This window comes from Lagopus muta, chromosome 1 (genome assembly GCF_023343835.1).
Source record: "Lagopus muta isolate bLagMut1 chromosome 1, bLagMut1 primary, whole genome shotgun sequence".
NCBI lineage: Eukaryota > Metazoa > Chordata > Aves > Galliformes > Phasianidae > Lagopus > Lagopus muta.
The window spans coordinates 139718895-139863073 of NC_064433.1; the positions used below are offsets into that span (position 1 = coordinate 139718895).

At 38.4% G+C, this 144179-nt stretch overlaps 2 protein-coding genes and 3 long non-coding RNA genes across 6 annotated transcripts; 3 read left to right on the forward strand and 2 right to left on the reverse strand.

Moving 5' to 3' along the window:
• Positions 1-4890: 4890 nt before the first annotated feature.
• LOC125686263 (uncharacterized) lies at positions 4891-8134 on the reverse strand. Of its 2 annotated transcripts, XR_007373728.1 has the most exons (4): positions 7961-8134; positions 7714-7867; positions 7230-7445; positions 4891-4942 (listed from the first exon to the last, which is right to left on the reverse strand). It is a non-coding gene; the product is annotated as an uncharacterized LOC125686263 (long non-coding RNA). The 2 variants fall into 2 exon arrangements; XR_007373727.1 differs by lacking the exon at positions 4891-4942 and having other exon boundaries at positions 5926-7445.
• On the forward strand, positions 4937-14607 carry LOC125686258 (uncharacterized). The gene is made up of 4 exons (XR_007373726.1): positions 4937-5927; positions 10585-10715; positions 12606-12658; positions 13989-14607. It is a non-coding gene; the product is annotated as an uncharacterized LOC125686258 (long non-coding RNA).
• Positions 14608-43208: 28601 nt separating this feature from the next.
• LOC125686275 (uncharacterized) lies at positions 43209-47616 on the reverse strand. The gene is made up of 3 exons (XR_007373729.1): positions 47349-47616; positions 44379-44566; positions 43209-43303 (listed from the first exon to the last, which is right to left on the reverse strand). It is a non-coding gene; the product is annotated as an uncharacterized LOC125686275 (long non-coding RNA).
• A 5780-nt stretch (positions 47617-53396) lies between these two features.
• ARGLU1 (arginine and glutamate rich 1) lies at positions 53397-65089 on the forward strand. Its single transcript, XM_048958432.1, has 4 exons — positions 53397-54640; positions 60479-60704; positions 63065-63148; positions 64212-65089. The coding sequence occupies exons 1-4, from the start codon at positions 54285-54287 to the stop codon at positions 64374-64376; spliced, it is 831 nt and encodes a 276-aa protein (XP_048814389.1). The 5' UTR covers positions 53397-54284; the 3' UTR covers positions 64377-65089.
• A 6288-nt stretch (positions 65090-71377) lies between these two features.
• Positions 71378-114592, forward strand: EFNB2 (ephrin B2). Its single transcript, XM_048959502.1, has 5 exons — positions 71378-72450; positions 93185-93468; positions 109401-109493; positions 110253-110366; positions 111946-114592. The coding sequence occupies exons 1-5, from the start codon at positions 72323-72325 to the stop codon at positions 112326-112328; spliced, it is 1002 nt and encodes a 333-aa protein (XP_048815459.1). The 5' UTR covers positions 71378-72322; the 3' UTR covers positions 112329-114592.
• Positions 114593-144179: the final 29587 nt, after the last annotated feature.

Genomic DNA, 144179 nt, shown 5'->3' on the forward strand with positions numbered 1-144179 from the left:
CAATGCTTCCTCCTGTCTATTCTCTCAGCTGGGCACACTGAGTCAGCTCAGGCCAAGAAAAGAAAATCCCTATAATTGGAATGTTGTTTTTCCATTATCCTATGTTATTGCATTATCTGACTCATAAACAATTGTAGCAGTACAGCATGGGAAACAGTGTACATGAGGAACAAGAAGAAAAGGATAGCAAGGTAAAGCCAGTTCACATCTCCAAGACCACAGATAAAATGTCCAAGGAAACAGGTCCCAGACAAAAGAAAAGAGAAAGTTGTCTTTGCTGTCCTCAGATTTGCCCAAAATTCTCATGACAAACATAATGCCATAATAAAACAAGGAAATGGAAGCCAAATCTCATTGCAAATCAAATCACACAACAAGATTGCTATTTCACGTTTGACCATGCAAGCTCACAGTAAGAGACTGCTTAGAGGTCCACTTTTTCTGTCTTTTCTCCACCTGGTGCAAAAGACAGACACCTGCACCATGCTAGGGAGTCCCAGTGGCACAGCAGAGAGATGGACAAGTTGCCCAAAGCTCCTTGTCACTCTCAAGCAAATCCACATCTACAAAGGAAGGTATGTGTTCCTTTGGGTCCAATCCTTAGACTTCTTACATCAGTGCCTCGGCTTTAACTAAGCATGCCAAAAGTGCTGGAGCATACATTAGGAAGTAAAAACTGCAGGGCTAGAAAAAAAACGATCAACTTTCAGTGAGCTGTATTGATTTCAGGGAAAAATGTTCATGCCTTTGGAAAGGACTAATTATACAATAAGAAATGAAGTTTTTGTTGCAGACTAATGTTACTCAGCCTTTCTCCCCAGAGGCCATAAAGTCTCAATCTAATCATATAGTTCATGTTCAGAGTCCTCTGTAGTACCTGACAAAAATGGGATGATAATGGGTTTTGGCTTAATGTCTCTCATCATATGCAAATACACGCTTAGAGAGAAGACCATGAAAGTTCAATCTATGTTGATACACTTTGAAATAGACTATAAATATTCTCATTCATTTTTTATTGTGAGTTAAATGTGAAAAGACAACATGTAGAGAATGTTTTAAGAGGTGATTTGAATGAGGCTAAACATTCAAATTGGCAAGCATGAAGAAATAGTAAACTCTGAGGTGGCTGTAGAGAAGATGAAATGGGTATTGCAGCGGACACCAAACAGATACAAGCTGTCCACTCTTGACTCATACCTACAAATTGATCTAATGTGAGCCTTCAAACTAAAAGGCCTAGTTTCCAGAGGATTTGTTTAATGTGGTTCTTATCTGTTTTAGCTGAATTAAGATAAAGATACTTTTTTATAACCTAGGTAATCCATGCAGCAGAAAGATGATTATACATCCTAACTGTGGGGAAAACTTGAATCAGTGTTTGTGCCTTAATAGATGTCAGATGACTAATTTGTCAGCAGTGAGTAATATCATGGAGGTTTCTTGACAACAAAAATTCTTGCAATGACTAGGAAGATTTTGTTTTGTGTCACATTTTTTCCCACTTCCAGTTAAACCATTCATAACTTTTTTGTCTTTTCCTGAGTTCATGCCCTACCATTAATCTTCACTGAGGGCATAGAGGTTCTCTGTTTGGCTGCTATTTCCATGAACCATGTGAGAAGTCAGTATCTTTTGTACATCTACCTCTCTGCCTTATTTGGAAATTGGCCAATGGATCCTGAAGTTATAAAGAGAAAAAAAATGAGAATGGGCATAAAGACAGGCAACACAGTGACAGCAGCTGCCCTTCTCTTGGAACCCAGACAAAAATACATGTTTTTTCATATATTAAATGTTGAAATTACATGGAAGGCACCTTCTCTGCACTTCCAGTTGAAACAGAAACCAGATGTTTCAGGGTTATATTCTCTGGTCCTTTAAAGAAAAGTTACTTTGAAAGCTCCTGCCCCAGACACAGCCTAAGATTTTTTTTTCTGTCACTTAAGACTGTGAAGGTAGTCAACACACCTTTCTCCAAGATTTTGGAAACTCCTTATGAAAAAACTTGTTCAGGACAAATAAGTGTCTGCTCATACTTTCATTTGGAAATCAGCTTTCTTTCTTTCTTTCTTTCTTTTTTTTTTCCTTTCAAGTACAAGGGACCAAATCCTTAACTTATCTAAATAAGCACAGAATTGTTCAGCCAGCACTGTTTCAATTTAAACCAGGTGATATTCTTTGTGTGTAAAAACAGATTTCCCACACACATCAGATTTCAGAGTTGTGCTGGCACAATATGGAAGCCATTTCTTGTTTGGATGTTGCTCTTAATAGGCTGGAGCCTGCTGATTTGCTTATACAAACAATCAGGGAGCAATCCCTTGGGAAGACTCTGGGGAAGGAAAGCAGGTAAAGGTAAAAAATAAAAAAAGAAACCATTTTAACTGGTTTCTTCTTCAAAGCAATTTTAGGTGATGTTTGAAAGGAAATACCACCTACTTTTATTTAAACAAAACAAAATAAAGAAACGAACAAAAAAATGCAAGGGAAGAAAGAATGAGAGAGATGAAGAAAGAAAAAGAAGGAGAGAGAGGAAGAGAGAGAGGAAGAGAGAGGGAGGGAGGGAGAGAGGGAGGGAGAGAGAGAAGGAGAGAGGGAGGGAGGGAGGGAGGGAGGGAGGGAGGGAGGGAGGAAGGAAGGAAGGAAGGAAGGAAGGAAGGAAGGAAGGAAGGAAGGAAGGAAGGAAGGAAGGAAGGAAGGAAGGAAGGAAGGAAGGAAGGAAGGAAGGAAGGAAGGAAGGAAGGAAGGAAGGAAGGAAGGAAGGAAGGAAGGAAGGAAGGAAGGAAGGAAGGAAGGAAGGAAGGAAAGCAGCACGTAGACTGAAAGGGGAGAACAATCTATCTATAATACATGAAATCCTAAACTGTAAAATATTGCAAAATGTCTACCAGACCAGTGAGAGTAATAAGCTATGCAATGAGAAAACAAAATATGTTTAGATAGATTTGACTGTATATAATAAACAATAGAGAAGCATCTGAATTCATACACATGGAGAAAATAATAGGTACAAAGAAAAAATTACTTTTGAATTTCATTTTTATTTATAAGGAAGTACATTTCATGTATCCCAGCAGATCCTTTACAAAGATGATCACAGATACGTATAATCATGGTGAAAAACTAACATAAGATGAATGAATTCTACTTTAAGAAACATGAGATCCTTCCAGGAATGTATTATTTTGATTTGCTCTACAACAATAGCAGTCTTTTGATACATTTGTTACATGGCTGAAGAACATTTGAATTTCCTGCCTCAATACGCATAAGATGTTGACATCCTAATAGTAAGAGTTCAACAGTACATTACTGCTATGGCATGTCCACTGGTTTCTCATGTCTAGACAAAGCAATGGGGTTACTAGTTTTCTTTTCATAAAAAGAGGATCTTTTACTGTACCTTCTGCAAAAATTAACCTATGCATATTATTAAGATCCCTCCCATTACTGTTATTTCATGCAAAGTTGGGACTCAGCTTGCTGACACTTTCATTTGTTGATTTGGATCCTAGAATTAGGAAACAACGTTTTACATGAAACAATTTTTTACATGTGATTTTTACATGTATTTTTTGTATCTTTATGGAGAGTCATGCAAAAGCATACGGTTAATGTAAATTCATTTTTACTCTCATGGGCATTCAGTCTGAGTTGTCTATATTTGCTTTTTTAAAACATGAAGGCAATGTCCCAGCTTATAATGGCACTGCACAGCTGCACAATAACATTGCAATAAAATTTGACAAGTGCAATGAAAACTATTAAACCAGGAAATATCAAGACTTATAGTGTCCCTGGCTCCAGTGACCAAATTAAGCACTGTGTATAGTGTATTCATATACAAGTATTGTTCATATTAGTTAAGATAATTCCAAGTTTGCTTTTTAGGTGAAATTAACAGTTCAGTAGCAAAAGAGTAAACATGATAGGAAATTATTTTGCACAGGAATTGTAAAGGGTTTCAGTCTGCTGAAACTCTTACCAAAATATTGGGATAATACAAAGTTCCAGAGAGACCAAGAAAATTTACCTGAGAAATGTTTCCTGGCTAATCAAAATAGATGTGTATTTACCAATGTCCAGGATCAGGTGCAGGACTAATTAAGCTTTTTAAAATTGAAGATAGAAAGCACAACCAGCATTGCGTTCAGTTTTGGGCCCCTCACTACAAGAAAGACATCGAGGCCCTGGAATGTGTCCGTAGAAGGGCAACAAAACTGGTGAGGGGTCTGGAGCACAAATCTTATGAGGAGCAGCTGAGGGAGCTGGGTTTGTTTAGTCTGGAGAAGAGGAGGCTCAGAGAAGATCTTATTGCACTCTACAACTTATATTGTGATGAGAAGGGGTTTGGCCTCTTCTCCCAGGAAACAAACAAGACCCAAGGAAACGGCCACAAGTTGTGCCAGCAGAGGTTTAGATTAGACATAAGGAAAACTTTCTTCTCTCAGAGAGTGGTCAGGCACTGGAACGGCTGCCCAGGGAGGTGGTGGAGTCACCGTCCCTGGCAGTGTTCAAGAGGCGTCTGGATGAGGAACTACGAGATATGGTTTAGTGCTTGTGGTAGCAAGGGTAATTGGAGAATGGTTGGATTAGATGATCTTCTAGGTCCTTGAGATTCTATAATTCTATATAGAAGTATCACTCTACATTTTATTAAAATGTATACTCATTACCTCAAGCTTCCATTACTAGCAGTCATTGGAGACACAACTTGAGACAGACAGCATGATCCAAAGGTGTTGTATATATGTGACTGAATGTTTATGTCTCAGAGGCTGACTGTTCTCTTCTGGGCCAGGTGCTGTAGAATGCCTTCATATCTGTGCCTTGACTGTCCTCATCTACAGCAGACTGGCTTCATCTGTATGACATTTGCCACAGGTATCCCCACTGCCCCATTTTGGTGGTTTTCCGTGTATTTTTTGTGGGCTTTCTCCTGGTTAAGAGTGTTTAAAACATCATGAGATCAAAGCTGTAGTCCACCAGCACAGAAGTTATGTATCATACACTAATAAAGTTATGTGTCCTAGGACATGGCACAAAAGTGTTTGTTTGTTTAAAGCTTGGCATAAGTGTTAAAGAGCCAAATTTACTGAATTTTACTAGAATTTATTTTTCCTGTCTTGAGAGGCCTTCAGAATGAACAGTCCCCCAAAACCATGGCTGGGTTTTGTCTCACAGAGACCAGTTAGTATACTTTAAAAGCAAGTCAGGGAGTGAATTCTTACTTCAGGATCTCAGCTCATTTAGCACTGAACATGTATTCTGTGCAGTTTTCTATATGGATGGGCAAAACAATTAAATTGAAGTGGTAAGAAGGAATCCTCCTTGTCCAGTTAACCCCTTAATTAAAGCCAAGCAGCACTTAGATCAAAATTACTTCTAAAGGTGGTGAATGTATGCATTGTTTCAGAGCTAAGGAAATGACTTAGGGATAGTGAGAGAAGTAAATCTTAACACTCTTTCAGAGGTATATCAGATCAAGTTGTATGGACAGCATGGATATTTATGAACACAATACATTCAAAGAGAGATTAGATACCACTGTGCAATGCAAATGGGTGAAAGATGAATAACAGTATGTCATGTGAAACTGTCCAATGAAACCACAAATATAAATACTAAACTTTGCCCAGACAAGCAACATCTCTGTTGTGAACAAGTTATTACTTCTCCAAATACCATTTACCAAAGTCTAACTGCAGTAATCAAATATTTGGTTTGAACGTGCATCTTAAATGTTGCCTCAGCTCAGCTATTCCAGTAGCTCTATCTGGAACAAAACCACTGTAGCTGAGAATTCTTAGGGAGGGACTTCATGTATTTGCACAAAGCAGTGAGGCTAATGACCTGATGAGGACTGCTGGTGGGTGATGACAGTTTAAGTGATCCCTATAGTTCTGCTCAGTTGCACTGTTCAGGTAAGACTTTGCTCTGTTTATACGGATTTGTTAAGCATAAAATAACATCAGAACAGAGATTGGAGTAGAGAGGAAGGAAAAAAAAGCAGGGAGGAGAGAGAGTTGATTGGAGTTAAAAGTACATAAATCACTTCAGAAATATAATTTGCAAATTCATTGTGTGAAGTAATTAATCAAAGCATGGCTGAGTTATAGTACTTGAGAGACTTTGATCTGACAACTGGAAGAAATATAAAGAAACTACTGAGTATCAAGCTACAGTTTAGAACGCAAAACGTTTCTCCATGCTAGTCACAAGTTTAATTACTTCTTTTTTTCTACTGACAGACTGAAATTAAAATAAATGGGCCACATCGAGACAAATTTCAGATGCATGGAGCGCTTGAGAATATATTGTTCCCATAACACAGGAATGCCATGAAATATATTAATAAAGCTGTTCAGGATTTTTTGTTTCACTGGGAAATGCACTGAGATCAGAAAATGAAATACGCAATAAATGCTTAACATTTTCTATTTATCTGCTTAATTTAGAGATTCTAAAGTGTTTAAATTTTTACTATAATATACACATCTCCCCAGGTTTACAGCAACATGTCACAAGGAGAATAATTATGGTAAAGCAACAGAGACAGTAGTCAAATGTTAACAGAACTACCTTAATACTGCCATTCATTACCCTAAAATACAAAGTGATTCAGTCTGAGTAATACATAGAGATTGTTCTGGTAACTCATACAAGCTTGAGGTTGCTGAAAGTGCTGAAATATTTTTAAAATATCTAAATGCACTTTTGGAAAATAAAATCTTTCTTGTGTAAAATATATGCAAATCTGTATTACAGATATTACATTTTTTCAAACTAAGTGACACTACTAATAAATAAATTACTATGTCAGTTTGTACTGCTACCACACCCTGTGAAACACAGCTGCTGCTGGTCCACCATAATGAAACTTGTACAAATAACCAGCAGTCAGTAGCCATGTATCAGGGTCGGCACTCTTAGGGTAAACATTTCTAGTCATTTGCCATAAAGCAACAACATAAAAGTGAAAATCTGTTACATCACCTGTGTTCTGACTGCTCACTTCCTATTCTATACTCCTTACTGTTACGTACTCAAATCAAACAAACAAACAAACACAGATGAAAACCAACCTCTAAAACTATTCCTCTGCTATATTCCTCTCTGATAGGAAGAAGTCTTGAACTGTGCTTTAATCTCCAGGGCAATGACCTCACTCTTTCCCTTTCCTCCCTCCCAGTACATTTCTCCATCTGTTTCACACAATCTCTTACCTTCTTGTCACGGTTTTCTGCCCTGAGTTATCTGTAATCAGCAAATAAACACATAATCACTAATGTTAATGAAGAATTAGGAAGAAAATTCTCCTTTTTGTCCATTAGTGTGGCCAGCCAAATACAGATGCTTCACTAGCTGCTGCTGTTGTTTATCCATAACTCCTCAATATGTGGTACACACAACAGCAACGAAGTAGACTCATTTTCCTGTCCCTGCAGAATGAATGGCATGGGTTATTGAGCAGTTTTACAGCAGTGGGATCCAGAAACCCTCCTGTAACTATGTGAGTCTGCCAAGCTTGACAGTAGGCTGGAGTTGTAAGAAAAGTGAACCATGTAACAGAAAGAGAATAGCAGCATTTCTTCTGGGAAACAAATCCAAAACCAAGACAATACAAAAGACGTGAACACCCTTTTTTTTTATGCGATTCACTTTTGAAATCATTCTTAAGTAAGGTTTTTTTAAAACAGACACATTCACCTTTAAGAGTCAGGATCTTTAAGATCTCCATCTCCTGGGATACACTGGTATCTTCAGGTCTTCTTTAGCTTCATAGAAATGAAGGAATCAGTAAATTACATGGAGTATGAAGCCTGGTGTTTCAAACCTTAAGCTAAAAGTGTAATCTTCCTTTCTGCAGACAAAACAAAAGCACTGTTTTAAAGCACTGAAATGTCTCAGCAACTGCAGTTCTAGAGACAATGAGTTCTGCAAGTCCCAGACTCACCGTATCCTTCCTGAGGCCCTGTTTCCTTTCAGACATCAGTGTTTCTTTCCCAGGCATCCAGTCTCAGCTTTCAAACTGTGACTTGCTGAGTTCTCATGTCATCAGAACTATGTTTTGCAAACCACTGGTTCCCAGAACTTTTCAAGAGATGCGTCATCCACTGGTTCCCAGAACTTTTCAAGACTTGTGTCTATCTCTTGCAAGGCTACAAAAGACAGTAAAGGAGGGTTGAACAGGAGAAGTGGAGATAAAGAAAGAGAAAGAGAAAAAGAGAGAAAGAAAGAGAGAAAGAGAGAGATAAATAAACAAACAAATAAATAAATAGACAAAAAGGAAAAGGAAAAGGAAAATGAAGAAGAAAGGAAGAGAGAGAAAAAAAAGAAGAAAAAAAAAGATTCTTGAGTCCTTCTGTGTTCTCTATGAATTCATGAAGACAAATATGATTAGGGAAGGCCACCCCTCAAATGGAATGTCTTCTTGTTCATACAAGTTTATTTAAAATATATCTACATACAACTAAAAATCTCAAACATAGGGAATAAATTTCTTCTAACTTCCTTTCACTTCACTGAAGTCTTTCACTTCAGTACACTGAGAAAAAAAGATCTTATGAAATCTAGCTTATCTTCTTAACTAAAAATGAAAAACTAATTGAGTAGTTTTCCAGAAGAACTTCATCTGTGGAAAAAGAATTGCAAGAACCCTTGAAAAATAAAACTTATTACTTTTTAATAAAATAAAAGACAGTCCAAAATATCATTAACCCTTGCTACATACCTTGTAAATTTATTCTTATTCATTTTCTTCAGTGCCTTACACAAAGAGATTTTGTGACTTTCAAATCTTCCCTTCTGCCTCTGTCTTATATACCCATTTTCTTTGGATAAATGTGTTTACTGTGAGAAAACAGAATAGAAGTATTTGATTCAGAAGACAAATCTGAAGGGAGGATGTAGAGGAAAGTAGTGAAGAACAGATAGAATAGGTAGCTCTCTGAATAGAAGGAAGAAGTAAAGGGACACAAGACAGTAAAATACAAAAGGCAAGAAAAGATAAATGTTGAAATGTCATATCAAGTGGTAGAGAATATTTTTCGACAACAATCTAACTTTTTTTAAAGAACAATTTCCAACGCAGGGTTGGAGCCCTATTCTGTCTATAGAAATAAAATGTAACTGTCATAAGCTTGGGTACCTCAGTAGTCACTGCTTTTCATTTTGAGATCTTTTTCTTTATGTCTGTCACAAATATAAGCAACATTCTTCTCCATTGGGTAAGTAATGTGAATGTTATAAATATCTACTACAGACAGATACTTAATCCTTATTTGCCACCTATTGATATTCAAACTATGCAACCCACATTTTGCACAGAAGTGAACAGTGTTCCACAAAAGCAAGTATCTGTTTCTTTGACCATTTAACTTTACCAGCAGGTTATTTCTAGTTATTTCTCTATCCTCTTTCCCTTGGGGGAAAAAAAAAAAAATTAATTGCTAGGAATGTTACTCTGTTACCAACCTTTGATGGTCCTTGCAGTTGTTCATTGGCTATCAAGTAACCTGGAGAAATGAAGTCATTACAAAGGATGTACACCATCATCCAAGATTCTATGTTTTCTGAATTAGAAGACTATATGATACCAATAGCAGTCTCATTAAAATTTGTTGTTTTATATCGTCATCTATATTGCATTCAATTTCTATACTAAGGATGTGGTAACAACTAAGAACCTTCTACAGTGTGGATCCAACTCCTTTTGATATACTTCTCCCTCAAAGTCACAAGTTGGTCTTCTTCACCAGTCTTCAGCTTTTCTTGCCCCCATGTAATGAGCCACTAATATGACATTCTGATCACTTTTTCCTTGGTTTTCCATGGTGCCCCTCCTTGAATTTGAACAGGTGATATTCCTTAAATCTGGCTGTCCAAGAAAAATTTTACTTCTTTTTTTATTTTTTTCTAATTTGAATCTGTATGTGGAATTTTAAAAATCAAATTCCCAACATTTTCATTAATTTTCTACAGGATGAAATCTTACTGGCCTCTTCTTACAGGCAGAAAACTAAGAAGAATGATGAATTCCATATTCCCAAAGTTAAATATGTGAAAAGTGCATGTGCATGCGAAAGTCCTGGGAAGAAGCTCCTCCTCCCCATTCTCTTAATTTAGCCTTAAACTCGTGGAAATGTCCATAATCAGCACTGAAAAGTGTTCTCTGTGTTGATACATCATACTTCAGAAAAAAATGGATGACAGAAATCTGTGATTTTGAGATGAGATCTGCACGCGCTTAAAAAGAAGATATAACAGGAGGGGGAGCTCTCAGTACATTGGCAATAACGAAAGCAAGTTCCAGTGCAGCGTTTTCCAAGCAAGGAAAAGGATCAGCCCCCTCCCCCCCCTCCCCCCCCACACCCTTCTGCTTTTATAGTGGAAAAGGAACTATTTCCCTACTTGCAGAGACTAACCTTTGGCATTTACTGGCAAAAATATGTTTCTTCAAATTACACCTTTCCTTAATCAAAAGCTTTCTTGATCTCTGGTTATATGTGGTATGTTGTTTGTTGCGTTACAAAAGAAAAACTGACCTAAAAATCTTCTCATCTTTGCTTTTTTTGATAGAATACACAAAATCTAACTTGATTCAGAAAGTAACTACAGCAAACATCAAGAGAAAGATCAAGGACAACATAAGTAACAAGTCAGAGATCCAAGAAGTGTTGTACAACTGCTCTCTGTTATCACTTTCTCAGGTAATTATTTCATGTTTTCTGCTCAGAACCAAAACCTTCTCCTGCCCTGTGACCTATTATGTCAGATACATACTTTAGTTTGTGATCTACCAGTGATCCCCCCCTAGAAATCACATTCCTTCTTTGCAGCTTTTTCCTCATTTATTGCAGTGTGCTTCACTCACTCAAGTTGAAATCAAGTAGAGACATTTGGGATGTCTAAATAGGAAACAGCTAATTAGAGTCTAGATATATACACAAGTAACAAGGGAAAGAAGTTCACTTTGTAAGCAGAAAAGAAATATCACTGAAATCAGTCAGTAATAACTCATCCAGCCATTGCCATCTAGCAATTTCATTACAGGTAACAAGAGGACCATGTAGAATGATTGAAAGGAAGGTTTAATAGACATAGAACAGGCTAGAGATGAGAAGAGAGACTGTAAATATTTTTGAATCACTACCTTCATAAATTTCTAATAAAATGGGATGATTTCTTGTGTTATAACCCTTGGCAAGGCATGTGTGATGCAGAAAAAAAATATTTAAATGGTTCTAAAATGATCTAATTTTATTTGCCTGGCATTACTGCAAATAATTCTGAATGTAACCTTCAAAAGAGAAAACAACGTGACATTTTCCATCCTCCTATTATGAGTTTGATTCAGCCCATTGAATACTGTAATATCAATAGATGCTAGGTAAGCTGAAAAAAAAAGATGTAAAGAAAGACTATGAGTAACAAAATACTTGAGACCAATCAAAACTAAATAAATGTCGGCTATTTAATGCTTACAAACTAATCATGAAATTAGTAAGAAATAACTGCATTAAGTCAAACAATAATAGAAGTAAGAAATCTGTACAGATACCCAAAAATAAAAACATAAAAAAGAAGTATAGTCCAAGGAATAGAAGGATTTAGATGATTCTTGCTTAATTTAGCAAACCAGATGCTGAGAAAAGAGAATACACTAGAGAAGAAGAAAAGCTAGTAAAGCTGAAAAATAAAAGTTCATCCAAGACTGATTAAAAAAAAAAATCTTGCGTAAGATTGCACTGGAAAATTTGAAGAGGGTTTTCAATTGCCAGAGAAGTAAGATAGAAGCTTAATTATTTTTAAGATAGAACTTGGTACATCTCTGAATGCAATGTGGTTGACAGGAATAGAACAGAGTGGTATTCAGGAGGTCCTAGCTGCTCCACATGACCCAGAACACCCGTTTGAATCTTATGCCCATACGAAACAGAGGCTTATCATCACTGATACTCTACCAACAGAAAAAGAGGCTAAATTTCTCAAATTTTGCACTTGTGTAGTGAATAGAATTCATCTAATATTAATGAATTCTCTTAGTAGAACAAATTTAAAGATTTGTGGTTTAGTACTCTAATGACACACATCAGACTCTCAGAGAACATTTGCTATCAATCTCACCTACACCAAGATTTTGCAGTTTTCTCTTTTTGTCCCTCACAAATCAAATATTTCAATTATGATTTACACAAATTAAAAATTTTTGTAAAAAAAGTAGCATAAGTAAAAATGTAATTTAAAAGAACTTCTAGATCCAAAACCACTCTGTAGTGTTACAGCCTCAAAGCATCCAACCTACTTGATGAAAGCTATCTGTAAAAACACAAACATATAAAGTTATAGGGAGACATCTATAATGTGATCCAAAAGTTATAGATAAATAAATACATCTATTAAGTTACTTCTAAAGCAGAAATGTGGAGGGTCTCTTACTGAAACTTGTTTCAGAATAGCCTTTGGGCTATAGCACAGACATCCTGTGGAGCTGAGCTTCTGGAAGCTACGTAGCACACAACTCCTGGGGTACCACACTTGAGGGTTGTTGGGTTTTTTTGTTTGTTTTTTTGCATGGTTATTCTCTTTTTATTTCACAGAGTTCACTCCTGGTGCTATGTGCGCTCATGATCCTCAGCAGGTCTTCAGGCATGTAAGTTTGAATCAACAAAATGGGCCTGAGCATGCTTCAGTTAGTCAGATTTTTCCCTCTGGGAAGTCTTCTAAATCCGCATGGTTCACAATACCTAAATGACCAAGTGGAGAAAGTGAAAGAAGTTACCGTTAGTAATAGGTACTTAATTTAGTTGCGGATCTCAAAGCTGTAATTATCCACTTGCAGATATGGTCTTTGTGCACTTTTTTTATACTTATATATCTAAAGAAGCCCTGAGCTAGCAAATTTAAGGGATACTACTGCTTTGCAAGTAGAGTGACACAGTCAGAAAGGAGAAGAAGGAAATAAAACCTTAGCTGATAAATGATTCTATTCATTTCATGGGAGAGAACACAGGTAGAAGGCAGCTGTGGGTCCCTTTGCAGATCTAGTTGGAAGTTCACGGGGAAATATTCAGCTACAATTAAAATGGTTGCCATTAAAAAATCTTTGGTAGATGAAATGCACAGTAGATCAAGTGGTAGCCAGCGTCTCCCTCAGAGCACCCTAAAAACTGGGTTTGAATTCATAAGTGACCTGATTGTACATGTGCAAATGCTTCCATATAAAGGTTAGGCACCCATTGTTACTGCAGCGTCTGTTAAAAAAGATAGCCATATCGGTTGCTAGGAGATGGCAGAATTCTCCTGGAGAAAAATCACTCCTGATAAAAAAAAAAAATGATTTTACATAAAGACCTTCTTAAATATAAATATCTTTGACAGCAGCTATTATTACTCACTGAGTTCCTTCGCAACTGAATAAATGGCAGAAAAATATATTATTCAAATATCATTATATCCTAAAGTGTTAAATAGATTTTTCTCTCTTTTCTCCCCTCCTTTTTTGTTACTCCAATGTGATATTTCTTTCCAGCTAAAATTACTGCCTTCCTTTTTCTGTAGACCATTACATGAAAGAAACATTTGGAGAACTGAGCTCAAAAATTGAACTTGCTTGTCTTCCACTATGAAACCAGATTTGCTTAAAACAAATTGTACAGTAGGATAAACACTTTACTGGGAGGGAGCTGGGATGCAAAAAGATGAAGGGAAGCTTGCAGCAAGTCTTCACAAATGGATGGATGGGGGAAGGCAGGTGGAAGGCTGTGTCTCGTGAAAGCAACCAACCATCCAATTCCATTTCAATAATGTTTGTAATTTTCTCCCTATTGGGGTTGCTGGAACTACAGCTGCCCTATATTTGTGACCATGTGTCCAGCTTTTGGTGAATATGACCCTAACAAATACAACATGAAACAAATGATATACTTGCTGTTTTAAACTTGTGTAGTCAATAAATGAAACAATAATCTTTCCTAATTTAGTGTGCTCAGACTTGCCATTGTGGCCATGAGAACTCCTCAGCTGCAGAAGACAAAGGCATGCTGCCCACACAATACACGGTTCCAGCAGCTGTGCCTTCCATTGACTCAAGCTGGAAGAAATGTAGATCGAATACCAACAATAACAGATCAATGTTGTAAATATTAGCATGAGAAAGAGTGCACCAAACTCCGAGTGTGTCTTTTTTGTCTGGTTGTAATAAAGTTTCTCAAGAATTTTGCACATGGGGACAAGAGTGTGTATGCACACGTATTCTAAGCGCCTCAGAAACAGGCAGCAGCATGTTTTCTTGTACAAATATTGACAAGAATCCTTCAGTTTATTTGGAATTTTCCTAAGAAAGCTGCAACAATACAGTAATACCTCTTTGCTACTTTCCACACAGTTGTTTCAACTGCTCGCACCAGGAAATCCTTTTTGTTTTAATCAACACCACTTGGAGTGATGACGTTTCCTTTTTTCTTTTAGTGACAGACATGGTGCATTTTCTTGCACAAAGTTCTCATGAGAGACTTTTGTGCATGTATATCCAACTGCAAATGTGTATTTGTGAGGTAGCTGAAAGAGTTCACTATATTTTCTTCTTCTATTTTTCATCCCAATACTTTATGCGCCGTTGCTGTACTTTCAAATACAAAAATGAACTCAAGAAAAGCAAAGGAACTACTGTCAACAGGTATAGTAGAATATCTGAGGAATATTTGGGAGATAAGGAGTTGTTCATTTAGTGAAGCTTTCAATTTAAGTTCAGTGGTGCTTTCCTCCTCAGTCTCCTTTCTAAGCTTACACGTGAAAAAAACTGTACAGTAAGACATCAGTGCATTCTCGAATGCTTTATAATAATTAGACTTAATCAAAGTTATTAAGGTAATTAGAATGTAACATGCACATACCCCAACTACTACACTGTGGTGAATATTTTTGCAGCACCGTACTTTTCTGTGCAATTGTGTATAATACAGACAGAAAGAAGCACTAAGAAATTACTTCTCTTAAGGCTTATGGAAAAGAACTGAGCCCCTACTGAGCTGATGGCAGCAAGAAATGCTCTACTTCCATTGCTCAGAGATCAGTCAGGACTGTCATTCCCCATTCTCACAAACCCCAGGCAACACCGGAATTCGCCACCTCACACTCATGTCAGTGTTTGGGACCAAAAGAGAAAATGCACTTGTTTGCACAAATAGCACAATGCTATTTCATAACCAGCACCATGAATAACTGAGTGAAATAAAATTTTTGACTTCAAACTTCTACAGCTTAGCACATGCCCTTCAAAGAGCTTGACTGCAGAAGCTGCACGGTCACTGATCTGCCACAATATACGTGTTTTGATGTCCTCTCTGTTCTTTCTTTCCTCTGCCTTGATGAAGTGAATTTGTAGGTTCTAAGATTCATCCAGCTAAATAACGCAAAGCAAGCAACATTTTGTTTTTTCTGCATTTTTTTTTCCAATTTATCTTCTCCTACTATGACTGAGAATTCCTCTTTGTCTTCCATAGACCTTGGCATCATCCTTCAGTCCCAAACTTCATTTTCTGCACCAGCTCATACCTGTCCAGACAGCAAGAACTTTGGCACCAACTTTCTTGATGGTGGGAGTAAATCCCAAGTTTTATTTGTTTCACAAGGCTTAAGACAAGGAGTTGTTGAATGCATTTGCCTCTCATTGATACTCTTTGTCAACAGACTTTTCAGAGTCTTAGAGTGCAAATGATGACACCACAGCCTGCAACTCAGTAGTTAAAGTATAAAATGTGCCTGAACCATCTCACTCTTTGTAGCTTAAAAAAAACCAAAAAGAATAAAGGGGGGGCTTACAAGCAGGAAAGGTGTCAATTTTTTACAGTCTGATACTGATAATACAAGAGGGAATGACTTAAAACTTAAAGAGGGCAGATTTGGGCTAGATGTTAGGAAAAGATTTTTTACTCAGTGCGTTGAGGCACTGGCATATGCTGCCCAGAGCAGCTATGGAAGTTCCATTTCTGGAAGCATTCAAGGGCAGGCTGGATGAGATCCTGGGCAATTTGATTTTGTGCTTAGTAACCCTGTCCATTGCAGGGGGGTTGGAACTAGATGGTCTTTAAGGTCCCTTCCAAAAGAAGCCTTTCTATGATTCTGTGATTCTATGAAGACAATAAAAGTAACAGAAGAAAGAATTCTTTGTTTTCAGAAAAGAAGCTGATATGAAATGGAGCATACAAATGGTTTGACTGCTCCTATTTCCAAACTATAAATTCATTTCTCTTTTCTGAACAAGGCTATTCTTAAGAGGTAATCTCAGATGGTCAGTTCAGGAAGGAAAAAATCATCGAAAGTTAGATTGCATTATTGACACTCAGATATAACAAAAGACTGTAGTTTTTAAATTCTTCTAAGTGACTGGGTAGTCGCTGTATAAATGCCTGAAGACTTATTTTTTGGAATACTAATAATTCACTGTTTCATTTAGGGAAAATATAAGGCCTAATACAGATACTCGTAGAATCATAGAATGGCCTGGGTTGAAAAGGACAACAATGATCATGTAGTTTCAATCCCCCTGCCATGGGCAGGGTGAACAACCACTGGACCAGGCTGCCCAGAGCCACATCCAGCCTGGCCTTGAATGCCTCCAGGGATGGAGCATCCACAACCTCCTCGGGCAACCTGTTCCAGTATGTCATCCACCACTCTCTGGGTTAAAACTTCCAGCTAATATCTAACTTAAACCTCCCCTGCCTCAGTTTAAGATCATTCCCCCCTGTCCTATCACTGTCCACCCTTGTAAATAGTCATTCCCCTTCCTGCTTATATGCTTCCTTCAAGTATTGGAAGGCCACAACTGGAAGAGCCTTCTCTTCTCCAAGCTAAACAAGCCCAGTTCCCTCAACATTTCCCCATAGGAGAGGTGCTTGAGCCCTCTGATCATCTTAGTGGCCCTCCTCTGGACTCACTTCAAGAGCTCCATGTCTTTCTTGTGCTGGGGGTTCCAGGCCTGGATGCAGTACTCCAGATGGGGCCTTACAAGAGCTGAGTAGAGGGGGACAATCACCATCCTCTCCCTGCTGACCACTTCTTTTTTAATGCAGTCCAGAACACAGTTGGCCTTCTGGGCTCCTGGGACCATTTCTCCAGCCTGTCCAGGTCTGTCACTCTCTATGGCTTTCCTTCCCTCCATTGTATTTACTGCAACACTCAGCTTGGTGCCATCCACAAACTTGCTGAGAGTGCCCTCAGTGCCATCATCTATGTCATTGATGAAGATGCTGAAGAGCACTGGTCCCAAGACCAACCCCTGAGGGACACCGCTTGTGACCGGTTTCCATCCTAACACAGAACCATTGATCACATATCTCATATTTGGAAACAGTAGAGATAATGTTGGTTTTTTTTTTTAAATTCTTCCAAAAGAGAGAACTATGTGAGTGGTAAGCTATTATTGCTACATTGCAGGACAAATTAGGAGTCTTTTTCTCTTTTTATTTTTATATGCTGAAATATATATATATTCTGAACACTGTGTATCCTTAAGCCATGGAGTCATACAGTCATTTAAATAGGAAAAGACACTTAAAGTTCATCTAGTACAACTTCTCTGCAATAAGCAGGGACACCTTCAGCTAGATCAGTTGCTGACAGCCTGATCCAGCCTGGTCTTGAATGTCTCCAGGGATGGGGCATCCAATGTATCTCAGGGCAACCTGCTCCAGTTCTTCACCACTCTCACTATGCAAAAACCTTTTCCATCATGTCAAATCTAAATCTCCTTTCTTTTAATTGAAACCATTTCCCCTTGTTCTGTCAAAATAGATCGTGCTAAAGAGTCTATCTCATTCTTTCTTACAGCCTCCCTTTAGATATTGAAAAGTCGCTCTCAGGTTCCCCAGAGCCTTCTCTTCCTCAGGCTTAACAGCCCCAGCTCTCTCAGCTTGTCCATGCAGGGGAGGTATTCCATCCCATGGACCATTTTTATAGCCCATCTCCATGTGCATTCAACAGGTCTACACCTCTTCTGTGTTGAACACTCCACACCCAAAAGCAGTGTTCCAGGTGAGGTCTCAACAGCACAGAGAAGAGGGGCAGGATCACCTCACTCTATCTGCTGACCACACTTCTTTTGATGTATCCCAGGATACAGTTGGCTTTCTGGGCGGCAAGGGCACATTACTGGCTCATATTCAGATTACCATCCACCACTATCCCCAAGTCCTTTTCAGCAGGGCTGTGCTCCACCCTTACATTCTCCTAGATTGTATTGATAGAGAGGGTTACCATGATCCAGGAGCAAAACCTTGGACTCGGATTTATTGAAACTTGTGAGGTCCACCTGCTTGAGCCCTTGATTGATCCAAACAAATTTTAAAAATCACAGCAGTAAGAATAAATTAAACCAACAACATACCCATTTCACAAGCAAAAATTCTGAATTTAAATGCTAGCTCTGACCTCTGCTCCATGCACAAAGTTAATGGGGGGGGGGAGGGGTAGGGAGAGAGAGAAATTCCAGAATGTCTTTTATCAAAAGTCAATTGAAAGCTCAATATAAAGTTCAAATCTTTTGCAGCATACATTATCATTAAGATGAAATATTTAGTGTTTCTGTATTCTGGTCATCTTTTGAAAATAACCTCCAATGTCTCAGAGGTGGCGGGTGCTGGAGTATTCAGTCAATTATTAAAGAATATCTCATTTTTCATGAAGAAAGGTTGAAAACAGCTAATTCTTAATAGCGTGCCACCGATTAAATTGCACCTTTCATTTTAACATCCTGAACAAATTCCATAAACATTAAATTTTTTAGTTGCTTTGAATCTTTTACAGCAGCTTTATAAAACCTTGAAACATTGCTATTTAATAGCCATGCCCATCTCTTGCCCCGGTGAATGGGTATAACTCTTTGTTCTGTGGACAATAGGAAGTCAGATTTTTGGACTTCATGTAATGTTCTTCAGAGATAAGCTTGTCAAAAATTATAGGTAATAATGTTTCAGGCTTCTCTGTGATAGTTGCAAGGTGAACACAAGGTTGGAACAAAATTGAAGTAGAACTACTTATGCTTTGTTTCAGATTAAAATCTCACTAATATTTAATATTTGAATTTAAGCAAAATGTCAAATGTTTAAAAGGTAAAGTTCTTGTGATGACTAAAGGAGCATTAAAGAGAAATAGAAATTGGATTGTTAAATATTCCATCATGTTCATGTGGATAAGCAACTAGGCAGTATCAAATTTTGCAAAATATTTGCAACGAAAAAAGTTTTTAAATGCTTATTTTTGTTTAAAACTTGATTCACAGAGTTAATTCACAACACACAGAGGGCAGGGGAAAAAGAAACAACTTCTCCACAGGATGTCAGAAAAGCATCCCAAGCAAAACTATTCTGAGTTTCAATATCGTCATCATACATTGCATCATATTTCCATGACATTTTACCAGTCAAGTAGGGTTAGGTTGATTTGCTGCCAAGGGGTAAAATCTTTGAGGAATGTGACCCCACTCTGTGTCCACTGTCATCAACCATGCTTACAAAGATAGTCTTCTCCATGACTCAGATCAGCAGGCTAAACTTTGATAGCTAAACTGAACCAGGTGGTGGTACAGTCATGCCCTCACAGGAAAGGGCAATTGCATATAAGTTCCTCAGAGAAGTGAAAACATAACCCTGAACATCTTTGCCAGATCTTATGATTAGCATCAGTGGCTTGGGCTGAGTATGTCTCCATCATCTCATTCATTCTCTTCGTCTTTCTTTTCCATACTACTGCACAAACAAACAAATAAACAAACAAAAAGACAAACCTATTTTGCACTTGCCTGAATGGAAAGTTCTGGATAACACTTCCATGTGCTACACTTCAGAACATAACCATAAACTTTAATTTCCTTTAAATATATTTACCAAGAATAGGTAAAAAGCAAACAATAACCTAAAGGGATGGGAACAAAGCTGATGTGAAAATACAAAACCAGCTCAAATTACAAAGAAAAGTTTCTTCATTTTTTCCTATTTCCTATCCTCTGGCAACAAGGTTCAGAGAAACCAGTTTCACAGATACTGAACAAGTGAACAGGAGCCTGGAGACTAGATGTAGACCGGAAATAAGGACAGCCCAGATTGAATCTAATCCTGCTTTAAAATTGACTTCACAGAGGAATTGGACTCTGATTAACATTTATGACTCTGTTTCTTGTCTAAAATTATATTTTTTAGTTCAAGAAAATAAAATCCAGGTGACAATTGTGAGAATAAACTAGGTGGTATTTATTAATCAGATGGAAGAAAAAGTGCTATTGCTGATAATTATGAAATTGGATGAACTCTGCAAAACATGCTGCTGGAGAAACTGATTATTTCTTGGCCCTCTTCTTTTACATCTCAAAGCTGGAAACACAGAACTGCAGTTGCTACTGCAATGCAGAGTCTAGTACTCCAGACAAGTCTATTGGACTGCAAAGCACTACCTGAATAGTTGCATAATTTTGCCTTTCACATTTAGTAGGAATGTGAAGAAAATGACTTATTTTCATAACATGTCAGCTTTAACAAGTTTCCCTTTTACTTGCAGACACCTAAATTGTGTCAGAAATTAATTTGTATGCTTTAGTCTTGAGAAAATGCATCATACTACTCCCTATTTCCTAAATGTGTAAATCACAATTCATCTAAGCTATATTCCCACGAAAATATCAGCACTTGATTGCGTGAGATTGAGAGGAAAAAAAAATGGTGAGGAAGGGAAGCCTCGGGGATCAATTTCCCCTGGAACCAACCAACCACACATGTGCACATACACACACAGACATATAAACCATACTTCTCACAGCAGACTTCTCATTTTTTCTGTTTTATTTTTTTCTTTTCTTTTTTTTTTCTTTCTACAGATAAACAGAGGCTTGCATACACATAATTAAAAAATTTCTTTCTTGTTACAATCATAAGGGCCACTGTTTTCATGTCTCGAGTGACAAAATATTTATACTAAAATACTTACGAATAAATACTGGAAAGATGGGATAAGTTTTTGTTTTTAAACATCTGTTTTAAAGTGATATGAGGGAGTGAAATTAAATTTAATAATCTCTCTTCCTTCCTCTGCTTTTGAATTCATAAGACAGTGTGGTAGGACATGTGTTTCAGATCTACTGTGGTATTTTCAGATGCAGACAATTCATTATCCTTGGTTCTCCTTTTCTGTATAAACCATGATTTTTCTAAGTACAAAATTGTCTGCTAAATTGTCCCCAGGTTACACACACAGAAAGTATTTGTATACAGTAAGGCATTACCTCCACCTGTTGTAGACAGTGTTTATCCTTCACATTTTGTTGTTTGTTCTTTTTTTCCCACTGAACTGTAGCCAGCAAGCCCAATAGTTTGTTGGAAAGCAAATGATCTTTTATGTCAAATTGTCCGATTTATTTTACATTAGTTTAACCATTTGTTGGTCCTTTTTTGAGGGAGTAGAAGTGATTTTTTTCCATGCTTTTTAATAGATACTTCTCCACTGGAATACTCGTTTTTGTTGTCCTTGTCGTAACCTAACTCATATGTGAGTGCTTTAATTCCGACCACAGGATGTGAGCAGATTTAGATACTCAGCTGTAGGAATTCTGCATGAAGGTTAATCATTCACTTGTAAATGTTCATCCATTGTGCCAACTACCTGCTTGTTCTGATTTATACAATATTTTCTGAACAACTTTGATTATACCTGTGTCCACCTGTATGTCTCAGAGCATCACCCCTTCCTGGACCAGTAGACCAGATTAATCAGAAAGAGAACTTTACCACACAGAACCTAAATCTTTTGACTGACCATCCATTTAAATGTCAGTCAAGTACAAAGCAGAGATATAACATTTTTCTTCTCCCATGCCTAACAAAGCTGTGCTTAATTAGGCACTTAAGGGAGAGACTTAACTTTCAAAATTCTCACCACACATGTTATTTTCAAGTAACTCAATGATCTGAAACACCAATTAGTTTCAATTCACACCTATTATCCACCTTTAGCTCACTGTTAATTCAAAGTCTAAATTCCCCTCCTTGACAAAATATGATAATTTTCTTTTTGTGTTTCCTCTGAAGTTCTGAAAACTACAATGCCAAATGCCATTACTTAAAACCTCGTACAGAAGACTGAAGTCATTTCTCAACTTTCCTGCTCTCATGTTTTTATCCTCTTGCTTTCCCCAGCATACTGTTTCAACATTCCTTTCTTCAACATGCTTCTCTCTAAACCAACGTCGTATCTTTATGGGATGCCATAGTGCTGCCAGCAAAGAGGATTTGGACCAGTACAGTAGTGTACACTAGTAAACACTACAAATAAGAAATAAAAGATTAGGCAGAAAGGCTGAAACATCAGCCTTTCTCACACACTGCAAGCTATTCTGCAGTTCCACCAGGAGAATTCTTAATATGAAAAAAGAGAAGCCTTCAAAACCAAAATTACTTTAAAATGCCTGCAAACAAACAAGCAAGCAAGCAGACAACAACAACAAAATGCCTCTGACTCTATTATTTATCAGTTGGTTATAAATAAATCAGTGATACCCACACCTTGTGGGTACAGCTTATTTTTGTCACTTATTTGTTGCAAATGTTACTGCTACTTAATAACAGATATTAATGGGTAAAAACAACTTAATCTTCAAAGGTCTTTTGTCTAAATTCCTTTTCTGCAACTTGAACAAGATCACACTCAGAAAAGGACTCAGAAAAGAAAGCATTCAAGTGAGTACCAGCATAAACACTTGAAAAATGCATTTGTTACTATTATACCCCATTATTTTTCCTTTTGAAATCTAATGCTCATAAATTCTGACAACTGATTACCTTAATTGCTCTTGTTAGCTTTTTAAAAGTTTATTCTACAAAACTGTAAACTGCTCCTTAGTTTTTGAATGCTAATATTGAGTTTTGTGAAAAAATATGAAGAGGAATGATATTTCAAATATCTTGCTAATGAACTGACAATACAGAATTACCCATCACTACTAAATAACTTTTCCTCCATATACAGTAAAACACAGTATACTGTGCACCTGTTGATATGCTTTCATACATACTGCAGAATTAGCACGTTGAAGTACTGCAGAGTACTTCAAACCAAAAAAATCTGTTACACTTTCATCTCTTAAGCTACATTGCCAGTGTTGCACAAAATAGATTGAAAGTCTTTCTCAGAAGAGCCCATCATGAAATCTCTGCACATTTCAAGATTGACAACATTTATATGACTCTCTTTAGTATGTCCACAGACTGTATAAATGTTTATTGTGTTTTGTATTTGAAAAAACAAGATTATCAGTGAAAAAGTAGAGAGACAAACAGTTCTACATGTGATGAGGAGCTGTTTAGAAAAATCTGAGCTGAATCTGTTGGTTCGGATGGAAATTTGGACCTATTCTTAACATGAACCATGGGCACATCTTCAGATTTTGGCACAAATGTTTACAGTTTATATGTACGCTACACAGCACTGCCAAACAACCTTCAAGCTCTGGCTTATAAATCTTCTGCATACCTTCAGACAAATGTAAATATACATACGAAAATTACTCTAATGAAAATTTGAATCATCCCTCACTTCTGTTGCTGAGAGGACAAGCGTATGCACACAGGTTGGTTTGCATATAACTATGTTAAAGACCTAAATAATCTCAACATCAGATGAAATATAAAAGCTAAATTAGAACATACCCAAGATGTACTATCCATTTGAGACAAATTTATCTTATAGACCTACCATCTCACACTCTTTTTCCAAAATGGAAATGCAGAGCAGCAGCAAAACAACTGCAAAGTATTTGACTCCAAAAAACTTTCGGGACATTTTGTCCAAACAAAACAGTCCTTCTTGATGTGTAAATTTATATAGGATCTCCACAATTATTTGAGATATCAAAAATAGAGCAAGGAAATCTTGCCCACAAAAGGAATTAATAAACTTCATATTTGTATAATGACAGAAAGTGAGGATTAAAAAAAAAACAGCAAATCTTAGCTAGTGGTCAGAACACTGACTCCAAACCAATGAGGAATAGAACCGTACTTGCTTTGCAAGGGTTAATTCTGGAAATCTCAGCAGTACATTTTCTAGAAAATTTTGTTGCATATTGCAGTCAAATCTGGCCTATCACCAGAGATTCAGCCTCTCAAAATTGAGGATGTTCAACCTCTAAACACTTACAAATGCTCTGCTTTTCATCTACATTTCCTATCAAATTTAGAAACATCTTTCATATGTTTAGTTTTAACACAGATCTCAGTACTCCTCAAACTTATTTTAAACCATTTCATAGCTATCCTTCCTGCCTGTTCAACATATCAAGTACTTCAGTGCCAGCTGGTGTCAAAAAAAAAAAAAAAAAGAAAGTCTAAAAACAAAAAACAGACTGCTGGCTGTCTTCTATCCTTGTTGGCACCCACTGCTTGAAGACAGATTAAAGCACTACTTGTAGCACTTTCAGCTTTTCTCAGACAGCAGAATTTTATAGTGGGAGAGGCAATTAACAATACCACGCTTCAGCAAGAGACTTTTACTGAGCTCCTTTCTTCTGTTCTGAGATGATCTTCTAATCTGATCCCCTTTTATTTGGAAAACAGCTTTCTATGTACCAAACAAAAACAAAATAAAACAAAATAGCAACTGACATGGAAATGCAAGGTGGCTCCAGTAATTTTTTTTTTTTTTTTTTTTACCATTCTGTTATAACCAGCCAAAAGAAGCAAGGAGGAAAAAAAAGATTGCCTTCATATTGTGTACATTAAATCTTTCAGCAAATTTACACTTTTTTTGAAAGAGACCTGAAATGTCATCAAGTTCTAACCCCCCCTGCCACAGACAGAGCTGCCAGCTGCTAGATCCTAGATCAGATTGCCCAAGGCCCCATCCAACCTGGCCTAAACACCTCCAGGGTTGAGGCATCCACATTCAATCTAGTGTTGTATACATCTCTTCTTTCAGTTCCCCCTCACTTTTGGTTTCCTCACAAAGACCAAGCACCAGCCACATTATTTCCCCCTATGCTCACCCTAGTTAGTGTTGGAAGAGATACTAAATTCACCACTACAGATGAGACAGAGTAATACTGAAGACTACAGAAGTCTTATAATGTTGAAAGAAGAGATATTACATTAACATTTTCAAACTAACATACATTAATTAAGCCCTACTTAGGTATTTAACAAGAAAGATAACTGAAAAGTGCCTCATTTACTGCATGTAATGAACTTGTTTCCTTCAGCTAAACTCTTTCTTACAATCAATGTGGCAAATTTACTACAGGTGTGAGTTTTCTTTATACAAACACTAAAACGTTCAGATCTTTAATCAGATCCATTTTGTGGAGTACTCTTAAAAGGAAAGTATGGATTTTCAAATAAATTCCTATAGGACTTAAGCAGAAGTTGTGTGAAGATTGTAGTATTTATTAATCATTATTTTCAGTTATTATTTCCGTAATACAATTGTATTTAAAATAAATAAATAACTATATATATATAAATAAATAAATGAGGAGAGTATACCTGTTCTACCTGCCATTAGAAATTTAAAAAATTACTAACATTGATAAGCTAACTGGAAGAATAAAATCTGATTCTGGCAATTTTAGAAGTAATGCATGGAAAAATATTAACAGATTATAAATTACAGTATATGAGTCTTCTAATATCACCTTCTAAAAGTAAAACTGAAAGATCCGCATCTAACATAGAAAATATTTTTTGTCAATACAAAACTTTTCTTCTAGTAAAATGTTTATTATAAGAATTTAAATATTTCCATGTCTATTATTATTCCTTTTAAGCAATACATGACATTTTTCACCAAATGCACTACCAGTGGGTACATAAATGCATAAGTAACACTGATGGAAGAAGTTGGAGCTGACTTAAAAACAATGGTTTGTGTAACTTCAGTGTTCATGATTACCACTTTTATAAGACACAGAAGTGCTTTTCACTTAAATATTTTAAATTAAAAATTCAATCCAATACATTATTATAACCTTAAATTCAGTGTATTTGATTATTATCCATTGTTGGAACAGAAAGAAGTAATAACAGCAACTTCCATTTTGGCAGGCACTTTATGAACTAAACTAATAACTATTTTGCAAGTAAACTTTGAACTTACATCATAATAGTGATTTTGGCATTTTTCTAGTTGCCCTAGTAGAACTACAGTAGCTTTCAATCTCAAAAATTCTGGACATAATACAATTCTTCTACACTTTATTGCTGAATTCCATCTAAAGCCAGCTAACGGTAAATAAAATATCCAAATTAACTGAGTTATGTTATGGAGATGCTCCAGACAGACTAACTTATCTTTCCGAGAAACCACTTTTAGTTTTTAGTAGGCTAATTTATTGCACTTTGTAGACAAACATAAGACTGAGATTGAGTCAAGGATACTGACATCTGAAGCAAAATGTATGCCATTAGAAGGCCTGTATACATAATAGCAACTTCAAGACAGTTAAATTTATCTGGGCAGGAAAGAGCACTCTCAGCTTCTTTACGGAAGCGTAGCCTATTTTTTAGGGAAAAAAATAAAAGAGTATCAGAAAGAGAGCTAACAAACATTGCTCTATGTCTTATAATGAAAGTAGCTAGGTGAGAGATCCAGTACATCAGGGCATCTACAGAGAACCCTTTTGCCATTGGCTACAACATAAAAAGTCACTAAAAGCCTACAAATATAAGAAAATATTAGTTTAATTCTTTTCTACTGTTTCAGCAGTGAGAGGAGGACATTTCTTAGCAGTATCTTCTGAACTCTAGATCTCAAGTTGGCAGCGGCAGAAACAGGAAATAGAAGAGAAAGGATTTCAGATCAAACATTGTATTCAGTATTTCTAATTGCTGGCTGTGGAATCCCTCTGCAAAGTCACGTAGACATTCATAGATCAAGTTTGAATAACCATACTGAGAAGTACTGCAAGGTCCATTACAATCTCCAAGGTTGCCTTTCACACAAATAACTGTTCTCCTCTTATTTTCTTGTTGCCAAACAATTTTTTGACTAGGCTGAAAACCCTTCTGATTTTTTGTTTATAACAGATGTTCAAAACCAGCGTTAATCTGAAACAATGCCTTACAGGTTTGACACAAAATGCATATATATATCCCCCAAAATAATTGGATGCTAAGCAAAAACACTTTTCTGCAATAAAAATTTTTAATTGATGCAAAATAATTATTTCTTACAGCTTTCATTTAGAATGATTAACTTGCTATCTTTGACATAGCAATTGCTACATTTTATGAGAATTAAGCAAGTATCTCTTTGCTATATCTTGCACAATACTTTTCCACCAGATTAAAATGCTAACATCTCTCCTTTATGAAAGATTTTAGGCAAGAAAAAGAATGCACTCAATTTTACGATCAAGTGTAAAGTTCCAACTTCTTAGGTTTGTATGTAAAATAACATGGCCTATCCAGATTTAAAAACATAGCAATGGAACTCATAACTTCTGTGAGCTCAACTAAAAACATACATCTAGGATTCTGTTTCCAGGCATTACATGGTGCCAGTAAGCACACAGTTTATGCCAATCTCAATTGAGCAATGGGAAAGAAACAATCAAAGATATATAGCCAGAACTGCTCATAAGATAAATAAAAAGTTTACTGCTTCCCACACAGTGTAATTATTCTACAGGTAAGGGTCTGATTTTACCATGACTAGGAAACCAGAATGCTATCAGCCTTCAGGAAAGTCTCTTCCTCCCAGAAAAGGCAAAGTAATTGTTTCTGTTAAAAACCTCAACTTCCAGGAATTAAACTGATGCTGTCAGCTTGGTGATCAGGCAGGAGAAATATCCTGAAATGATAGAGTTTAGTTGCCTGAAATTCCCCACTGAACAGAGTTGTCCTTTTAGTTCTCTTTGGCTGTTTTTACTGTGAATTTATTCTTAAAAAATTACTTACTGTGAATTTATTATTAAAAAAATTTAAATTATGGCATCAGAGAGGAGCAGATTACTCGCTATTTAGGATCTTGGAGTGACTTCAGACCTCTACGAGCAGAGAGGACTCAGGCTGGTACACCCTGAGGAACAATAATTATTCCAGCAAGACTAGGCTGGTCCTTTCCCCATGCCTCCACCCTGTGCCAGCAATCTGGCATGCCTATGATCTACACAAAATACACTGTATGACTCATATCAGTAGTTGCTAGCATTTCTTAACAAAAGCAGGAAACTTAGGCCTGGTCTGGACTCTGTATTCATAGGGCCTAACTACTTATCTGCCAACACAGGAGCAGACAGCAAGGAGAAACCTACAAGCTTGGTCTGCTCCCACTAGCAAACAGAGCTTGCCAAAACACTGCTTGCCTGGAGGAGATGGTCCTATGCAGTTTGTCTTCTCCAATATTCTCTGCCATAAGTCCCAGATGCCCCATTCCTAGCCAGATTCTCCACAGGATCAGTAAGAATAGGTTACAGCAGTGTACTGATACAGACCTCTTTATTCCAAAGTAAATAAGGGGTAGCATTGCATGTATATATTTTGGGAACAGAAAATTGAGTTAATGACAGAAAACCTCAGTTCTCTGGGATCTTCTGTTGGAAGACAAACATAATATGAAGTCTGTTATTTCCTTATAAACAACTACTACTGGGGTTTCTGTTCTTATTTTCTTGGGTTTTATTGGGTTTGGTTTTTTTTAATGGAAAATTTATCTCTTGTCACCACCAAAGAAAAGGTGTTCATATCCTCATTGTCCTTAGTCAACTTGAAATCATACAGTAGCAGTAGACAGGATGCTCTCTCTTCCAGTCTAAAACTAGGCCCACTTACAGTCAGGCCTAAGTTGCTTTGCACTATAGCAGGTTCCAGGAAAGACTGGCAGCATAACAAAAAGCCTCTTCCATAAAGAATCCTCCAAAAATATTCCCCAAGTTAATGGTGTGATAGACCTGCAGTCCTTGGCTGTAACCAGCACAGAACTGCACTAAAAAAGATACAATAAGGTCTTCTAGGAGCTGACCTTCAAATCAATACTATTGTCTCTTTTTCTAATTTTGCAACTGTCCTAAGTGATTTCATTCCTCAAAGGAAATTTCAGTGTAACACTCTCAAACAAAGGACCTTGAAGTCCAGAGGTTGACTTCTACTTAGACCCAGCGTGTGTTCCCCAAAGTTAAGCTCATAGGGTTTTGGGAGAAGTTGAGTTGTGAAGTTTGCTTCAGAGATGGTGCACAGTTTGCCTTCAGAGCTCTTTTCTCAGACTGTTGTCAGTATGAAAAGTAAGCTGTCATCAGATCCCCTGGCAAGCCAATTTATTTTACTTATCTGGCAGAAGAAAACCTGACTAGCTTCCTGCCAGACTAGTAAAACGAATTGTCATACTGCAAAAGCTGGCACAAGGGAAGAGGTGGAACCATATGGCTAGAAATAGGTGCGGGGTTATAAATTTGTAAGGAGAAAGGATTGGGATTGCCAGTTTTCACAGCAACAATGAGATTGACTGCTAAACCACACCCTTGGTACTCACTTGGTTCACAGCCGTGGACTGTAAATACTTTGCAGAATGTACAGTTCATGAAAACCAAAGAGCTGGAGGAGGCAGCAGCATTTCATTGAATCACTTAAGATCTGGGGATCAATTCTTGGCCCTTTTGAAATCAGTGGCAAAATTATAGTCCTCCATCTAGACAGGCTTACTACTTGCCTATCTCATCAGAGACCCATTACACCGGTTGACAAACAATAGCAACACAAATGAGTACTAGTGTATCTGATTGAATATATACAGTTTCAGAGGAAAAAAAAAAGAAAAAAAAACAGTTGGAGGGAAGTTGGCTCTAGCATTTGAAGCTACAGCTATCCAGAAAAACATTTTCTAATTTCCCAAACTATTGCTTATTGGTAAGCTTTTGCCAACTTTTTGTCATACCATAAAATTAATACCCTGTGACTGTTCCCACTGAAATCACAAGAATTTCCACTGTATAAAAGGCATGTATAAATCATTATATGATTTAAACCACAGATATGAAACTCTGCAGCCTGGAAAAGACAAACAGTAGCATTGTAACAAGACAGGAACTGTATTAAATGTTAAACAATGCCTTGAACTTTAAAGATAAGACGTAGAATAGGCTAACAAACTACACAGCTGATGAAAACAGTGGTGAATTGAAGACTTGAATAAAAAGTGTGAAAAGGAAGAACATCTGCAATACCAAACTACTAGAGGAAACAGAACAAATACCCCCGTTTCTTTAGCTTAGTCTATACTTCTGAGGCAGTTAAAATTGAATTAATCTAGAGGTGATACATACCAGCAGAAAAACATGAAGAAGCACAGGATAATGATACACAACTCTATAATTCTACAGAAAAAAAAAACCCGATGTTATAGCTATGTGGAACACTTCAAAACATTTTATTTACAGCATTGATTTAGACTGATTTAATGCATGAATTATTTTACAATTTCTCCACTAGTATCTTTTCAGCAAATTCATATCTTCTGTCTTGACAGATCTTCTAGAAAGACCTCTATCATACATACACTTCGGAGGTTAAAGATACAGCACCAAATAAAGGAGAACTGGGGAGCTTCCAGGAGCTAGACCTGATCATCTTTATTGCTTAACTGTTATTTCAGTTCCTGCCTCTGTTTTTGACTGCTACAGTACCGTACCCCAAAAACACATGTAGTGCTACTCAGAGATATCTTACTCCCATGATTGCTTAGAAAAGCAAAATAGGGACAGAATGTTAAGAAAAGTATGCCAAAACATTAGTAAGTTCTTTAAAGAGTAGGTTTTTCTCCCATTCAAAATGACATGCTAAAGAAGAATTTATATTGTAAAGGCAATTTGACAATGGGCAATTGGTAGGTACAAAGGAGACTCAAAAGTAAGTGCTGCCCACTGCTGCATGCCATAAAATGATATGATACCCTGATTAAAATCACAGGATATGTTCTCCCTTTTGAATCAAAAGAAAATGGAGAAAAATTAAATGAATAGCCAAGCCTCACAATATTACTATTAAGATACTTTCAGAGATATTAATAAATGCAGTTTTGTAATCAAACTGTTAGTTATTAATAGCTGGGGAGTGCAAAGAGACTGAAATAAATCTTAGGCCATTTACATCTAAAATAAAACAGATCTTCTCCTGTACTGTTAAGTAAGTAAAGCTCCACAAACAATATTTATACAGATTATGTCAAACAGGACACTGTAAATCCACATCAGTGTTGCATATTGCATTCTCTAAAGTCTTTTCTAAGGTATAGGTTGTGAAGTCTAAGGCTTCAGTTCCCAAGTTAGTTCAGTTGGCTAAAGCAGGTTTTAATAAAAGGCAATGTTTGCTTATCACCGTAATGAAATTGCTCCAAGCAGGATATTCAGCCAAGGTAATTAATGAACTTAAGATTTTCTGGACCATGAATGCCAGTGAGATATTTGAATCATAAACATTTTTTTTTTTTTTTCTGCAAAAGTTTTAAAGGAATGCAGATCTGCAAAGAAATTTAAATCGATGTACTGTATAGAAGACCAGTTCACTCATGTGGATAATGAATCTTTAATTAGATCAATAAGGCTCAACAGAAGGCTAAACCAGAGCTGTTGTTATTTGTTCTATATTACTTAACCTAGCTATTGTGTTTTTATCTTTATTAAATGAAGAGATTATTGCCATAGATAGCATACAGATATCAGAACAGGAGGAAAAGATCATTTTCCCTGCTGATGATGTGAGAGTCTTTGCTATGGATTTATAAAAGGCTGTGTTTATGAAGGCTTAAAGAGAAAAAAAAAAAGAAAAAAAAAAAAGAAAAAGAAAAAGGATTAGTCTTTTTCATTCATTTAATGCTGAAACTCTCACCAGCAAAATGTATTGTGATCTTACTCGATTCTCATCAAATAGTGCCATTTCATTAAGATGAACACATCTTGCATATATTTTCCTACTTAGACTTTTGGTGCATTAGTACAGGCAACAGGCTTTACAGGTCTTTCAGAAGATAGATAGCTGTAAAATCTTTTCTGTTCTCAAGAGAAAGAAGGTGTAAAGATTTGCAGCATTACCTAACCTAGTTCAAATGGAGAAAAGAAAAAATAAAAGCAGCATAATGGCTTTGGAGTCCTAATCAATATTTTATAGCTCACTCTCTCTCAAACTCTGTGTACAACATGAAGGAGTCTTTGTGAAACCTCTGGCAACATTCTCAAATATCTGCCTTGGAGACTATCTCTTTCCACAAGCAGCTACCATTGCCTAGGCTCTGCAATGATCAGAAAAGCATTTTCCCTTAATGAGAAAAAGCAGTTAATTAGTTAGAATTTTCCCTCCAAATTTAGGACATCAGAGGCACAGCAGTTTCCACAATTTCTTTGCCCATAATGGAAAATGACCTTGCCATATTGCTACCAGAGAAAATGACACTTAAACTAAAATCTGGAAGAAAAAAATGTCACTGCAGTGAAAAGGTTTTATTCTTAATGCTATCAACAAGAACGGTATGAGAAGTGGTATCTCTGAATTCCAGCATATATTCCACTGATGAGAACTGCATCCCCTGGGTATATGTAACGACAACCTGCTTTTGTACAAAAGGTACAGAAGTCTATAAGGACTCACAAATTATGTATGATTGCATATCTAAATGTAAATGAATTACATAATTACGTTTATGTTTTTAGGAAGATGGATTTCATCTTCAGAACTTAAATTGTTTGTTAGTGTAACAAACCTCAAAGTCCTCTGCAGTAAATGCTTATATGTACAGCAAGAAAAATATGAGACACTTCAAATGACAGCCTGAATGCCTGTTTAGTACCCGAGACAATTTAGTGGTCTCCCTCTGCTTCAGTTGTTGTTTAGGTCAGCTAAAGTTGTAAGTCCTTAAAAACAGAACTGTGAACAAACAGAATACAGTCCTCTAATAAAACATAAGTTGTTGCAAAGTTGTATTTTATGTACTAATTCAAGGTAGCAGTTAAAACTCAGCACCCTGAACAATAAAAACAGTTTTGTGGAGCTTCTAAGCTGCTCCTTCCCCCACTGTCTTCTCTGTAACTAAGTGAATACAAAAGAGACCAATCAAACAAGATTTTTGTTTACCTTTCACTGAGAGATAGAAAGTAGGGAGCCTGCATATGCTCCTTTGTCCACAAAGAACATACATTAGATTTTGTTTGATACACATTTTAGAAGTTCCTTTTAAGTTTTCACTTCTTAGAGAATAGTTGTGTTGCTATAGCTTTTGGCCCCTTGCTAACAGCAGCTTCCCGCCTCACCACCCCCTTCAGAATCTGAAGCTTTTGATCTCTTTTATCTTCTGCTTGTTCATAGCCTAAGAATTGCATCTATAGCAAAGCTTGTCCTCTTAAGAGACCATTGACTTATTGCTAGAAAGCAAGGAAATAGCTTTCTTTTCACTATGAGTCCCCGTTGAGATAATAAATTCTGAGGGACACACTCTGTGTGGAGCAATCAGAGCTATTGTTTACCACTGTTTGAAATGCATAGTGAAAATACATTACTTAGGAAAAAAATAAAAAATAAAGAGGAAAAAAGCTTCTGCCTAAGAGAAATACACAGATAGTGATCCAAAGAAGGCTTTTCCTAAATATCAGAGATCCGGTAGTATCAAGCTGCAGCTAGGAGAATAGTACATGTTGGACACAAATAGAGGATAAATACAAATAAATACATATATTTTATTTAATTTCTATGCCATAGAAAAGGGGAAGTGTTAGTAGCACTCAACTTTCTGATTCAGAATTGCCCAGCCCAATAGACTGTCCCATGGTAACACAGGTCTGTGTTTTCAGAGTGACTTTCTAGGTATTTGTGACTCTCCCATAGCCTATTCGCATACACAACAAAAAAAAAACAACTACAACTAAAACGAAAAACACAAAAGAGTGCAGTCCTCCACTGCATTATCCCCAGTGTAGCTTTCACCCGAGCTTGGTGAAATAATGAATGCCTCCCAAAAGGCATTCACTTCCATCACTTCCATCTTACACAACTCCATACAATCAAGTAACAGTCAAGCAGGACAAATGAAGCTATCACAGTACTCAAAATGGTTGAGACTAAACATCTTCCCAGAATAAGATGTGGAGCTTCTGGAACAGGTCCAGAGGAGAGCTGCAAAGGTGATCAAAGTTTTGGAGCACCTCTCCTACAGTGAAGTGCAGAGGGAGTTGGGCTTGTTCAGCCTGTAGAAAAGAAGGCTCCAGGGAAACCTCATTGCAACTTTCCAATACGTAAATGAAGTTTATAAACAGGAGAAAGACCAACTTTTTACACAGTCTGATGGTGAGAGTACAAGAGGGAATGTGTTTAAACTAAAGGAGAGGAGATTTAATTTAGATATTATAAAGAAATTCTTTACTCAGAAGGTGGTGAGGTGTTGGAACAAGTTGCACAGATTAACTGCAGGTATTCAAGGCTAGGTTGGATTGGGCAGGCTGATCTACAGGGTGGCAGCCTTTCCGACAGCAGGGTGTTGAAGCTGAATGATCTCTGATGGTCCTTACAACAGTACATTGGAGGGAAGGGAAGACATCAGAGGGACAGACCTGGACAGGCTGGAGAAATGGGCCCATGAGAACCTAATGAGGTTCAATAAGACCAAGTGCAAGGTCCTGCACTTGGGTAGGGACCATCCCAGGTGAGATCCTCCAGGGGGAAGATCTCCTTGAGAGCAGCCCTGAGGACCTGAGGGTCCTGGAAGATGAGAAGCTGGACATGAGCCAGCAGTGTGCACTTGCAGCCCAGAAGGCCAACTGTGTTCTGGGCTGCATTAAAAAAGAGGAGGTCAGCAGGGAGAGGACGGTGATTGTTCCCCTCTACTCAACTCTTATGAGGCCCCATCTGGAGTACTGCATCCAGGCCTGGAACCCCCAGCACAAGAAAGACATGGAGCTCTTGAAGTGAGTCCAGAGGAGGGCCACTAAGATGATCAGAGGGCTGGAGCACCTCTCCTATGGGGAAATGTTGAGGAACTGGGCTTGTTTAGCTTGGAGAAGAGAAGTTGGGAGACCTGGAAGAAGAACTCTTCCAGTTGTGGCCTTCCAATACTTGAAGGGGACATATAAACAGGAAGGGGAATGACTATTTACAAGGGTGGACAGTGATAGGACAGGGGGGAATGATCTTAAACTGAGGCAGGGGAGGTTTAGGTTAGATATTAGCTGGAAGTTTTAACCCAGAGAGTGGTGGATGACATACTGGAACAGGTTGTCCAAGGAGGTTGTGGATGCTCCATCCCTGGAGGCATTCAAGGCCAGGCTGGATGTGGCTCTGGGCAGCCTGCTCTAGTGGTTGTTCACCCTGCCCATGGCAGGGGGGTTGAAATGATCATTGTTGTCCTTTTCAACCCAGGCCATTCTGTGATTCTATGATTCTATGATTTTGACCCTGGAAGCAGAGAAGCCCACTGGAAAAAAAAATAATAATAATCTACCAGTGTAAATTTATAAGAAAAAAAGATCTTAAATGGAAGTTTTGTCTTCATCTCCCAAAACAAACAAAAAATAACACAGCTCAACCACTACTATTTGAGCCCTTTGCACCTTCCATATGGAAATACATAGAACAGTTCCGCTCTTCTATCTTCTCCCCATCACTAATTGTTCTTGTTTTTGTTGAAAACTAACTTTTCTTCAGATAGCAAAACTTATAGAAAAACTACGCAAATAACAGCTATTTGATTAATTGTTATTTATTAGTAGTAGTATTAGTATTATTTTATGGAACCATTATGCTGTTTAACTTTATTTTGCTTACCAACTATATTTTCATGGCCCATGTCATCAATAACTAGGATTATTAATGGAAATAGAAATGGCGGGGATATTTGGACTTGGATTACTCTTTCCCCTTATAAAACCTACAGGATAAGATGTATTATACATCCCCTATGAAAATCCTCTCACAAAATGTTGCCTCTCTAGAGACACTTAACTCTGAAGAAAATCCCACAAAGCAGTGACACATCTGTTCTAACTCTGGTGGCTTCCTTAAAGTACAACTTATACGAAATCGTGCAGCATGGGACTCCTATTCAGGCCATTTGTGGCTTCGGTTTACAACATCCACCACAGGGAGAAAATGACTATTTTGATATCACCTGAAGTAGTACAGATCCAGAAAAAGACAGTAGGCTCCCCTACCAGATCCAGTCATAAAATGAGATGCAAAACTGTCTCAGTTTTTATCATACCTTTGCACAAGACTAAAGGAAACCATAAAAAGCCGTATTGATAAGACACTGAAATAAAGATCTGTTTTTTTTCAGATTGTTTCCTGTGAGTAGAATTTAACCTAGCCTAGACCCATAGCACTGGTGGTAACAGTGGATGTAATCTTTCACTGCATTTTTTTTGTTTGTTTGTTTCATTTTGTTGTTGTTGTTGTTAATAATACTGATTAATAATAATCAGTAAAAAACACCTCAAAAATAACTACTAATGATCGCAATGTGAACAAAATATATCAGTCAAGTGGTCACTCCAAAAGTAATCCCTACCTACCAGCATGGGCAATCTTATGTCTTATTTTTTAAAGCAGTCTCCTGATTTCTGTAATTTTGAAGAGAGATTCATCTCTCAATTTAGGATCCTGCCCAAGGCAATGGTGTAGACATCCCACACCACCCAAAAGAAAGACAGCTGCCAGGAACAGTGGTTACTTCTTACACTACCATAGATTTCCATAGGATACAATCTTTTCAGATCCCCATCTTCCCACAGACAGCTAAAGTTACATAAGAAACCTTCTAGTCCAAATTTTAAATTAAGAATTAAAAACAAATCAACTATCAAATGAAAAAAAAAAAATTTCTTGTGTGCATAAATTCTTTAAAGAAGACTTAGAGTATCATGAACTACTCATATGAGGTATACACATAAAGATATATCCCAATTGGAAAACATCAGTAATTAATCTTCAATTTTAAGGCAGGACTATGAAATCACTAGAATTTTATATTATTACAAAATCGAAATGATTTCAAGAAAAATAATTCATCATCATCTTCCTACCACCAGTACTGCAATAGCAGCTACAGAGACAAGGCAAAGAAAGGCTGAATTTCTTGTGCAGGCTATTATATTGCAGTAAACACCTCTAAACGGCATCTTCTGAAATAAGAGCTCCCTTAAAAGAGATGACTAAGAACAAAGTTCTGTGTAGTGACTCTGTGATGTTTCATGTTCTCCTATTCCTAACCAACTTCAGATTACATCACAACAACTCTAACACAGATTTTTTTTAAGTTACATATTTCACATTACAAATGCTATTAAAGGAAATCATTACATAAAATACAGAATCTCTCCAGCCACTTTGTATGCCTACAGCATTTTATTTATTTTTTACTGCTGAGGCAATTTTTTTCACTGGAATAATTCTGTTTCCACCAGTGTTTGCCAGTTCAGATACACTACTATAAGGTTACATAAGAAAATCTGAAACCCCTGTGGCTTGACACAAGTAACACTTTACAAGAAGGTCTCTTCCCTGATAGAGCTCTATTATTATAGATATTTGCAGTCCAGCAGGGAAGGCTAACAGTGAGTCACCCACAGGCACTACCCCAAGGAGATTATCCCTTCCTAATGTCAATCACAATGAAGCCTCTCATCCTTTCATTTGCAGCAAGGATGCAATGGTCAAGGGTGGTTTCAAGAATATATTTATCATGGTGCTGGAAGAGGTCCAGATCAGATGCTCATTTATGTCTAAGATGATTTTATAATGATGCTACTGAGAACTACAAAAACAAACATTTTATGTGAAGAAAATCTTACTAAGCTTAACAAGAGATCAAAGAAGTGCTGGATCTCTAGGACAAGTGCATCCATCTAATACTATACAAAATACTATACAAAATTCAGACCCAAAATTCTGGTCTGAATTAGTAAAAACAGCCTTAGCGTTTTCTAGACGCAAAATAATCAGATGGCATCCTTCACACTATGGCAGCCTAACCTAATTGAATATATAAGGAAAATGGGGTGATGGGAGGTGCTGAGGAGAAATTCACTGACAACACCTCTGGACTGTACAGGATTACCCAGTCTGAGGCCCTATTTTGAAATCTCCATAATGATGATGGCAACAGTAAAAACACATTTACATTTCTACAGGAACATTCAACTCAACAGCTGATGGAGTAATGCCAGAGCTGACATTAAATTTACTAAAGTGTTTCTGCGACATTAGATGAGAGAAGAATCATGCCAGATAGTTGGTAAACTTTGGTCTCTGTAAGAATCGGCCCAGTGGGGCACTCAAAATACTGCTCTCTGTGAGACCTATGGTCTTTATATCCATGGGAACTATTAAAATCAGGTAATCAGCCAATCATCATACCTATTTTGCTGGGATTCTTATTGTGTTGAATCTTGTCAACTACATGAGGATTGGGGCATATTTAAAAAACAAATCATGAAATAAAGTAACAGAATGCATCAATTGCTGAATGTATTTGATTTCAAATGTTTTTGTGAATAAAAACCTTGTATTTTCATTGCAATCCATTATTGCTTTCACTGCCATTATTGCTACCATTATCACTTCTTCATAATAAAATGAGGTACAGAAATCAGACAGGCAAAGAACACATTCTGATCAGGAAAAAAGTTGACTGACTTTAAACATATTTTTATATCTACAGACTTATCTGCCATTTTAGATACATTTGCTTCTATAAATAAAAATGACATTATCCTAACGATGAAGTTTTTCTCCATCAAGGAAGTTAATATGATTGTCAGAGAATTCAAATGTGCAGACAATAAAGGGAAGGGTGCTTATTTCTGTGAATTGTTAACTTCCGGGTGGTTCTGTTCCAGCATTTATGCTGAGGAGTTATTACTTAAAAGTGGTTTTATTATACAAAGAACCTTAGCCAGCAAGTAGGACAATATTCCATTTTACTTGTTAATTTCTAGGCATGGAATAGAAGTTTCTAGGTCTTTTCACCTCACTAATGATTCAAAATGTTTGGTATCCAAGTGTCATCAAGTACAATGCAGACATGTTCAAGTATATGCAAGTATGGTATTTTCTACTTACGAGCATTTGATACGGCATGAGTGTTGACTGACAGGAAATACCCTTAAAAGCATAACAACCAATTGGGAGTTCAAGAGGTTTAGAGAAAAGAAAGCAACTTGTTACATGCTATCACTTTGTGTTACAAATAAGAGTTTATCTAAAGTAAAAAAATAACTCAGCACTTGTTCTGACCTCACAGAAGCTAACATCAATTTTTCCTGCATTAAGATGCAAGTTAATACTCTTTAACTTAGCTTACCTATGCAAGTTTAATCGTAACAGAAACTTCAGGTGAATGACAGATAGCTAAATCAAGAGGAAAAATAAGTCATGGATTTTAGATAGCCAAAGGGTCTGTAATAGACAATATTGCAATGGTGATCTAAGCTAGGCCAATCTTTAAATACATGTTCTAGTGCAGGCGTAATTGAAGACCTTTCTCAGACACTCAACAATTAATATAGCTTTTTGTAACAGACGTTTGACGTGAGACTACCAAGCACCTCACTATCAATAGGTGCTTCTGGGAATAATGTTATATTCTAAATAATATATGCAGTAGCTACTTTCTAATTAAAAAAAAAAAAAAAAAATAGTTCAGTTTTAACTGTATGCATTATTGCAAACTCCCTTTTCAATGAAATTCTATTTAATGAATTCTTATACTGTTACAAGAATGTAATAAAATGTCTGAACCATAAAAATTTATGATCTCCCATAAAATGTAAGAATGAACAAACTGATTTGTCTCAACATTTATACAGAAATAATTGGACTGAGAATTTACATGCCAAGTTTTCACTTGGAAAGAAATTTTAGGGACTGTTATTATTACAAAACACTGAAAATGAGGTTCATAATGGAAATGCTAATGGACTTTTAACTTCAGTAGTGCTAGCTAGACACACAAATGCTCACAGACCCAGTAAAAATCTAAAGTTTTCTTTGATAAACTCTGCTTCAGTATATAAAAAATGAATGACAGCCTTTCCCAGTTTTGCAGTACAGTACAGACGTAAGTAAAGAAATCACTGTCTTGCAAATTTCATGACTTTCCAGGATAGCTTTGAAGCAGGAATTAGTCCTGCTTCAGAATGATGAGTGAAGGTGTTTATAAAAATTGCTAACAAGGCATAAATTGCACTTTTTAGTTTGATGACTTGTTGGTTTTTTGGTTGGTTAGATTATTTATTTATTTATTTATTTATTGTTAAGAGATCATTCTTTGAAGAGGTCTCCATACCCAACAAATGTGAAGTGATTTTGTAAGTTGCAAAGTTATTTTCTCCTTTCAGGGTAAACTGAAGGAAGCCATTTGTTTCACATTATCTATCTGACACAAGTTTGAGAAATAGTAACCTAATCAAATCATACACGGTTTTCATTAGAGTTTACTAAAAAGTACTATCTGACATTGCCAGAAATGAATAATATATCTGGCTATAGTAATGTCTATAGAGTAAGACAAAGCCAACTACGACAAGAAATTCATGGCTACTGTAAAATACCTTTAGTTTATTCTATTCTTACGACTTTTTCCACTGGATGCTTTCCACAGAGAATTGACTGGCTTACTTCTAGTTCATGTTTTTAACTTTTCTGGGAGTGGTTCCCAGTACAATCTTTGAGAGTGAGACAAGGTCATGGTCTTATTAGGAGCACTTTCCAGATTTAATGCCATGATTCAAGCCACCATCCGGTTTTAAAAGGGAAAAACCCTTTGTGGAAATATTAGCCTGACATGTCTCCAGTCTAGACGAATAATTATGCTAAGGACAGAGCAAGTCCATTATCCACATGCAGTGGGTGGAGATTTTGATAAACCAGCAATAATGGACATCAGACTAGTCACTAAGGACTTTTCTTGCTTATTTGCTTTCATATAAAAAGAAAATCTAGGCTCATTCAAGAATTCTGCTTCCACTGGGATTGACAAACAGTTCATTTATTTATGTCAAAGGCAATGGACTGCATTTAGTGTGGTGCCCATAAAACAGGAAATTGAATGTTGTTCAACAAAGGTTGACCTGCTCCTGTAGATTTTGTCTACACTTCTTTTGTTCTGAATGGGAAGCAGGGTTCCTCTAATTGTACCATTCCAAATCTTCTCATCTCAGGTTTTTATACATTCAGATGAAGACATTCATTTTAAATCACCTTTGTTTTATCAAAATTGTACAAGTAAAACAAGTGCTGAGAACAGGAACAAAGCTGGTAACCTTCAGTTGAAAAAAAGCCATGCAATTCACTTTTATAGTGGAACAGTTTCCAAATGCAAGCACCTTATCCCTTGCTTTAGCTAATACGTATAGAACAGGCTTAACTTTCAGTAAGAACACCATGCAAAAAAATTTGGGTAGAAGTCAGTGGAAACAACCACACCATGATTTTGAATCCTACAAAACTAGACCTATAGAACTGGGGAATGTATTCTCGAATGCCACCTACTGGCACCTTAACTATTAACTGACTGCTCACGCATTTTGTGTACCAAGTACTTCAATGAGAAGTCTGAGCAGACATGTAAATACATACTTATGTAAGCTATTCCTTTTTTAGTCATACTCACTTTTGAATTCTAGAGTAGGGCAATCCAAGGGTGTCTTGCAGACTGTCTTTAGTAGGGCATGCTAATGTAATATTTATACAGTCATGTTGGCATTCATCTTTAATGCACGCAGACCACCATCCAGTATCCACAAGCATGACTGCAAATCCTTTCGCCAGCCTCCGTGAGTCTATTTAGAGTTCTGAAAATGGTCTTTGCAATTCAAATATGCTCAGCACGGTACTTACTCATAGGGAAAACTCTTTATTCCATCTTGAAAGAGGAAAGAAAATAGATTTTCAAATATACTTTGTGGACAAAGGAAAACAAACTATGTATAACACTATCACAAAATATTTGGATTTTTTTATTGCATTTTCCATCTACATATCTCAAAGAATTGTAAAGAGTCTGAGAAGTATTGTTATCTCCATTTTCCACAGAAGGAAATCAGAAGAGGAAGCTGAAATGTGGCTTTATTTTATTTTTCTTACAAATGAGGCAGTCATTGAAAAGGGAAAGACAATATTTCAGAAATTCTCACTTTTATAGGCCATTTTTCAGATCGCTGTTTAAAACAGATAGCATATGTGAACTGCTTGCTTCTATACTAATTCAAGAGGCTGACATTTTTAAATAGCTGCATGCAAATGCATAAGGAAATAAATATTTCTAACCTCATTGAAAAATACTGCTGATGCTATCTGACTTCTCAGAGCTATGTCAGAAAAAGAGCACTTGATTTCATTTATAGCATAAATTCCTGTCTTAAATTAACAGGGGCTTTGCTACAAAATGAAGCACACAGTTTCATACACAGCCACATGAAAAAGCCCCCACACAATCTCTATCAATCTTCAGATAAGATGATCATCTATTGAATTAAGTTGATAAACTTAGTTTCAAGTTTTGTTTTCTTTCTTTCAATAAGGAAAATATATTATTTAATATTAAAATACCTAGAAAGATATAGAGGCTATAAAAATTACTACCTATACTGTCAGTATTCTTTGCTCCTATGCTGCAACTAAGTTCTAAAAGATAGCTCTTTTTAATAACCAATATTTGGCTTTATAATCTGTTTCCAGGGGAGAAGAGGATAAACAACAAAATTTGAGAACTCAAAGTGATGTTTTTCTTTCTCTTCTCCAAAGTAACTAACAGGAAGTAACAAGGAGATTACAATCTCATTTAATGGGTAGTGATGCTAAATGTAGATGGAAAGGAGATAAAGAAAAATGCAAAGATAATGCAGTAAAAATAAAGCAAAGGAGATGGAAATTGAGAACACCAAGAGACTTCTAAGATCTTGAAGGTCTGTTCTAAAGTTAACAGATACTGTAAGAAACAGCCATCACTGAAACAAAGAAAGAATAATATTAACCAGGAAAGATCTAGTCAAATGTCATTGTCTTCCTGTAGATTAAAAACCATGTGATGGAGCTGGTATAGGTGAGTGATAATTGGCACCTTGGAGGGAATATCCAATTCCCTTCTCTAGCCAAAGGAGGACATAATTTACACATTATAGCTCTTCTGAACCAAGTTCAGTTGGATTCTTACCAGAGCACTGCTTCTCAGTCACTTTCAGCAGAGTTTGAGGCTTGAGAAAGTCATGTTTGCCATAACACGGTCTTCTGTCTGCTGTCCAAAGCTAGCACATAGATTTGAACTGCTGGAAAAAAAAAGCTGCAGCACTCTATTGGAGAAACACAAATTGCAAACAAGACATAGTAAAAGGAGGGAAGCACAGCTGTCCAAACCTTCACAGCAAACCCTAGCTTGTTGAGTATCCATTCCCTTCTGCATATATACCCAGATAAATGAAAAAAGTAACTCACAGTAAACCAGGAGCAAATCTTCCCCCAGCTCAGCTGTACACTGTTAGTGAAGATAACATCATTGGGAAGGCAGAACAGCTGTTTGCACTGTGACAAAGCTAAGCTAGATGGTGCCATTCAATGAGGAAGCACAGAGTTAGGACTCTAGCAGTGAGTGCATTGTCACACTGACTGGAAGCACAACAAGAGCACTGTCAGATCACCCCACACCTTTCCTTTAAGGAATAATAATGCCTACTATAACCTGGACTTGGCAGGCTTTGTCAGTTTGCACTTACAGTGAAATGCAGCCAATTTTAAATAGCCCTGTTGCTATATGACCAAATGTCTTTGTCACAAAACTGTGGAAATTCTTGAAGCCATGGTTGCAGCTTTCTTGTATTTTTTTTTTTCCCCTCAATAAAGAACTTTGTTCAACTATTTCATGATAGGTAGAAGCCAGTGCTCAAGATTTTTTTTTTCTTTTTTTCCCCAGTATTAGTAGTTCATTACTGTTTCTGCCACTCAGAAAGTAAGCAAGAAATAGTTACTAGTCTATGATTCGGAAACTCCCTTGCCTGCCATAAGCAGTCTGTATGGCTGTAAGCAAAGCTCTGCTTCAGGCTCTGTTCCTCAGTTGGGAGGAACGCCTTGCTTCACAATAGTGTTGTGAAGTTAAACACAATAAACCCTCAGGAACATTGTGGTCATAAGAAGAGTGAAGCAGCAAAGGCAGAAAGTCAGGGCATATTTATTCTGCTGGCAGAATACTACTCTCAGAGCAGTAAGTCAAACACACTCTTGGTGTAATGACAGGTAGAGCAGCAAGTGAGATGCGTTTGGCCTGTTGTTTTTAAATGCTATTGTTTCTGTTGCTAGCTTTTCAGACCCTGCAATCAAATAATTATTGTTTCCTTGGTTGCCAACTATTTTTCTTTTATTGGTAATACCAACCTTTGTTTATTCTTCTTCCTCCCATGGGAAATTTCAACACGCCTCCAGAAAGGATGTATGACTCTCATTTATAATGGGATCACTCCCTTTCTTCTCAGGGGAGGCTTTTTCTTTCCATTTTTTTCTCCCTCTGTATTTGTAGATGTGGACACCAAATCAAATCTCCCCTGTGTTCACATTCATGTGATCTGAATAAGATGAACAGATCAGCAGTTCTCACGAACTTGCCTAGGAGACAGCTCAAGAGAATTCATCTCAGACACAAGTCCATTTAAAGTGTTTAACATTCATTCTTGCAACATTAGCAACAGACCATACAATACAGTATTGAAGAATACATTCTTTTTTTTTTCCTTTCTTTAATGCAGTGACTATTTTCTGAGGTTTCATGTTCTTCATTTCTATACTGTTTTTGTTCTTCACTTCCTTCATGTTTTCTTACAATGCTGAATACTTTCACGCCGGCACATGCATTTTACTGTCCTCTATCCTATTCCTTGGTGTGGTTTTAGTCTTTGAGCTACCCATCCTCCCACCACACATGACCCTCCTCTTTCAGATACACAGCTTATTTTGTCTTCTAATCATGAACCACTGTGCTACCCTGCATCCTAAAAATTCCTTTTCTTTCACTAGGTCATCATGTACTTCTGTCAATCTCATTTGTAGCCCCCAGCTTCACTGCTGGCAACTCCTACCGATGACAGATGTCTCACAATCAAATAAATCTTGGCTTCAAGCCTCAGGGAAGCTCCAGACTTCTTTTTCTATTTGCTTTTTGCAGCAACACCTTTATACAGATGCACCAAAGTCACCTCTTCCTGAAGTACATCTTCTTTTAGACAACTTCAAGTCCCTCTGCACCATCAAGACTGAATACCTGTAGAAACAGCTTCAGAAAAACTGCATACAATGCTATTCAGCAGGGTGAGTTAGTATGGATGGCATCTTGCCCTGGCAGTCTTGTTCTGAGCAGTCAGAGCATGTCAGTGCATTACTTCATTACCTAATATATACAGCAGGAGCTTTAGACTTAAGTTTGCAGAGGAACCTTCAACGTACCAACCCTAAGCTACATATATCCTCCCCTGCCACACAGTGCAATTCATTCATCTCTTCCCAAGCCTTCTTTTCCATTCATCCTCAGTATTACCTTCCTCCGCTCATTTCTCCTACTTACATTCGGCAAGGAAGCATATGTAATTGCCCAACGAGGGCTTAAATGAAGAGAGTCTAGGGTGTGCTAACTCATCAACTGACTAGCAGGAAAGTCTACAAATTCAGATTAGCTAGATATACCAATGCTATATACACTCACATTGGCCTGGTGCCTATCTATCAGATGCTGGCAGTCAAATAACACAGCCTTCTAGCCTGCAAAAAAATGACTTGAGGAGCTATTCCAGTATATATCCAACACCAAAGCAATTCTGGCCTAGACTTTTTTGCAATATCTATATGCTTCTGAGCAAAGAAGCCAAAAGGAAAGCACTTGCTAACTCAGCTTTCTGTGATGTTAGAGGCTATGTCTGCATCAGCAAGTTGTACTTTGCAATTGAAAGTCTGTGAACTAAGATAGTTACTGCTGGGAATCAAATGCCCAAGCAACATACTTTTGGAAAGTGCTTTACTTTGGGCTAGCTCTAGATTATTCCTGCAAACTGAAACCTCGACAGATATTTCATAGAATCAAAGAATAATGAAGGCTGTAAGTGACCTCTAGATGTCACCTGGTTCAATCCCCTTGGTTCAAGAACAATCACCTAGAAAGAGTTGCCCAGGACCACATCCAGATGGCTTATGAATATCTCCAAGGATGGAGAGTCCACAAGCTCTCTGGACAACTTGTACCAATATTCAATCACTCTGAGAGTAAAGAAGCATTTCTTCATGCTCAAAACTTCCTGTGCTTCAGTTTTTATTTTATCCAAAAAGAATTCAGTTCACCTGCTCCAAGATGAACATCAATCTGTATTGTGGAGTAAAGAGATCTGTTTCAACAGCAAAAATACAACTCTTCATTCTAGTTAAAATGCTAGTGTTGACCCATAGTTTGGTAGTTTTACTACATCCATGTTCTATCACTATCAGCAGTTTCTGACTTTAAAGTAGTATTCAATATATTATTCCTTTAAAAGCCTTAACATGCTATAGGCACTTTCCTCATCTCAAAAACACAACACAAATTAATAAGAGTTATGTCTAAAAAATATATACCACCACGCTGCGTTGCAACTCTTTAAGCTATAGAAAAATATGCTTCACTCATCCAAAACTTTTCAATAATGCAAATAAAGGGACTCCTTTCCACATTCACATTGCTTCCAACACTACTGAGATTATATCCCAAGAATTCACACAGCTGTAATTAGCATCTGTGATAGTAATCTGAAAATAACTTTATCAAAACTTGCGTGCCAACCAAAACAAAACACTATCAATGAACAGTAACCATATACACACTGATGTCAGCTACAACGTTTAGAGAGGTACACATAAGCATTAGGATACTCCATATACTTGGAAGCTTGCCCAGCTCTAACATTGCCATCTTAGACGCAGATCCAAAAGAAACAGGCCCCAAATGCATATTGAAATCGGCTCACAGTCTGATGGCAAGTTCACAAATTCTACAGAGTACATAGGTGAGAATAGTGTGACTCAACACTACATAAGCAGTGAGCTAGATGCTGTGCATGAGGAGGATGCCCAATGCTCTGAGCTTTGTGAGCACTCAAGACAACCCTGTCCAGTATTGCTGAAGAGCCATGATTATGGCTCCATGGCAGATTGTCAGCTGAGACAACATCAAAGTCAGATCCCTCACCAAAATACAATTTGGTTTGACCTGCACAGTCACTATCATTGTGATTTAAAAATTATCAAACAATCTGCAGACAAGTACTACTGATAGTATTTCAGAATAAAGGACACACACAAACAACAATGGAACCAGACAACGTGACGTACCATTCTTGATGTCTTCCTAAAAGAGTGGAAAGAAGAGACGTACTACTGAAAACTCCAAGAAGGCAGACCTCAAGATGCCTCTTTTCTTTCTAGCACTTTGTTTCTCTGCAGATCATTCAGAAAGACCTCTTCAAGTATGGTCTCTCAATCTTGCTATTTTAATGAGATTTTCACGAAGCAAAAAAATGAAAATCTTCTGTTAAATCTACACCGTAAAATATATTTGCGTCCTGCTCCAACGCTTTATTCGTTCAAAATTTAGCTTACTTAGCCAGACAAATAAATTAATTATTCAACTTGCAAAATGAAGTATTACTTCTTTGAATATAGAGGAGGCAGAATCTGTCACTCAGAAGACTTCCTGCTAAACTGGCTTGCCCATATAATGCATCATGTTTTTCTTATATTTCATCTAAGAACATATTAGTAAAGTACTAGTTAGTACTTTAGAATTTTCTGCCATTTTAAAATTCATCAGTTTGCATGATGGTAAGAAAATAAAAGAAAGGCTTTATCTAACCTTTTTGGATAAAATTTTAAGAGCATGGCTGAGGGCTGAACATTCAAATATGCTTCCAGGTCAAATCCTGTTAATTACTGTAGCCTTCACTTTATTTTTAAGTGCAGACAGGATGCTTCTTCCTTATTTTTGTGATATGCATGCTGCTTCTTGACTACATTCCCCCAAGAAGGTAATCAGTTCCAGGAATTTTCATATTCATACAGAAAAGTAGTGCTGCCAGACAGATTAGTGTCTTAATAAAATGAGGGGAAGAAACAGGAAAAAAAAAATCTTGTTACAAACAAGATTTCCATTGCCAACCAAACAGTTTTTCAAAATTAAACAAGAAGTAGTTACTCATGAAATATGCATGCTAATAAGGAGTCACAAAGCCGAGCGGAAATGCTCTATGCGGAGGCGTGGCCGTCTGTTTTAAGGTGTATGAGTCAGCACCACAAGGGTGGCACCTTCATCTATTCAGAAGCCAAAACCTGGGAGCCCTCTCCTGAGGGAGTGCCTACAATAGCCTTTGAAGAACTGAGCAGGGCTCACCCACTTTAAAACACAGCTGCCGTGGAAGTAGTTATGTAATATCTGAATGGTTACAGGACCTGTCAAGTTTTATGGTTTTATGTTCCGGTTTCCAGGATTGTCTATTTCTCTTCACCTCCCCCCCCCCCCCCCTTCCCTCCTCCCCTCTCAATGCCTATTTAATAAAATTCAGCCTTGTGAATAGGGATCAAAATCCAGGGTGACTCACTTCCCCCTTCCAGAGTACCACCATCATTAGGTTGTAGCCATGCTACCTCCTGCCATTGAATCTGTGTATTTTGTGAAATTCACTTGTCTTCAGCTAAGCAGGGAGGACTTTGCTCCTAACCCTCTTCTCACTTTCCTCCAGCCAAGACAGTGACCTGGTGATTAACATACTGCCATGGGGCAAGGGCGAGAGGGGGAAGGGGAGTGATGTAGATATGAATAAGGACACACCTGAATCCAGTTTTCACACTTGCTCAACTAGTCTAACCACTATACTAGCCTCCCAGTCATAAGCAACCCATTTTTGAGTAACAGTGTCTGTTGCTAATCTAACTTAAAAAAATATATATATATCCACATATTCCTATTGGATCAGTCCCTCATGAAACTTGGACGACACCTTGACTCTTTTCTGGTTGGCATATGTTTCTACTTACACATGCCAAATGCTGCAAACGCTATGAAATCTTTCAGATAAGTCAGAATATGCCTACGGAGCTGAAATATCTCCACAGTTATGCAGCTGCTGAACAAGACTGGTTGGATTTTTACTACTGCCAGTCTTCAGTGAACCATGCCTTAGGTTCAAATATAAATACTTATATGTGATATTAAATCTGCATATTCTATGTAACATTGATTTTAAGAAATATTCACTGTGAGAAAAACTAAATATGGATACATGCTCTGCTGATCAGTGCCTCGAGTTGTGATCTAAGCTTACATTCACCACCTCTAATAGTGTTCAAGAACTTTTATTTAGTAGGTAAATGTACTAGGCAATGTGAGCAAAGCAAGTAAGTGAATATTCTTCTTCCTTTCTTCCATGGAGAGATTGCTCATGTATTACAAGAGTGCTAAGTGGACTGTCATTGGACATTAACAATAAAATTACCATGTCAATCATGATTTGGTAATTTCATTTATTTTAGAAAATTTAATCTAGTTGGAAATTAAGATAGATACGATTTTGTGTTAATTTGATTGTCATAAATCTACATATTAGTCCTGATTATTCCAGCTGTGCCATTTTTCCACGTCCAAATTACAAAAAACTTTCAAGTATCCTGCACATCTCACTCATTTACCAAATATACAATCATCATTTAAAATATCTCTTTTCTGAATATTCAGCTAATAGCTATATTTATATTAATTATCTACACAGCCTTTTTGTATAGATACAATGTAAAGCCCTTTCTATTTATTTAATTTGCCATTGTAAAACACTTCCTCTTTCTTTCAGTTAAAGATTTTTCCCTTTTCACAGGAGCCCTTTGCAACCACAGTTTTAATTTGGTTCCCTCAAGCCTTAGAAAAGATTACTTCCCTTTCTGCCAACTGTTCCATGCTCCTGCAATGTTCTCTTCATGTTTTGCGAGCCTCCCAGATGCTTCATCTCCCCACCTCTGTAGTTTAGCAGCTCCAAATTCCATAGTGTTACTAAAAAGAAACAAAGCTGCTGACAGAAAATGCTTCAGTAAAATAAGCCACTTTGGCATCAGGTGTGAAAAAAGCAATTAAGCAATACAACCTCTACATCTGCATAATTTTTCTAATCCACAGTGTGGCAGGAACCTCAGTGCTGACTCACACTTAAAAAACAAACCCTGCAAATACAGGTTCTGACCTTGTAACAAACCCAAGCTGAAATAGCTACTTTGAAAGATATGACATTTCAACAGTTGTTCACCCCCCAAAAACAAAACCTTAGCTCCTCTGTGCTTATTCTGTCCTCTTACTGAAGCAAGGCTATACCAGGTCATAGTAAATTATACACCAAATGCTTTATCCTACTATATCCTGCTCTGCCGCTTTCTATCTCTACTTACCCTCCAGAATCCTTCCACTTCTGACCTATTACAAAGATCTTATATCCAGCTGTACTACGCTCTCAACACAAGCCAAACTAATCCACCTTCAATCTCCCAAGATTCCCTTTGACCCAGCTACTACAGAAGTGGTGGCATGAGAGCAGATATGATCTGCAGATTATCATAATACAGATTCTCTCCACAGGGCTACTGCCAAATGCCTACAGGTTGAGAGATTTCATGTGATGATAGTAGCCACGTTACTGAAGGGTGAGGTGCTTTAATTATGCCAACATTTGGATACCAAATAAGGTGCTTTCCAACTCTAAGGCAACTGTTTTAAGAAGCAAATTGCGTGCTTTAATCTACTGAATATATTAAAATGCAGAAAAATGATAAAACACAAGGGTTCATAGGAATCAAGCATGGCTTGAAAAGCATTAATAATACTGCTGTTTACAAGTGAAAAAAAAAAAAAAAAAAAGCCCTCAAGAATTCTAGCAATTTAATTCAGAATAAAACTTCAAGATTTTACTAAAAAAAATTGAAAGTTTTGAAAGGGAATTGACTAAGGAAATGATCATCTTACTCCTAAGTTAACTTAATACAACAAATGAAAATACTTGATGAAAAAAAGTTCTTAAGTTTAGAATTCATAAAAAAAATGTTCCAATGTACTGTAATTTCATATCCACTGTAGCTACACCTGGGAAAAAAACACCAAGTAGTAATATTTTATTATTATTAAGCTATGGAAAATTACAGGATAAAAAACTACCAAACTTCAAAATAAAACAGAAATCACAGATAGAAATAGTCTTCCAACTTGACAGCACTGCATAGTTCTTGGACTTTTTTTTTTTTCTTTTTTTTTTTTTTTTTTCTCAGAAGTGCTAGTTTTTATAAATATGAAAGTAAACGCACCAGCTACACTATTCTAGTATAGGTATTTAAATACTTGTGTTCTTACTAACTCAGGAGTTTAAATGAAGAGTAAGATGGAAAAATATAACAGTGATTTGGGGAAATTATTTTATTTTACCATATTATATATTTCTGAACTCCAAGCAAACATATCATGAACTGTTCAGATAAGATACTGCATTTATTTCATACTTATGAAAAAGAAAAAAAAATAATCAATGCTATTAAATAGGAATAGAATTCTGGAGCTCAAATCTGTATTTCTTCAAATAACTAAGAAGCCAAGCAAAGAAGCTACCAATAGAGCCATACCAAGGAAAAAAAAAACCAAAAAAACAAAAAACCTAAGCTCTTGGCAATTACCTTTACAATAATTTGTATTTAACTCATAACTAATGGTAAAACAATTAGTGGCTTTTCAATTTTTTCAGTATTCCAGGTATGGTCTAATACATCCAGTGCTCAGTGTAGTATTAATAAAATTATAATAGAACTTCCAACCAAAATCTATTGCTTCACATCAATTTAAAAGTTCCAATACTTGAACACAGCTAAGTTATTATAGCAATTATGCTAGTTGAAAACTCACAAGCCTGGTCCTGATTTAAAACATCCAATTGTCAAGTTCCTTAGTAACCTGCTGCATGAACTATGCCAGGGCTAGAGATGTGCAAATGCTCCCAAGGTCTATGGCTCTACAAATCCCTGGCTTGCCATTCAGCTTTCACAGTATCCATCTGTTACTCTGTTGCTACTTGCCCACTGGCATGACAGAAAGATGTTTCAATTTTATTTATTTTCTGTACTAACTGCAGAAAGCCTGAATTCCAAAATTAGAATCGCATAACCATAGAATATCCTGAGTTGGATCCGTAAGAATCGTTGATTCCAACTCCTGACTTCATGTAGAAACACTCAAAACAAACAAACAAATAAACAAACAAAAAAAACCCCACAGTCCATGTGACTGAAAGCACTGTTCAAGCATCCCTAGCACTCTAGCAGCTTGGGGCTGTGCCCACTGTCCTGGGCAGCCTGTTCCATGCCCATTACCCTCTGGTGTAGAACCTTTTGCTAACACCCAACCCGATTCTCTCCCTGACAGCTCCATGCCATTCCCTCAGGTTTTATCACTGCCACCAGAGAGCAGAGATTAGCACTGCCCCTCTGCCCCCCATTTGTGAAGAACTGTAGGCTGCCATGAGGTCTCCCCTCAGCTCCTCCACTCTGGGCTGAATAAACCAAGGAACACCAACTACTCCTCACACCTCGAGACCCCTCACCATCTTGGTAGCCACCAAGTGGAACCCAGAACTGCACGCAGTACTCAAGGTGAAGCTGCACTAGCACAGTAGAGTGGAAGAATCCTTCCTCTCAATTGGCTAGCAGTGACACACTTGAGGCAGCCCAGGATACTGTTGGTTTTCCTGGCTGCGTGGGCAAGCTGCTAACTCATGTTCAACTTGCTGATGACTAAGATCCCCAAATCTCTTCCTTCAAGGAAAAGACAAAAATAAGCCAGTCAGACAAGAGAAGTAGAAGAAAAGACTCTTTTGACTCTACTCAATGAATAATGTTCTGCAAAGTACACTTTTGAAATTACCAAATAAAAACAGGTCTACTAGGAAAAAGCCTTAATTCTGAAAGATGCAGAGCAGCTGGCTTCCTCCAGAAGTTAAGAGGTTGATCTACCTGCAGCTCACCAGAAACCAAGGACAGCATCAGTTGCAACTTTTATTATGGTGGAAAAACTAACAATTACCTGGCAGACCAAGGATAAGGAACCTTACACACCCATGCTACCTGAGTCACCAGTTCATATTTTCCATCTGACTTGAACCTACTTTTACCAACATACCCACAGTTAATGAAAGACAACAATGTCTACAGGTGAAGTATTGCGAACTTACGTCAAAACAGACATTCACTGGTAACATAGTAGAGCTTAGCTACAATGAAATAGATTCCAGTAACTATGCAATTCAAGCGAGGACTCTGAAAGACTAGTTCTCACAGTTTTATTGAGGGGGAAGAGAGATTTAAACGGCTTTAACAACTTCCACAACGTGTAGTGAGACATGACATCCGACTCCTACTTTGGAATAATACAAGTAATAAATAATTATAAATCAAGGATCGACGAAACCCTGGGTTAACGAGGAAACAGCCACTCCTCAGCCACAGAGCAGCTCACTATGGATGCAGGGGCTGTCAAGGCATATCCCAGCTCCCAGGAAGGCCACAGAAAGGAAACCCGCCTGCGCGCAGCATTACAGGCATGCGGGAGGCACCGGGGCAACACCTGCAGAACGCTCCGTACACGTAGGCACGGCTCAGCACATCCCACGTTTTGCAGCCAGTACCCACGGCAGCCGCCCCCCATCCCCTACAGCGGTGCAGCTCGACGACTCCTCTCAGGGCTGCCAGCTTCATAAAAGGAATGTGTAAAGCAGCTAGCAACGCTACCAGAAACGAGAGCCAGCCCTACCCTCCGCGGTGACTTCACAACCAGCCCTGCGGCTGTGCGCTTGCGCAAGAAAAAGCACCGCTTGACAGCGTTTCCTCCTCCTAGCAACGCCTGCCATTGGCTACCGAGCATTCCCGAGCGGCTTCGTACACCTCCGGAAAAAAAGCCGAAGAAGGGGGCGAAGGGGAGGGAGAGCAAACGGCTGGAGCGCGGCGCGGTGCATTGTGGGGCGGAAGCAGAGAGTCACCGCTCCGTTAGGGCCGCCATCTTGTCTGCGTCCGGACCTGCTGCTGTTCTCGGGGCCTGCTCGTTCTCCTCGTCGCGTGAAGCGGTAGAGAGAGTGAGGACGCGGCGCAAGGCCGGGCGGTGCTGATGCGTGCGGGGTCTCCTCGCTTCTCCCTCGGGCGCCGCTAGTAGAAGGGGCGGGAGTAGCCGGGCGGTCTCCGGCGCGGCCTTTCCTCTCGGCCAGGATGGGTCGGTCCCGCAGCCGGAGCTCGTCCCGCTCCAAGCACACCAAGAGCTCAAAGCACAACAAGAAGAATCGGAGCCGCTCGCGGTCCCGTTCTCGGGAGAAAGAGCGGGCGCGGAAGCGCTCCAAGTCACGGGAGAGCAAACGCAACCGGCGCCGCGAGTCCCGGTCCCGTTCCCGCTCCAACACGGCCCCCTCCTCCCGCCGCGATCGGGAGCGCGAACGCGAGCGCGCCTCGTCCCCGCCGGACCGCATCGATATCTTCGGGCGCACGGTGAGCAAGCGCAGCAGCTTGGACGAGAAGCAGAAGCGGGAGGAGGAGGAGAAAAAAGCAGAGTTCGAGCGGCAACGGAAAATGTGAGTGCCGGGCCTGGGTTGGGGGCTGCGGGGTGTGAGGTGGGGGGGGGGGAAATAAGGGAAGGAAGGGGATGGTCCGTGCTGCAGTGCCTTCCTCCCCTAAGCTGGAGCCGTCTGTTCTTGGCAAGAAGGCGCTGAGGCCTTGCTGAGGCCTGCTGCTGCCTGTTTCCCGCCATCCTTCCCGAAAGGTTTGTTCTCTCGGGTGCGTTGAGGCCTCCCGCTCCGAGCAGGGCCTGCTGCACTCAGCCTCCCGGTCACCCAGCAACGCATGTTGTCTGTTGTGCTGCTGCGCTGCTCTTAAACTTCGTCCTACGGTGAGGCCTCAGCGCCCGGAGGCTTTGTGCTGCGCTGCCACGCTCCGCGCCCCTCCCCTTGGCGTGGCGCTTGTTGTGCGTCGAGAGGAGGCATTCGGGGTGGCCTATCTCTGGGTCTGAAGAAATGCTGAGCAGTCACTATGGTAACTTTGGATTTTGTTGTACTGTGTATCAACAAGGGAGAGAGCGAAATCTGGAGAGTTGCTTCAAATGAAGGTCTTCCTTTTAAAGTTTTTGTTGTGGGAAATGCAGGTGTGGGTAGAGTCTGCAGATAGAAAGAGGATTCATTTTAGTAACGTTGTATTATCTTAAGATGTCTAGCAACCTTCTTAAGTTAGAAAAGAGGCCTTTCTTCAGCAAGGGGATGTAGCAGTTAGGCTAAAGTTATTCAGCTTTGGATGCTACCCTCAGTAGTCAAAGGGCTCAACTGAAGTAGCATTTGTTTGTACGTGTGAGGCCAGCAAGTTCTGATAATTCTTAGGTGAAGCTTTAAGTTTCTGTTCAACTGTGTTGTTCTGATGAAACTTATTTTGTAATTCAGAAGGTCAGAGTTGTCACCTTCAATTTTATTTTTCATCTTCGTTTACTTCAGAATTTGGCAATGGTGTCATGCAGACGTGTAGAAATGTTAAGGGCTCTTTGAGTTGTTGACCCTACCTTTGCAGTTCAGAATTTTCTTTGGTACCTAAGTTAATAACAGGTATTTTCTGCACCTCTGGAATGAAGAATTGGCATGCACGTAATTATTTGGGAATACAGTGAATAATATATCTTGGTATTCCTTTAGATGCGCCTTATTTCATGGACATACCTTATTTCATATGTGTTCTTTTAAATAAATTGCTTTAAAAATATTATTTAAATAGTTTCAAAGACTACTAAATAAATAACAAAATAAATGCTGTCTAACTTAAAATATTAAACAGTTTTAGTCTTGGTTATTAACTTTACTGTCAATCTGTGTCCAGAATTCAGAAGGTGAAAGAGAGAATCAGTTCAAGTAGTTGAAAATGAAGTATTAATAATATTTTTAAAAACATGTTTAAAATATTTGACTTTTGTGTGGATCACACTCACTGAAAGCAGCCCAATCTGTAGCTCATTAAGTAAAATTTGATGTACCAACACGCATGTCAAGTCTTTTTTTTTCTGCACTAAGTTATCTGTGCGAGTTAGGAAACTTTGTAATTTGAAGATACTCCTGAACTCCATGTAGGAAGAATGTGATGTTTGGTTGGTACAGACAACAGAATAATAAACTTGTGAGCAAGAAGAAGTGTTGGAAAATATTAGACTGTTGATACTCCCAGAACGCACTTCATGTTTCAAAAAGATCAAGCAGTAAATCTCAACGTGGCATAAACCTATGTTATTTGTGTAAGACATCCCTAATTTGTATTTTACATAGTCATGTTTGGGAAGAAAAAATACTTGCTGACCGAATTAACTAGTGGAAAGATCATATGTGGAAAATGACTTTTTGTGTCTATTCAAATCTTAATACGTACCATGACTTTTGCTTTTAATATAGAAAACTGGAATCAGTTTTCTATTTAATAAAAAAAATGGCAGCCATGTATAATTGGTGGGTTGTCTCTCTGCCTCTCCCCCCACCCTTAGAAGTCTGTCTATTGCTAAGCATATTTTGCATATTTGCTAGAACTGGACTTCAGGAAATAAATGGAAGATACTAAAATTATTTTCACTTGAATGACTTTTCTGTTTATGTGGAGTTGTTGCTCAGAGTGACATCTGTATGTAAAATACTATAAGCACTTGTGATTAAAAAAAAAAAAAAATAGTTGATGTCAACTAGATTGAGGTTTACATCCGTGTTTTTAATTCGCCTTCCCTGAGATATCCAATCAATGATTGGATATAATTATCAGTAGGCACAAAGCAGTCTCCTACTAAACAAATGGTGAGAATAAATTTTGACTTTATTCTGCTTTACTTCTTTCTGCTTCCAGTGTTTGAAGAAATCTGGTCACGTATACAGAACAATTATTATAAATGTATAACACTATTATGCCTGTGCTTATGGAAAGATGCCTATGTGAGAAGATGTATTTGCTTAGTTAGCTTAATGGAATACAAATGGGATCTGTAGAGGCGATAAGGATAAAATGTGTGTATGGTGTTTGTGTACATCATCAGTTTCTGAGGACATTTGAAAACTTGTTTCAGGCATGAATCGGGGGGTTTTCCTATAGCTGTATACTGTCTTTATTCAGTTAGGTAACTTTCATTGTAGATTTCCCTAACGTTAAAAGTAAAGCTAAAATAGTTGAATAAAGCACTTGAATGTGAGCTTTCTGAAAAATGAATTTCTGTAGAATAGAGCCTCTTGTGTGTCGTTATAAGATTCATTATGGAAAGAATAGTCCAAAGAGGGAATGAAAGTTTGAAAAAATAAAGCATTATTTAGTATATAAAGAGTATTAAAAAAAAAAAGTGAAACTTTTGAGCCTTTCTCCAACTTTTATAAAAGAAAAAGGGACCGTAAGTTGGAGTAGAAGTATTAACAAAATGGTGTTGGTGCATTTTTCTGTATATTTATGTAGAGTTTTTATTTTTTTTTTTGTTTATTTATTTATTTTTTAAAAATAAATCACCTCGTGAAATTTTGTACTGCTTTTGAAAAAGCTAATGCTGTCCTGATTTGTCACTGGAAAAAAAGTAGTAGAAATCTTGTATTCTTGGTCTGAATGTCTAAGTTGGAGTTTCCTGAACTTTTTAATATACTTCATTCAGAATACTTTCGTTAAGAGGATACATGAGCCAGGGGAATCTGGTTGCTTTTGAACCTGATATTTTAGATGAGTATCTAGATTACAATTTTGTGTGCCTCAGGTTTTGGGTGATCCTGTGTGAAGTTAGGAGTTGGTCCTCATGGTCCTTATGAGTCCCTTCCAACTCTAGATATTCCATGAATAAATAAGGTAGGAAAATGTTAGCATTACAAAAATTAGAGAGTATTAGAATGTTAAAACAATTTGATGTTATTCTGAATGATGGCTTTCTGGTGCTGTCAGACCAGAAGATAAGTTTGTGTGTTTTTTTACATGGAGTACTTAAAATGGAAGTTCAGTTTCAAGGTAAAAAAAACAAAAAAACAAAACAAGACAAAAAACAGCCTTTTCTTAAAGACTGTAAGAATCCTAAAGAAATAACACTGTATAAAGTATGGCTATACAATATTCACTTTGTGTTAGAACAAAAAAAAATAGTGTAGTTAACTCTTGGGTATCTAATTATCATACGTAATTGGTTACTACCTAGAAGGTTTTCTATCATCATTTGGTAATAAACCTGGGAATTGACTTAATCATTTTGATGTTTTTTTTTTTTTTTTTTTCCCAACTTTTTTTTATGAAAACTTAAATACTGTTCAGGCTAAGTAGTAATGCTGCCTCCAAACAGAAGTAAAAGGTGACATTTGAAAATACTTCCAAAAATCAGAACATGGAAATCTGTAACAGCTATAAGAATTTATTTCATAGAATTACCTGAGTTGAAAAGGACCACAATGATCATGTAGTTTCAACCCCCTGCTATGTGCAGGGTCACCAACCTCCAGACCAGGCTGCCCAGAGCCACATCCAGCCTGGCCTTGAATGCCTCCAGGGATGGGGCATCCACAACCTCCTTGGGCAACCCGTTCCAGTGTGTCACCCACCACTCTCTGGGTGAACAACTTACTCCTAATATCTAACCTAAACCTCTCCTGCCTCAGTGTAAGACCACTCCCCCTTGTCCTGTCTCTATCCACCCTTGTGAACTTATGTTCCTCCTCCTGTTTATACGTTCCTTTCACAGAATCACAGAATCACACGGGTTGGAAGGGACCTCAAGGATCATGTAGTTCCAACCCCCCTGCCTGGCAGGGCCACCAAACATACACATTTAGATCAGGTTGCCCAGGACCCTGTCCAACCTGGCTTTGAACACGTCCAAGGACGGGGCATCCACAACCTCCCTGGGCAGCCCGTTCCAGGGCCTAACCACTCTCCTTGTAAAGAACTTCCCCCTAACATCCAACCTAAATCTTCCCTCCTTCAACTTGGATCCATTTCCCCTAGTCCTGCTGTTGTCAGCCCTTTTGAAGAGTTTACTCCCCTCCTGGGTGTAGGTTCCCTTCAGGTATTGATAGGCTGCAATGAGGTCACCCCGCAGCCTTCTTTCCTCCAGGCTGAACAAGCCCAACTCCCTCAGCCTGTCCTCATAGGGGAGGTGCTCCAGCCCCCTGATCATCTTAGTCGCCCTCCTCTGGACCCTTTCCAAAATCTCAATGTCTTTCTTGTACTGAGGGCTCCACACCTGGACACAGTACTCCAGATGGGGCCTCACAAGGGCCGAGTAGAGAGGGACAATTACTTCCCTGTCCCTGCTGACCACCTCTCTCCTGATGGAGCCCAGGATCCCATTTGCCTTTCGAGCTGCCAGAGCGCGCTGCTGGCTCATATTCAGTCTCTTGTCCATCAGGACCCCCAGGTCCTTCTCTGCCGAGCTGCTCTCAAGGACCACTCCTCCCAGCCTGTACGGGTGCCTGGGGTTCTTCTGGCCCAAATGCAAAACCTTGCACTTTGCCGTGTTGAACCTCATTAGGTTCACCCGAGCCCAGCTTTCCAGCCTGTCGAGGTCCCTCTGAAAAATACCTTTCAAGTATTGGAAGGCCGCAGTGAGGTCTCCCTGGAGGCTTCTCTTCTCCAAGCTAAACAAGCCCAGTTCCCTCAACCTTTCCTCATAGGAGAGGTGCTCCAGCCCTCTGATCATCTTAGCGGTCCTTCTCTGGACCCATTCAACGAGCTCCGTGTCTTTCTTGTGCTGCAGGCTCAGGCTTGGATGCAGTACCTCAGATGGGGCTGTATTTGGCATACTGTATTTTTGACAGTTATGGTGGGAAGCAAAGGAGAGCTAAAGAATTTGAAATTTGATGTTAAATGGTGATGTTATTGGTGTTGAATTTCATGTTAAATTGGTGTTAAACACAATAAATTCTTACTAAAATATTAGATTTATAGCTTGTATTGCTTCTGTTTAGTTTGTTGCCAAATTAGTCTGTTTTGTTTGATAGTGATTTGGAGACGAGTCTTCCCAGGGTCAGATTGCCTTACTTTGTATAAAACTAAGGGTGAAAGATGACCAAGCTTTGATGAGAGGTGACGTTTTTTTGTGTGTGTGTGTGAAATGATGCTTTTTTGCGTTAAGAAGTACTTGATTAAGCTGAGAGAAGCTTAATGTCTTGAGATACAAAGAGCTGCTAACTATGATGTGGTCTTAACAGTCCTTATGGTTGCCTGAATGTTCATTTCAATGCACCTTTCAATGTAGGTGCACTGAATGTAATGTAGGTGCATTCAGTGTTGAAATTATTGAAATATCTGGCCTATACACATAGCTGTGTGTATAGCATAAAACTATTAAAAGTTGATTCAGTAGTGTGGTTGATGCTTTGTATGTATGAATTGGTGCAACCATTTTTATTGATTTTAAAGTTTATCTTCACATTTGCATTTTCTAGTCGTCAACAAGAAATCGAAGAGAAACTCATAGAGGAAGAAACTGCTCGAAGAGTGGAAGAGCTTGTGGCTAAAAGAGTGGAAGAAGAGTTGGAGAAACGGAAGGATGAGATTGAGCGGGAGGTTCTCCGCAGGGTGGAGGAGGCTAAGCGCATCATGGAAAAACAGTTGCTCGAAGAACTCGAGCGACAGCGACAAGCTGAACTTGCAGCACAAAAAGCCAGAGAGGTAACGCTCGGTCGTTTGGAAAGTAGAGACAGTCCATGGCAAAACTTTCAGTGTCGGTTTGTGCCTCCTGTTCGGTTCAGAAAGAGATGGAATGCAACAAATCTAATTCCCTTCTCGTATAAACTTGCATTGCTGCGAAACTTAATTTTTAGCCTATTCAGAGGAGCTCACTGATACTTAAACAGTTATTCTCCTAAAACCTGAACAAGGATACTTGATTTTTAATGGAACTGACCTACATATTTCAGTATTGTTTGAAACTTTTGCCATGGCTGCAGGATTTATCAGCGGTCCTTTCTTTTCTGGGGAAGGGTATTAAAAAATCTGTAATTGTGTATCCTTCATTTGTTTCATTTTGTTTACCTAGACTGTAAGAGGCTTTTGCCTTCAGTCAGGCAAAGAGCAGGGTCCAGCACTGAGCTGCAGTACCTGTCTTTAACAAATAGGTTTCTTACTCTTCTTTTGAGACATTTTCTTTGAGCGTACATTGGACTAATGCTGGGACTTCGAGCATAAGCCCATCCACGTCTTCATGAAGGATCTATGTCCAAATCATTATATCCACTTTTAATAATTACTAACAATTCCTTTTTTCCCTAGAAGTTAATGAAAGAGCAGATTGCCCTTGTCTGAAGTCAAGTCAAGCTGAACATGTGACTTGGGTTTTTTTTTTTGTTGGTTTTTTGTTGGTTTTTTTTTTTTTTTTTTTTTTTTTTGAATCAGCAGCTGGAGCAGAAGCTGAAAATGTCTTTCTGTGAGACAGTAATTTGCTACTAAGGGCTTTGCCTGCCTGCACCAATCATTCCAGGATCCAGAAATGTTAGGACAAATTTTAAATTTTGAAGAAAATTTGCGCTAAGCAGTCATGAGTATCAAATCTTTTTTTCCCTTTGCACCTTCTTTACTGTTTATCTTAAATTAATACTTTGATTGGCTTAAAAAAGGAAATACAGTGGTGTTGAAGCTTTACCTTCATACTAAATATGACTTGTCTGTCACAAGCATCTTTAAAATTTAAAACAAAAAAAGTCTGAGTTATAACAAGTACTAGGGATATTAAATTATACTTGTTCTGTGAATCCAGACCTTACCTATAAAGGAATTGAAGTTGAATTTAGATGTGTATGCTCAGCAAATGCTTTGTACAGGTTTTTATTTAATCGTATTTATGACTTTTTTAAAAAGTATTTTTGTTACATTCAACGTGATGCAGAGAAGCCCCGTCAGTTCTTTGCAGTGCAGAATAAACGTCTATGCCTGGAGTGGAGTGTGCTAGCTAGTAGCTGGTTACTAGTCATAGTAAGAAGTTTTCTCTTCGTATGCTTGCTTTGTTCATATTAACTTTTTTTTCTTACACAGACACAAACCTCTGGCTTACTTTTAAGTCTTCCAAATATTAAAATAATTTGAATATATATTATGTGAACTGAAACACCTCAAAATCTTTCACGCAGTCTTCATATTTATGGGTTGCATAACAGAGTTCCATAAAATTCACCAAGAAAACAACAGTTACAAGGCTTTATTTCCTGATCTTGCCTTCCCTGGATTCCAGAATTCCAAGTTCAGACTGCTAATGACAGTTTCAACTGTCTTAAAATTGTCAAAATATTGAATGTAAAGTCCATTCTCCCTATGAAGGAAGCCCATAGCTCCACGAAGTATTGGATTACCATTTGTATTTTCCACTAACAGTAAATGTATTTTTCTTATTAATTGTTTGCCTTAGGAATGATTTACATATTTTTGTTCCTTCCTATCATAAACATCTGCATTCCTCAGCTCAGCCTTCCTTGTATGTTGTTTCTTTATAAATGGTTGAGCTGCTGATGCAGGTATTGCCAAGCTAACAGTACAAATCATTTTAAAGAGGAAGCTGGCGCGTATGGCAGCCGAGGAGCACACTCTGCAGGACACTGGACAAGACAGTAAATATTCAACTTTTAATGCTGATTAAAGGAGTATAGGTAAAGAATACGTAGGTATACTTAATTGGTGAGACAAACTATTCACTTTATTTATATTTTATATATTACTTTTAATTTGGTAAATACTTTCCAGTTTTTGTAGTTGTCCTTGTTGATTTGTGTGATATTAAAGTTGTAGTAATAAATTGTCAGGATTCTGTGATTAGGGAGGGTTTAGTTGGTTGCTGTTTGGACTGGGCGGGATGATATAAATTTAGTATTAGAGATGAGACCGATTTTTAGTGGCTGCACAATTTACCGTTGTGAGACAAAATAGGTGGCTGTAAAGCTACCACTTTAAGTCAGTTCACAAAAGAATTCTGAGAAAGATTAGTGAAAGTGCAGAGATGAATGTTTTACTTTACTAACATCTTACCCTGTCCTCCCCTTTAGGAAGAAGAGCGTGCAAAGCGTGAGGAACTAGAGCGAATACTAGAAGAGAATAATCGAAAAATTGCGGAAGCACAAGCTAAACTGGTATGTAAAGATGTAGTTAACAGTTTTGTAGGGGAATACAGGTCCCTCTGCCTGATTTGCAACAGTATTAAAATAAGCAAATCCATGCTTTTTAGAATTTAACTTGCCTGTTGCTGGTTATGTCAGCAGTACCGTTGCTCTCCTTCCCTCAAGCATAACTAACCAGATTTTTAGCAATAGCAGGAGTCTGAAAAAATTGCTCTCGTGCTTTGTTAATTTAGAGCAGAATTGCTACCTCTAGAATTAAATATGTTTTTGTATCTCACAGGAAAGGATGAAGTAAGTTAGCAAAGACATTCCACTTGCAAAAGAAATGACTTAGTTTTTCTCACTGAGTGGGACAGGTGTAAACTGGATTTGAGACTTTTATAATATTGATGCACGGTTGTTGAGCGGGACTTTGAGTAGAAGTTTAAGACTTGAAAGTTATAAAAGTCAATTATGTTGATATGCAAACTGATTTTAAACAAGTTCTTGCCTCGTGATAATGTTCAGAGCAGCTTAGCTGTTTCTAGTCACCTCATGATAAAATTTAAGTTGTTAAATGGTGCAATGAACAAAATAAGCACCTCTTAGGAGACTATAGGAAGAGTTGTAAGGATTGTAATTCAGTGTAAGGACAGATTTGTTAAAAGTGTTAAAAATCAAGTAGAAATTGCTTTGAATTAGGAGGGCCTTGGAGATGGGAGATCTTTGAAGGTCTCAACATTTCATTATCATTTCATTATATATTTTATCTGATGTGACGTGTCAAGCAAATTTCTCTATACACTGACTTCCTTAATTAACATGTAATACGTTGTTTGCAAAACAGTGCTGAAAAATATTTTGAGTAAGCATTCAAGATTCTGATATGTTGGCTGTAAATCTGTTTTTTAAAAAAAAAGGTTTTGGCTCTTCTGCATTTATTTAATGTCACCATTTTTTAAATAGTTCATAGAAACTGACTGGCATCTAGCTCAGGTAGGTGCTTGCACCAATATGTGGAATTGGTTGCAGGCTTTTAAATTGCTTTTATGACTGCTAAATATGTTGGCCTAAATTCTGCCATTTTCATACATAGGCTGAAGAACAATTGAAAATTGTTGAAGAACAAAGAAAGATTCATGAGGAGAGGATGAAACTAGAACAAGAGAGGCAACGTCAGCAAAAGGAAGAGCAAAAAATTATCTTGGGCAAAGGAAAGTCTAGGCCAAAACTGTCCTTCTCACTAAAGAGCCAAGATTAAAATGCTACTCTGAACTCTTACAAGAAGAAAAAAAAAAAACATTTAAAAAAACAAAACAACAACAAAAAAACACCACCAACAAAAAAACTTTGTATGGTAGCTTCATGTTGAAGTGTTTGTTTTTTTTTCTCTCAATTTTTTTTGTCTTTTTTTTTTTTTTTTTTTTGAAATCTGGAAAGTTAGCTTGTTCTAATAGGGGCTGTGCTCTGCAATTCTTAATTTTTTTTTAAAACTCCATTAAGGTAAACCCTTATCAGATCATTGTTGCCTTTTAGAGAACAGTTCTCATAGGTTTGTTTCTGTATTAGTGGTCTGAAGCACATCAGGTCACTGTGAATTGCGAATGATCTGATAAGGTTTTACGGACCTACTGATCAGAGTTTGACTCTGATAATTGACGGAACTTTATACTGGGTATTGCTGACTCTTAATTATTTTTTTTAAAAGTCAGTGAATACATGAGTAAATTGCCATGGTATTACTTGACCTCTGTGGCTTATTGTTAAATCAGTGTCCTATGATACTGTCCCATTGTTGCGCTTGATGTTCCTGATACAGGTAAGGAAATAGTTTGTCATTTCTGCTATGAATACATAGGGAGAGTTCAGTATTGTCTCTGTTAGATTTGTTTTTATTACATTGACAGCATTCAACCAGCGTTCCCATTGTGTAAATAAACCAATTTGCTGAATAAAGTGAAAGTCTTAAATTCATATGTTTAAGTAAATTTTTTTAGTACACTTATATGAACAGCTATAAGAATGACAATTCACGTTATTAAATGCAAGACTATAGTGGTATATTTTTAATTTTGCTTTAAACTATTGTGGCTTCTCCTACTTACAGTGCAAAATTACACACAGTAAAAAAATCCCTGCAGTTGTGAATGTTTTTGATGGCTGCTGCTGTTTTCATGAACGTTGGTTTTGTTGTGTTTCTTCCTTCTGACAGATACTTACTTCAGCTGTATTATCATGTTTAAACAGCTGTATGGCTTACTGCACCTACACCAGTACCTGAATATTGAATCCCCTTCAGTTTACCTCATAATATAGTATACTGCTATAAGTTAATATCATTACCGTATAATGAATCAGATCCTAAAGGATTTAGAAATTGAAAGTTTTTTTTCCCCAAAAGGAAAGCAGAAACCAAGATTCTGTTTAAACAAATTGTTTTAGCAGACTGCAAATGCAAGCTCATATACAAGATCTTGAATGTTATCCAGTATTTTGAAAAATGAAACAATAGATTGAAAATTATATTAAAAAATCCCCTTTTTGTATACAAGTCTTCTACCAGAACCTGAATTACTATAGCTTGTCCACCTCTGAAACTTCTCTCCTACCAGTATGCAACATCTGTAGTATACATAAAATGAAAGAAATCAGTAGTTGCCTGCATTTGAGCATTGCTGGATAAAGGTGGAAATAATTCCTGATATTCTCTACGGATCTGTTTCTGTAGGCTTGCCAAATGAAATGTAAAGCAAGTTGAGTGTGTCACTGACAGCAGCATTCAACATGCTTTGTATGAAACCTGGGCTTGGGGGCAGATGGATGTGTATTGCTTTGTCCACTATGTCAAGAAAAATGCAAAGACAGTAAAATATCTACACTTTAACTGTACTTAAATTTGTCTCTATATATTGTATTACAAAAGGAGGTTGAAGGTTTCTTAATGCATAAAAACAAAGGCTGAAACCAAATAAATCATGTACGTGACCTGTTGGCAGGAGCAGGCTGTATTTAAAGCTCAACTGATACCTGTATTTCTAAAACAAAACAACCCCTGTTCCCTTAAGAGAAACAAGCTATTAAAAGTGGATACTCAAACAGACCTATGCATTTTTGTTTCCTCTTCTAAAAGCAAGAAGCTACATTGTTATACGTGCAGCTGTGCTGTTAGGAATTTTTGTTTTAAGTCTATGGTTTTCCATTAAAAAGTAGTATTTGTTCTTTTTGCTTGAAATCATGTAGACTTAAACTTTGAAAGGTTATTTCTGTTCACACTTCTAGGACTACTGTGTGGACAAAATGTTTTAGTTAGAACTAATCCATTCCACAACTTCCTACCTGTGTTTCTTTGTACTCAACTAAAAAAAAAAAAAAAAAAAAAAAAAAGGTACAAACAGACAGTTTTGGGGGGTGGACAGAAGTACAGGTGGTGGGAAATGTTTTAGGTGTTAGTGTCCTGCAGACGTGGCACAGATAAGCTACATATTTGCATTGTTCTGGTGAGGGTGTTTGTTTTTGTTTTTTAGTTACTGTAGGACTTCAGGGCTGCTTTTGATTTCTAGGGAAATATGAGGGGTGCAGTTTGGGGATGGTTAAATTGACATTTGATAAGAACTTCAGATATATTTGTTTTCCTTTGATACACATCTGATATAAAGTCTGTTAATATGCAGACTCATATTTAGCTAATGATTAACCTGAGTGGGTGTCAGTCTGCATTAAGATATTAATTTACCTGGAAAACTTGCTGAAGTTGCTGCTAGAAATTGTATCAGGTGATTATTTGTTGTTATGTTACAGTTTGGAGTTTAAACTTCCATTTTTTGGCTACTAGAGCAGCTTTGTTGTGTTTTTTTTTGTGTGTGTGTGTGTGTTTTTTTTTTTCTTTTTTCCTTCTCATCTCCAGGGAGGTAAGTAAGCCATTTTCAGTAGTTGCTGCCTTGAGCAGTATTCATTTTCCATACTTGATTCTAGAGGAGATTTTACTTTTTTTTCACCTACCATCATAAAGGTCCTGGAGAATTATTTTAATATCAGGCAATGTATCCTTCTGGCAGATGCAGGAAACAGCAGAAGGTATCATAGTCCATGCTCTATTTCATAGCGGAAAGAAGTTGCTTTGGAGGTTAAACTGCCCATTGGGCTTCCCGTGTTCATTTATTATTATTTTTCTAAAAACGTGGAAGACTGAGTGCTGTGAGATGTACTGGAGAGCTGGAGTCCTAGAAGCTTCACAAGTCAGAGACTTGAGTTGCTCATACCTCTTAAGCTGCTGACTGCATACTGCGTATAGGAAAATATGCCAGTATTAGCTTAAAGTATCAATATTTCACCCATTCTCTTGTTTTAAAACAGAAGTGTACATCTTTGCTGTCTGGAGGATCGTACACCCGTCTTTCTGATGCTGTTAATGTGCTCTCTGAGTATTTCTCTGCTGCTCTTTAAGTGTACCCCAAATGTGGAGAGATCTGCTCTCAGAGTTGTTTGTGATTCGCTTCCAACTGCACAAAACGTCTTGTTAAGTGTTCTCAGAGTATTTGGGGCTGTGTACTTTGGCAAGCGGCAGTGAAATGATTAGCTGTGCTCTTGTAGAGTCTTGACTTAAGTGCAAGTTCAAGTCAAATTCAGGTTTGATAAATACTGTTCAGTTTGCACTGCACAGGTGATTTTTTATTGCCAAAGACTTTCCGATGCATACATGGTAGCAGTGCCCAGGCTCGAATAGTTTTGGACCATGAGTGAACTGAGTGGAGCTGAATCATGATTTTTTCACACATCTCTGTTTCATTTTCATGCTAGTGCCACCAAATGCATGCATGTCAGGGGTATTCTCTCTCTTGCCATCCCATCGCTTCATTAGCCAGCTGGGGAGTACTGCATCTCTCCTGACATTTCCATACTAAACAAGCTAATGTTTCCTATCATCTTTCCTGCACTGACATTTAGGCTGTGTTGGCTCAGTGGTCAGCTGTGGAAAGGGAAACATAAACCCTTACAAAAAGAGGAGTAGCGTAGTAAAGGTTTAGTCCCTGTTTCTTTCCCACCCTGTCTCTCTATGGACCACAAATAAATAAGAATTCTTACTTTCACTGAATGGCAGTGAGGGTCCATATAAAAATAAATCAGAGAACTGAAGCGCATGGTTAGAACGTACCACGTTCTTTTCCGATTTTTATTACAAGGCTGCGTCAATTCTATGGCTATATTTAGGAAGAGCCAAGCTCATTTTCTAAAAAGCTATGGTTAACCAAAATTGCAGTTATAAAACAGGCATGGAGAAATACTGAAACATCTGGATGTGCATTAACTCTACCATAAATACAGAAGATACATTGTTATGGTGTTAATGGTATTTTAGGAGCTTCTTCAAGTATCTAGCACGCTTGGCCTTTTGTACAACCAATAAACGCTGTGTTTAAATAGCTTTGAAGAAGCAGCAATGGCCCAATCATTTATCTCTATTAAATGTGGCAATACTTGTTAGATCTTTTCCACTTTTCTTTTGGTAATTTTTTGAGTAATTACAAATGAGGGTGGGCTTTTGTGGAAAAGCAAGATTTCAAAATTTCCATTAAAAATTTCTTGCCCCCTGTATTCTTATTTCATAGAATCATAGAATGGCCTGGGTTGAAAAGGACTGTAATGATCATCTAGTTTCAATCCCCCTGCCACGGGCAGGGAAATGATAAGCTGTTATTTCTGATATGTGCTTAAAAAAGCGAATGCAGGGTACGGGCCCAATCTTGCTCCGGTTCAAATTAGCTGCAAATTTTGTCACAGATTTCTTAGGATTAGGGCAAATATTTATGCATCGCCCTCCTCAGTGCCAAAAAGAAGCCAAAACAAATTATTCCTGGATAAACCCGACTTTTCCGTGAGGCTGGCTGAACTAAAGGAAATAAGAGGTTTAAGCAGTGCAAACAACAGAGCCCTGATTTTTATCGTTACTTTTTCCCTGAAGGTCACCCATACTCGGCGGCTCTCACTTGCTCGCCTATCGGTCCTTGCCCGTGGCGTCCTACCGACCGGCATGGGCAGTCGGGGTTTAGAGGGGATGCGGGGCATCGCTCCCCAAGGCGCCGACAGGATTTCCTCCCCCAAAAGCCTGTCCCTTTCTAGTTAGTCTGTCAGGAAACCACATTCCCCGCGAATCCCAAAATGCGCTTCTCCTCGACTTCTGAAATCACCTCCCGCGTTAAATAAAAAAAAAAAAAAAAAAAAAAAAGCCTCCTCATAATTTATTTTTCAGTTATTATTTTATCCCCTTCCTGTCTCGTATTCCCACGTCTCCTTGTCCGAGGCTATGCCCTTGGAAGCAGCGGGGCCGCGGGGAGCAGAGCACCGGGCCCTCGGCAGCCGAGCACGGCCCGCTTCCCAGTCCCTTGCTCCGACCCGCAGCTCGGCCCCGCTGGCAGGACCCGAAGCCGCGTCGCTTTGGGTTTTTTAACCGTTTCTGCTTAGGATATCCCAGAAATAAGTTCCCATTTTTTGCCGGGTTCCCAAGTCAAGATGGTTTTGTTATTGTGGGTTATAGCGAGCACGGTGAGGACGAAAACAGCTGTATTTACGCAGAATGATTAGCCGCTGGACAATAGGAGTCAAGTGATATATTTAGCCGCAGGAGGATATTTTCAGACAATACCAGCGCTCTTCATTTCCTCCGGTTTACTTACGGGAAGGATACGGCGAGTTAGAGGTCACCGTTTACTCGCAGCTTTCACACAACACCGCCCATCACCTTTTGCTTCCAAACAAACAGAAGCGGCAGCGTGACAAAATCGAAGCAAACCCACTTTACACCTCGGTGGTGTTGGGAGCGACTATCGGGCTCCGTGTTTACCTTGGTTCCCGCCGGGCTCCGCGCCGCGCGTTTGCTCACAGTCGGATAACGAAGCGCTTCGCTCCGCGGCGGCCCCCGGCGCGCAATCTGTGCCTCCCACTCGGGCGCTAAGCCCTGGGGAGCGGATCTTTTTCCCACCAAAGCGCGTCTCCGGCTCTGCAATTCCGTCCCGCCTGCGAATTCAAATTGAATTAAGCAGTTTACTTAGAACGCGTTCGATGTTTGGTGCGAAAAGCAAACTGCAGCCGTTCTCCCTGCCCGTCTGCGCGACGTTCGCCCGCCGATTTTTAAATGAATGCCGATTTTCCTCTGAGAATAAAACTACACGAATTTGGTTCTTTATTTGCAGTCCTTTGTCGCGCACTCTTTGCTCACTTGAACTAAACGGTAGGGAAACGACTGAGGGAGCGACGCCGCTATTTTCTGGGATTTAACTTTTAAGCCTTTCTGTAGATACTGTTTTGGCATGAAATCCCTGCCGGAAGAAATTCTGCAACCCCTCTGGCCTTCTACTTAGCGGCTATTCACCGCCGCGCGGCTCTGAGCGCAGTCCGTTCGGTTTCAGCTTAGATGGGAGACCGCCACCCGCAGTTCGCGGCTCCTTTCGGGGGGAACCGCGTGGGCTCGCGGCCAGGGCACGGCCGAGGGGCGCAGCCGAGGGGCCGCCTATTGCCGCTAGTGGGAGCTGTGGGGCCGTGCAAGCGGCGCCGGGTCGAGAGAGGCAGGGACGCAGCCAGGGCAGCGGCGGTATCCCCCGCCGCCACCGGGCGAGCGCATCCAGCGCTGTCCGGGCTTAAAAATCAGTAAAGTGAATGGTGACATGAGATAACAGGGCCTAGTGGGATGTGCGAGAGGCTGAAAAAAGTCGGATCTGAAAATGCAGTCCCTGTCAGTGTGGAAGGGCAGAAAGCGGCGGGCATGAAAGAGCGGGGGCATGAACCCGGCGCGGAGCTCTGAATGTCACCGCCGGTTCCTCCGGTTCCGGCCCCATTCCCACTGAGTGCCGGGCCGCCGGGTCGCCGCGCAACCGGAGAGACTTGGGAAGCCCACGTGTGGGAGCGGGCGGCCGGCAGTGGACAAGGAGAGCCCCTGTCCCATCCCCGGCTCCAGACAGACGCGTGTTTCCAAAGCGCTCAATTTTAGCAATGAGTTTTAGTGCTTGCTTTTTTTTTTTTTTTTTTTTTTTAAGCTCTTTTTTTCGCTTCTCGGCTGATCCCCTTCCCCGTCGGCCGCCCGCTGGGCCGGGGGGTGTTACCTGCCCGCTGAGCCCGGCCCGTCGCGGCCCCGCCCGCCGCGGCCCCGCCGCTAAGTGACACGCGCAGCGCCCAACCAGCGCGGCGGCCCGGCGGCGGCCCTATGAGCGGCGGCGACGGGGCGGCGGGGCCGCGCTTATATGGTTACGGCGGCGCTGTGCCGCCGGCCGCGCTCCTGCGCCGGGGACTTCGCCGCGGTGGCAGTGGAGCGCTCGCAGCGGCGGCGGCGCGGCTGAAGGCGCCGCGGTGGTAACGGCGGCGGCGGGCGCCGCTTCTTCTTCTTTTCCACCTTCTCCGCGCTGAGCTACGCGTACGGCTCTCCTCCTCTCGCCGCCGCGGCGCGCACTGCGGATCTTGGGGAAGGGAGAGAGAAAAGGAGGTTTTGACGCCGCGACCCCCTCTTCTTCTAATTATTTTTTGTTGTTTTTTAATTATTGCTATCGTCCTTTGCCCTGCTCTGGGGTCCGTGCTGGCGCCAAGGACAGCAGCGGAGCCCCCGGGGGTCGGAGCGTTGCGGATACGCCTGCCCGGCAGCACGGGTGCCGTCGCCAGGAGTGGATTTATGGACTCGCGGCTGCGTCCGAGCCGCCCGGAGCAGCGCGGGCCGGTACCCGTGTGGACCTCACGCTGCGGGGAGTGCTGAGAGAGATCTGCGGGAGGAGCCTCAGTCGTGGCACTGCTCTAACCTCTTGATTTCTCCCACCGCCTTTTTATTATTGTTTTTATTATTATTATTATTTCTACTCCGTTTCACGCGAGCCTTAGACACTGTGAATGTGTACGGCGCACTGGATCCAAATGGGAGTTGGCAGTGTGAGTGGCATCTTCCGAGGCAGTCGGGGAATCCCGAGCAGGAGGAAGGACTGAGGTGCTGCTCGTTCCTGCCGTCGTCGCTCCGGAGGTGGCCTGGATCTTTACCCCGCGGAAGGAGTGCCCACACACGCCTGGCATACATGACTCAGTAGATCGGTGCCGATTCTCGCCCAGCCTCCGACAAACCGCCGCAGCGCGTCCTTTTCGCCTTTTCGCCCCGTCCCGGCGGCCGGGGACAGCGGCAGCCCCCGCCGCCAGGTGCGGGGGAGCCGGGCGGGGGACTCGGGGCCGCCCGTCGGCACCATGGCAGCGCGGCGGCGCGACGCCTCCGCCTGCAAGTACTGCTGGGGAGCCCTCATGGTTTTATGGAGAACTGCGCTGGCCAAGTCCATCGTTTTAGACCCCATCTATTGGAATTCCTCCAACCCCAAGTAAGTAGCAGCCCTCCTCCGCAGTCCGGGGACGGGGTACGGGGGCTCGGCCCTGCCGGGAGGGAGCGGGGTTGGGGGGTACCCCCGTCGTCTGGCTCTGCCAGGAGGGGCTGAGGGAACCTGGGAGGGGCGGTGGCCCTGAGCCGAACCGTGCGGGGCCGTCCCCCCCTGTCCGGGGTGTGGGAGGGAACCTCTTCTTGCGGGGTGATCCTCTTCAACTTCTCCGTCTGCAGATGCACGCTCAGCCCGCTGAGCCCAGCGAAGCTCCATCTGCTTATAGCAGGGCTAAATTTGGTTGTGGAGTTGATGGTATCAAGGCACATGGCAGTGAGTAATGAACTAAGCATTACCCATCACACAACCATTTAGTGTCATTCTTCATTAACAAACCCAGGCAAAAAAATACATGCGCTCCCAGAGCTTTGCTATCAAAGCACACCCTTAAAATAGGAGCTTAAGCATAAGAAATAATGAATGCTTTGGGGAACAGGAACTTTTTGGAAAGTGGGCCGTTCTTCTGAGGAGGAGTCTACAGGATGAGAGAACTTTTGTCCCTTTCATTTTTGACGTATGCAAAGTAAAAGTTGGCTTTCTCCAGCGGTGAATCCCTTTGAACTTGGGTGATGAGCAGCACCTTAGCAACGTTTTTCCATGCTAGGGAGAAAGTCTGTAATGAAATAGGAAGCTTCCCACCAGAAATGAGTTGGAGTAATTTCATCTAACTCATACTGCATCTTTAATGATATATGTATTTAAAAGCAAACCGTATGCACTGAATTAATTGAATTTTAAATTTCCCATTAAATCCAGTGAGTACACGTCTGTATTCCCGAGGGACTTTTTGGAGGAAATGTTGTGCAGAAATGAAAAGAAAGGAGAATTTCCTGGATTTGGGGTTTAATCCTGCGTGGGTGGCAGACTCTGAAAACTTGGGGAAGGTTTCCAAGTTTGGGCTCAAAGTGGCAGCCTATGTTGACCAAGTAGGCTCACTTTGCTGTCATCATTCCCCATCACTATTGGAGGGAAAAAAAAAAAATCATTGAAAAACACTGGCAGAGATCAGCAGTAAGTAAAATATTTGCTGTGAGACTTCTTTCCAGATAAGTTTTCTAGTCTTTTTTTTTTTTTTTTTAAAAAAAAAAAAAGGGAGACTGACAGGAACACTGCAGACTACCCACTGCTACATTCTTACTCCCAGTACTGTGTGACAAATGACCACATCACATATACACCAGGTGGGAAGCCTGTTAAGATAACAAAGTTTAGCTCTGGTCTCTGACTCTGCACTTCCATGCTGCGTGCAGCCAAAGCATTTATTTGGCTTGAGGAAAGATATGGCAGGACACCTGAGAATAAAGCCAACCGCCCGGCTTGCGGCGGGCTTTACCATGCACTTTGAGCTCGCTATGGTGGCAGCTGTGGGCCGGGCTGCGCTGCACGAGTGGGCCTGCTGTGCTCAGGGCGCAGCCCGGCAGGAAGGGGGAGGCTGTGCTTCCTCAACCCTGTACGCGGTGTTTTCCTACAGAGGTCACTCTTCCAATACAGAACAGCCGCTGCTCCGGCCTTTGCAGCTGTTCCGTTTCCAACCTGCTTTTTTTTTTTTTTTTTTTTTTTTTTTCTCTCCTTCCAACTTACCGTGGTAGCTTTTATCGGCCACCAGTGAAATGAAAATATCCAAAGCAGCTGAATTCAACCCGTCTTACAGAGCCAGTGGATACGTTTCCTTTATCACATATAAGTTGTGTTTCCATTTGGCGGATTCTAAGATGTTTGGTTTTTTTTTTTTTTTTTAAAGGCTTGAATGTTGTTAACGGTAGATCTAATGATAATATCTAATTACTTTTTCAACTTAAATGCATGCTTAAAAATAGGTTCTGCTGTTGATGTAATTGAGTTTTCTTGAGTGATTCATTGAGGCTTAATCACCACAGTGAAGAAGTACACTATTAAAATTAGTCTTTTCAATTGCTGGGGCTAGTGATTTATAGGCCACTCGGAGGCCTCTACTTTGAGGAAGCTTACAAATGCATTACCGATACTGCTGCCGGTGAGACAGTTCCACTTCTTGGAGCAGGATTTCTTACTAATTCTTGTCACAATTGTTTGCCTGAAGGATACTGAATAATTTCTCCTTAGACAGGTTGTCTTCACTGGGAATTCAAGCTGCTTGAGAAGTAAGCTGCTGAATGGATCTCAGCATAGCATAATAAAGCTCCTTTCCAGGCTCAAAATAATAACTATCTTTAGTGCTGGTTAATGTATTCAGGGAAGCTATGCATTTAACTCCATTGAAAGCCTCAGTGCATAAATCTGCCGAACAGGTAGGCAATTAAATGCTGGGAGAAGTTATTAGTCAGGTTAATATAAAGTAAGAAATAATAAATTTTAGGTTAAGGTGAACATACAAACTGAATTGGTTTTGCACTGAAGTTTAGAGGTTGTAATTTCTAGCAGGTGGCAGGGATTGAGAGCATGCGGTAGCTGTTTGAACACAGACTTCCCTGCCCTGCTCTCCTGCTTTTCTCCCTTCCCAGAGCTCTGCTTTCACTGCCTCAGCCCAATCACAGGAGGTGTATTTAAGTGACACACACAAGATAATTATACCTGTGACTTTATAGCTTGGGAGGCTAAGTGTCATTGTTACAGATGCGTTTGTAGGTGTTAACAGACTTCTCATTTGAACAACAGTAGATTTCATGATATTGAAAGTACAGTGAAAGAAACGTATTCTGTACGTTTAATTCCTGTTGGTAGTTTTTAATTGGGGACTTTCTGCCTTTGCCGTTTCTGCCAAGATAAACAATGTGTATAGATCTCCTCTGTTACACGTCCCAGGCGCTGAGTGCTGCCTCTGAAATGTATGATGGAGCATAGCACTGTGGAGTGCATTTCAGTCAAACCTCAGAGAAATCTCATTCAGAACCCATTGTTTCTGTCTCAGTGTTGCTATGCCTTTCGTGCCGTAGGTTGGTGAGCGAAGCAGTTCTCCTTGGTAACATGTGGTAGCTTATCCTCAGAACTGCTGCATTTGACACTGATTAAGTTAGATTACATAGCTATTTTTCTCTATCTCTGATAACCAATTATATATGGGATATTTCACAGTCCATCTCTGAATGTATGCTCAGATGTCAGAAACCAATAAAATAAACTACAATTGATGACCCTGTTAAATGGTCTGTTCAGCGGCATATAGACTAGTCTGCTTCTCATTGTATCTGAAATTCTTATTTTTGTAGGTAAACAAATGCACATTCACTACTGATTGAATAGCCCCTTGAACTATGCTCTGCAGTCTGCATTTGGGTTAATCTTGTCGGTTTTAATATAGAGTGAAAAAAGGAGAAAGCACCAGGGGTGGAATTGTTAGTGCTTTCACATCCACATTCCTCACATTTTGTCAGGATGATAAACTGTAGGTAATGGACAGTCCTTGTTCCACAGGACAAGTGAGCCCGGCGAAGCACAAAGAGCTTGCTAAAACGATATCTCACAACATGTTTGGTAGCCTCTTGCTAGACAAGAATTTATTTGGGAGTCGAATGTCATGGGAGTGCACTTTCTAACCTCAACAATTGCAGCTTCAAGCTGAAGAAACAGGAGTGGAAGGCTAAAACGATTTAAACACATGCTTCTAAATTGTACCCAAAACATAGCTGTTGACACTTGGCACGCTAATACAAGCAGTGAGTGGTGGCCTCCAGTCCATTTGATATCTCTGGTGTTTGTAGCCAGGTATTAAGACAAGTGAGTTAGCAAAATGAATTTAGAATGAGCTGGCAGCCGAATTTTTTCACTTGGTTATTTTCTCCAGCCTTTCATATGTGCAGTATAATTGCTATATGACTTATAGCAATTATTGTAAAGTATGTTATCTGTAAGCTGTGCTGTATTGTTTCACTTTGTTTAATGAAGTAATTGCCTTTAGAAAGTCAGTGACTAAAAGTCAAGCTAGAATCACAAAGTTCTGTCTTCCCACACACCTCCTTCCTTTTTTTTTTTTTTTTTTTTTTTTTTTTCTCCCTTCCTCCTTCCTGTTTTCATTGCTTGAGGTGTGATACTTAGGATGGTCTCAGATTCATCCGAGATTCCTGCAGTGGGAAGGTGGTGGAGGGCCTGAAGTGATGGTGGTGATGTTCTGGCACAGATACTGGCCTTGCAGGCCTGCACAGCAGCTTCTTCAAGGATCTGGTCTGCCTCTGTCGCACAACCTGCAGTACTTGAAATTGCTTATTGCAAATGAGAAGAAAGTGTTCTTCTGAGGGGGGAAAAAAAAAAGTAGTGATTAAAATGTTATTCATGTGAGCCTAATGTCTGCCTGCCTTGACTGCTGACATAAAGGAACCTGTTTTTCAGGTCATTTATCATACAATCTACATGGATTTGCTTATGAGCTCATTCTTTGTGAGGCATTGTGGAAACTTAAATAGGAATGTTACACTGCTTGAAATATTTTGATTAAAATATGCAGTGCCATGGAACTATAAACTTTCAAGCAGAGCACGGTTCTGGGGGCGGAGGGGGGAAGGGAGTGGCGGGGGAGCGGAGTTTGGGAGGGAGCTGCCTGGAAAGCAGAGGAAGGGAGGATGGCAAAGGGACCACGGTGTCAGAAGAGCTTGGAAAAACTCCTGTGGCTTCATTGTCTCCTTAAAGCTGGGGAACACAAAGACAAACGCAGCTCAGCCTTTCTCCCATGATGGAAAATGTAAACCGTTGACACAGCTCCCATGTTTAACTTGTTTAATTCCCATTTTAAATTCAGCACTATACCGGCCGTGTGAACTCTGAAGATTTCTTTAGTGTAATCCATTTTGTAGTTCCGAATCAAAAACAAAGTGAAAAGGTCTGACACAATTTGCTTTTATTTTTAGGCAAATCAACCCTGGTCATAGTTAATAAGGGGATTACAACCCAGACTAGGTCTTTACAGATGTAATGTAAATCAAGGGCAGAGTATAAAGAAACTGATCCCTTTTGATTGAAGTATGGTAAAAAGGCATAGAGAAACTAGCAGCAGTAATCTGATTGTATGGCAATAAAACCACCATTTTCTGTCTTTCAGATAAAAATAATGTGGTAAATCCATGCAGTTCATAAGATGCAAAGGCAGATAAAGGGTGATGCCATGGCAACATATAGATTAGCTTGATGTTAGAAATGACACGTCTCTGAAAGGGGTGCTGGAGACTAAGGGCCTTGCTCGGGGCTGCGGGGCATTATGTGAGAGCCGCACAGAACTTGGGAGCGGGATTAGGAGGTATGAAAGCCCTACTTGTGGCTCGGGCTGGGTAAAGCAGCGAAGAAAAAAAGCTGCTCAGTTCTTGCTCATTGGTGGTGTATAATATGGTAAAGATAGATTTCATTTTGCTGCTCCATCTGGAGAAGGGGCTGGCTGAAGCGGCAGGCTGCGGTGATGAGGCTTGGAAAGCCTTGTTCCTTGAGGCCTGGCCTGGCAGCAGCCATGTGCCTGCCTTCGTTCACTTGCACATGGACAGGTGGAGCTAGGGTTATCTGCCCGTAAAAACAGAGACCTTGTGATTTCGGATGTGTTTTGGCCCTTGCTGTCAATCCCAAACTCCGTGAGAGCAGCACAAACACGCTGCGTTGTCCTTGCCTCAGCCGAGTAATATGAAGGCATTTCTTGTGCAAAAATAAAAAAGTAGTAGGAAAAATAGAAGCCAAAGCCAAAAACAGCATTCTTTCCTATTTATCAGGAAAGCTTGCAGATAACCGAATTGATTAGCTTAGTCTCTAGGTGGTGTTTACTCCTGAAAGGCTGCCTGAAATCTAGAAATGAACAGAGATAAGCATCTCCACCCCCCCATCCCCAGTCATTGGGATGAGTTTGCTGTCAGCTTCTTGGTTCGGCCTGCAGAATATAGCCATTGCTTTGTCATTTATTTTAAGCGATCTGCAGCTGCAAAGGTAGTAAAATACCTCTCCCATGCAGCTGCTTGTGTGTTTTTTTTTCTTGCCTTTTCTCATAAAGTGCCTTCCAAGTAGTTAAGGCTTGCTTTTCTACCCAAATAGCAACCATAAACGCCCAGAACTTCAAGTCAGCATTACATTGCAAATCGGGGTTACCATTCGAAAGAGAAATATTTACTTTATTGCCTGCTCATTTGTCTACTGAGGGGAAAAAGAAAGTACTCTGCATTTGTTAGGCAGTCTAGACATAAGGGAAAAAAAGCACCAAGCCTACAATAACAGTTGTGTCTTTCTTTAGTGAGAATGAGCCTCGGATGAGCTAGGCAAAATGGGATTCATGCTGTTTGTTTGGCAGTGGCTTGGATACTTTTTCAGGTTTTTTTTTTTTTTTTTTTTTTTTTAAATGAAGATGTTAATTACATGCGTGAATTTATCATTCTTATCCTACCCTATAGTAAGCTGGAATGCTTCACAATTCTGCCTGGAAAGGGAACTCCAGAATCCAAACTGTCAAGCTGCTGATGTCGATGTGATTTAGCAAACGAAAAATAAACAAGTGCATATAGGGAGCCGAACAGATTGGCGTAAGTCTGAAGTACTCAGATATGTTTCCTCTTTTGCAGCTTAACCTTCAGAAATCTGTATCAAAAGATCCAATTCATTTGCTGAAATTATCCAAAGCGCAGGGGCACCCTCATCTAATTTACAGGCCGGTCACATCCAAGCACCTTGCATTCTGCATTTGACAATGATTGCTAATGGGCCATTCAGCTAAAGTATTTGCTTGTTAACAGGGAACAGAGCATGATAAATGTCCAGCAAGCTTGCGGCCTCCTTCAGCTTTTCAAATGCAGACTGGTGCATATTTATGGCAGGCAAATGACAAAGAGAGAAGCTGAATTACTCTGGCCTTATGCTTTCTGTTAGAACAAGGGTTAAAGTAATTAAAGAAATAATGCAAAAACCGATGTCCTTTGTTTGCCAACCATTATCCAACATTTAGCTTTCGAACCTGCCTGTCATGTCACATTTCAGAAATGTGCAAGATAAGACTCAGTCCGTTCAGCAAGGCGCAGAAAGAAGTAGGTAATCCTTTGTGGAGGGCCTCCTGTGCTGGGGGTGCCAGAGCTGTGTCCCAAACAATCTGCAGGTTTCACTTTCCTTAACCAGTTTGCACTATTCTATTGCACGTCAATTCAGAGATGCACTTAAAACACGGAGGTTTTGCAACTTGCACTTCGTTTCCCTAATTGAGGGGGTAAAAAAAGCATTGAGGCAGTAAGAAAACAAGCATATTTGCACTCAGTCTATTTCTGAACGCCAAGTATGAAAATCAAGAAGCAGAACAAAAAACAGTTTTGCCATTGCTCCTCTGCCATCAAGTAAACTAGGTCTTCGAAACTGAACTGCTAAAGCACACATAGAAGTTCCTTAAAATAATAATGTCTGCAGTCTCAGCCTGAATTAGTTGATGGTTTTGTTATTTTTGTTATAAATATATGTTCAGGGCTAGCCAGATACTCAAAAATCTTCAAGCAGTCTTAAATACAGGATAACAATCAATAATTTTAAATTCCATATTTGAATATGTCTTTAAGGATTTTGTATTTTCATTTTTAAGCTGATAAGCATGTTTAAGGCTTCTGTCTAGCTCCTGTTCAACTACATGAAAATATTTCCAGTGACTTCGGAATTACATTTGCCTTCAAGGGCTCTACAGTGTAATTGTTTGGGTTTTTAAAATTACTATTATTATTATAGGCAAAATTTTGAATTTTCATGCAACAAGCAAAATCTATCATTTTCCTTGAAGAAGAGAACATCCAGGTTCCTTTTTTTCTGCCAGCTCTGATGCAGAGAACTTTCCTTTGATGTGATTATATACATTGTCAAATACAGCGAATAAGGGCAGGACCTCTATCTTTTTTGGCAATCCTGGCCAGCCAACACCCACTGTTTATTGCGGTATCAGCATGATAATTATAATGCAGCTGATTTAAACTTTGATGTAATAGTCTGTGCTTTCTTCTGGTATTAAACACGGGTCCCAAGCCAAAAAAGATAAAGGCTGATAGAGGATTATGTTGCTAGGTGAATCATTCCTGATGTAGAGCATATGCATAAGTTTCTTTTTTGCCTCTAGTGTTCTTTTAAAATGTCTCAATTATTGGCTAAAACAGAATTTCCAAAACTCTCTGTAGTAGCATTTGGAACTGTGTACTCTTCGAAGAATAAACAAGTTTTGTGCATCAATGAAAACAAGAAATTATATGGTTTACCTTGCACAGGAGGATAGGTTAGATACTGGAATGATATGTTAGCCTGAAAAATCTGTGGTGCTGTAAATTACTTCTCACTATTTTGTTAGCTTTCATTTGAACAGTGTATTTACTTAGGTACCCATACCAAAAACAGTGGTGGGAAAAGTGAACAATGCTCTGTAAAGGGAAGTGCATGTTAAAGCTAATAAGAGGGATTTAAAATTTATTATTATTATTAGTTAAAGTCTAGTTGCAATTGAAAGCTATTTTATTTTGAACTGGGAGATCTGCCAGACACCAGGCTGTCAGAACTGAGAAGACTCAAATCAAGTCCAGGCCTATTTCTGCAGTAGATGGGAATCCTGGCTCCTTGCCTGTGGATTCATTCAGGAAGGCCCATCTGGCTTTTGATGTTCTGCAAGTTTGAAGCAGTTTGTTTAAGGAACCTATGCACCAAGTGCTGGTGAAAGCACACATAACTACAGTTCATACTCTTCAAGAGGTGCATCATTTTGCATTTTCGTTTTTGCTGGTCGTTTCCATCTGCTTTCCTGCTGCCTGAACAGTGGTTGGTTTCTATACCTGGTGGGATGAAAGTGTAGATTTGAAGTGAGGCACATCTTGACCTCTTTGGAGGTTTTGCAGTCTCATTGCATTCACTGTCCGTATAAAGTTGCTTTTTTAATTAATTTCAATTTAGTTCAGAAGCAGTTTAGTATAATCACTGCACAACACTTGGCTGTTAGCTTTTTCAATTCTTTTTTTTCTTTTTTTTTTAACCTCTGTGTTTCCAAGATGTATGGGCTAGCTGAACAGGTCATGTTGGAAGACAAGACTCCTGGTCTGCATGATAAATATTCTAAAATACGTGATTTTTGGGGGTAGTCATCGATCCTTTTGTTTTTATTTTATCAGACAGTTTTCACATTGTTTTTGGAGAGAAACAAAAGATCTTACAAATTTATTGCTCACTGTAATCTTCTCAGTGCATGACAGCAAGGTGAATAAGATTGAACTGTGCTCCTAGAGCTTGACTCAGAAAACTGTCCTCATTCAGAAGAGCTCATGTTGAGCATGTGCTGAATGCTGAATATTTTTGCTGAAGCGGGACGAATTTAAGCATGAGCTGTCTTGAACCAAAGCCAGTGTGAAAAGGTTTTTTGGGGTTGAACAAATACACATCTCTCTGAAGCTTCATTACATTTCTTTCTATCAGAAAGTGATGTCAGAATCTACAGCTCTGTCTGCACTTGGAATGACTCTTAATTTCCATGTAGCTTGCCAGCTGTCAGGGCAGCCGTGCTGATGGTGATCCTTCTTGCTCTCTGGGACAGCTTGAGCAGGTCTGTATCTGCACCAGTAGCTCTGCCAGTACCAAGTTTTAGGTCCTTTTCGCTTGCAATTCAGTGTGATGCTAATGCTTTTCTACAGACAACTGTTTGCTGTGAACAACTCTGCTGATCCCCAAACCGGTATAGGTGTACCCCCTGAAAGGTAACCCATTGGTTCCTAAATGGCTATTCTGAACCTGCCTGTGCTAGAGGCTGAGACAAAACTTTGCCAAATGCAGAGCAGTGAGTGGAGTCAAATGGAGTGGCTGAGGCTCCTGCAGTCTCCAGCTGCTTGGTGAACCCCCTTTTCCAGCTGGGTAGGGATTTCCAGTCTAGTGATGAGTACACCTCTGGACCTTTGCAGGAGTGTATAAACCATTCTACAGTCAGTTTATCTTAATTTGAGGCTCACCACTGCAGTGGACCAAAAGCTGATTTTCAGTAGTTCAGATGTTACTGCTGTCTTGGAAGTGGCAGCAGCAAATATATTTTGTTCTGCTTCTGCAAATCAAACTTTAAAAAAAGTTGGTATTTAACATAGGATCCCTACATTGGGTTAATGTGAGGTGCAGGTGTCTCATTTGTTTGGGTTTTTTTTTGCTCAAGGTCATTTTTTCCCTTCCAGACCTGTATTTTTTTAATAAATAGGAAAAGAATGCAATATGGGAGATAAAGAGAGTTGTAGCTAAATTCTGAAAATCTTTGTGAAGCAAAGGTTTGCCAAAATGCATTTGTTTTGTCTTATGATGGTGTAGTTGATTTGGCCTAGCTTTTCCTGAATGTTGCGACTTAACAACTTGTTCCGCTTCCACTGTTTCCTTATGCAGGCAAATGGTATGCAGTAATATCTTCTCTAACAACTGCAAAGCAGCTGAATTTTTTTTTCTTTGAATTTGAGATATCATCACTGATAATTAATGTCTCATCAAGAAACAAGACAGTCCCTGCCCTCTTTCATAGACTTTGCTTGAAGCATGTCTTGGGACAAGACTGTACAGGTGTGAACAAATTGTAGTCGAGGAGGAAGACCAAAAACCTTGGTTTGTTTCCCTGTGTTGTGGCTGACATAAGATTTGTTTCTGTAATAAAAATGGTGGAGAAGAGTGCAGAACAGCGCAGCAATAGAACAATCTGTTCTCATTGTTTATTTCTCCCATCCATAGCCTGTGATTTACAGTGCTCTTCTTGAAAAGTGTTTTTTTGGCAAATGCCAGCTGGTCTCTGTTAGATTTCTAACAGCAAAGACTTCAGTGACTTCTGTAAGAAGCACACATGGTTTGGTTTGACTTTGTGTTCCATGCTAACTACCGCTCTGCATCTTTTCAACAAAGCGCCATGATTCTTAGGTTTGGCATGCCCTGCTTCTGTGAGCACAAGTAGAGCAGTGGTTTTGTGTTACGCTGAATCCATGGCACAGACTTCTTTTATTTTTTTCAAAAACCCAAACCATATAAATACCTGATTATCTTTGCTGAGAGAGTAAAGAACTACTTTAATATTCCCAGTAGCATATTTTGAACAACAATTCTTTAATTAAAACAACATTGGTCTCTTCCTGTATTTCATGGCTAGCAAATGAGAGAAAACACCAGTGTTAATATCAAAGGGAGTCAGTTTTCATTACAGTAATGGTTCAATTGTGCAATGCTGTAGGCAGTGAAATCTAATATTATTGTGACTTGTATTGTAATTGTAGGATGACAGAGGAAAATGGATTAAGTTTAAATACAAGCGTACGCAGCAGCACATGGACTTTGTCAAGTGGAAGCTGAGGGTGAGGGTAGGACGAGTCCCCCTCTGGCTCTGTCATAATGAATTAGTATTTTGTAAATAACTGGCCACTAGACTATAGATTTATTATCTTTTGTAGATATATGTGGACACACACAGACACACATGAATTCTGCACTGACTGTAATTGCAGTGTGGAGTTGCAGAACGGGTTTATGCCTGTAGGCTTGCAGGGTATTTGAATGTCTAGGCTTCTTGTCTTCACCTTTCATGAAAATATCCTTGCCTGCCAGTTTGTGAAGTTTTCTTCTGAAGGATACACCCATCCTTTCAGTTAAGAGATTGCTAACACATGAATGGCCTCGGACTAGAAAGCCCTTTGTCATTCTTTTCTTCCTGTTGAATAAAACCAAATTCAAGTTGCAGATGATCTGTGCTTTAGAAAATTGTGACAGAAGGACAACTAGTGTTAATGAACACTAGTTCTTTCTCCTTGCCTATGTACATGCAGATTGAAATGGAAAATGGTCATTTAAACCACCCTTCACCGATGTCTTCTATGGAAAATCAGGGACAATGAAAGCTAGATGTTTCACTTGTTTACAGTTCAGGTAAGTAGACGATGTCCCCAGAGCAGTGCCTGATAATCTCTTACTGTATAAACACTGTGCCGTTGTCTTAACCTATTTCTTAACAGTGTTTCATAAAAGCATGCATATGTTGAAACCTGTTCTAATGTTAAAGTGCAAAAGGGGGCAGTAAAGTGCTATCCAAAAAATGTTTATTTTTTAAAAGGTGCTTTTTTTTGTGGGAAAAGTTGTATTTCTCAACGGGCTTATAATCTTCTATATCTAGAATAATGATCATATGAATATTTTCTGTTTGAAAAGCTTGCAAATATAGCAAAAGTGTGTCTGTAAGCATTGTGGGAACAGTGCTCGGAGGTTATGTGTCCATGTTCTGTCCTTTAACCTAATCCTGAAACATGCTACATATTTGGAAGGAATTGAAGGCGGAAGGCTGCCCTCAGATATATTTAGGGCAAAGCTATATGAAGCATTTCTGAAAGAATTCCAACATTGCTAATCATGTCTAGTTCTCATTTTGTGCACTACCAATGCTGCCTTTCTGGAAAAACAAAATGAAAAGAGTGCTGAGGCTAGAGGTTTCTGCTTGAAGTACTGAAGTGTGTAGTGGTGGCATGGGTCAAGAGTTGGGCTCCCATCCAGACCCACATGCATCATTTGTCAAGAGGTAACTAGAAAGAGCAACTAATTACAATGCACCTACTGAGTGTTTTCTCTTTCAGAAATTCCTCAGAATAAGCCATTTATACAGAGTGGCTTCTGCTCTCCAGTGCAGCCACTTGCAGTTTTTAAACTCTACGTAGAAAGCATGTTTCTGCTGAGCTGCAGTAAAAGAGAGAGTGTTTGTGTGTCTGCATGCTTGTACGTGAGAGATAGCAGGCAACAATTTGAGGAGTAATTCCCTCTTTGTTGAAGTTAAATAAGTCCAGCACTGTTGTGATGGTTCATATTTTTGTAAATGCTGATGAAATTATATTACAACACACTTAATACACTTACAAGTTAAATGTTGGTCTTATCCATCTTTTTTTTTTTTCTTCTTCTTTTTTTTCTCCTCTTAATTAGCAGCCTGTTCTGAAGCACATTAGGGTTCTTTGGTGATAACCAGCATTGATTTAGTAAGTAGATCACAATTCTGTAGTGCTGTACGTGCTTCTAGCAAAGCAGTAACTGCTTTATGCACAGTAATACAAAAAGTTAATTGGTAATAATAGTGCTTTATGTGAAGATCAAGTAGAAAAGTTAAATATAAAACCTAATAAAAAATCCTTCACCATCATTGATAAAATATCAAATTGTATAAATTTTCAGTGTTACAAGCTTTAAAGTATGCACTGCTTTGTGAAAAAAAGCCCAGATCTTGTTTTCCTTTGATATAGACTGACTGTTCCACAGGCAACAACAACAAAATAAACAAACAAAAAACCAAAGAATCTAGAAACAAACAAACAAACAAACAAAAAACTAGCTAGATGTTTGCTCTCAGAGAAGTTTTTAAGGCTGAGGAAAATGTGCTTTTCTTTTACAGGAGGAAAACTGCACATTAATTTTACAGCCTGGATTTATGTCAAGGGATGATAGGCAAAGCTCAAGATGATCTGAAGATTTTATTTATATAACTAGGTGGTTTTTATTTTTATTTTTTTGCTTTGCTTTGTGTGTGAGAACCAAGCGGCAAGGAAAAGGGTGCTTTTTCCAGCAAAGCTAGCCCATCTCTGGCAGCAGGAACAGCAGGAATTCAGCTGTACAGCAAGGCCCAAGGCATGGAAGAGTCTCCAAAAAGATGTATCTTGTGTCAGGCTCCAGGTGACCTTCCATCTATAGGGAAATGAAGGAGTAGGTATGGTTATCACCAGACTTGTCACAGTTACAGGTATTGGGCTCTGTCAAGTGCAAGGCTGCTTTAGATTTGTGTCTCTTACATTGAATGGAAAGTAGAAGTGAGCATATATATGTCTGCAGCAGCAATAGTCACAGGAGTTATTTGGTTATCATGACACATCGTTCAAGGAGGCATTTCCCAATGTGTTTGAAGAGTCATTGTGTCCGTGGGTGTTCCACTATACACTGCAAGCTCTGTGCCTTAAGGACTGTGATGTGATGGTACAATTTGACTGTCAAATCTTGCAGATCCATGCAAAAAGAAAGTCTTATTTGGAGAAAAGTGTATGCACTCTCAGCAAATTCTTATGCCTATAAAAAATTATTTGCTGTATTTTGAATGCTTTCCTGTGGTATTTTACAAAGAGTAGAATAACGAATTGCTAAATGAAACAACTAAAATTTCATGCATGCTTTGTTCTCTGTCCGTTTAGAATTTTGAGAAAACACATTAAATATTCCTTTTTGTACAGGAAGCTAAGCATTCATTTGTGAGTGTGTTACATGAGCATGCCCTAGTGGAGTCAGTGGATGTTTTGCAACTGACTTCAATGAGGGTTCAGGAAAAGGCACAGAGAGCGGCATCAATTTATGTGGCTGCTTGAGAGACAAAATGGTGGCACTTTTTTTTTTTTTTTACCATTTTGTCTCCAGGGTGGTGTTTAAAAGAAAATAAATCTGTGGGTGTTCCCTCTTTCAGTGTTTGTGCAGAAGCACTGCAAGGCTTTCTCTCAGGAGGCCTGAAAGAAGATGGGCTACTGGGGAGGTAAAAAAAGATGGGCCATGAGGAGGTGAAAGAAGGGGAAGGGCAAAATGGTGTATGGCAAAACCCAGAATAGAGCCGAGTTACAGTTTCAGTGAACTGTTTCAGTGTATTTATGGGCTTTCTGCAGGGGTTAACTACAGAAGCTGCTGAGCCCCCTGTAGAGACTCTTCCATTCCAATGGAAATGAGAAACACAAGAGCCGTAGCTTCAGAAACCTGTGCTACTGTATTTCATAATTTGGCTTTGTGTAATGTGGTGCTTAACATTAAGGATTCTAAGGGATGTGAATATATTTGTTTATTTATTTCTTTGAATTCCATTTAGCTTCCATTCTTCAATTCCCTTTTATGCAAGTAACCATTGGTTTAGTTTCATTAACTGCCTGGAAAAATGTTGCATATAAACAAAGGTTAGCAGATTAAACTTCTTAAATTTTATTGAAATTCAACAACATACCTATTTAATATATTCTGTAAAAGCCTTTTTATAGTATTAAAATAATTTAATAATATGCACTAGCAAAGAAAAGCAGCTTCCAAAACTCACTTAAAAGAATGTTAATAATATTAGATGTGTCTCCTCTTGTGTTTTCAAAGTTTCATTTGTTAGTCTCTGTATAAAGCCAGTTCTATCATTTTACTGTGTTAAGTCTATGGTAATTTTTCTTGCAGAGTTCATGTAAGAGTTGTGCCTTTCTTTTTAACTGAGTCCCTTACTCGTTTTGAGACAAAGACTCCACATTAATCTTTTTTGATGAAGCCTGTTTTTCTGTCTGTTCCATAGCAGTTACTGATCCTGTTTTCATTGAATTCTTGTTCGCTTAATCCATTTAAACTGGCATGAGATCAGTCCTATACAATCACTGAATCTGGAAAAAAAGCATTTGGGGTTTATAGCTGGGTGTATATCTTATATCCACATGGTGTGTCTTTATGTGTAATACTGGATATGACAGAAACTAATATGAAAGCTCTGCAAGAAGCAAAAGACTCATTTTATAGAGGACTTTGGTCTGTGTTTTTGGATTTTTTTCCAGTTCAAATCTTTAGGAATCAGTACACATATTTTCAGCTCATTCAGCAGGCTATGGTTAGGCACTGCTACATCACTAAAATTACTAGGACCCTTTCCTAGAGCTTTTTATGTGCTTTGCACGAAGCTCTGTTAGGAACTTTGCTTTGCTTAATTCTTTTGCTGTAGACAAAATGATGTTCAAGATCTAATTTATTTATTTTTTTTTCTCAAAAGCCAGATGATGAATACACAAGCTATTAATAACCATTCTTTTTAAACAATAAAGACCAGTGTGTGACATGCTATTCTGTATTCCATTTGCACTTGCACAAGTAACGGACTAACGGACTAACACTGTGCTATTAGTGTTCATGACATTTCCTGAATAAAACTTTTCAATGAATAATTTTTAAGTCAGACTGGTAGTTAAACTTCATAAAGCTAAGTGGGTAGGATTCCCCAACAGAAGGTTTCAGGCTGTATTTTAAGAAGCCCCTTGATTGTTCACATTTCTAGGGTTGTTTTTGTTATATTAATTTAAAACTAACCGCCTACACTGATTAGTTCAGGTAAGGTATTAAAGAACAGAATTTTGGCACTGTTTCCCCAGTTAAATATAAGAGACTCTCAACAAGTAGTAACATGCTCTCTAAAACTGCATTTATTTAATAATTACTAGGGTATAGTTAAAGATAAGTGTCTTGCATGTGTGTGTGTGTGTATATATATATATATATAATTTTACAAGTTACGAAGAGTATGCCAACATATTTTTTACATCACTGTTTATTAAAAAAATCTTTCTAAAATTTATTTCTTTGAAAAAAAAATCTGTTGATGCTTTTGCAGCTTTGGAAATGGTTGTTTAGTGAGGAACAGTCAAATATTCTCAGTGAAAAAAATCTTTTGGCAGATAGAGTTCTAATTTTATTAAGAATTTACTATTATGTAATTAGGCAGGTTTGAATGGTTATCATTAAGGAAAGTTCCATTAATATTTAGCCTGTGTGAATGTGCTGTGTTTCTATACAACGAAAGTGCTGTCCTTAAGAAAGCTGTTTGAAACTGTATTTTTTAATTAAATAAAAAAAAATCAAATTTAACTTTTCTAGGACTTGGACCACTTAGGACATATTACTGCCCAGGAACTGTAGGACCTTAAAAAAAGTGAAGTGCTGAAAATTACTGCAGCACTGATGGGAGTGAGGAAGAGAGTGCTCCTTCTTTTTTTCTGTTATTTTTTTCCCTCTTACTGCAGCATGTGATTTTTTGAGCTAAGCATAACTTATTTTTAAAAAGCTTTGAGAACTCTGTATTTTGCTGTTTTTCGCTAAGCTGCATGACTAGCTGGATGTGTGTGGGAGGGTTTCACATCCATGGGCTTTGCACAGATGTCATGTGTCACCCACAATACACCAATTTGGGGCTGCCAGCAAAAATGTCCTCTGTATCCAAAACTCCCAGACAGAAAGTGGATTAATTTCATCATACAGCATTTTTACTGTACTTCTTTTACTTTCCTGTGCTTTCTCACAGAAAATGCTATTATTAATTGTGGATAAGATTGTTCAAATGCCCCTGTCATTTTATCTGGCTACTAGAACAAATGAGTCAGGAAACAAGCTGAGTTTTGTTTTTTTTTTTTTTTACGTTTCTGTTGGGGTACAGGAACCTGCATTGGTATGTAACTTTCCCAGTAGTGAGAATTTATATTTGAGAAGCAGAAAGTTAGGAAGTTAGCTTTTTACAGAAAGCAATGGCTCTGGCGCTATCACTGCTCCCGACTGCTCAAAGAGCCATGTAAGTATCCTAAGCAACCGTGGATGTAATGCAGCCTCCCTGAGAGTCATCTGCAGGACTCTGGAAAACTCTTGATCCATCCTTAATATATTTCTGTTTGGATAAAAAAAAATTTTTTTTAGTCACTGAAGGCGCATGCCCACTTCAAATATAAACCCAATTAATCAACTTTATTTTTTACAGATGCAGCCCTACAAGTGTGTTTATATCCTAGAATACTTAAGGCTACACCAGCACTTGCAGAAATAAAGATTTAGGATAAATTCAGCCTCACTGAATTTTTTATTGGCCTCTACCAAGGCCAAGTATATATTAACAAACCTCCCCCCACCCTTTTTTTTTCTGGGATGTAAAGTTGTTAGAGTAGTATCATAAAATAGTTGTCTTAATCTTGTTCCTTGTCATTAAGTAGTTTCAGGAAATGCTTGTTACCCAGCAAATAATTTACTTTAAGTCTTTGTGAAAATACAGTAGCTCAAGTACTGTGCAAACAGAGAGGGGTAGCAGTGTCGTCTGGTTAGGAGTGGTCACTGAGTTGTTGTGGTCAAACTGAAATGCATGAGGTGAAGCTTTTTTATTCTCTCCATCCGCATTTGTGCTTTATTGTTACAAAGAAGTAAGGAAAGTAAAACTAGTTTTACTGAGTTATACTAAGGATAGCAAAATTATCTTTCTTGTAAAAGTCACAGTCAAAACTACAAGCTGTCGAAAATAAAAACGCAGTATGATCAAGTTCTCTGATTAATCCTTTCAATTTCAGCCTTTTTTCTTTCCTAATCCTATCAGCGTTAGATCCTAAAAGTTGAGAAACTGAAGTGGAAGCAGATTTACTGAGTTTAATGCTAAAACTGTACAGACTGCAGGCGCATAGTGAGAGTATTCCCCTGCCATAAAGTCTAACGAGTTCCTGGGCTAAAGCTCTTGTAAAATGTGCTTTAGCTGTCTGCTGGGGGTGGTTTTGTCCTTTGCTTTTTATGGGGCAATTCCTGGCTGCTTAACCAGGGTACATGAGTGTGCTTTCTGTCTGATGGCTGTTTCTGAGAATTGCTTCCCTGCTATCCCTGAACTTGTCCTGATTGTGCACAGAATTTTCACGGAGAACATGCATTGCTGCTAGTTGATCATACAAATCTATATATGAAATCCAAGGTTAGATTTTAGCTTTTTTTGTTCTTTGACAGCAGTTTTTAGGTCATTTTATTGATATTGACAGACAGGTGCATGTTTCTAACCTTATGAATTTTGCATTTATTAAGAACACAGATCTAAATTAGTCAGTTAAAAAGCAAAGGGCCTTCCTTGAAAAAACCTTAAACGTTTCCATGATATGAAGAACTAACAGCAGGAGGATTGCATTTGTCCTGGCATGCAGGTGGATGGAAACAGGGTAATGTTCATCTCCTGCAGCATTAGTTTGGGTTGTGGTCAGACAAGATGATAACAGCTGTCAGTGACCTGGGTTAGCCCAGAAATGTTGTTGCTTTGCCTTTGCCTGGCCAGAATTGTTCCCACAGGAAGGGCTGAGTCAGAATCCATGCTACTCTCTTGGAAACATTGCCTGCTGCGGTAGTTCTTTCCGCATTTCTGATGTGCCCTTGCAGAGCCAGACACTCCCTTAGTAGCTCTTCACAGGGCTGGCGACTCCAAGGAGGATGTATTTCCACCTTTGCATTTCTGGTGCCATTTCAGTTTCAGGGATGTGGTAGTCACTGCATTCTTATGTTGCGTCTGGGAACTGAAGGAGGTGGTGCAGCTTCGTCCTGTCTCCAGTGTACGTCTATTTGCACAGTCGTGGCCAAGCCTGGTTTCTATAGTCTGGAAATTAGACTGCACGACACAAAGGAGCACAGTGATTTATGCATCAACAGTCTCTCTTCTTGCCACAACATTTCATTGTTCTTTTCCCCTAAATCTGTAATTACATGTCTTTGTCCTTCTACTTGCTGCTTCACAACAAATATAATTCTTACACAGGCTTTGTGAGTGAAAATAATCCCACTCAATTAGCACAGATCATAAACTCTCATTGTATGGGAGCAAGCAGTTGCAAATGATGTGTTTGAAATTTGGGGCATTGCGTCCTACTTTTTTTCCTCATTTTGTAGGTTCTCTTCCAGTAGTGCTGCTTGCTGGTGGGCTCCTTTAGCAAAGCAAAAGGCTGGGAGTAATCTACGCCTACAGTTTTGTTCCTGAACCTTAATATTCTAATAAGTTTCCAGGAAGGCTGCCTGTGAATAAGCTAGATTTACTATGTGTGCTGTTTAGCTCTAGCTCTTGTAGAAGGGTGTTCATTAGGCAGCAATTGTTTCAGTCAGTTTTTCAGGCCGATTCCCCATTAAGGAAGCTCTTTGGAAAAGGCTGGCAGACAGGAGAAAGAGAAAAGAGAGTCAGACTTTTAGGTCTGTGCATTAGAGGACATTGTATCATTGGCTGTAGTTCTAAAACTATGCTCTCTGGCATTAATTGAGCAAATATATCTTAAGGAGAAAAGAAATGAACAAACGAACCTGCTGTGGCTTTTGTACTTGTGAGAAGGAGGCTTCTTGACTTGTGGATAAAACAGTACTATATGTAATTATTTATATATTTTTCATTAGTGAAGAAGTAGTGAGATTTGCCTGGTAACTAATATTGATGAAAAAGATAACATATCAAGTCTGACCCCAAACACTAAAGCTTTCTGTCTATGTGAGAAGTCTCCATGTATACAAACGCAAAAGCACACCCGTATTTCATTTATAGCACAAGGAAAAAAAAAAAAAAAGATAAATATAATGATGAGTTTACAAAGAAATCACTGTAGTGTAGCAATCACACTATCTTGAAAGTGTTTTATTGGAAGCATGTGCTGTCCTTGGCTCAAGTAGATCTCCAGTCCATCCTAGATCTGTAAAAATCATCCTGATGAGTGACTGATGTTCTTTTGTGCTATACCAGTAACATTAATCAACGTTTCAATATGTTAAGTCTGAAAGTCTAAGTTGCTTCCTTTCCCATGTGGCTGCTCCAAATGAGCAATCATTCTTGTCATTCTCCCATATCCAAAATTAGCAAAATATGTGCACGAATATTAGAAATGTTACCAACGTGGAAAGACAGGATTGTAGCCTGCAATGGCTGCTGCAAGTGGCCAAATGTGGAAGAAACTGTGGTGCTGCCCTAGATACAGAACCTTCTAGAGTTCCCGAAACAGAGAACTTTGGCTATAAAACTCAATGCATCCGTAATTTCAAAGATCTAAATAAACATCTTGCTGATATTGAGTCAGGCCCAGACTATTAAGATCTAGTTTGTTTACACTGTCATTTTGGCTTTGGAAACTGTGTATTTGTTCCTTTCTGTCCATTTTAATTGCTAGTTTTCTGAATGTGATTTTGTCAAGTGTTTCACATTTTCCTTTTTTTCTTTCCTCTTTTTTTCTTTTTCTCTTTTTAGATTCCTTCCTGGACAAGGATTGGTACTATATCCACAGATAGGAGACAAACTGGATATTATATGCCCAAAGGTGGACTCTAAAACTGTTGGCCAGTATGAATATTATAAGGTCTACATGGTTGATAAAGACCAAGCAGATAGCTGTGCTATTAGAAAGGACAATACACCTCTACTCAACTGTGCCAAGCCAGATCAAGATGTTAAGTTTACCATCAAATTTCAAGAATTCAGCCCTAATCTCTGGGGCCTGGAATTTCAGAAGAACAAAGATTATTACGTCATATGTAAGTTCAAAATAACAGTCGTTCATTCTTTATATTATCATTGTTTGTTCCTTTGTATTTTGCCTCATTTGCTATAAGCAAACCAAGAAGACTCCTAATGGGTTTGTATTTTTTTACCTGAAAATATTTTCTTGGCAACATGTTTTGATATTACTGCTAATTTTCATAGGGCCTCTGCCTTTTTTTTCCTTGATTTGTGCAAATCAAATCAGACTGTACTTCTATGCCTGCAAAGAGCTGCTCCTTTAGCGCACAATATCATGTCCTGTATTCACACTGAAAGGTTGTGTGCAGCTTTTAAAGCTGGAGAGAGACTTTTTATATGGTCTTATAGTGACAGTACAAGGTGGAATGTTTTAAAGCCAGAAGAGGGGAGATTTAGTTATATGTTAGGTAGAAATTCTTTATTCACAGGGTGGTGAGGCACTGGAACAGTTTGCCCTGAGAAACTGTGGATTCCCCATCCCTGGAGGTGTTCAAGGCCAGGTTGAATGGGAACCTGGATATTCTGATCTGGTGAAAGGCAACCCTGCCCATGGCAGGGAGGTTGGAACTGGTTGGTTTCTGAGGTCTTTTCCAAGCTAAGCCTTCCTGTGATACTATGCATTGGCTGATCTGCATTTACAATGAAGTCACCTACTAGTATGTCTTATTTCTCCCATCTTCTTGAAACTGGATTGTTCAAATAGGCTGATAACTCATGTAATGTCTGCAACATTATATATTTCTTCTTTTCTTAGTTTAAATTATTGGTAATTTTACCAGTGCACTAAGTAAGTACTTCAAAAATGGGAATGGAAATGCTTTAAATATAAATTAATTCTAGTTGCAGTCATAGTGGAACATGCTGTGTCATTATGTGGAATACAAGTTGTGTGTCATAGAAACAAAGTAAGAATTCATGGTATTTAATATATATAGAAATAACATATTTTACTAAATAACAAACATGGGAGATATAAAACACTGCTTGCTTTTTAAGGTTTGACAAAGTGATCACTTAACTCAGTTTAGTCAGGGAGTAAATAAAAACCTGATGCTACTTACATAGCATTTAGCTTTGTCAAAGTTCCCACTGAAATCTAGTTGGATTTACTGGAGTAAGATTAGATGCTGAGAGATAGTTGTCTGAAATGCCACAGAGAGTGTGCAGCATAAAAATGGCCATTCTCAAATCATTGGTTTTGATGGTGAAATACATTATTGAGTTCTAGTTTTTAGAAAACTCACAACAAACCAGCTATAATGGAGTAAATTGCACTGTTACAGTTATTGCTTGAAAACTGTGGGCACAAACAGGGCTTTCTGTCATACTGTCAGTTCTGTCTTAACCATGTCATGGATTTACCCACAGAATTATCAAGTACGAGTCATTTTCATTAATTTTGTATAATTATTTCATTACAGCAAGAAGACATAATAGACGTTGCGCTTTCTGAAGCGAGAGTTTGGTTGATAGAATTTGCTGAGACTTCAGTCTAATGCCTCAAATGTCACACTGGCCTTGCAATAATACCGGACTGCCTTAGAATATTACCTTCTTTGCCCAATTTGGCATAAACGAATTACTGATTTATCATGTATTGCTAGCCTACTAACTCATCTGAAGCAGAATACCTGTACATTTCAATAGGTTGAAAAAAAAAAGCCATGGTAATCCAACCATCCTTAAACTAAAACTCTCTGGGCTTTTTTTTGTTTGTTTGTTTTTCATGGAAGAAAGCAACATAATCAAAATGCCCTCAAAAACATGAAGAGGAGCAGGAAACTAGGCTGTGTCTCAGCTAGGACACTACAGAGACACTAGGACTAGACAGCATTTTAACAGTTTGTGTTCAGAAGCTTATGACCTAGTACATACAGCCTTGTCAGATACAAGTTCTGGTAGTCAGGTTGTTTACTGTCTTTTTTTAAGTAATACAATGCATCTTAATCATGTACGCAAATTAGCCCATAAATCATTTGTGTAAGTCCTTATTACCAGACCTGTAAATCACCAGCTGTGCTCAGACCCGAATGAGAAGTGCACCCCATCTCCCTCCCACTGACTCAGAAGCACAAACACTGCTCCCCTTTCTTCTCTTTCCTTTCTGTTTGTTTGGGAATTTTGTTGGTTTTGTTGTTGATGTTTGGAGTATTTGGAGGTGAGGGGGATTGCTTTGAAGCGAATACATCAGTGCATTTTATACGCCAGCTTTTGATTTTGAGGTATTCTTGAATCTTGTATTCCCCTGAGTAAGGGGCATCAAACAGCCTGAGATGCCAGTTTACTGAGTCCAGCATTGGTTCTGCGCTGGCTGTGGCTGTCTTATGCTGCTTATGCAGGCATGCTGCTGTCAGCCCTTAAGTTCTCTGCATTGTCATGAACCCTTATCATCTTGCCATTATTTGAAACCATGGTATGTTTTTTGTTGTTGTTGTTTTTTCTTTTTTTTTAATCTAATTATATGTGGTTTGTGAAGCTGTATTATACAGTAAAATCTCTATTTACGTTAAGGTGTTAGTCATTTTGGGAGCCTTTAAGTAACAAAGCAGAGGAGTTATAACACAGGATAAAGAAGCTTCCTGAACCCTGTGTGCCTTTAGGGAAATGTGATTGTACATGAATTCTTCAAGCCATAATTTTTATATCACTTAGATGTATTCATGACAGATATAGTAGAAGAACTTTTCTACTCACTTCTTCCCTGGGTCTAAGCATATAAAAGATGTAACTTTTCTCATTCCCCATTTCACTTTTTTTTTTTTTTTTTTTTTTTTAAAGTAGAAATGATTGTAAGTTTCAGATACTTCTTTTCATATTTAATGGTATTTTAGTCCCAAAATAAGCTAAATCTAATCAATTTCTTGCAACAACAGCAGGGCAATATACTTCTCAGTATACAGGTTCCAGTATTCAAAGAGTTAATTCTGTGAATTGTGGTACTTAGAAAGATGATACTGAATAGTATTGTGTAAGGGAATAAGTGATGTAACAGAATGTCCTTGCTTTTCATTTCTTTACCATCATCAGTTTTTGGTTCCTGGGAAACTAATAGATTCATTTTCCAATAGCTACATGATCTCTTTTCAGCAGAAGGTCAAATGCCCTTGAGATCATGGATATATTAATGTTAGATTATCTTAAAATATTCAACCATTTAGCCAACATATCATAAGTCTCTAAGGAAATCCTTAATCAAATGCATGAAGATACACCATGCCAAACAACATAAATACCTGTGCAAAGGGCAAAGTTAAGCGGAACAAGGGTACGTAGGTTTGAAATTCTAATGTTTGCACCAAAAAATCCTTTTATGTCTTTGTGTGCTTTAGGAATGAATTATAGTTTTCTGCTGTGTGGATTGCTCAGAATGAATGGGGACTTCCTTGATTGTAGGAGATGGCTCTGCAAGTTTGGGTTATTGTGTAATTGCTTCGGTACCACTCAGCTGCAGCATTTCTTCTATGGGTAGATGTGGTAGAGCAGTACAGGCATATGCACTGTGCCAAAGATGTTTTGTTATGGTGTATAGGAATTGTCCTGATCTCTTCCTGACAAACTTGGCCTTTAGTCACAGGGTATGGGGAGAGCTGCAGTACGCTGAGTTTGCAATGATGGAGTGCCTCAGGGAACCCTGCAAGAAGCTGCACAGCCTGAGGGAAAGGAGTGCTGTGCTGCCATTTGCCTTCAGACCACTGTCACGCTTCTAAGATAGTTTGACCAAGCAAGCCCGTCCTCTTCTCACTTCATCTCCTCTATACAAAATGAGGGTTATATGCCAGCACCATCAGTGTAAAAAAAATCATGCATTGCTTAAAATGAAATTTTACCTGCTCAAAATTTGTTTGCTGAAATTGTGGATTTTTTTGGTCAGTGAAGAATATTTGGGATTCAGGGAAGGGCTGCAGAATGGTCCTGCAAAAGGTTTCTCTAAAGTGCTTGCTCTGCCTGCAACTTCATTAGCCAAGCTTGCTGAGCTAGTGATGTTCATTGGCTTTGACACTGGCAAAATGCAATATACAGCTTTCCTTAAATGTTTTTTTGTCAATTTTTTTTTTTTCAAATGACCCGCATACATAAATGGCCTCTGGCTTAAATTAAAAAATATATGTATTCAACTTCTGACTGATTTAAAGGGCTATACTGCCTAGCAGTGCTTTGTTTTGGATAAATTCTTTTAATAGCGTGGTGGCTTTTAAAATGGAAACAGTTGTTCTGAAACTTTAGCATTAGCTGGGTTTAAAAATTCACAAAGCTTTTATGTTTTCACTTTGTCATTCTGTTACAATTAAAGGGCAATAACTGTCTGAGGAAGAACACATTAAAGGACAATATAGATTGCACCCTGAAATACAGCCCAGTTGGGAAGAATAAATGTCTTTGCATGGCCAAATAGATTTACATTAAAATGCTATTTTAGTATTCTGACCAAACACCAGCTAATCTGCCTGGCTGGACATTCTGACACCTCTTTGAGATAGGATTCACTCTTCATTCCCATTGCTGCAAACACCCAGCAAGAGGTACCCTGAAGAAAACAGTAAATTTTCCTTTGTTTTGAGGTTAATTCTCAACTAGCTAAAACTGGGACAAAAACAGTATTAAAGTTTCAATTTTATTTCTTTTGCAATACAGACATTACAGATGCTTTTTTAAAAAAAGACAGTACAGCTCAGCAGTCAAATGTTACTTATTTTTTGGTGGGGCTTATAGTATTAAGGAAAGCCTGTGTGATAATAGCCACCCTGATTTCAGTTGCACAAAGATCCATTTTTTTCTTTCCTTTCTCTTCCTCCTCCTTCAGCAAATTAGATAAATGATTCCTTAGTGTAAAATGATATCCAGAGGTCAGTCGCTGACTTTGCTGAGAGTCTTTTAAGGGATATATCAGCAATGCCACTTAGCTCTTGTTGAATTAAATATAAATACAGCTCATACAAATAATATTATTGGAGAAGAAAATCAGTGTCTGTGCAGCTTCAGATTTCTAACAGTGTCTAAGACCTACAGGATTAATGGAATCATGGCCCTCTGGGGTTTTGTCCCAGACCACACAGATCTTCTTGTAAGAGAATAAGGCAATTTTAGATTGATGGACTTTGTTCATATTTAGTGCCATTACCTAGGCAATACCGACCGTTTATCTCCTTTAAAGTAGACAGAGATAGTTGAGCAGAAAATCTGTTATTTCTTTATTCCTTAGGGAGGGAAATGAAAGATAGGAATGCTCAGTGTGTTAATTGATGGTATGTTATGAAAAAATACATTTATTCTTCCTCCACATCCCCCAGGTATTCTGAATCAGATGAAAATGAAGAATAATTATTTGTGAGGAAGAATTGTTCAGGAAGTACTCAAGAATTAAACAGGATTTAAAATTTCACAGGAAGCTATTTAATGTTTTTAGTCACTTTGCTGATTTTATTAGTTTCCTATAAACAATTTATACATACTGAAAATACAGTACATTAACAAAGAAAAGCACAATATTCTCACTTAGAAGTCTTTATATGTATGTATAGTACACATGGTACAGTATTACAATAGTTTGCAAAAAAAAACCCAACAACTTAAGCCCTGGTCCTCAACGGTTGTATATATTCTTACATTTACATATATATGTTTGATAGGACTATCTGCAGCAGGAGACGGTAGGGATGAACATGTGTTTTATATGCTTTATATTCAGACTATAAGTAACTGTTTAAATAGTGGGGATGTACTGTGAAGAAATACACAATGCTATGAGGAAACTACTATGATCTGAAACTGAGAAATACACCAGCATACTGAAACTCATTTAACTTTCACTTCAGTTAGGTGATGAGCATGCATGTGTCAAAGAGTGATCAGTCTTTCTTGTATGCTGTTGCTTACAACATATCTTTGTTACAGTATTTTAATTCCTGAAATAAAAGACCAGGAAAATGTAAGCATTTATTAAGGCTTTAATGAAACTGTTTTAAATATTTGAGATCATTTTTCTCTTTGAAGTCTTTACATAGTTGAACTGATGGGAAATGTATTTTTGTCTGAGAATTGAATTAGCCAAAGCACAGGATTGAAATGGCTGAAAACAGGGTTAAATGTCAGTTTATATTTTCTTTCCTGATTTTACCCAGTCCTGAAAACTTTGGAGGAAGAGTATTTCAGGATTAATTTCTGAAGTCCAACTATAAAACTGAGCCCTAAAGGGCAGTCTTCAGTTGCTTTTTTTCAATCTCAAAGAAATCTTGCAAATATTTTTTTGTGAGTAAAACCGGGATTAAGCTTCAGGTTGTCTTAGTAGTACTTGGAGAACAGTTTCTGCTAAGCTGATAAGCCTGGTTTTAAAAGCATGTTCAGGCCTTTGTTAGCAGAATTAGTTGATTAGATGACAGAAAAAATAACTAAACTGCAGCAGCAGACTTGTCTTTATGCTCACTGATGTTCTGTAAGAGAAACAACTTTGAAACTGAATCCTGACAGGGAAACTGAGAAGGAATTGTTTTTCAAATATTCTGTGTTAGCAAGTAAACGCATTAGACTGCTATGGTGCAGTTGTTCACAAAATCACAGAATGGTTGGATTTGAATGGCATCTCCCCAAGTAGGATCAGCTACAGCAGGCTGTTCAGGATCATGTCCAATGATGGAGACTCTGGAGCCTGCCGGGACAACCTGTTTGAGGCTCACAGCTAAAAATGTTTTCTTAAGTTTAAATAGCATTCCCAGTATTTCAGTTGGTGCACATTGCCTCTTTTCCTGACACTACTGAAAGCAGCTTCAACCTTTATTTCTTACTCTCCACAGCAGGTACACACATGTATAATATCCCCTTGAGCCTCCCCTTCTCCAGGCTGAACAATCCTGGGTCCTCACCCTCTTCTTCAGTCCCTTCATCATCTCTACAGTCACTTGCTGGATTTTCTCTGCAACTTTCTATCCTTTCCACAGTGGGAAGCCCAGGCCCAGCTGCAGCTCTCCAGATGTCTCAACAGGATTGAATACTTGCAAGGGATCATCTCCCTAGACCTAATAACAGCACTCTGCCTAGTGCAGCCTTACGGGGTTGTTGGCCATCTTTGCTGCAAGGGTGCATTGCTGGCTTGTGATTGATTTGGTGTCCACCAGAACCCCCAAGGCCTTTTCTGGAGAGCTTCTTCCCAGGTGGTTACCTCAGCTTGTGCTGCAGCTCTATGATTCCACCTGTATTCCAGAGTCTGCCATAGCAGAAATAGTAGAAGAATCAAGACATTAGTGTTGTTAAAGAAAAGAGCTAAATATCCTGTAGCACCTTGAAAATTCATATTGCTTTTTTCAGCAATGTTCCCTCGTGAAGTTATTCAGAAGTTTTTTAAAAGTTCTGTGCACAAACAATCATGCAGCAATCAAAACATTGCTTAACTTCTGATCATCTTTGCCAAGAGTGCAGTCATCCAATAGTATCATAATTGATCTCAGTACTGAGGTGCCAAACTCTGTGTTGCTGAAGGATAGTTAGATGATGTAAATAGCTTTTTGTGTTTTGCAATAAAGCACACTTTTGTTGTGCTTGATGTAAAAGTGGGAGATGAAGGTATTCTTTTATTGGAGCAAACATGTGGAAAATTGCTCTAGATTGTTATAGTACAGAGCATCTCCCCTGAAAGGAATGAGGTTCATCTATAGGGCAAACTCTGACTGTGGCATTTTATTGAGGTTACTGCTGGACTCTGTGTGGTCAAAGCAAATAACGTCATGTCCATCTAAACTGTTATAACCATGAGACCGATGCATTTTCTCATCCATAGTGTTATATTCTGAACTGTCACTTGGCATTAACTCAGTCAGTGGTGAAGTCCTACCACCTAGAGATGAACTCTGCCTCAGAATGATGTTTTCCACTTCAGTGCTACTCGTATAGCAATTACTGGGTCATTAATATCATTGCATGCAATTAGTGACAGTAGAACGAGCAAGAGGTTTCTTATTTATTTAATATGAACTTTCACTATAACCCTTTCTTATCCAAGTACTGCAGACCGAAACGTGAGATTTTCAAGGCAGATGAGCATCTTCGAAGAGTAATGGGTAGAGTTCATATGACACAGAATATAGATCCTCATTTAATATTAAACCCTCTGATTTTGTTTCGTGCAAGGCCACTCGTCATTAGTGACAATCAGTGTAACTTGAATGGTAGCTAATTGTGTTAGTTCTGTTCAGCTGAAGCAGAGCTCACTGTGGTAGTGAGAAGGTATTCTCATCCATGGGAGCCTTTTGCCAGCAGTGTGCTGGGAGAAAGAATAAACTATATAAAAAACACTGCTCATGGCTTGTGAAATTAACTAGCTAGTAATCTGCTTTAGATGTATACATTCTGATATACACTGAATATATCATAATTAGTGGGCTTACATCTGCCACAGTTTCTTCAGTGCTCACAAATATATAATTTGTTTATGTAAACTAGAATCAACCATGTGTACAGTAGATCATTATCTGAAAACATTTCTCAGAGTATGTGAATGTACAACTGAAATACTTTCAGAAATGCTTAGCTGTAATCAAAGACAAATTGTCATTCGTAGTGGTACAATGTTGAGATGCTTTTATTTTTTTTTCATCATCTGTAAATCTTCCTGAAAGAAAAGGGACACGACAGCAGTGAAACAAGTAGGCTTTTGCTGTGGATGGGTGGATGCTGTGACCTTCTGTATTGGATAATAATGCAGCATATAGTGTACAGTTTAGTACGCTTAAGTTGTGGTGTTCCTTAACCAAGAGATAATGTGGTGCTGTTTTTAAAATTATAGGCAGCAGAAACCAGTTAGAGCTCACAGCTTCTTTGGTGCACGTTGCTCATTGCCTCTTTTTCCCTTAATGGAAAGTCTTTGTTTCAAAAATGAAATGAAATGAAATGAAATGATTGTATTCTTCCTGTACCTGTACTCTTGTTGTGTGATGCCATGTCCACATGGAATTAATAGAGTCATTCTGAGTATAGGAAAGGAGGGAAACTGTGCAAGTACTCTCTCCTTATTTTGTGCTTAATTCTTTGATATTTAGGTGTTCTTTTTTCAGTCAGGCAATGTGAGACTCAGTAAGGAGAATCTACAGATTTCCAGAGGAGTTCCTTTAATTAAACAGTTGTCATTTACAAGGTAAATAAAAAGGCATTTTAAAGTACGTTGTACAGTACAAACCGGTTGGCTCTGTCTTGGTTGTGTCCCCTACACTTCACCCTCAAAGAATTAAACAGTAAAAAAATATACCCCGCTCTTGTCATATGAATATAAGTGGAGAATTTTAGGGAAAATTTTATAGAGAACCCTATTATCCACAAGTCCGTTCAAATTACAACCAGTCACACCATTTGCATTTGGACAAGATACATTTCAGAGTAGTAGTTAGGGAAGTGAATCACCGAATTCCACTGTGGAGCCTTTGCTTTCTTCCAGGCAAGAAGAGGCCTGTTTTTTATTTTACTTCATTTTGTCTGGCTTTATTTGAATGAGATGGGCATTGCTTCTTACTTGCTGTGCAGAGTACAGTTTGTGGATCCATTTTAGATAGCAAATTGGACAGATGCAACGTAGGACATAATTTAAGAAATGATGAGATATGAAAAAGAAGAGAAAATTCTTCTTGTCCTTCATTCATGTAGCAGTTTTGCCTCATGTGGAGAGTGGGAAAAAAGGCTGGCTGCAAGAGTATTTAGAACACTCCATAATATTTAGTTTAAGAGAAATTGTATGTTAATTTGAAAAATATATATATATATAGAATAAAATTGAACCAGTGGGAGTTTCTGGATGGTCTTTAGGTTGAGAAAGTCCTCATGAAATTCTGCTGCCACTTTGATGTTGTAAGGAGGATGAACAGAAAACAGAGGTGTTAAAAATATAAAGAAAGATGACTGTTAAAGTGTATTTTGATTATAGATGTTTAATGATTGTTTTGGTATCCTATAGTAGGAAATATTAATTGAGCAAATCCAGCTAGGTTGGTTTTGGTTTTTTGTTTTGTTTTGTTTTAGTTTTTTTGTTTGTTCATTTGTTTCAGTTTATTTAAAGATCTTCTCTTTGTTGCTGTAAGATCAGGAGTAAAAGTAGGACTCAATTGCGTTGTTCAAGCACAAAGAGTTAAACAGAAGAAGTCTCCAGCCTGCAGATAGAAATGTAGGCAACATTCTCACAGTAGTCTGTGCAAGTGCTCCTAATGCATTGAAATGTTACCGCTTACAGTAACATTGTCCGTGTTTCAGACCGCTCGTAGTTACATACTGGGAGACATTTTCATTCTAAAGCAAGAAATGGAAGTTTCATTGTCAGTCTGAACTTTTGTAACTAGAAACAAGGGCAGACCGTTAGTTACTAGTGGTTTAAATTTGCGTACTTACCTATTTTTTCTCTTTAAACTTTATGCAGCTCATCCAACACCATGTATTTGCCAAACTACCTGTTCTTTGGTGAGTGGCCTGAACAATTTTTTGTACGGCTGTCTCAGATCTCTGTGCAAATCTGGCATTGCTACTAAGTGAAAAGAGAGAGAAAGAAAAAAAAAAAAATTCATTTAATTAAAACACTCTATTACCTCAGATGCCTTGTTCTTCATCCCTGGCTAGTCTAGAAACAACCTCTGTGTTGTGATCTGTGATTTGTGGTTTCTCAGTGTGTGATTTCTTGTGTTCTTAAACCTGTCCCATAAATTTAGATAATTTATGGGAAAGAAGAATTATTTATTCTGTGCTTTACTAAGAAAGTCATTAAAAGAACTGAAAGCAGATGAAAGCAGTCAGAGCATGAATACATGATGCCTGGCCAAAATAGTGTACTATTACTTAATACAATTAAAAAAAAAAAAAAAACACCTCAAAAGCTTTACATGTTCTTAAAAATCCTGTGACTGTACATTAGATCAAGTGTAGCTTTGTATTAAGAATAACTTCCTACTACTGCTGGATCTATAGCTTCTGTGACTTTTTTTTCCTGCAACGTGTAGGCTTTTCCATTCTAAGCACGGAAACAGCACAGCTGAGAACGAGCGTAGATGGATAGAGTTTTTATGTTTTATTTAGCTCTGCTTTTGAGAAACCTATTTTCTGATGCTGGCTTTGAGGAGAATCTAAGATAAAGGATGTTGACAGTCACTACTATTAAAACAGTACTGATCTAACCCAAAGAAACCTGTAATTCTCTCCTTCCCTCTTAACAGATCCACACCAGCAACAATTATTTCTTATTTTGATGCGCTGCTGAATGGCTTATGTTGTCCACACACATTAAACCAGTTTTTCCCTAACCCACAAGCTGAGATCACTTATTCTTTCCTATAGTCTGTGGCTTAAGGTTTGTTTAATTTTCACAAATTATGTATGATGGTCCAAATTTCCCTCCTCAGGCATGTAGTTTATTTCATATCCACGGTGCAGAAATACATGTGTTATGAAGTTGTTGGTTTAAAGGATGTGACATTTAATTTGGCAAGTGGGTAATGTTTTTCGCTGTCCTAAAGCGTAAAAGTACAGATAATTGTGACAGAATTAAGTGGTTGAGGTTTTAGTTTACTGGTGTTTCCTGTTAAGTAATTGTGATGGTGTTTTTTAATTTTGTAATCTGTATTTTTAAGAGTGAGGGAGGATGAATTTTTGTTACTGTGCCTTCATTTCTAATCTCTTTGTGAATGAAAAGCTATACAGGCACAAATCCAGCAGCTTAATTCTCCATCTGATTAGAGCAATGTTACCAACCCGATAGGTCGAAAACAGCCAAGATCTGTGCAGTGGCTTAGCCTCCTGGGAGGCAGTGTAATAACAATCAAATGAAGACATATTAAAATGTAATATTACTTCCTCTCCACGGGGACTGTATAAGAATCATAGCCAGGAACTATACTTGTCAGCTGATTCTGTTTTGCTCACTGATTCTCTGCCCCTGCATTTATGACTAATGCATTTCATACAACAATCAGAGCTTGTGAAGTTTTAAAAGCAAATGAATGTAAAGCATCAGTCATTGATTTACATGAGTTCCTTTCTTAACAACAAATGTGTATATATATATATATATATTATGACATACAAACACACACACATACATATATATATATATATATATAATATAGGTATTTCAAAGAAGGGAAAGCAGAGCTGGCATGAAATTCTTTGGTCCAAATGAATTTATTTCTGCTTGTGTTAAATGAGATTATATATTAAGAAAGAGCTTCGTGAAACAGAAAAGGTACAGTTTCTTCTCCAAAGTAAGAGACTGCGTCGACAGACTCTTAGCCATAACTTCATATGAATTCATTTTCTCTTATAGTTGAAAGCCTATGCTTGTATTCCTTACAAAATGACAGTTGAAGTTGTATTCAAGGAATGCAGATACATGGGGTTCGTGTAGATCTCAAACATCATTTTTTACTTACTAATGAAAAAATATCAACTAAAAATTATGATTTTGTCAAAAATTTTAGGGCAATTACAGGGATTTATTTGTAGGTGTGGTTAGACTGTAAATAAGAGTAATGTATTGTGCTTTTGGTAGTGATTAGTTTTGCAGTTGACTCCAATGGAATAGAACAGGTCTCAGAAAATTGGAGGTAGCTATCCATCAAAAGATTAAAAACATTTTGTTACTAATACTTAGTTTTAGTTTCGTATGTATTAATTTTCCTTTAGTTTCTGTATTAATATAAAATAAAGTGTGGGATCCTGAGAAAATTTAATACTCATGAGAAACTTCATAGTAATTATTAATTATTCTTATTAATGTTAACATTTAAGTAGTATCTAGTCTTAGCACAAGGTCATGTGAATGTGAGTAAATTTCTCTAAATATATCCATATTTGGACCTAAAAGTTTAAAAAATGCTCTTTTATTTATACACATGTATGTAAAAATAAACTGCAAGGGGGTTCTAAAATTTGATCGTGTAAACAATTGGAGAGTAGCCTTTCCCTCTTAACATAACATAAGGATCTTGTGTTATGTTTCTGTGTTCATACCCAAATCTGTATCACAGACACTTTTCTTTCTCTTTTTTTAATACCACATCAGTATAAGCAGAGATCCAAGTACAGCATTACTTTTCTGCAGAACTGTGAGTGTAATGGAGGCGTTTGGATGGTAGCAAGTATAATTTTCACTTGAAGATCAATATAAAAAGACAGTGGCAAGCATTTGAGGAATATTTTGTACTTGTTCCCTTGTTTGACTTTTGCGCACTATACTGTCAAGGGGTATTAGCAGTGTGAAACTGTTTTCTCTGATGTCCCAGATTACTTCTCCCTCTCTGTGTCATTTTTCAAAGCTTAGAAGTATGTGTTTAAAACTACCCACATTCTTCCTGGTACGCTAGGGATATATGAGGTTATATTTCGATAGTCTTAATGAATTTTGAAAAATAATTTCCTCCAGTGGCCTTGGGTAATTGTCAGTTTAATTACAGGGAAAAGCTGAGATGGAAACTTTGCTTTGTCACTGAAATACTCCTCTTTGAAAATTCTCTGTTCCTCAGGATGTAGCGCTCTCTACTCTGAGCTATAACATAGGCTTTCAGAAAACCCCTTGAAGAACTGTGGAAAAAGTGAATACTTCTGCAAATTCATTCATCTGACATCAAAGCTATGAAAGCATTCTTTTAGCAAGCAAGTGAGGCAGATTGAACTCTCACAAGCACACAACCAGACTCATTGTATGTTTGGTCTCTCTCATTTGGAGACTGTATTTGAAGTAATTTTGCATTCTTTTTGCTGTCTTACTTTCTTATTTCTGTACTGAGGTCAGACTGCATCCTCTGCATCTTATTGAGATCTCCTGCTCTGTAGGTTAAATGGATAGGCCTTTAAAGAATAAAAAGACATTGATGTTCAGAAGAAGCAGCACTCTATTCAATTAAAATCAAGAAAAAGGTGGTTAAAGAGCTGTGAACCCCCATAGCCTAGATTAAAAAGCAAACGAAGAATTACAAAAAAGGAAGACAAAGTCAGTGTTTATTAGTTGTACTTTCAGTTGACGCTCAGCTTTGGTATTTCTATTTACTGCTTTTTTCCCTTGTCCTTGTGCTCTGGTACACTGGCAAATAGGTCATAAAAAACACTTTCAGCAAAGACACATTTGATTTATGTCCAGAACTGGTTCTTAGTATTGATTTTTTTTTTCCCTCTGGAAAAAAACAAAAGAAAACAAAACTATATGTCTCCATTATTTTTTGAGCCTGGCAATACAGTGGCACATTTCAGATCTGTTTTTATCTTAAATTACTCATTGTGCTATTTTATATTTTAGAAGTCTTCCCAAGTCTGAAAAAATCAGTAGTTTAATGTACTTCCCTTGCCATGATTTGAGGGCAAGGGGAGAAGGGGGGGGAGAAAATAAGAGGAACTGGGAAGGCCTGTATACAGGGAAACGGGAATTTTAGGAGAAGAAAGCATGGTTTGGGAAGTTTGTATGGTGGCTGTAATTTGAGTTAGTGACAAAAGAGGCAGGAGTGGAACAAAACCAAGAAGTAGATCAAAGGCTAGGAAGCAGGGTTCAGCAGTATGGGGTTTATATCTTTACAGCTAGAGAGAAGATTAAGAGCAAGAAAAATACTGCCATGGGGCTAGGAAGACATTGTGAAGGAATAAGGAAATATACGTTGAAAGAAAATCCCCAAGGAAGCAGAAAGAGAAGGAGCAAGAATTAAAAACAAAGATCTGAGCAGTTTGAAGCCCTTGTTGAATCAGATCCCTAGCTGAAAAGAGGGAGGCACACATAGAAAAGTGCTGCTTAAGCTGTTTGCCAGAACCACAGCAAGCTCTGCTCTCTCATTTTCCATTTGTTTTCTCCAGTTGGTGGCCTGGTATCAGTGCGTGAGCATGTGTCTGCTTGCTTGCGCATTTGGGGCCTTGCATACATAGGTCCAAGAAATGACAAGAGTGCAGGAGAACACATGGTTTTGGGACCTGTTGGTGGGGGTCACTGAGGGGCTGTTTCCCTGCCTGGCTCATATGAGGTGTCCCCACTGTGTGAGCCTGGCCCAGTCTCTCTGGAGCCACCCCACTGAGGCTTGCTGTGCCAGCATCATGGCTGGGCATCAGCACACGCTGGTGGCAGCTGGGCCTTGGCATGGGTTGTGGTGGCAGTGGTGCCCAGTGTCCAGGAGCTGCCAAAGGGTTTTCTGGCAGCTGACAAGACGTGCAGTCCTCATTGTGGTGGTGATGGTGACTCAAACTGTTGGACTCTCCCCGGAAGCTGTGTTTTGCACACACGTCAGCTTGTAGTGACAGGATTATGCGGGGGTGTGCAGTCCCAGTAAGTGTGGAGATAAGAGAGAACAATATAAATACAGGGGAAAGCACCCGCTTGTTTGCATGAGACGGAAGGTTTTTGTGAGAAGGGAATGTGTGTCCCCACACCAGCCTGCCCCAACAAGGAAGGCTCCTCAATGCTGAGAAAAGTGAGATTGTACTTTCAAATATTAAATGGTTTTCCAATCAGTGCAGAATCTCAGCTTTCACCTGGGTCTTTTGTACGCCTTCGCTTCTTCCAGCAGGAGATTTGTAATAGAGGAAGCAGGTGTAACGTGGTGATTATAAAGATATTGTTGAAAAAAAAAAAAAAAACACCAACAGGGTGAATTTCCAGTGCTTTGCTCCTTTGAGACTGCCAGGGCTTCCCTTTCAGCTGACTGCATTACCTTTTAGCAGGTGCTGTGTTTTCGTCCAAGTCAGCCAGTCAATTGTGTGCAGAAAAAAACTTGCTGGGTAAATTTGAAACCTTGATAACACATTCCTCCATTTGTATGTATTGTACAGCTTACCAATGTATTCATTCCTTTGGCTTTCAACATTTCACAACTTTCCATAGGTCAGCCTGAGCAAGAAGGACAGATCTTGGTAGACTGAAAGATTTCTGCTTTCAGACACTCATGTTCACATTACTTTGCCTGTTGATTTCCTGATTTTATTTTTATTTTATTTATTTTATTTTTTTTTTAATCAGCAACATCAAATGGGTCTTTGGAGGGCCTGAATAACCAGGAGGGAGGGGTGTGCCAGACAAAAACCATGAAGATCCTCATGAAAGTTGGACAAGGTAAAGACCATCTGCTGTTTCATGAAACCACTTTGATCAGTCTCAGTGTCCTTTTAGTTTTCAGGCTTCTTTTGCAAGCGTAGAGCAGTGAGCCAGCTGAGTCTAGTGTGGTTGTTCCTCCCTTACAGTCTGAAAGCAAAGCCTATTTTCTGCTCCTCAGCTACTGACAGATTTCTGCAGGAGGAGGGTTGGTGTAATAAGATCTCTTCACTGGAGAGCTCCCTAGGAGGAAAGGTCACCTGGGAATTACGTGTTTCAGTCATTTTTATTTTCATTTTAAAAACAAAAGCCACAACTGCGCTGTTCAAAATTATTTAAAATGCATGAAAGGAGAGAAGCTAATATTTCTATAGTTTGCTTGTTATGAATTCTGATTACAGAGAGGTTTTTGTTCATTGTCTCTTTTCATATATAGATAACCTATTGTGCAGAAAGAAAGAATTATTCTTCTAAGCAGAAGTTGGTTTAGTAGTCAATCAACTTCCTCAGTTAAAATGAAATGTCATCTGCAAAGCTTTTCTTGCCAATTACAGGAGTCCCTATAGTTTCTGCAGATGGCCTCACAATTTAAACCTCTGAAATAACTAATATAACCATTTTGCTTTAAAAGGAAAATTACATTCTTGTTTCTCCTAGTCCTTTGCATAAAGATTCTTCTGTTCAAAGCTATTCGTGTCTCACAAGATACCTATAGCCGGCTTATAAAACTTAATATCTTCGGGCGCCTAAGCTGCAGTGAGTCGTTTTTCTCTCCCACAGATCCCAATTCTGCAGGGTTACCTCGGAGCACAGACCCAACCAAGCGCCCTGAACAGGAAGCTGGTACAAATGGGAAGAGCTCCACCACGAGTCCCTTTGTGAAGGACCACTCAGGTAGGTACTATGAGGTTTTCCCTTGGAACAGAAAGGCTCTAGCATATTCACCTTTGTTCCCAAATATGGGGATTTTTAAGCATTAAAATGTTGGAAAAGCAAATGTTTTCACACTGAGATGACACAAAAGCCAGTTCTGATGCTCTGGTGGGTAGAACTTTGGAGCTTCTGTTTTTTGCAACAGCTGCTCTTTCCCCTCTTTCTGCAGTAGAAGTTAATTACATCTTGTAAGAGTATCACTCATTTACAGGAAAGTTTTTGGATAGGGCATTCTCTAAGAAGCTTTACGATGGTAAATGCTGCCTTACATTTAGTACTCTGGCAGATGAACGAGTCTTTCTGTCTTTCTCTTCCCGTATGATACATTATCAAGTGGTTCTCGACAGCCATTTATAAAGTTTATTTCAAGACATCTATAATTCATGTCCTGATCTTTTAATTGACCATATAAAGTCTACATATGATTGACCGGTCTTTCACTAAATTTAAAGATTAAAAAACAAACAAGCAAACAAAAAAAAAAAAATCCAAGATAAACAGATGGGGTGGTTCAAAACAAAAATCTTGAGGATGCATTTCAGGTATTATAGGCAAGAAATTGAATAACTTTAAAAACACAAGTTCTCTGGAAGAAAGTTCGGTGAACTGGAAATTTTACAAAGCAAAATTTGCTGATAGTTGATTTTGGGGTTCCCAAAAATGGCTACATATTTTCCTTGCTAGCTCCATCACTTGATATCATTGATATGACAGTTCCTGGGCAGGTTTCAGACATTTCCTGCTGAGGTTCCAGATGTTATGAGGACATAGTATCTGCAGCATTGTTCTACATGTAAGACAGCATCAAGAGAAGGAAGTCAGTTCAGATTTTCAAGTGAGAAGGTCTCAAGTAAATGTTGATTTAATTTCTGTGACAAATAATGTGACAATATTCAACTCGCTATTCAGCAATTGAGCCTTTCCTGACTACCTAATATGTGCTGTTATTTTCTTTTAAATAAATGTAAGATACATAATATAAACAAATATAGTCCGTAAACATTTTGCCCATCGTTCACACTGTCTCAAGCTCTTTTGTTTCATTTGTAAGCATGAGGAGTCCACATAAAGAGACGCTAAGGACAGTTAAATCAATATCGGAAGAATAAAATAGCAGAATTGTGTGACACTAAACAGTACCAGTTGTTTTGAGAATTACTGTTTCACTGCGTTAATTTTCCCTTGCAGTCCTATCCCACCCCTTTCTGCTGCCATGAGCTGGCCAGCATCTGTTAAAAGATGCTGTGTGCATCAAAGGCTGCCTTGTCAGTGCCAGTCCTCACTGCTGATGGATGATGATGTATGAAACAGGGTGGCTTGGGAGCAGCACAAAAGTGAGACCAACAGACACAAAGTCTTGTTTAATATTGATTGCTGACTTCGGCTGTTTGCATTTAGCTATCTAACAGGGTAATTGGTTTGTCAAAGTATAGCTGTCAGTTAATTCTTCTAGCTTTGCTTACTCCACACATTTTTAAGCAGCGTAAACAGGTCACAGGATGGCAATAACTTTTGTCTGTTGTATTTCCATTCTTTCCAGGATCTAGCACAGATGGCAGTAAGGCTGGGCATTCCAGTATACTGGGTTCAGAAGTGGCCTTATTTGCAGGAATTGCATCAGGGTGCATCATTTTCATTGTCATCATCATCACTTTGGTGGTTCTATTATTGAAGTACCGGAGAAGACACAGGAAGCATTCCCCACAGCACACCACAACTCTCTCACTTAGTACATTAGCCACCCCAAAACGCAGTGGCAACAACAATGGTTCTGAGCCCAGTGACATTATCATTCCTCTAAGGACTGCAGACAGTGTTTTTTGCCCCCACTACGAAAAGGTCAGCGGCGACTATGGACATCCAGTGTACATAGTTCAAGAGATGCCTCCTCAGAGTCCAGCAAACATTTACTACAAGGTCTGAAAAACACTCCACTGATTCTGTGGTACAGTTGAGGCGTAGAAGACACTCACTGGTCAAATGCTTTCTGTTGGGGTTTGTGATGACGCCTTGTGCGCTAGCATTGACTCAAGCACAGAGGGAAGAAGGCAACAGCTATTTCTATGAGAGCCAACTCGAGCTGGACAGCTAACCTAGTCTGTAGAATTCCTATCTCAGTGAATTGATATTCACTAAAAGCTGGAAGACTTTTATGTAGAAGATGCCCATTCTGATTGCTGTACTCTTGTTACATTCATCATCCTCAAAGCCATGTGCTGCAGGCCTTCAGGCATGTACAAAAGCCAAGGGAAGATGGAGTGATCTGTGGATGTTAATAGCTCTAGGCATCCTGGGAAGGTGCTGTAGGATATCAAGCTTGAAATACAATCTTCTGACTTTTGTGTGTCTCTCTCAGTGCATACTAGATTTGTCACACAGACCTTGGTGTCTAAGTAACACTTCCTAAAGTTCTCTTGCTTTAGTCCGTCACTGTTCCATTTATTTTTGTTATTCAGGACTCTGCCATCCTTCACATAAGATTTGCTTTCACTCCACCTCCTGAATCACTAATGGAACATTAATGTTTAGAGATGCGTGCTCCATCCATCTGCTACAGCAGCCTCACTTGAATGGGCAATGCATTTTTAGAAATTGTGTCTGATAGCAAGGAGCCTTCCAGCCAAAAAGTTAGGCTGTCAACAAGTCAAGAGTAGGACTGGGTGGTGGAGGGAAGGGCTGACTGTGGTTGTGATTGAATGCTGCTGCCTAAAAATAGAAGCTGGGAAGAAAAAAATCATTTAGGTAGCACAGCACTTTGGTATGCTACGTTTTAAGAGGCAAGTAGGAGACACAATAATACGTTGCAGTGACTTAGAGCTGTGTTTGAAGGAATTCACGGTTATCAAATACCAGTGTGCAGAAAAAAAATAGTACCTTCAATACAGTAGAACAAAGGGGTATTGTTAGGAAATGAACAAGCTTGGAGGGGACAAGACAAGAGCAAGGATATATTAGGGCAGGGCTGTTGCGGTACTGGCAATAAATTATACAGCTTCGAAGCTGTAGCAAAAACGTAGTCTGCTTTGGAAGACTTTTAAGCAGACTCAGCTGCTATACTGTCACATTATACTAAACACAGGGAAAGCATTTAAGAAAATAGCAGAGAGCCAAATCTAACCAAGGTGATTATAAGCCAACGGGTCAAATGAGCTGTAATGCTATCACTGGTAAAGTTTTGGGGAAAAAAACAAACCAAACCTTTCTCATCTCTAAGAGTAAAACAGAATATTTTTCTGACTGAGCCTTTTGACACTTTGGTTTATCCTAGTGCTGTGCCTGCACAGTGCCTGTAGGTACTGTAATGGGCACAGCAGTTAGTTGGTGCTCTGTGGCAAAGTTAAAGCACATATGGCAAACCTCCTGCAGTCCATAAGAATAAAATAAATAAATTATGACACTGAGATGGAGAAGGAAGATATGTCTTATTTATAATAGGTGTATAGAACACAAGGGATACAAAGTGAGAGTTTTTCTTTCTTTCTTACTTTTTTGTTTTGTTTTGTTTTTACTAATACGTGTTTTGAGATTGCACAGAATCTACACCAGAAGATGTGAATTTCATGTGCGGCAATTAAATAGTCTTAACTTGTCATCATTCTACTTATGTATGTGTGTGTATACATGTACATATATATATATATTTATGTATGCATGTATACACATACATTATAAAGAAGAAACCAATTCTGGGGAAAATGACCACTATCCCAAAAAAATGGTAATCAGAGCATATTAAAAAAAAAATAAATCCAAAGTCCTTTAATGGCATCATGTTAGAGAAAATTGGGAAATAGTCGTGAAGTCACATAGGTAACAACAACAAAGTGTGCCGGCATATATATTCTGTGTTGTGTTTTCTCTTGCCTTATGGACTGAAGTGTTCTGTAGATTTCATTGAGATTTGTAGGCGGGGGAGGGGTTCAGGTTAAAGTTTTCTCTTTAGCATGTCTGTTCCCCTACGTCTCCCACCCTGGGGAGGAAATAAGAAAACTCTACTTTTATATGTGCTATGCAAATAGACATTTCTAACATAGTCATGTTACTATGGTAACACTTTGCTTTCTGATTTGGAAAGAAAATGTAGCAACAGCATTTTGGGGTTCTTAGATCTCCGTTGAGCACCTGCAAGAAAAGAAAAAAAAAATCTGTCATAGAAATTATCACTCTCTGTTTCTTGGACCTGAAAATGACGTTGAGATGTTGGTCCAAATGAGAGAAACAAAACAAAAAATCCCAACCCATGGATCTGTGGAAGGTTACCATGGTGACTAACTACACTACATATGTAATTCTTTTCAACAACCCTTCCTTTCTGTGAATCCATCCATACAAGGTTCTCTTGTAAGTCATTAAGATTTTATTTTGGGGGAGGGGGAGGAAGGGGTGGGTTTGCTGATCCTGATTTTTATCAGATTGAACCTATGCTTTATCAGCTGGCTACATTCTAGTTATGTACTAAACTGTGAAAAAAAATAAATCAGATGAATTGCTGAAGAGCAACCTGCAACCAATCGAAAAAAAAAAAAGTGTACTGTGTGTCTGCTTTGTGTCTGGTGCAGAATTATGACAATCTACCAACTGTTCCTTTATCTGACGTTGGTTCAGCTTTGAAAATTACTGTAAATGCCTTGCTTGTATGATCATCCCTAGTCACCCGACCTGAAATTTGCACCATCATGTCTAAGTGAAGATGCTGTAAATAGGTTCAGATTTACTGTATATGGATTTGGGGTGTTACAGTAGCCTTATTCGCCTTTTTAAATAAATCTCAATTTAAAAAAAAAAAAACGAAAAAAAACACGTGAAAACAAGAAAAAATGGCTTTTCTTAACCAGATTGTGTATATAAAGCAATGTTGGTTTTTTATAAAGTCTGAGCAAGATGTTTTGTATAAAATTTGAATTTTGCAATGTATTTAGCTACAGCTTGTTTAAAGGCAGTGTCATTCCCCTTTGCACTGTATTGAGGAAAAAAATGGTATAAAAGATTGCCAAATTGCCGCATATTTGTGCTGAAATTGTGTACCATGAATATTTATTTAAGAATTTCTTTGTCCAGTTTGTAAGTAACACAGTATTATGCTTGAGTTATAAATAATTTCTTCTCTTTTTTTTGTTTTGTTTTTCTTTTTTTTGTCGTTGTTGTTTGTTTGTTTGTTTTGGGTTTTTTTTTGTTCTGTTTTTAAAATAGCCGGTAATAAGTTTGAAATCTGCTTTAGTTCCACACTGCAGTTAGCTCCCAGAAAATGAAAATTATGAAAAATCACATTCCACGTCTGTTTCAAACTGAATTTGTTCTTAAAAAAATAAAATATTTTTTTCCTATGGAAACCTTGCCTTCTAAGTATGTTCTTCCTTTTATTTTTGTCATATATTTAAGTAAGAAAGCCATCAAGCATACCTCTGCCAGCCCCTCCTTCCTTTCCTGTCTGTCTCTCCTCCCCCATCTCTCTATCCTGGTTTCACCTGGTTCATAAACAAACAAGCTCCTTACAGCATACTGACTTCTGTTAACCTCCTTATTTTCCAGACTTTTGCTTACACATATCAATGGATTTAAAACACACAGAAGTCAGTGAGTTTGTAGTAGGTACGGTAAACAGCTTGCCTGGATCATATGGGAGGTGAGATTATAAACACACAGATAATTCCTAGAAATTATGGGGAGGATTTATATTGTGGGAAGAGCCAGAGGAAAAGAAAAGAAAACAAGACATGGACAATTCTGGGTGCTGTTGCTGCTACTCATGAAGAGGAGGACCAAGCCTGGGACATTGGGGCTGAGTAAGAAGGAGAAGGAGATGGAATAAGGTGGGAGGAATGGTGAAGAATTAAAAAGAGCATGATGTCAAAACATCTGAGCATGTGTCTTTCAGTGGGGCCATGCAATGTCCTGTCCCTGCTTCACTGCTGTGAATAGGGCACTCTGAAGTCACCCGTTGTCAAAGCCAAGCTAAAGAAGTTTGGTGCCAACGTACACGGGTGACACAATCCTTAACACAAATTTTATGGTTGCGTTGCTCTAATTTTCACTTGGTTAATCAGTCCTTGCATTTAACAAATACATTAATTTCTGGGAAAGTCCAATCACCTTGAAAGTGAAGGAACCGTCTTTAGCATGCTAGCAGTGCATAAACGGCAGGATCATTCACGGACTAACAGGTGGGAAAGATCAGCAGAGGGGAAAGATGCATTCATCACTGTAACAACTGATGCACATTTTTCATTGAAGAAAGGCAGCAAGTTATTATGGTATCGCTCCTGCAATTCCCATTTGTCAAATTATTTTTTTTATGACTAGTCAGGGAAAAAGTGACTGACTGCAAAGGTAAACTTTGAGGCATTGAATGTGTTGCAGTAGCACAAGTGTTCTCAAAGCAGGTTTATGCAAGCCCTAGAGACTACTAATAGTTGGGCTAGCATGGCCTCTTGCTGGTGGAGCTCATTTTATCAACCCAGCTCACAGAATCAGTGCTGGAGGTTGATCTTGGAGGGCAATTCACATTCAGGTTCCCCTCCTGCCTCTGCTGTATATAACCCTGGGGGAATTCCTTTGTCCAGCAGAAAGCTGTGCCCTGGTGGAACGTGTGAGCATCTACTGATTTCTCATGTAATTCGCTTGGGCCTAATGCTGCATTTATGGCCATGAGTTACCTCAAAGGAAATATTCCTGTGTAATCAGAGATATAGAAATACTTAGATGGATCAAGACTCCCCGCTTTGTGCCTGCACATGGGGAATTTCACTTGCTCGTCTTGGTGGCTTGTGGTAAGAGTTGCCATGTCAGTAGTGGCTGTGTGGCTCTCATTAATGCTGTGATCCACACTAAAAGCTTTTCTAGTACAGCTTGTCTGTTAGAACTGCAACTACCTAGCTTATTTAAGGTTTAGATTGAGTGCTTTTATTTTAGGCCTTGGTAAACACCCAGAGAAAAGTGATAAAATTAATTTGATTGAGTCAAGCTTACACGTCATTTTCATTTCTGTGCCTCTTTTCTCCATGCATGATAAACATTATTATATAATTATAATATTTTTAGCTAGCATGTATACTGACACCCCCACACACCTATTTTTGTCACTGTTTTAGCAATAAGGCAAAGGAGTTTTGTTGTAAATGGGGAATGAATGCTTGGTGGTGCAACTGTATAGATACACTTGGGGAAAAGGATGCTGTGTTAATGGAAGGGCCTTGCACACACATTCACACATAAAACTGAGCCCCCACTGACTCCGTTAAACTGATCGTAGTTAATGATAGTCAATGCTATTTAGTAAATAGCATAAAGCTATTAACTTATAACCTGTCTTTTATAACTTGCAGAGGAAGAAAAACATCATGGTTGCATTTTGCACTGCTGCTGACACTGCACTATTAATTATCAAACAAGCACAAAATCAGAATTTACTGCCTTTATTATGAAACTGGCTCCCTGGCAAGAACTAGTCCACGTCAATAGGCTTTGCTAAGTGGAAAATAAAATTATAATTCACAGTTGTTATCCATCTAGAGTGGAATAAGATTCTATTACATAAAAAATTGCTTTACAATGTAAGCATAACAGTGTTACTACCTGTGTTTAAAATGTTGTACCTCTTTCTTTAGCTGTGCTGTGATGCATTGATCAAATGCTTGCTCAGTCAGCAGCATGCTCATTCTGTTCTGTGTGCACTGTAAATTTCCTTTTTGCAGAAAAGTTTAAAATTGTGTAGTGGTTAGCAAAATAAAACAAAAACTCATTTTTTCTCAGAGACATTCTTCACCTTTGTAGCCAAAATAGAAATTGTAGTGAGAAAAAGCCCAGGCTTTTAAAAACACCAAAAGTACTCATTATGCAGTTGGCATGTCATTACATGAAGCATCAGATCAAAAATCAAGTAATATTTGTTTTGGAAAAAGAAGAAGGTTGAAGAATATACCACAGTGTATTCATAGTTGTGCCATTCATAATTCGTATGGTGCCAGATTCAGCTGACTGAGCTATAATCTATGAAATAAAATAATATCTGTTTTTCACATGACTCATAGATATACTTTGATGCTTAATTAAAGCATAATGCAACACATAAAACTGCGGGACTCATGGGGGAACTAGAGTTACCATTGGAAGTGTAGTGTACAGATGAGATCCTTGCCTGTGCTTGGATCTTGCAATAAGAGATGAGGTTGTGGCAAATGCTTGTTGAAGAGAAGACTCTGAGGTGACCTGACAGCCACCTCTCAGAATCTAAAGGGGAGCTACAAGAAAGAAGAGGGTGGACGTTAGCAGTGTCTGCTGTGATAGAAAAAGGGGAAATGGTTTCAAGCTTCAAGAGGTTAGATTATGGTTAGATACAAGGAAAAAGGCTTTCACAGTGAGGTGGTGAGGCACTAGAACATGTTGCCCAGAGATGTGGTGGACGCCTCATCCCTGGAAACTTTAAAGTGAGGATGGATCAGGCCCTGGGCAGCCTGATCTAGCTGTGGATGTCTTTGTTCATTTCAGAGGAGTCAGACTAGATGGCCTTTAAATGCTCCTTCCAACTTTAAGGAATCTATGATTCTAAATGGGGACTGGCAAGTTTTACAACTTATGGGCAAGAGCCTGCCAGCACTTGGTGAGGATGGGGAGAAGCTGCAGGTGGCTCTTCCTGGAGAAAGGCTTCATGCAGAGCAGAGGAAGTAGGAGAGGAGAGAGAAAGCCAGTGAGCTAGCAGCAGCTGCCCAGGGAAGAGGTCTGGGGACATCTGTAATTACAAATCCCTGGGCAAAAATCAGATCAAGAAGACAAGCTCAGCTGTGGAAGGAGGAAGAGAGACAATGTCTTCACAGCTCTGATAGAGGGTTCAGTGGAGAACAGGTAACAGCAAGTAGAAGAAAAATATTGGAGGAAAGGCAAATAAACACAGTAATTTCTTGTGTTGGCTGTTGTTATGAAAATGTGAGGAGACCAGACCAGGTTGCTCTGCTAGACACTGAAGGACAAAGACGCTACACCAGAACTCGATGTTGTTTGCAAGCTGGGATCCTGAGAAAGGGGGTCAAAGGTCTGCAAAAAAAAAAAAAAAAGTGAGTAACTATGGATTATTAAAAGTCTGAACAGCAGAGAACATTGTGCATGGCTCTTGAAACCTATGGAAAAAAATCAGTATTTTCATAAGTACATTGAGGAGTCGTTAAAGAGGAGTCATAAATTTAGTAATATGAAGAATCCATTGAGGGTAGGAAAACTGATTGCTTCTAGATCAGGCCTTCCGTGGATATATTAGCATCGTTCAGTTTGGTATCTGATCCTACTTATCATAGTTCAGAAGTGCACATGCATAAGCAATACTCATACAGATTTTATTATACCTCTTACACTATGAGAAAGTGCTTCACAAGAGTGTCATCTTGAATATTATAAAGGCTGTTCTAAAAAATGTATCAACAATGACATGCTTTTCTAAGATACTTCTATAGCTATTGTAATTTGTACAGTATTGAACATCATCAGCAATTTTGTTGTATCTGTTCATTAAAAATAGGTTGGATTACTATCAAATACATAATAAAAAACAGTTCACATTTTAATGTGCCTTTTTGTCCTCTCTTGCAATTTTTAAACTCATTCCTTCCTACTCCTGCATTCAGTCCTATTCCATAAACATAAATGGCAGGTCAGCTGTCTGCTGTTTTTAAGTTTTCTATTCATCTGCACAAACCATTGTCCCAGTATTTCCAAATCTCGCAATTAGCTGCAAATACTGAAAGTTGGTTTTCTTTAAATTTGACTGTTGGAATTTGACATGTTGAAAGACGTGAACAATTCAGTAATTATTCAGAAAAAATAGCATTTCAGCCTTTGTCACAGTGAAGAACACTAAAGGATGTGGAACAGTTTGCCCAGAGAGGTGATGGATGCCCCGTCCCTGGAGGCATTCAAGGTCAGGCTGGACAAGGCTCTGAGCAATCTGACTGAGTTGTATATGTCCCTGTTCATGGTAGGGACTAGACAATCTGTAAGGGTCCCTTAGAACTCAAATGATTCTATGATCCTCTGTGAGGCCAGAAGGGTCAGAAGTCAGAATATGATGCAAAATGTCTCCTTGTGTGTCAGTCTGAAAAAAATCTCAAAAGTTTGAAGAAATCCAAATGATGATAACACAAATGAAAAAAAAAAAATTATATGGGCTGTCTTTGTTTCACATTTTCTGCATTATGTGCTACATATCCTTTTTGTGATGTGAGTTTTCCAGATTGCAAAACTGGCTTCAGGCGGTAAAATTCATACTGCTAATTCTGGAGGTCTTCTACTGACTTTCCAAGACAGAAAATGGTAGCCGCATTCCTTTAGCCTTTAAGCCTGTATCACGCACCCTGATGCCATGCCCTGATCACCTGCTCAGTATACCAGCCCTGTCAGTTTCAAAGCCCTTTATCTTCCAAGATAAGGTTTCACTTCTGGACAAAGCTTTTGTTGCTCACTATGAAAGATTCTTTTCAAATGTTACCCTAGACTTTTCTTCCTTTATGTAACCGGGTCTGGACTTCAGCTGGTAACATTTTTGTAAAGAAAACATTCTGATGGAAAACAGTTCTTGTACAAAGAGTGTGTTTTCTGCTAAGCCCCTTATTTTCCAATCAGCTTTGGTTTGAATTTTTATGTGGCTTTGTATCTTCCTTTTGTATTTATTCAATTGCATCTTAAGGAAAATAGTGTACAGCGAAATTCCTAAATGCAATTCAAATATAGCGCATTTCAGTCTGGTTGGTTTTACATCTCTGTCAATATATTATGATAAAATATTTCAGGTTATGTTTTCCTATTTCTTGTGATTTAAAATAAAATGTTAAGTTCTTAAAAATCTCTTTTTTTTTTTTTTTTCCCCAGAAAAGTGTAAGCAGTTTGCTTTGGAAATTATTTGAGCAGAATTAAGAAATGGTGATTGATGTGCTGCTCAGAAAGGAGTGAAGATGTTACAAAGATGTAATGACTTTTGCCAATAGACAGTATTTTGCTTTATTTTATTTCTGAGCATACAGGAAAGCAGAAAGCACTGCTGGTTTTACTGTCTGTTCAACAGCTTGGTGGCATCCACCTTGGGGCTTATTTATGTAGCTTTTAAGTCTCTTATGATGAGCAGTGGTGAAATTAAAGTCTGGATGCTTTGGCCACCAGTAGGTGTAACCTATGTGATTACACACAATACAAGAGATTTATACAAATACACTGTTTCTGCAGGAGAAACATAAATCTCTTTTGCCGTTCCCCTCTGTCCGTCCTTTTCTAATGCGTTTTAAATCAGCAAACAGATTTTTCCCCCAGCCTCAATACTTTAAAGGTAGGACTATATTCATCAAGTTATATAACACTTTTGTTTTTCTCTGTAGCTGACTGATGATTGCAATGTTTTCACAGCATCCCTTCAGTGAAGTCACTGTTAATAGAGCAGAGCTTACGAATATGTAAATGAGACTCAAGATAACGTATTTTTGTGCTAATTTTATATCAAGGCTTTGGGAAATCTCTTGCTGTCACATGACTGCCACATTTCACTTGTGCCACATCGCTGACAGATTGAAGCACAAATACAGCTTTGTGCCGAAGGGCCTTGTCTAGGCCTGCAGGCATTGTAAGGACTGATCTTATTTTCTCAATAAGGGACTGCACTGGATTGCCTGGGCTATTGTATGGAGGCAGATAGGAGGTAGGGAGGCCTCAGTGCTGAGCGCTTTGATGGCTCTTTCTCAAAGCAAAGAGCTGCTCTGTGTCGCACAGACAGCACTGGTGGTTGCACTGAGCAGAGATAAGTGCGAGGCCGAGCAGTGGTGACAAGCAGTTCAGCTTCCTGCAGATGACAGTGACAAAGGGACCACTTGGAAATCAAAAGATCCCTCAGAGTGACTGATCATCTAAGGAGTGCAGGTGGGGGCTGATGGAGGGCTTTCAGCATGCGTAGTTCATCTGACTTCTCCCTCTGTACCTCTTTCCAAGCTTTATTTTGCCAGAAATAATAAACGAGGAGGAACTGGCTTGACTAACAGCTCAGAACCAGCCTGCGTGGTGCAAACCACCGAGGCAGGAAGGAGCAGATGTCAATGTCACAGCGAGGCCTTCACAGACCTGGGGGTGGGCACTGGCTTCTCAGGACAGCATGCTGCTGGGTGATGCAGGGAGGACTGGTACTCAGCATGAACAAACTCCATGCGCTGCTGGCTCCTGGAACAGTGTTGGAGCCAAAGGGATTTCTTGAATGTGAAGCAGAATTTCTCACCCATGCCACTGACGGATTTCAGTAGCGTGAATGGTTCAGGCCCTTGTTTTCTTACAAATACGACTCTTGTAAAACTTCTGTCACCCTCTATTTTAAGGTGAATGTAAGTGTAGCAAGTTCTTTTCTCCAAAAACAGTGAAAGTCAGGACTCTTGAGTGTTCTTAATCAGTGTTTGAATTCGGATTTTTTAAATCTTACTAAATCCTATGCCTAGTGGCTTTCTGTGGAGCTGAGTATTCTCGTTCAGTCACTCATCATGCAGAAGAACAATTTTTTTGATCAGTTTTAACATTCCGCCTTTAATGTACTTAAACTCTATTAGTGTCTTCTGAGACAGGGAGAACTCCTAAATTCTATCACTTCTTAGCGTATCTAGACTTTTTTTTTTTTTTGACAGTTCATTCATCTCATTCTCATTCTGATACTACTCTTTTTTTTCTCAATCTACTTGCATTTATGGATTTTTGCATGCCCTAAACTATTTTTCACTCTGTACTTTGAAATCTTACTTTCTGCTGTATCCATACAAAGCGAAGACACCAAGAATATATAGTTTCCTAGTTGAGATTACATGGCTTTTTCTGATAGAGCAATCTTAGACTGGCTGAGTAAGAACTGCATATGAAACAGTTTGGGTGCCATCATAACCAATTATTTTGTCCACAGCACTGTGGCAGACTGTTCCTGTAAAACATCTGTATCTTGCTTGGCGATAAGCACTTTCAGCTTGCCTTAATAGTAGCCGGATTTGAAACTACTCAGCACCTCTTATGCATCTTATCCAGAGAGGATTATATTTTTGACTGCAGTCAAAAAAAGATTTAAAGGTTTTCTACCTGCATTTCTCTATAACAAAATCAGGATTTCTTTCACAATACATTGGTTGGAAATGTTTCTCTGTATACTCTGTCATTGTATAGTTCAACTTGATGCATAAAACTCCTTTTTCAAATATCCACTTTAATCCGTTTCCTTCCTCACAAACCAAGTGAATCATCCACACATCAACAATTTGCCTTACTCCTCAATCTATCTTTTGCAGACAGACCATGCTTGAAGCAAAGGCTGGATACTTTCATAGGTACTATGTGTCACTGCCACAATGCTACCATCTCCTATGCCTCTAAAAACACTCATTTGCCTTCCATTTTAGTTTATCCAACAGGGATGCAAGAGTCCTGCATTTACTTACATGGCCAGTATGATTCAGAGCAGAGATATAAGTATAGGATTTCATGTAAGTGCCGTATCAAGTCTTTTGAGTTTCTCTCTCTTTTCTGTTGGATTATCAACACTTTTGATAGCTGAACAGCCACGGAGGGCACAGAGTCTCTAACAGCAGTTTATTAAGCAGTGATCTAGGGAGTGAGATCCTTACCTGCTCATCCAGCCTCATGCTTTATACGTAGTGGCATCGTCCTGTTGCTCTTTGGTAAGAGAAACCAATTCAAAACCTGACATTTAGGGAAATACCTTTCAATATAGAAGACAAAGCTCACATCACAGCAGAGACTGCAAATAATCCATTACATATATTCCATTATACCAATTCAGTATATAAGTGGCAGTATATATCTTATTGGAAGTGCACATATTTGCAAGGTCTCTGAGCTTTTGGCTTGAGCTGAGATCCCAAACACATCACTGACGTTGGAGAGTGAACTCTATTAGGAGTTTTTTTTCAGCAGTCAAGGTACCTACTTGTTTCAATAGGAGTAGAGGGTGTTGGTAGTACCCATCTGAATGATTTAGATGAGTAAAGGCACAGCTGAGAGCCTGACTGCTTCTGAAGATCTGGAAAAGAGGAATCTGTCAATTTTTGTTCTAAATGGAAAGCTGAACTTTAAGTCATGGCTTAACCAAAGGGCAGCATATGTCAGTACTACAGCTGTTTGAAACCCACTTGCATTTCACACAGGCATTTTGACAAATGCTATTGTGTTGCAAATGCTTGATGACACAGTAAATCTAGGGCCATATTCAGCTGTGGCATACACAGGCATATTTCCCACTAACTTTGTACACGTCTGCACCAAAAAACGTACAGATGTGTGTAGGACTGAAATGAATCTACAGCACTTATAAGTTAACCTTCTGGCAGATTAAAAACATTTTGATGCAGTTAGTCCCTTGCAACAGGAAGTGTGAATGCTAAAAGTAGAAACAGAAAAAAAATTAGGAAATCCATGAGGTCTAGGAGATGCCTGGCGATTTGAAAGTCAGAACTTGAATTTCTGTATTGTAGGAACAGGCTTTTCTTTAAATGTGGAGAAGGGCTCCCCCTACATCACCCTCCCCCAAGATCCATTTGCTATCTTTCCTACTTTGTTTCTTATCTCTTTGTCAATTTCTACAAAAAAAAAAAAAAGAAAGAACTCAGAGGGATTGTTTTCTGCAGCTACAGCCTACAGGAGGCCTAAAAAGAGCATTAGACAAATATATCAGAGGATAGATCATGTTGCAAGGCTGCGGCTGCCAATGATGAGATCTTCAGTTTCTTAGTCACTCCAGGACAGAAACCAGGTGTTACAATGTTGATCTCACAGCTGCTTGCCATCCCTTGCCTCTTCCCGTAACAAACAGTCTCAGTCGTACAGTTTTCACATCTCCAGATGTTTAAAAATACACTTTTAAAGTACTTGAACACAAAGAGCTCTTCTCAAAGTACTACATTCTGTGCTGTGCCTGTACTGACTCCTATACACTAATTTTTAGATGGCATTTCGAATGCTTCTGTAAGTCTGGACACACATTTTCTTTGCTTAAAAATCTGCTTAACTCTTTCAGCACTGCAGTTTTAGATCCCCTGAGGTTGTAACTATGAACATCTTAAACTATGAACAGCAGAAAATACATAATAGGAAACCAACAGCCTTCATTTTCTCAACAAGAGGAAAGTCAGAAAGGAAGACTTCTGTAAATTTATCTTATGAATTCTATTTTCTTGTATGTTTTCAACCACTAAGAGCCAAAACTTGCTGGCTTGTAATTAATGGCTTGGAAGAAGGGGCAATTATGCAGATAAGCAGAGTGTACGATAACTAGAAAAAATACTATCCCATTTTAGCATTTTGGGGACTTGATATTCTAATAGTCACAGCCTGAATTGCATTAAAACAAATGACATCTACATATGGTTGGAAAAACAGAACAAGAGAAAAATGTTGTTTAAGGTTCAATGAATAAAATCTAGCCTCATGTTAAAGACACTTTATGCTAAAAGCAGCAGTGCCAGAGCTGGCATCAAAGACGATGTCAGCAGGAAGTGCTGAGGAAACAGCTGAGGCCTCGCACTTCAAAAAGATTATCTCTGGGTGAGAGATGTTCCCACCAATATTCAAGACTCACAGATGACATTTTCAGATGTCTTCAGTATTTTGCATTCAGGCAAACACATGATGTATCCAATGCCATATGTCTTTCCCATCAGCTTCAGTTGCTTAGGTGTCTATAACCACTTTTGGTTCTCCACTATGAGGTGGAAAATAAATGTATGAAAGCCTCTCTGGTGTGCCTTGTTATTTTAGAATTAATTCCAGAAGATTTACACATATTCCTCTCTCTCTTCCATTAACAGAGATGATAATTTTTAGTTTCCTCAATCAAGTGTTGACCATTTTCTCCAACAAGGACATGGCCAACCCATCAGATCCTTGACATATGATTGATTTTACTTTAAAAAGCCTGTTTACAAGCTATTGCAAAAAATATTAAGGATGCTTAAACTAATTAATGAGAATGCATTTCCCATGGCAACATGAATAAAATTACTGTTAGCTGAGGAGAGAATTCAGAATTGTTTTATATGCTGTCTTGAGTTCTGTTCAGACAAAACACACAGAATTGGTGTAAACTTCAGGTCACATTTTTTTTTTTTTTCATATTTAACTAGGACATTAAAGGAAGCTATCACCTACTGAACTATTTTTCTGTTTTAATTTCTTCCTGATAATGTAAAGAGAAATAATAAGCTTGAAAATTGTTAACATACAGAATGATAGACTCATTTAGGTTAGAAAAGGCTTCTAGGATCATATAGTCTGCCATCCACCTACTTCCAATATTGCCCACTAAACCATATCCCTAAATCCCTGTTGTCCCACAAAACCATCTACTTTTGCCTTAAACTCTCCCAGGGACTGTGATTTCACCACTTCCCTGAGCAGCACATTCGAATGCCTCACCACTCCTTCTGAAAAGCAATTCTTCCTAATATCCAATCTGAATATCTAAAGATCTTACCTAACTCCTACTTTCAGAAAAATCCCTATGCCTCCTATTTAAAAAAAAAAAAAAAAAAAAAAAAACTTTTTTTTTTCCACCCCTAAAACACAGACTCCAGCTTTAACACTTATAATCTAAAAGAGAGATTCTGCGTCTTTAATATCCTTCACCATTTATTTGTGAATGCAGGCCAGTTAACCACAGCTGAAGGGATGTGGGAGGGAAAAGCAGCCTTAGGCACAGCTGATGTAGGTCGGGGTGTCCCACGTGCAGAGAGTTGTAGGTATGGCAATGCTCAAACCTACATTTTAGGTGTCTGACTTTTGTGGCAGAATACAAATATGGTGCCTGAATTCCCCATCTAGTGCCTGGGGAGAAATGAGTGAGTGATAATCTGCCCAACTAAATTCTGCTGTTATAAGCAGGCTCTGAAGTCAGAGGAGTTAAATCAAAAATTAAATGGAAAATACTTGGCCTGTGGGTTACTTGAAAGAAAAGAAAAAAGAGTAAAAGTGTGTGTTTCTTTAAATTTTCTGCTGACAGACGGGAGAGATAATTAGCCTACAGCTGCAGACTGGGGAGAACTGCTCTTTTTTTTTTCTTTATCTTTTTTTTTTTTTTTTTTTTTTTTTTTTTTCCTGCCTTGAAGCAGCAGGTGAAAGCCTGGAGAGAGAAGAAGCTGGGTGCCATTGACTTAATTTAGTTGCTGAAATTGAAAGCAGCATATAGCAACAGAGAAATAGGGAAGTGGCAAATCTTCAAGACTAGATTTCTAAAGAGTGGCAGTTAATAAACAGAGATGAGAATGAGTAGGGAGAAGTAAGGATTAAAAATATGTGCTTCCATAGCATCTTAGGTGCCTTAGGGGTGGCTCAGCTAGATGTAAGCCCTCTCTCAGAAGTATTGCATCCAATGAGAAACGTGATATAGCAATGGAGGAATGGAATAGAAGATGGAAGAATTTCCTAAAACATCATGCACTTATGTACAATTCACAGATGTTAAATATAAAAACCTTTTCCCTGTGATTTTATATGCCCCCACACATCACTCTATGTCCTACTGAGGCCTTTTATTTTGCAGGCTTTCCTTGTGATGTTTGGATACTCACTTCTATTGAAAGCAAAAGCTCTCTGTTTTATGCACTGTTTGCAGCTCTTATTGTATTGTGAGAATCATTACTTTAGAACTTTATAAATGTAAAGATTATCTGATGTTTGCTTAGGGGAGAAAAACATTTGTCTGTCTTAATATGTGAAGGTTTAGAAATGGGAGAATGTAACAATAACAAGTTAACAGAATAATTTTTCCACATAATTTCTTATGATACGTGTTCTACTGGGCATTTGTTTGGAGAGGCTTTTTTATCTGTATGAGTTGATAACATTTATACAGGTGAAGTTCTTCACTTTTGGTGTTTTTTTTTTTTTTTTCAGGAAGGATATTCAAAGTAGCCTGATCAGTGCATACTGACATTTTAATAATATCAGTAGGAGCACTTGTAGGGGGAATTTAGATAAGTGTAGCAAACTACTGTACAAAATTAAAATGTATTAGAATGAATAAGTAAAAGTTGTCTGTCCAACACTTTCATCTGAAGATGAGAGAGCAGTGTCAAAAGACTACCACATTGCTTTGTGGATCCAGAGATAAAGGAGATAATGTCTCCATTAACTATACAAACTGCTGACAATCACCATTTTCTCCTTCCTCCCATGTACCACTCACACACAGGGTCAGTTCTAGTGAAAAGAAACTTTGATTTCATACAGTCAACCATGAGCACAACCGTGATGTATGACTCCACAGGAGCAACATTGACCTGGCCATGCTTTTCAGATCATGTACTAAGTGATGTGAATACCAAGAGCTCAGTTTGAACAACCTTTACCCAAGGTTAATACTCACATGCTCTGACAGTTCTAGTTATAAGGGGTCTTACTAGGCAGGATGCTGGTCCAGGTGAAAGAAAGCTACAGTATCCTGTGGCTTGTGCTGGCTCCCTGTGCTCACATACTGCACCTGAGCAAATAACGTGACAGGTGCCTAGGAGCTACTAAAGAGGCAATACTGTCCAGGAACGAGGTCAGGTCAGGATAGAAGCAGTTATTACTCAAGTTTTATGTGAATATATTTCATTTTAATTCTCTTGTTATATTAGGAAATTATTTTCTTTCTGAGATGCAATGAGACATGTATGTCTTCCAGCATGGCTTTGAGTTATTACAGAATGTTGTGGGTTTTCTTTAAAGCCTTCACTAGCAGCCAGTGTGTTTGATATACCATCACATCAGCAAATTTATATGCTTTCAATTAAATTTCTATTTGTTCTATAATGGTTCTTCATATTAATACATAAGAGCAGATACAAATAGAATCACAAGCAGAATTAGGAGGAACCCTGACAGAAAACTCCTGCAAATTCTGGATAGCTTCTTAGAGATTTGTGTGAAAATCTGTGAAGAATTCTTTTTGACACTGGGCTAAAGAAAAAATTAAAAAAAAAAAAAAATTAAAAAAAAAAAAAGGATTGCTTAAAAGCCTTGAAAGAAGTGTTAACAACTTGGTAGTAGGCATCATTTTGCCTTTGTTAACAAGATAAATGGTTATTGTACCTATGGTTTTCAAAGACTATATAAGTGGCAAGCACTAGCTTTTTGCTTGCTTATTTATTTTTATAAATTATTAGTGATGTATTGGATGCAAAATCATTTGAAGGACTGCATATTTATCCAGTGAGTATACATCTCAAGGCCTGTGTTAGATTTCTGGCATCAGAATGAAACTCAGCGATGCCCACACACCTGCATGAAGTGGGTGGTTTTGCTCCTTGGATCATGTGGATTATCTCCACTGTAAGGTATGCATTAATAGAAAAGCAGAGCAGGCACTTTCCATATTCCTTTTTGGAATGAAGAAATAAAAGGGAGCTTGCATACTTGGCTACCTTAGAGCAAACATTAAGAAAAGAATGTTCATGAGGAAAATGCCAGGAGTATCAAGATGAATGAAAAATAATATCGCTGGGCCAAGGCCAATGGGATGAAGTTCAACAAGACCAAGTGCAAGGTCCTGCACTTTGACCACAACAACCAAAGGCAGTGTTACAGGCCTGGGACAGAGCGTTGCGAAGACTGTGTAGAGGAAATGGACCTGGGGTTGGTATTTGGCTGAATGTGAGCAAGCAGTGTGCTCAGGTGGCTAAGAAGATCAATGACATCCAGGATTGTATTGAAACTAGTATTGTCAGCAGGAGCAGGGAAGTGCTCATCCCTTTGCACTCAGCACTGGTGAGGCCACACCTTGAGTATGGTGTTCAGTTTTGGCCCTCTGGCTGCAAGAAAGACATTGGAGTGTGTTCAGAGAAGGGCAGTGATGATGGTTAGGGGTCTAGAGCACAAGTCTTACAGGGACTGTCTGAAGGAAACTGGGATTGTTTAGTCTGCAGAAGAGGAGACTCAGGAGAGGCTGTATTGCTTTCTGCAACAGCCTGAAGGGAAGTTGTGGTGAGCTGGAAGTCAACTTCTTCTCCCATGTAACTAGCAATAGGACTAGAGGGAATGGCCTCAAGTTGTGCCAGGGGAGATTCAGGTTGGACATTAAGAAAGACTTCTTCTCTGAAAATGGTCAGGTGCTGCAATATCTTCCAGGTAGGTACTGAAGTCACCATCCCTGGAGGGGCTCAAGAAATGTTTAGTTGTTGTACTGAGGAACATGGTTTAGTGAGAAATATTGGTGGTGCATGGTTGGTTAGTCTGGATGATCTTGGAGGTCTTTTCTGACCTTGGTGATTCTATGATTTTATAATGAAAAACCGTTTTAAGTATACATGTATCTTGGAAATACCATCCCAAAAGGCTCTTGAACAGCAGAAGATATTAATGTTCAAATTGCACTTTTGCTGGCCACTTGAAAAACAACAACAGCAAAGCAAACAAAGAAACAAAACAAAAAAACCAACCTCTTACACAATGAAATTATGTGTAAAATATATATTCTGATTAATTTTACCCCTGAAAAAAATATTTTTAGGCTATAAGAAATGTCTTGATAATCACCTCAATTTTGAATTTAATACTTGCCTCAGGAGAGGAAACAGAATCCAGAAAAACTGTCAGTCCTGGCATCTATTTCATCAGTTATCATAGTGCAGTGCTCTAGCAGATAACAGTTTAATCAGGAATTTGAAGAGCTGGGAATGCAGAGGTACTCTGCACTTCAGGAGGAATTCCAGGAGAAAAACAGGAAGAAAGGCTGTCATGCAGAATTTGGTAAGTGAAGGCACCATTATTAAGACCAAATGCAGAGGGAAATACAGGTAAGCAGGGAACAAGATTCTGTAGAAATCCACTTTTTGTCCACTTATCTACTTATTCCTTTGCACAGGCAATTTGAAATTGTCAGGACTGTTTGCAGGGTGTGGCATGGAGATACTAGAAACTGGTTTTTTGCTAATCAGAAATATCTGAGTCCTTGGGCCACTAACAGGGGTGCTGGGAAGGCAGAAGGTAATCTTAGTCTATTGGCTATATTTGATACCATACTTATTTTGTAATGCCATATGAGTAAGATATAGAACAGATTAATGTTTTGTTTCTTTTTTGTTGCTTAATTACATCTTTTGCATTGTATTTTCTGAAGATATTTTATTTTTCTGGCACTGAAAATGTCACAGTAGTTTCTATTAGTGTTGTCTTGTATCAAGGAAACATATGCATGCTACCGCAAGGATAATTGTGTAATCTAAAAGTCCTTCAGTGCTTTGTCACTGTAGGCTTACATTACTTCCCTCTTACAGGAGAATTACGACTGCTGTTTTTTGTTAAGTTTGTGCAGTATCTGCTATTTTTCTTAAGGCAATATGCAACTAATGTGGACAGGCTGTTAACCACTAACTTCCCTTTCTTTTTATTTTTTAGGTGTGCTTACACTGTAAAATATTGTGCAACTTCAAAAAGATTTAAATGAAAGAATAGATTGAAAATAAGTAATTACATGTATGTCTCACACTTTAAACTTTTATCTTTCATGCACAGCCAAAAATTAGATGATTATATATTATTTTTCCCTCCTTAGACTTGTATTTGAGCACTTATTTAAAAAAAAAATTCAAGTCCAAACTAATCAAGTCCACACCTTTTTACATGTATCCACTCCCTGAGGCAGAACAACTATGCAAATTGTTATACTGCTGTTTATTTAAAAAAATAAATAATAATAATAATAAAAAATCCTACCACTTCACAGAATCACAGAACTGGAAGGATTGGAAGAGGTCTCTGGAGATAATTGAGTCCAACTCTCTACTGAAAGCAGGTTTCCCAGAACAGATCACACAGGAAAGCATTCAGGTGGATTTTGAATATCTCCAGAGAAGGAGACTCCTGATGGAGTTCTAATGGAACTTCCTGTGCTCCAGCCTGTGTCCATTGCCCCTTGTCTGGTCACTGGGCACCACCAAAAAGAACCTGACCCCACCCACTTGATTCCCATTCATTAGATATTTGTAAGCATTGGTAAGATCCCCTCTCAGCCTTCTCTTCTCCAGACTGAACAGTCCCAGGTTTCTCACCCTTTCCTCTTAAGAGAAATGCTCCAGGCGCCTATTCATCTTTGTGGCTCTTCACTGGACTCTCTCCAGTAGTTCCCTGTCTTTCTTGAACTGAGAAGCCCAGAACTGAACACAGTGCTCCAGATATGGCTTTAGCAGAGCAGAGCTGAGCTGAAGGGGACAATCACGCCCTCAGCCTACTGTCTGTGATCTTTTTAATGGACCCCAAGATACCATTGGCCTTCTTGGCCTCCAGGGCACACTGCTGGCTGACAGACAACCTGTTGTCCATTAGGGCACCCAGTTCCCAATCCACAGAATACAGTTTGTTTCCGTTTGGTTTTTGCACGTTGGTTAGGATGAATACAATCTTTTCTCTCATATTTGGCTGTTCAGTCTCATCTAACTTAGCTCATTGAGTGTCAGTTTATGCATGGGCAACTGTGCAAAGTAAAATGCTAAATGAAAGAAGCCATCGTAGCCTGGGGCTGTCAGTTTTAATGCTAGGACAGCTTATTTGACTGACAGCATTCTCAACCAATGTTTCCAACTCAGATGATAAAAATGGGAAGATTTGAACAGGATCATCATTCTTATATGATTAAAATGAAAATATTTGTTGAGCTGCCAGAGTTTAGTAATCTGACAGTGGCCACTGCATCTTTTAGCATGGAGTAAATCCATGTCAGATTCAATTCAGCTAATCACAGGTCAGTTTAAACACTACAACTGTAATCTTTATCTCTTTTTGTCATCGAGCTCATTTAGGCACATGGGTTCATTGACGCCAGGCTCTTGTGCAACAATTTATAAAGGTAGAAGAGGTTCCTGGATTACTTCATAACTGTGAAGGCCTTGTTAATCTTCTAAAAGAACAATTTAGAAAAACTCAAAGAGCCTGAAGGTATCCTAACCCCACACAGGGAAGGTGCCAATCAGTCACTGGAGTGGGTCACAGAGGTTAGCTGAGATAAAGGAATTTTGCAAACCCTGCATAGAAGCTGGATGACTCAATGTACTGAGAGGGAATGAGCTCAGTCTGCTGAGCAGTTTAATGTCCTGAAGTAATGAAATGTTAAGTCTTCAACAGTGGCTTGTCAAAAAACAATAATAATGAAAATGGGATCCCCTTAGGAGAACTCTGGAAAGTTTTGCTCTGAAAATTTTAAACCTTAAATTATTCTAGGATAAAGTGATAATTAAATCCAGTAAGGTTCTCTGGCATATTTTGCAATCAAATTAAACACTAACATTAAGAAATATTAATTCAACCATTTTTATCCATTGCACACAGCTGAAAGAGTTAACTATTGTTGTTCCTGTGGATCATTATGATTTGTTGGGGAGGAAAGGACAGCTTAATCCAGGAAAGATGCATTTAATTTTACCTCAAATTATGTTTCATTTCTTTATTGTTCTAGCATCACATTAGATGAAAATTAGAACTCTCAAATTAGACATTATCATTCATGTGGAGGTGTAGTGAAACTCACTTACAAATGATGTGTACACATGTATGTGGCACAGTACGTGCTCCCATGTCCACACTTGTGTAATCTTGAAATGCTCATTTTTAATTAAAACTCATTAAATTAATATCTAGGAAAAGAGGAGGACAATTTTTTTGTAACTGCTCCTTTTCAGAACAATAGCAATTTATGGAGTATGCAGATTAAAGAGTATGCAGAATATTTAAGAAACAAGTAAAAACAGGTAGCTTATAATTTTTTTTCATGTTATGCATTCACACCAGCAGAAGGTCTGTACATTTATTCTGTGACGGGTTGCAACGCTTTTTCTAATTAGAGCTCATTTTTACAAGCTTTGCTCAGGTACAGGAGGATGAAGGACAATTCCAATTCTGCCTATAGAACACTATTATAACTGTATCCTCAAAATATTGCTTTCAATCTAAGCAATAGGATTGATCCTATAGATCCCCATAGATATGAGGAAAGGCATTTTGTTAACACTACAGAAGGTATATAAGTTTAAATAATTAATTTGTTAAAGGGGTTTTTTTTGTTGTTGTTGTTTTTTACATCACACACTAAGTTTTAATTTGGTTAACCACAAGCTTGTTACTATCACAACAGATACATGAAAAACAGCCATTTCATATTCATCAGTAACTGGTTCTTATTATATTCAGTAATATCCAACATAAAGTGACTTGGAATTAAGTCATTTTTGGAGCACAACTCTGAAACTTATCTCAGAAATCGTACATAATAGGAGATTGAAATATGGTTGCCATACGGGAGTAATATTTAGACAGTTGTGTTGTAATTGCATACTGTTTTTCCTGAAGTAAAATCCATGTTTAAGTGCCTGCAAATATGAATCTATGTTCCAAAGTCAGCTGCCATTCTACCAAGATTTCCTGTCTTTTTTCTATTCTATTTGGCTTTGGTCTTATATCAGAATATCTGTTGTCACTGTAAAATGAAAGGGAGGTCATTCAAAAGTATATGTATTTCCTTATTAATTTAAATTACTTATCTCTCACACACACACACAAAAGAAGTTTCAGTGAAAGCCTTCAACATTCCAGAGTTTCCCAGAGGACTTAACAAGTGTGCTACCTATATCTTGACTTTTAAGGTGAAAATATCTATATAATCAGACTTGACAAATGAATTCATTGATTTCCTTACATAGGAAACCCTTAAACTTTTACTTTGAAATATGCACTTCTATAAGCACAGTGCTAACTTGCAGCTGCAGTTCACAGATAAATATGATAATTCACTTGACCTTTACTAAAAGCTTGAAGATGGATATTCAACCTCCATTTGGACACATAGTTTGTGTGGTTGGGGCATAAAGACATAAGAAGTTGTGTTACGCAAGTAGATAAATCCCTGCCTAAATTAAAATATCTGTAGGTTTTATACATATTAATCTATTTGGCTGGGTCATGAAACCCAGCAATTTGCTTTTCTTCAGCATGGCCCTTTTTTCTGTATTCTATTCCAGAGATGCCACATCAAACTACATTTTCTAATCCTGTTAGAGCTGTACCTGTTATGATATTAATTGGTGGAAAATAGCATTTAATAGTTATCCTGATACAGTCTTTTTCTTCATCAAAAGTTTATTTTGTATCTCTAAAGCTCAGATTTTCCTCTGGCTTTAATTCAGTGTGTTTGAAAATTGAGAGCCTCAGCAAAGACATGAATGGAACAAATATATCTTCACCCCTTATTCTTGGCTAACACAAAGAAAGCATAGTCTATCTCTCTTCTGTTTCTAGGTAAAGGTTTAGAATGGCTTTTAAAATATCTCAGACTACTTTTCTCACTTTGTTTATCCAATATGACCAATTCATAGCAAGCTTTTTTTGCCAGTCTTCTTACTTATCAGTTTACTTAGTCCTGCGAATCTTTCTTGTGCATTTTTTTTCCTTTCACACAACCCTCACCACAGGTGAAATTCACTCCTCAAACTAGAGCAAGACTCATGTGTTAACTTATTGCTTAAATTTATGGCAATATTATAAGGAATTAAATTCATTTTAAGGGCCTGGTATGGTCCTCTGAACAGGTGTGAGTTTCAGCTATTAAGATAAAGTTCCCTTTAGCTGGAAAACTTGCAGCTTTGGTTGTTGTTTCAAACAATTTAAGCAATCTGTTCAATAACTTCAATCTGTAGCTAGTTCAATGATATCAGAGGAGTTGTGCTGTGGTCCTGAAGACAATTAAGTTTAGAGGTGTTGGGTGAAAATACCGATGGAGGGTATCTTGTCATCAGGCTCTGTGAGAAAAGGATTCCCTCTAGAAGACCTATTTCCTGGCTACAGCTTTGTGAAACAGGCCCTCCTACCTGGTTATATGTAATGCTCTTGAATACCTCTCCTGTCACTTTGGGGCAAAAATCCATCATGCAAGTGTTCTGTGTCTTGGTGCCTCATTAGGAATTGTGTGTCACATAGAGGAGTGTTTACGTGGTCAGACTTGTCCCTGGCTGAGGGTGTGGAGTCCTGCATACCCACAGGAGGCCAGTATCTGAAGGGTAGATTTGGTACCAGCAGCACCTGCTAACAAAGGTAGCTTTTACGAAATGCTTCCTAGCAACACTCTGTGAAACAAAAGCATCTATTAACTGAGCACAGCTTTACAAAAACAACAACGAAAAAGCAATGCAGCAGTGAAAGTAAAATTTAGTAATAATCAGCAACCATTGATGATTTAGACAAAAGAAGAAAGAAGATTTTCAATTAAAGAAAAAAATTCAGTGTTTTTCTTCCATATTTTTCCTTTTGCGAAGAAGTGAAGGTCAAAATGCCCCCTTTCCCACTGTTACTTACCTTCCCTGTTTTGATTTCGCCACTAGTAAGAAATACAGTCATGCAGATTACATTGTTTTGTCACCTCATTTCTGATGTATTTCCAGTATTATATTTGAACTTCTGATTCAGCATCTATGAAATCCAATACTTGATACACTAGACACTGTTACTTCGTTCACTGCTTTTGTCACGCTTCCTTCCTCTCTTAATATCTTTCTTCACAATTACTCAGTCGTTATCTTCCGTATTATCCTGTTTCTCTTGTGCCTTATCTCTATTTCACTCATCTTTTCCATCCCTGCAGCTGATCTCCTTCCCCTGTCACCTCTTTGGAGTTTAAAACCAGGCATGTGTCATCAAAAAAATATCTCATATGCATTGATTTTTTCTGAGTGCATCTGCTTGTCTTTTTAGTTCTGCTACTTGATCTTTCAGTACCATGAATGATAACATTTGTAAATGTTCAGTTTTGCTTCAGTATTTCATCCCTTCATGGGCAAAAAAAAAAAAAAAAGTTTTACTGCATAGCTGAAAATCTGTCACCACCTCAAAAATCTCTGGTGCATTGTACAAATGCTAATGATGATTTACTGTGCCCACATGAAAAGCTAACTTTAAGAAGAGGTTGTACACCATGTCTATATAAACTGGCAATTTCTTATTCCAAGCCTACTGCTGCTGAAGATAGAGCAATTTGCTCTGATGAGGAGGCGAAATTAGCTCAGACTGCTGCCACTGGAGTAGTAATGATGTCTGAGCTAACTAGGTTAAGTTAGTTCAGATAGCTTTGTGCTTTAGGGAACTCAATTCTGAGCAGCCATATCCTAGGAAGAGAGATAATTAGGAAGCAGCCTAAGATAACTGATGGCAGAACTTCATTTTCTTCAAGGTACTGCTGTATGTTTCAGAAAACAGGTTTTTGACTTAGTGCTCTTGAATGCCTAAGATCTGTCCTCTAAAAAACTTCTTAACCGAGCACGGCTGTTCAAAGATAGAACAATAAAAATCTCACACTCTATTCAGTGTAGTGGAAGTATAAGTGTTCTAAAGGGCATGTTTGAAATTACATTACCTCCTGTTTTGCAGGGGCTTTTCTGACTTTCTTCATTATGAGGCTGACAGAGATATTTCTATTTTCTTGGATGTTTTGCAAATCCCTTTGGGTAACCAAACCTCAATAGTAACTTCATCCTGACCTTCTGGTCAACCTTTCTGGTTATTGTATTTTGAAGGGCTGAAGAAAGTTCTTCACATCTCAGAAAGCCTAACAGGGTGTCCAGGGAATCTCTGTAGATATAAATCTAGATCTTCAGCACCTCTTCATTTTCTTTCCTCCAGACCCTTACTGAATATCTGAAATAATGATCTTATTACACTTAAAGGAAATGAAGATTGTTGCATCAGCCTGTATCATGTTAAGCAATGGTGTTTCCTTAAGTTCTGTTTCACAGATATTAAACAAGTTTCTGGTGAGTGAGGATTTTCATAAACATACAGAGCTGACTATGAAACAGATTGATTTTTCTTTTCCTTTTTTTAAAATTATTAACCTGACTTTGCAATTGCTAGGTGAAGTTGGTCCTTTCCATGAGATTCCTCTGAAACAAACAAACAATAGTAGATTTTCTGATCCTTTTTTCCCGTTTCTTCACATGACAAGATTTAAGGTTTATATATATATATATTCTTGAATGTCACATTTATGATCATATTTTTATCTTCATTTTAAAAAGAAGAAAAAAAAAAAGAACAACAACTGAACAATTACAGAGAAGATCTATTCAGAAAAAGCATGTATTTAAGGGTATCCTGCAATTAATAAACCACAGATATGGGGAACGCAATCATCATCTCCATGGATCCCGAGGAGTCAAAAGTCCCTCTGCAGTGTGGAGAAGAGATTTCTTCCTGGTGAAGGTAAGAGCTCAATTGGAAATGTCAAAAACCCTCTTTTTGCAGTAACTGTAGTAACAGCCAAATCTCCACTGTAAGGTGTTGCACTGATGGAGAGGACAAGAAAGGTCAACAGCATCGGCTCCTGTTAAGGATTGCCAGCGATGGTTGCCTGAACAGTGAGATGCTTCAGTTGCAGGAGACGCAGAACAGCAACTCTGGCTCTGAGTGCCCCAGTTGAGGGGCAAATATGAAGAATTCATGATTTTTTGAGGCATGTGATAAAATGCTGCTCAAGTCATGGAGATGTGTGTTAATTGAAACACATCATTTTCAGGGAAAACTCCAGCTGGAGTGAATAAACCTTATCAGTCAACGTTTATCCACTTGAAACCAGCGTATAAGGGATGCACTAAAATAAAGAATAAAGAAGACCATATGCACTGCAACAAAGAAATGGGGATGAACAAAAATCTAGCTGCTTCATGTGGTATTGGCGACCATCTCTTCTACTACACGCTGTCATAAGACAGAGCAGGCTACTGAAGAAGGGCTGAATTTCTACAAATATGCAGGAGCAATCAGGAGCAAATACAGACATAATAGTTTACAGTTCACTCCACATCTTTTTATTATCCCTTTCCCTTCCTTCTCCTTTGAGTGGGAGGTACTATACAGTCTAACAAATTTTAATGGAAACCATTTGTGCACATAGTAAATGTTGTGAGTGTTACCTGCCTGGCCCTATTGGATAATGATTTGGATGATGGCTATCTGCATATCCTGTACTCTGAATATTATATTTTCTTGTCTTTCTCCACTCTCTCTGAGTAAATATGTATTGAATTGAGGTAGAGTTCAAAAACATTACATTGGGCTGTGATGGAGTCAAGATGTAAGCACATCTGTCAGAAATAACATCATAGCTAATATTTTCACAGTAAAGTTTCTCTTTATTTATATGTAGAGTGGGAAAATGATTCTCATATATGATTTCCCCTTGTCTCAACGACAGGCTTTTCCTGAGGAAAGGCAGTTGGCTGAGATTTTAACCCTTTGTCCCCTTTCTTTGTTTTCTTTGGCTACTTGTACAGAAAAAAAATATTATTTTTTTAAATTAGAGCCAATTATGTTACTCACTGCAGATGTCTGACAGACCATCAAAATTTAATTGCCACAAAAATTGCTTGCAAAAAATCAAACTTACCTATGGAACATGCAAGGTAAAGGCTCTCTCTTATTTTGTAAGTCTATTTGATAACAAGTTACAAAATAGGAAAAATACAAAGAAAATGAAGATGATCTTTATTTATTCCTGGTGCCAACACAAGTGTTTCCATACATCTTTCCACACAGATAAAAACAATAATATTTGCTCTAGAGAGTTGACAGTTTAATAGAAATCAGATTTTATTAAGATTTGTTCTACTCAATGCTTGAAACTATGCAAAACTATGAAAAGTTAGAACAGATAAATAGAAAGATTAGGGTATATTAGAACTGTGCATTATGAAATATGTTTATTATGCCAGCTTATTGTCAATAGGTTTTTATATATGACAATATCTTTCAATGAATAGTATTATTAGGTAACTTAATGTAAAAGTTTCCAGCTCTTTCCTGCTCTATCAATGTTATCAGAATTGCAATGGTATCATGGGGACTAGCTAAAAAATAAAATGAACAATACACATAAAGCTATTTAGTCAAAAGTATATTTTCCAGCTTTTCAGATGATTAAATAATGAAGCCTGGAAAGTAGATTTTAAAAAATCAAATAATACCAATATTCCCTCCCTACATCACATATGTGAAGAATTAAAAGTTCATGATTAAAAATACGTTTGAAAATACCTTCAGAAATCTCCTGTTTTAGCATGAACCTGGCAAGAGTCAACTTGTTATTTTACAGATAAATACCTTTTGTTTTTATTTCACTCTTGCAAAACAAAGATTATTGGTTGCAGTGAAATTCTGACACCTGTGAAGCCCATTTTGTTTATTAGTCACAATAGGTCATAGCTTTAGCCTTAAACATTGTTGATGGGGATTATGTTCTTTTTAGATGTAACCTGCCTTGACTTGCTCATTCTTTGATGTGTTGGATGGACATTAATAGAAAGAACAAGCTATATTGTTGAAAACAAGAGGAAACAATGTTATTACAGTACCTGAGCCTGTTTAGGGCTGGATCCAACAATCTCTGAGCTTAATGTCAAAGTTCCTCCTGATCCAGTGGCACAGGAAACGTGAATGAAACAATTAGGTTTGCTCACTTTTCACACAGCGTAACACTCACAACAGGGAAGGGGACCTCTGTGAGAATGGAAAAAATGGTGAAGACAAAAATGTCATCCACAAAATAAACTGTATCACTGAAAATATTTTTATCCTTAAGGAACATGTGACTGATTTTGTTTCAGTTAAAGAGAATGAAGTTTATGAGTTACTGGTTACAGAAAGTACATGTAGTGGTATATCTTCAGACTTTGTCCCGTATTTGCAAGAAGTGGAGATGGGACTTGCATCTTTATTTAGATGTTCGTGCTGCTTGTGGATCCTGAGTATGAGGGGCAGCACTTGACCTCCTACATGAGTGCATGTGCGTGTATCCAGAGATATGAAAAAGTGGAACAGATGAGTAGTTCTCATCAAAAAGGAAGGAAAATCTGAAGTATGGGGAAACAGATAAAATAAATGGCAGATAGCTGAGCTGGAAAAGTGAAATCCCAAACTTGCATGCTGTACAGGGAAATGAAAGTTGTTTGGGGTTGTTACACCTCACCCCTGTTTAGGAAACAAGAAAGCTAAATGCCTTCTTGAAATGGAAGTCTGTTCAATAAATGATCTAGAACAGCCATCACTGAGTGCTATGCACATAAACACTTTACTCAGCTGTGTCCTTCACAAGTGACTTCTGGTACTAACTCACTGTCCTTTCTGCTGCAGAGTCAGAAAGTGAAGGTCTGTTCAAAACAAACAGAACACCCACCCAACTCAATCCTAGAGGAATCTTCCTGTATTTCCAACAATGTCCTAATTCCAGTTTAATACAATACTTGACCTAAGAGAACTCCAGATCTCATAGAAATAATAGAGCTGAAGTGAAGAGGTTGTTCAGGAAGATTCTGTTCTAACTCCAAAACTGACACTACTAAAATTACAGCTAATGGACATGAAAAATTCATTTTTTTCTTTAAACAAATTTACAGATTTTCCTGTATTACCAACTGAACATAATAGCATAGTTCAGAAAGGAGGGCAAAGCTCTTAACTTTTTTCTTTCAAAAAAGACTTAGTTGTTACACAGATATATATATTCAATGCTGTGCCCTTGAGTTTGCAGTTGGATTTCACAAACAGTTTAAATGTGATGTCAGAATTAGAATTTCAGCCATAAAATCAAACTCTTTACTGACATTTCAATTAGGCTGCAAATATAAGCTTGTGTTTTCAGTGAATTTGTTGCAGATAGCTTTAGGAATGTTAGAGCTGGTTGAGTGGAAATGATTTTTTTTGTTGTTGTTTTTAAGAGACTTATTATTTATTGTTTTAGCTTTTAATTGAAAAAAATATGCCATATTGTTTCGTTGTCAGTAACCTGTACAAAGTTTCTTCTAGAAACGAGTGATCATTTTCATATATTTGGTGAAAAAGTGACTAATTTTTGTGAAAATAACATTTTGTCTTGTAAGAACCTTAAAATATTCAAACAACTAATTGAAATATAACATTCTTGGTTTGCAGTGATCATATATATCAGCTTTCCAGGAACATACACAAACCCTTACTTTGATCCCCTTATGACCTTGTAAGAACAGGATCTAATCAATCTAATCAAACCTGTGATTTGTGCAAGTTCCTCCTGAAACTTTCTGCATTAAACTTTCTGCATTTCTTTTTTTTAAAGATAATTTTTAGAGAAGATATTTGCAAAGTGAAATTTTGGACCACTCTGCTTGTGAAGTCTTCTAATAAGGCAAAATATCTTCAGCGCAATATGTGTGATAGAGCATAGCAGCACAAGATGAAATTTTCAGCAGATCACCATAGGTGTTCTGGCAGAAATTTACCTGATTTACCTAGATTTCTGGTAGAAATCTATGTCTGGATAAAATATTGCTTTTGCAGGTTTTTTTTTTTTTTTTTTTTTTTTTTTTTTTTTTTTTAAAGTATCTGGCTTTCATTATTGTGATACACAGAGAAAAAAACAAAAAAACAAGCAAACAAACAATAAAAAAAAAAAACCTGCATGAAATTAATCAGTATAAGTCCTTCTGATCCTTCTAAAACATGTTCTTGCACTGTGCTGTGTAGTTTACTGAGCCTATTATAATATGCATAGCAGAATCCATCATCCATTCAGTGAACATACTTAAGCTTACTGCAAAGCTATATTAATTATCAAATGTTGTGTTGAGTAGTAAGAATGTTTTCCAATAAATAGGACTTGTTCTGATGTTGTTTTGTTGTGCATTTGATAAAGACGTAGTCATTTAAAAACTGATGGTAGTTCATCACACAGGTGTGTAATGGTGTATTTTATTTTTTTCTTTTTCTATTTAAGATTAAAAGCTCCACAGGATGAAAGCACTGAGAAAAGATATGTGTGATTTGAGAGCCTTAAGCACCAAACATTTGACAAGGACATTTATGCATCCTGGAAGATTGGCTTACCTCCTAGTTCTGTCGGTAGTGTTACAGCAACACCATCCCTTTTCAATTCAGATTGATCCCATATAATTTTTATACAATATATTAAACACATAATAAATCTACTTTAGGAAGTTATTTGCAATTTTGTATCTCATGAAAGTATGACATCAGATTTCATGGTTTTATTCTATTTTACGTTGTGTTCCCCAGTTGCTGTAGCAACACTGTTGCTATGGCTTGCACAGTGGGAGCCGTAAGGGTCAGCAGAGATCAGAGCCCCGCCATTCTTCATTCAAAGGCAATTGTCCCTGAAAAATGTGACTTACTTCAATATTTAAGGCCTGGGTACTGATATTAAACCAGAATGATACTTCTGTTAAAAACCCATAATTAACCTTGTCTTCAACTCTAGGTCACACATTAATAGCAATTTCATAAAGTGGACATTCCTCTGTCTTTCATTCTCAAAAGCCTAGACAGGTTTTAAATAATATGTCTCTTGGAAAAATATACGAGTAATCGTTGCAATTTATTTTATGTCATTATCTAAGCCCTTGAGACCTCACATTCCCAGCTCTTCTCCCTGAGGTAATTGCATACATCTTGGGAATGTGTGAAATGGTGTTAATATTCAGTTCACCATGCCTTTTCAGAGGATCTGCAGCCTACAATGGTGTACTGTGTAGATGTTTCTCTGCAGAATCTTTTTCCAGACAAGTGCAATAAGAAGTGTTTCTTCACAGAACAAGGGTCCTGGGATGTTAATGATTCCTTGGATCCCAACAAACTTTATAACTGTTTTATTTGTAAAGATAGATATAATCTGCAGCTCAGTGATGTAACTAACATTAATTGATAAATTCTGTCAACGTTTTTTTTTTTTAACTTTCCTCAGACAAGTATCAGCAGTACAATTTCTACCTG

Bases quoted from the DNA above. Each gene is read 5' to 3' on its own strand.
- EFNB2 (XM_048959502.1), top strand. From the start codon at position 72,323: ATGGCAGCGCGGCGGCGCGACGCCTCCGCCTGCAAGTACTGCTGGGGA. The intron at 93,469-109,400 runs GTAAGTTCAAAA...TTTTTTAATCAG, and splicing joins CAAAGATTATTACGTCATAT to CAACATCAAATGGGTCTTTG. The intron at 110,367-111,945 runs GTAGGTACTATG...CATTCTTTCCAG, and splicing joins CTTTGTGAAGGACCACTCAG to GATCTAGCACAGATGGCAGT.
- ARGLU1 (XM_048958432.1), top strand. From the start codon at position 54,285: ATGGGTCGGTCCCGCAGCCGGAGCTCGTCCCGCTCCAAGCACACCAAG. The intron at 54,641-60,478 runs GTGAGTGCCGGG...TGCATTTTCTAG, and splicing joins TTCGAGCGGCAACGGAAAAT to TCGTCAACAAGAAATCGAAG. The intron at 63,149-64,211 runs GTATGTAAAGAT...TTTCATACATAG, and splicing joins CGGAAGCACAAGCTAAACTG to GCTGAAGAACAATTGAAAAT.